This window comes from Micromys minutus (assembly GCF_963924665.1).
Source record: "Micromys minutus genome assembly, chromosome: X".
In the NCBI taxonomy this organism is placed as follows: Eukaryota; Metazoa; Chordata; class Mammalia; order Rodentia; family Muridae; genus Micromys; species Micromys minutus.
Window position 1 is genome coordinate 28,310,680 of NC_137970.1, and position 144,179 is coordinate 28,454,858.

The 144,179-nt window shown below is 40.0% G+C and overlaps 3 protein-coding genes and 1 pseudogene across 8 annotated transcripts in view; 3 read left to right on the forward strand and 1 right to left on the reverse strand.

Moving 5' to 3' along the window:
- NHS (NHS actin remodeling regulator) overlaps positions 1-50 on the forward strand; it is a gene marked incomplete at both ends in the record, with an annotated part of 312,748 nt that extends 312,698 nt beyond the window's left edge. For all 4 annotated transcript variants that reach the window (XM_080910762.1, XM_080910763.1, XM_080910764.1 and 1 more), the window contains one exon: positions 1-50. This exon is cut by the window's left edge and continues 557 nt beyond it. In XM_080910762.1, coding sequence (XP_080766888.1) covers positions 1-50 — 50 coding nt within the window.
- Positions 51-9,464: 9,414 nt separating this feature from the next.
- LOC308414841 (BCL2/adenovirus E1B 19 kDa protein-interacting protein 3-like) lies at positions 9,465-10,650 on the forward strand (annotated as a pseudogene). The gene is made up of 2 exons: positions 9,465-9,491; positions 9,640-10,650. The product of its transcript is annotated as a BCL2/adenovirus E1B 19 kDa protein-interacting protein 3-like (transcript).
- Positions 10,527-21,030, forward strand: SCML1 (Scm polycomb group protein like 1; the record flags this gene model as incomplete). The annotated part of the gene is made up of 6 exons (XM_080910051.1): positions 10,527-10,562; positions 12,638-12,712; positions 15,807-15,911; positions 17,072-17,864; positions 19,114-19,253; positions 20,896-21,030. 6 exons carry the CDS (start codon positions 10,527-10,529, stop codon positions 21,028-21,030), a joined length of 1,284 nt encoding a protein of 427 aa, XP_080766177.1.
- Positions 21,031-50,869: 29,839 nt separating this feature from the next.
- Positions 50,870-111,488, reverse strand: RAI2 (retinoic acid induced 2). 2 transcript variants are annotated; one of them, XM_080910925.1, is made up of 2 exons: positions 111,294-111,488; positions 50,870-52,798 (listed from the first exon to the last, which is right to left on the reverse strand). In XM_080910925.1, the coding sequence occupies exon 2, from the start codon at positions 52,772-52,774 to the stop codon at positions 51,185-51,187; it is 1,590 nt and encodes a 529-aa protein (XP_080767051.1). In that variant the 5' UTR covers positions 52,775-52,798; positions 111,294-111,488; the 3' UTR covers positions 50,870-51,184. The 2 variants fall into 2 exon arrangements, with proteins under 2 accessions (XP_080767051.1, XP_080767050.1); XM_080910924.1 differs by lacking the exon at positions 111,294-111,488 and adding an exon at positions 110,698-110,949.
- Positions 111,489-144,179: the final 32,691 nt, after the last annotated feature.

The window sequence follows — 144,179 nt, forward strand, 5'->3', positions numbered from 1 at the left end:
ACTCTGATGGGAGCCCACATGATGATCGATCCTCCCAGAGCTCCACCTAGTTTGCCTGAGCCAAGCTGACCTCCGATGTCCAGCCCCTTACTAATGAAAGAATTTTGTGACGTCATAGAGGAACTGGAAGAAGAGGCAACAGGGTCGGGGGTGGCATCGTTGCTTGACAATGAGCTTCTAAATATGTACTGAAGATGCAGCAAGTGATCGAGTCATTTTTTAAATTAATTTTCATGTTTTAAGTAGCAGTCCCGTCTCTCGTGGTTTCCTTTAGCATAGTTTGATTTGTCTGATCTCATTCCTTGTGGTAATAGAGAATATGAAAGTATCTAACTTTCTTGAAATCTAGACAAGGTTTTCCCAGAGCTGCCTATTCCGAAAATAAAACCCTCACTGTCATACTATAAGAAGATGAAATTACTCTGGAGGTTTGGTATTTTTTTACATTAAAATGAACTAAAGCAAAATTTAGAAGAAAGAACTACACATATGTAAATACCATATTTTTGATAAAATGTGTAAATAGATTTATCAATGACGAGTGGACAAGTGGCCAATTATCTACCACACACCAACTATTTATAGGACACACACAAAATATAATAACTGTATTCTGTGAATACCATTTTCATATCAAATACCATATTTAAATGTCCACCAACATGATTTCTGAGTGATAAACCTCAAATATGATTTTTAAATTGGTGAAATAATGGAACTATTGAGGTCATGTACTGAAATGTGATTAATTTACAGTAATGAATTTAGACCTAATCATTGTAACAAACTATAACTGAAACAAGCTAATCACAATTTGTGGCTGTGGTTTGCCTTGTGGCAATTTGAACAGAATGAGAAGCATGCTTTTGAATTTTTTTAACCAATGAAAGAAATCATCATTTTCAATGCAAAGTCCCCACCCCCACCCCAATAGCTTTAAGCAGTGTCCTTTAGAATTTAATTTTTCAATGGATTGCTTTAAAGAGAATGAGTAGAGAAACCAGTAGTTAATTTTAGACCGTGTTTTATATAAGGCTACTGGAAACAAACAGTCATAATCTAATGACTATACTCTTTAAGCTTCTTAATTAGCTCCAGGTTCGTAAACTAACAGAAATAACAGCTAAGCATGCCACAGAGCTATTGACTTCTCGGCAAGTACCTGTGACGAGTTTTCAGCAAAGCTTCCTCTCTGTGCTGATGAGATTTCATGCTACCTAAAACTTAACAGAAATGACACTGTGAACAATGTAGTTGGGAAGTAGGTATGTGTATATGCATTATTTATATTCACTCTTCAATTGGGCATGGGGAGCAGCTCTGGTACACAATGCTACATACAACAAATTTTGTCTGCTTGATGGCAGAGGGGGAGGGTGGTGGGTGGGAAGGCACTATCAGGGCCAGTGCTCTGATGAAATGAAGGCAGGGAAACAAGCTGAAGTACTTGAAATTACTTGAATTTTCTTGTCTTAAAACTGAAAAAAAAAAAAGTATAACAAGTTGAAATCTGCAAGTGGCTCTTCTCACGCTTCTGGTTTTAAAGTGAGCTGATACTAATGTTTGAAATCATAAGTGAGAAATATAAACACCTATGTACTTAGAATAGAGTTTGAATGGGAACACTAGCAATTAAAAAGAACTAAGAAGGGGTATGACCTGTGAACGACTATAACATGATAACACAGCAGAGTCACCAAGAAATGAATGAGCAGCTGGCTTTATGCCTATGCAAGTAGTATTTGAGAAAGATGTGTGAAAGGATTAACTCATGCTAAATGAAGGAAAAAGTCTGGTCTAAGATGACACTGTCTTTCAATAGAAATTTGTTGTAAGATTTACAGATTAAGAATTAAAGAATCTGTTGTTGGTGGTTTGTTTGGGGGAAAATTCTGATTTCTGCTATTTGTTTTTACTACCAAATTGTGTTAGTTAATTTCTTGTCATTCTTGTATGTAAAATGGGTGTTGGGGGTGGAGGGGTAGAGGAGGAGATTGAGAACTGGGAGAAAGAATGAGAGAGAGAAGAGAGAGAGAGAGTGGGGGAGAGAGAAAGAGAGAGAGAGAGAGAGAGAGAGAGAGAGAGAGAGAGAGAGAGAGGAAGTGTGTTGTGCTGGGGATAGATAAACTACCTGGTAAAGGGTTTGAACATATACAAAGTGTTATAATTTTATTAAAAGAAAATGTTGGGGTTTGAAAAATGGACCATCATTTCTCATTGGAATACATAACTCATTAAAAGAAAAAAAAGAAAAAAAATTTAAAAAAATGTACAAAACCAGCATGGTTTGACATCATGTGGGGTCATGAACAAATCTGTCTTATGCTTTGGAAAGTACACTCAGCAAAATTTTAAAAATAAAAGTTTTTAGCCAGATGTGATAAGGAACCATCATTTCCATTCTCAATAGGTGATCATTTGTAATTTTCATAAAAGCAGTTCGTTTGCAGTGTGGCTTTTGTGTAGCTAGGGGTTTTTTAGTGTGAAGAAAGGTATGTGGGCTTTAAAAGTGATTTTAAACCTTGAATAAAAAAAATAACAAAAATTGGCTTTAATAAAAATGTCACCTTTATTATTGACATTAATTTAAGTAATCATACCATATATTTTTAAAATCCATGTCAGACTTGAATTGTGAGGCAATACGATACTGTCGATGTGTGATCTCAGAACCAACCCTTATAGTTTTACTTATTTTGTTTACTCTAAAAATCTATAGCAGAGTTTCTCTATTTTGTATTTCATAGATTTAAAGAAATCCCAAATAAAGATGGATTTTAGATTCACTGTGGACAAGAATATTAAATAAGAAAGTTTGAAAAACAAGCAAATCCTTAATAATCTGGACTAGTCTACAGGGCTTTAGAATATACACGGGACTGTCTTTAACATCACTGTCAGCTCGAGGCAGGGTACACACATTAGGTATTGTTTAAAATAACAAACCAACCAAAAACCAAAACCAATCCAAACTTTTCTTCTGTTGTTTGCACTGACGCTATTTTTTCTTCTCTGTTTATCCAACATGTTCATATTATGTGGGGGAAATTCTGTTTTACTTTCTTACTTTTCCTGTGATCCTGGTTTGATTTTTCTTGTTTTGTTTTTGGCTAAGTAGAGGACATGGACTAGTTATAGCAAACAAAACACCCTGTTTGCTCTTGCCAGTGAGTACATTCTCTGCAGTGGTGGTAACTTGGAGGACGAGATGGTAACAAGGCTTGAACTAGGAAGGTTATAGTGTTGACTATTTTGGTACTAGAACCAGTTCATGCTGGCCAACAAGACAATGGTTTTTGGACTTGCATCCATTTTGTATTTTTGTAACATTTGTAAATACAAACTTTTTAAATTGTTGCAAAGATGGTTTCTTTTGTAAGATGTTTTCAACGTTTACATTCAATCCAAGCCTTTGTATATTTTAGAGCTGTGCAACACTTTAAGTCTTGTATTTATTTTTAGTAAAAACGGTGACAGTTTCATTGTGAACCCCTCTCAAAAAATGTATCAGAAAAGTTTGATTACCTAGAAAGTGTGTATAGAGACTGCAAATAAACGTGACTGCAATTAAACAACTAGGTTTCCTCTTTATTGTTACTCAACTGTAGTTTTGGGGATCCACAAGTAGAGAGTATTTTCTCAGCAACTGGATATAAAGGGGCAGGGGTTCTTAGCAGGAAAGCATTACATCTATAAAGGAAACTAATCTACTTTCATTTTTAAGGAATGGTATATTTTTAATGCCCAAGCTACTTGGTGGCTCTATTGTACATCAGGTTAAGATTTGTGACTTTATTTTGAAGCAGTTGACGGCTTTGTTTTAGAGTTTATTATACTTGCACATCCTTGCCAAGAAAATTATTTATATATGTAAGACAAATTGCCACTAGGTAATGCTTCGTCGGCTTTATTACATAGCAAAGCTTCTGTATCCAGCACTATGTGCTTTGCATACACTAATCTGTGTATTTCCCAAGCTATGCCCATTTTAAACTGGAGAAAACTGAATATGATTTTGATTTACCTTGTGCATGACTTTAGAATGCATAAGTGTTGATCATGATCTGAAAGACCCCCCCCCCCCCCGCTTAGCAGCAATAATGCCATTTCTGCAAGGCTGCACACAAAGGGCGGGCCAGGTCAGGGACCCAGGTGGCCAAACAAGTCGGTGGGCGGCCAGCTTGCAACAGACAGAGAACAGAAAGCACCCAAATAAGCCCAAGGCAACTGCTCTCAGATAAGCCCTATAAGGCAGCTGCTCTCAGAAGAGCCCAAAGCAGCTATTCTCAAAAAAAGCCGCAGCCCCGGAGCCGTGTCCTTAGAGCCATGTCCTTGGGCTTACTCCCTGGCCACATTTAAACTAACCAATTAGAACCCTGTAACTATGCTTCTGCTTCTGTACCTTGCTCCTGCCCCCCAAGCCCTATAAAAAGGGGACTGCCCCTTTGTCCGGTGCACACGTCCTCCGAGAGACTGTGTGCCCGCAGGTACCTGTGTACTTTGATCAGATAAACCCTCATGCTGATTGCAGCCAGTGGTCTCGGCTGGTTCTTGGGTCCTGGGGTCTCCTCAGATAAAGGTCCTCTAGACGAGGGTCTTTCAGATCCAGTCCAACATCCAGGACACTGAAATATGTTAGGTTTGTACTCTTATTGGAGACTGGAAATAACTTTACTAGTGTTCCTAGGCTACTAAAAAAAAACGTTTCTAAGACCACACATTTCTCTCCATTCAAGTTTTACTATCGAGGTGTACTCCGGGAGTCCTGTCATCATGGCCATTTCTAGTGAATTACAGGTGGAGGAAGAGAGTATGTGACTGTATGTAAATATACTTTTTTTAGTATAGAGTTTATTCAAGTCATGAGAGAGTTAAGAGGGTAGTAGAGGAAGAGAGAGAGAGAGAGAGAGAGAGAGAGAGAGAGAGAGAGGGAGGGAGGGAGGGAAGGAGGGAGGGAGGGAGGGAGGGAGGGAGGGAGGGAAAGGGAGGGAGGGAGGGAGGGAAAGAGGGAGGGAGAGAGAGACTGTATGTAAATATTAACAAGCTTTAAAATACGAAATGAAAGTACGTGCCATACGCTTAGGAAGCTGGCCCATTAAATCACTTTTGGGGCCATCCTAGGCACTAGTGTCTCTACAAAAACCTCTCTGTGCTTGAGAGGCTCTAGCTACAGTGCTCTAGAGGCGCCTGTCCTTCCAATCACCTCAGCTAACACAAATCTAGGATCTGATTGGAAGCCGAGCTTCTAACCTTTGATGCCGGTGACCATGCCTCACAAGTAGACAGGAAGGCCCTTTCTACTGGAAACCTTCCCTTTTTATGCCCTATCTCCATCTAAAGTGCGAAAAAAATACACATTCTATAAGTCTTTTGATCTGCCAATGGGATTGGCTGGCCAATGGTCAGGTTATGTTTACAGGTGAGCAGGATTAGTAAGCACAGTCTCCTCATAAGTCTTGCAAGCCGCAAATGTGAGTTGTTTTACGGCCAGGCGCTTCAGAGGACTGAGCTTTATGACACTCATTGCGCCAAAAGCACCTGGTTTCCAGCACGTGGACAGTCGAAAGGCGTCGACAGACCTCTGTGGTCTTTAACGGCCACCGAACGTCTAGATGGATGCCTAACGGTTATCTGGTAGATTTCTGGAAACTTCTAGAAGCTGGTTTTGTCAATTCTTCATGTAAATACGTAAGTTGTGGATATCTTACCCTCCCTTTTCATTTTGTTGTCACAAGTGGAGGTATGAGAGTGTACTAATGTAGAAAACAGCCATCTCAAGTCCTTTGGCCCACTGGCTGGGGCCTTTGAGGTGAGGAAATACGTGTTTTGTGGTCTTGAATTTCAAAAGGTCTGTGGTTGGGTGCTTCCAAATGATTTTTAGGTCTCAGAGGCCCTCAAAACTTGTGAGCTTTTGAGATTTAGCCATTAAAGTTGTTATAATTATAAATTATATACATTTATATCTATATATAACATATTTAAATGTATTTTATATATAAAATATATACATATAATATAAAAATATGAGTTTTATCTATTTAAATATGTTATCTATAACTATGTAAATATATTTATATATGTTATATTATTTATATATAACATTTAAGAAATGTATTAAAACATAATAAATATATGCAAATATATAGAATGTAGATATTTTAACATTTATATGTAACATAAGATATGTATTAATATAGACATGTATATGTTATATAATATATAATATGTAAAATAAACATAAATAATATATATTTATATATAGTCTAAATTTAAATATTTACTTATATATATATGTATATATAAAAATGTTATAGTGATAAATTAGTACATGTTTGTTGGACTTTCTGGAAGAAGTTCGTCCTCTCTTTCTTGGTGGAGATAGGTGAACAAAAGGAAGAACTCTTACTGAGTTCTGTCATTAAAGAGCCTAAAATCTCTAGAATTGTGGGACCAAATTTTGAGACTGAGAAGGAGTTTGGGAAGCACGGTCACTATTTTGGTTGAAGACATTACAGCCTTGCTGAATCATTGTAAATGTTACTGGTGGTGAAGAAAAAGATGTAGAGAGATGTTGAGGATACCTCCCAGAGTATTCTTTACTTTCTAGGGAGCACATGTGTCATCCTAAACAACTGTAAAATGTTTGGATTTCTGTAATGTTGGGCAATTTAGGGATATCCTTATGGGGAAGGCTTCATTCTACTTGATTAAAAAAAAAAAAAAAAAGGTTCTAATCTCTCAAGAATCCTTTTGCTCTGTGTCTTATGTTTTAGGTTGCTGTTGTAATTTGCCATGTATGTTGTTAAGGAAGAATGGAAGGTTGATTTCAGCCCTTCTTCAGTCAGCATGATCTATATTTAATGGAATAGATGGCTGGAGAGTGGTTTTCCCAGTTTAGGATGCTATGGGATTTTTAACATTGAAAGGTCAAGATCTTGTAAATTACATTTTGTGTTTTTAAGAAGTTTTAGCATAGAAGGTAGTTTTCAGCTCTCCTAGTCACTGTAAGCTGTGCCTTTCGGATAAGTTGATGGTAAGTGACTCTCTCAGTTTGCTTCTTATGGATGTTTTTTACTTGGAGGTACCTAGTTGTTTTGGCTTGTTTTGTATATCTTTAAGAAGTCACTGAGTAGAACATCTTTCAGCCATCCTACCCACTGTGATCTATACCTTTGACTCCCCATTTTGCTTTATTTGGAACTGTAACTTGAAGAGGACCTGTCTGGCTTTTGTGATTGGCCTTGTAGGTTCATAAGAAGCCTTAGTGTAAAATAGTGGTGTTTTTAGCCATCACTTTGAGTTTTCCTTATAGATAAGTTGATGGCAGGTAGCGGTGTAGATTTGGATTATTTTGATGGTGGTATTATTATTATTATTATTATTATTATTATTATTATTATTATTATTATTTTATTTCAGAAGATATTGCTGTTGTGATTTGCTGTCAGAGTCTTTAATTAGCCTTGGATAAAAGGTAGACTTTAACAATCCTAATAATTGTCAGCTATACTTTATGAGATATTTTCATACAGATTACTATTCCAATTTGGCCTTTTTTGGAGTTTCATATCTTAGAAATTTCTGGCTGCTGTGATTTGGCTATTGTGTCTTTATGAATCATTAATGTAAAGGGTTGTTTTGAGCCATGTTTGTTAATTGTTGTGAGATATGCCTTATGGGATATATTGATGGCAATTGACTCTCCTAGTTTGTGCTGTTTTGAGTTTTATAGCTTTGGAGTGATCCTGGTTTACTCTGTGTGCTGTTAAGCAGCCTTAGGATCAAAGTCATTTGGTACTATCTGATACTTGTTTTGCTCTGAAAAAAGACATAGGTAGAATCAACATTTTGTTATATTGTTGAACAATTGACTGATTCCAACAGCCCTCTTTAGTTGGTCTATTTAGAAGTAGTGAAGGATTTTCAATTGTGTAAGTCCTATTTTCTAACTACCCATTGTTTCTTTCTTTCTTTCTTTCTTTTTTTTAGGAACATTTCTGGAACTACTTGTGCCAGTATAAGACTATTGTAAGAAGTATATAAGTATACTTCTACATTGTTCATTGTAAGAATGAAACTTTCGAAGTAATTTCATGGTCTATTCACATGATAGGACACTAAGAGGTTGTTAAAGTGACCATAGGTCAGAAAGACCTCCCCCGCTAAAGATTACTTTGGCCTAATTTTGAGCTGTCTTTGAGTTAAGCTATATGCTGTTTTCTATCATGTCTGGTTTCTTTCACTCATGGTTGCAGTTGAGAGGTTCATCCTTGTTTGTAACTGCAGTAAGTAGTGTATTTTCATCATGAGTTTTCCTTTGTATGGCCACATTTACAGGTTAATTACTCACAGTTCGTGTCAACATTATAGTCAGGAAACCCCAAACAGTTAAAACTAAAATGTGGTGGAATTTATATGTCAAACTAAGGTGCAATTTGAAAATTTAATTCAACATTGGTCTGCATCCGTTTTACTTAAGATTTAACTCTCCCATCTTCTTAATCTCTCTTAGAATTTTGTCCTTAGGGACTCTGGTCACTGGTTTATCCAGTAGATTATTAAAGCGATGGAACCCTGATCCTTTTATTGTGCCTCTCTCTGTTGCTCTGTCTCAGGATGGATATGATTAATTAAATTTTGCACTATGGTGTTCCTTCAGGAGCAGTTCCATCTGTGGCATAAATTTAAGACAGACTTCTGATACACACTAGCAGATCATACCATTGCAGACATACCTGGTTCTAGTTTCATATTAAATGACCCAGAGCCATAATCTAACTTTGAGAATTCTCAAGTTTTCAGTTTTCTCAAGTTTTGTGAGCATTTGTGTATAAATCTAAGAAAACACAGCTAACATTTCTCCTGGGTACTCTGAAATTGAATTGCAATCTTGTAGAGTTGATATAAAATTCAACTTTATGAGAATCTGACAGACTGGTTTTTCTTTTAAAAACTTCTGTTGTAGTCGGCCAAGCCTCTTAATCTTTGAAATTAAACACAAACGTACACACACACACACACACACACACACACACACACACACACAATTTGGCCTAGCAGCAGACTCATTTAGTCACATAAGGACATGCATAGTAGTGTCATTGAAGTAATGTAGACAACTCTTAACTTCTATCAACTGTGATGTTTTCATCATTGGAGACAATGCTTACTGTTCATCATTGAGAGACATTTTGGGGACTATTTACTGGAAAACATAAGCTACCATGCGAAGGCAAACTACTATATTTTTGTAAGGAGTATTATATAGCCAAATTGCCTGTTATTTTAGTGGAGGCTAATTCAGGTAACTATGCAATGTATTTTAAAACAGACACATGCAGAGCTACTAAGTCTGTTTACTGTTTTCTGCCTTCATAATTTATTCTTAGAATAATTATTTTGAGGAAATATAGCAGCTACTTATGGTAACTTATTAATACCTTAACTTTTTTGGGGGGAAGGGAATGGTTTTTTACCTGGATTCCTGTCAGGTGAGAGCTACTTTCCTGGATTGAATTTCTATATAGAACTGGCTAGGAAGGAAGACCTAAATTTTGTTCAGTTAACTAATATGCCCAGAGCTGAGCGGTGCAGGCTACCCTGCTACCTCTCAGTGACTGCCTTCCATGCCTGTCGAAGTTGGACTCGGGCTCCTTTTCTGAGCCACCATGTCGCAGAGCGCAGAGTGGGGTGGAGAACCTGCAGGGCTCCTGGGTGGAACTGCACCTCAGCAATGGGAATGGCAGCGCACCGGCCTCCATCTCTATCTATAATGGTGACATGGAAAAAATACTGTTAGATGCACAGCATATGAATCTGGACACAGTAGCTCCAAGAGCTCTCATTGTGACAGCCCACCTCGCTCCCAGACACCACAAGATGCCAACAGAGCTGAAATAGACACCCACAGCTTTGGCGAGAAAAACAGCACTCTGTCTGAGGAAGATTATATTGAGAGAAGAGAAGTTGAAAGTATCTTAAAGAAAAACTCAGACTGGATATGGGATTGGTCAAGTCGGCCAGAAAATATTCCCCCCAAGGAGTTCCTTTTTAAACACCCAAAGCACAACAGCTACACTCAGCATGAAAAACACAAGCGTTATAAAGAAAGGGGGCATTTTCTCAGCAGACTTTCTGAAGGTTTTCCTTCCATCTCTGTTACTGTCTCATCTGCTGGCCATTGGATTGGGGATCTACATTGGAAGGCGTCTGACAACTTCCACCAGCACCTTTTGATGAAGATTTGGATCTGACTTCTGTTCACACAGTGAGGATTCACGTCTGAGCAGTGACAGCTGACTGAAGAGCTAGCATGATCCTTGGGTGTCTGCACTGTGTGTGTTTATTTGTTCTGTAAATGCCGTGTTCCTGACTTAGTGAGACAGAATAGACTCTTACCATGACATATAATCATACCTGTGGGATCAATTAATAAGCATGTCAGACTGATGCCTACTGTAGCATTTATTAGTAAATTTCTGTGAATATTAGATATAAATAGTATAAATAATTTTAACATAGTAGCAATGGTGTATTTAAAACTGATCTGTAGTCATAATCCAGTTAAGACACTTTACACTTCCAAAAGAATGACTAAGTGATTAAAATCATTAAAGGGTTTCCCCAAAGGAATTTTGTGGCCTTATAATCCTACTACATAGTATAAAATATAAAGGGTGTGGGTTATCTGTAAAGGCCTCTTTGTGAATTAAGTAGCAAGCAGAAGCTAAGGTTACCCACAGACCCCACCTTGCAGTCCCCCCTCTTCTTGCTTCAGGTTAAGGATTCCAGCCTTGCTGTCCACCATTACCTTGGGCGGTCAGTTTTGATGTGGGCGCCTTTATCACTCTGCTGGATTAATTCCACTGTTTGTTTTCAATTTTGAGTGCTTTTAAAAATCAGCTGTATTGTAAGCAAATCTGTCTACTTTAAATGACTGGAAATGAAAAAAAAAAGAATCTTTGTCAAATCCTTTGGAGAATACTGGATTTGCACATGCATTAATTAGTATCCAGAGCTTCTGTTAAATCAGGCGTCCTCAGTCTTTTCTATAGCATGGTTTTAAAGCCTGCCTCCTTTACATGCTGTATATATTTATTCTGTCATTTGTTTCATTGTCCCACACTTAACTCAGGTGTGCTAAAATAAAAGTAACATTTTAACAAAAAAAAAAAAACCCTAATATGCCCATTTAGCCTAATTTTGAGCAGCAAAAGCTGTCTTGGTTGTGAAGCTGGGGTCCTCATTTAGCCACCACCCAATCCAGCAGGCTAAAATCTGAGGCTTGTTCCATCTTTAGAAGACTGTCTGGTGTTGGTTGGATTTGAATTCTCAACAAGAGGCCCCTTGATCTGGGATCTGGGCCAGTAAATTTCTGTCCCAAGTGTTCCTATATAATCATAGCTAATAGTGCAGTGAAACGTGTTTATCTTTGGTAATGTTAGTATACATGATACCCTAACAGTAATTTTTCTGCTTGATAGTTTATGACTCTAAATTCCCACTGTTAATTAATTTATTGAAATAAATTAATATCTTGTCTTATTTCAACAATGTTTTAAGATATTTTAGAAATTAATTTATTAAGAATCATAAGAGCTTAAGTGTTTTATAATTTGGCCACATGGTGGCACTATTGGATTGTTTAGGATCAAAACTGGTGTACTGCTCTCATGGTTAATTTTGTTATTGTTGGTTTGTTTGTTTTGGCTTTAAAATCAATTTCAACATTGAAGACTAATGTCTCTGCCTTGAAGTACAGAAGTTTTTAAGGTCTATCGAAAAGGGGAGCTCTGGTATATCTGGATTAATGAGAGAATAGTTCTCTCTAATCCAGATATGTTTTCTCTTGTTTATTGAGTCAATGTCTTTGGCCTACCCAGGATGTCCTGGAACTTACCATCCTCTTAGCTTTTTGAGTTTTTGCTATCACAGGAATGTGTTGCTTGCATAACATATACTTTTCCACATAAGAATGGTATTAAAAATAGGCAAAGGTCCTTTGATTATACAATAGGTTTTCAAAACATCTGAAAAGTGAAATTAAAGTCCTCAGTTTTTCATTGTTATTTTATCTTTTCTTTTAATTTGCTAAATATTTCTCTTATATGGATAGGAATATCTCCTTAGGATAGTAATGATAATATGCTTTATGACTTCACCAAAGACACATTTATTTCGGAAATATAAGTAATATTATACTTTATATTATTACTTGTTATATATAACAAGTTGCCTCGTATATATCTCTGTTTTCCATTTTAAAAATAAAGGCTTAAATTCCAAATGCTTTACAGAGTTTCTCTTAACTTATACTCAAGGACATACTTCATCCTGAATCTCTTTAGACAGTGAGATCTTAGCCATTTTACATCTTCCCTTTCCTTCTGAGCAGTTTTTTATTGGAATTCTAAGCCTAAACACTTCTGATAAAGTCTTTCCTTTCTCCTTACTTGACTGGCAATTATTTCCATTCCTTGTAACTCGAATTTTTATTCCATCTTTGTTTAAATTAAGACTTTTGAAAGATTGATAAGGAATAAAAACTTAAATAGAGAAGTAGCATGAGGTAAAATCCGTAATCAGTGTGACTCCTACTGAAAGAAAGCATTAACTACTTGTTTGAAAACTATTCTAGAATATAGATCATCCACATGAAATTCAAGAAATTGTAGGACCACAAGCAATTGCAACTATCCTGAACTATTGTCAGGTATGGTACTTCTCTCCTTTTCAGTGTTTTCCTAGAAGGTTAAATTGTAAACATTTCTTATGTAAGGAGAACTTGTATAGTTAACTGATGATTTTCCATACCAGATTACTTGTGATTATTCACCACATTGCAAGTATCTTGACAATTTATACTTAGAATAGTATTTTCAAATGAAACTTTGAAATATATATAGGTGTATTTTAGAATATTAAAATAATATTGAACTAGTACTATATTTTTACATTTTTCATCTTTATTGCCTAATATTAATTTCTACATTAAAACTTCTAAAGGAAATTGGAAGATTTGGATACAGTTTTAGTATGTGCCTACTTAATTACATATTAAAGTAGCTTGCCAGTCTTTTATAAGGTCTTTATCTTATATAATTTTGAGGGAAAATTATAAAAATAAACGTGGTTAGGAACTGATAGAATTAAGTGATTATTGTAGTTTTATGAGCTTTATGTTCCAGAGACAATAGAAGTTTATAAAAAGGGTTTTTATCCTGTAAGGTTTTCAGAATAGACTAAACAGACATAGTTTGAAAAGTAAGTTAGTTTGTGTGTGTGTGTGTGAGTGCATGCATGTGAGAGAGGGGGATGTGGAATATATTTTAGGCTAACAGTAGTGAGGATAGAAGATATGCTGATAGGAAGGTGGACAAGGCTGCCTGACCTGCAATGTCCAAATATTGGCAATCCTGAAACCTTGGACAAAGTGTTCATTCAGGGACCAGTAATTATGCAAGTTGAATGAGATATGGCATTGCAATAAGCAGTGTCTAGGTCCCCAAGCTGTAACCCTGAGGGGACCTTGATAATCTTCTCACTTCACTTTGCTGAGTGTTGTTGACATGTCCTCCTTACCTATGTATTAGACAATAAGTTACAACAATATGTATTCTTACTACTTTGGAGGCAGATGCAGGATTGCTGTGATTCTGTATTTTTTTTCCTGCCACTGGGGAATGCTGCTGGGCAGGCAAAATAGAGATTTTAGACTGCATTTACCCTACACTGTTGCTGGGTGCTGGGCTGGAGGGGGGCACTGATACACTGATAAGGGCGTGGGAAAACACAGCCTAAGATGTGGTAGGTCGAAGTTGGGGGTTCCCTGACTCCTGGGCTTCCTGCAGCCACTGAAAACCTCACAGAGGAGTCAGGAAGGAAGGGTCAGGGTTCCACCAGCCTCATTAGGAGCCCTGGGTCAGGGGTTCTCAGACTCTAGGGCATCTAGACACTGCTAGAAGTCACGGAGGAGCTAAAAATAGAAGATGCCCTCCTGCTGAGGATGAGCCCAGGGCCTGGGAGGGGTGTTGTTGGGGGGGGTTATGGTGGGGTAACTTCAGTTTAACTCATCAACAATTGTCCTTAACTTGGTAGTGATTGTCTGGGAGAGCAGAGGGGCCTTCTGCTGGGAACTCAGAGGGCACAGTTCTATAGATGGAGGACTTCTCCATGTTTGTATGGAGGTTCTTGGTGACAGTGACAGTCCTTGTTTCCAAACTGTTTATTCATTGTTCATGTGGGAAATAGATACATATCACCTCTTCAGTGTGGACCAGAGATTAATCACCTTTTGCAGAAAGGAATGTCTGGGAAGAGAAGTTTATTTGGCTAAATCCTCAGGGTCTCTGGGTCTCTAGATAACTCATTAGCATAGAGAACTCTGTTGCAATCTGTGTGTTTCTATGTAGGAAGTGTGGTCACATGACAGAAGCCTGGTCGGAACCAGGTAGAGCTCCTACAGTCCCCTCTGGGTTCCAAGGCTTCTAACCCACTCAACATTACCAATTTTCCTGGCATGGTCCACTGCAAGTTCAAGGCCAGCTGCATCTATTTAGTTAAGTTTAAGGCCAGCCAGGGACACATACTGAGAGCTGGTCTAAAAAAATAAAAACAGAAACAAAGGACTCTCTTACTATTCAGTGAAAGTATTTTACTCTCTTGGATGGGATTATGATATAATTAAAACATTTCTTCCTTTCCTTTCTTCCCTCCAAGCCCTCCCATATACCACTCCTTTCTCTATTTCAAATGTAGTGCATCTTTTTTTCATGAATTGCTGCTATTGTATGTATATGTACATATATATACACACACATACGCACATACATACATACATTTATGGCCTCTTTTCATCAATTTTTATTGCATGTATATGTATATACATACAGACACATATGCACATGCAAACACACAAACACACACATTTCTAAATACAAACTATTTAGTCTGCATAATGTTACTTGTGTGCATGTGTTCAGTGCTGACTATTTGGCACTAGACAAGAAATTAGTGTGCTCTTCCCTGAGGAGGATGAGTTCTCTCACTCTCAGTATTCCTTAGTTGCCTGTGAAGGGTTGAGCTTTCACAAGTTTTCTTTCATCCACTTTGATATATCTATGGTGTCCTTTTTATTCAGCTGGTGTTTAGTTATGTTGGTGAGACTTTATGGGTGTAGCTTACAGCATTATTAGGAGACACAGTATCACAGTAAACTTCCTGGTCCTCTGGCTCTTAAAATCTTTCTTCTTCAGTTTTTTACATATTATCAATGGTGTTCCTCATTTATATGGTATATAAAAGGTATATTTGATAGCACTGTGAGATCATTTCTAGCTGCTTAATATTTAAAGTAGTGTGGAGCCCAGTATCACATACATTTTATTTGGCTTTATACTCTTCTCAGAATGGAACACTTACTGCCCATTTTTTTTTAAATCTGTGGTATGGAAGGTAGCTCTTTTCCCTAACAGATTTGCATACTTCTTTCCTAAGTTAGTACCCTCTTCAATGGGAATTGGCTGCAGTACATATGGGTGGGAGTTTGTCAGAAGCTGTGATGCACTCACCTTCTGGCACTGAAGACCCTTCCATGTTTGTCCATGAGTCAGCTAGTGCAGGTTGAGACTCAGCATCTCAGCCATCGTCTTGTGTCCCTTAAATACCAGGCCTCAAATCGAAAATGTGATGTTTCTGACTAGTGGAGAACTTCCATTGGGTCTAGCAATTAACATTGTCTTCATGTATTTTCACATGTGTTACTTTTCTTTTGAAACAGAAACTACTAATACCTTTCATTACAACAGCTTACATTTAAATCTGTTCAAAGACTGGAAAGAAAGTTTGATGACATGGATGAAAAAGTAACAAAAATTTATCATGCTCATTCCAGATCCTTCTGGAATTATCCTGTAACTGTACAAATACATTATCACAACTTTGATAAATATTTTCTGTCTGCCAGTCAGTTTAAAGTGGTAGAGAACTAGTAAATGTAAGATTAGCAAGGCTTATCAATATTTGCTGGAGGAACAGATGAGGACTACTACTTTGTTTTGAAAGAATGCTCATGTTCAGAATTAATGAATGTAGGACAATAAAGATTTTTTTTTACGTTTTATTGATTCTTTGTGAGTTTCACATCATATACCCCAGTCCCACTCCTCTCCCCATCCCTTCATAACCATACTCTGCCCTTGCAACCATCCCCTCAAAGAAAATAAAACAAACAAACAAACAAACAAAAACCAAAAGAAAGCATAGAAAACATCTTATCCTGGAAGGTGTAGTGTGTCACACAGTGTATACCTTTTTGTTCACCTTTACTTTCAAATGTTCATTGCAATGAGTCACTGGTCTGGTTTAAGGCCTCTAGCTTCTGCTACGCAATTAATATTGTATCCTTACCAGAACTCCTTTTGGTTTTTCTATTGTTGCCCTGTGTCATAGAAATCTTGTGTATTTGGATCTTCAGGACCAGCCATTTCACACATTCCAGCAGTTTATAGATGAGGTTGGTAATTGGCATGGCACAACTCAAAGCTCTGAATCTAGACTTGGGTGTTAGCTGAGTTGGTCAGTCTGTCAGCTCTCCCATACCCACACTACCAGGAGGTGAGCTTTCCAGCATAACCCCAGTTAGCTCACCCAATCTGGCAGCCAGCAGGTGGTAGGATCATTTCTCTAGTGCTCATGCCATTAGGGCTGACTCGCCTGCCCCACACCCCTGGTGGCAGGGGCAGTGCTGAGCTGTCCCCAAGTGTGTGAGCTCAGGATAGTTGGCCCAGCCACAAGGTCATGAGGGCAGAAGAGCTAGCCCTACCCCTCACCAGATGCAGCTCTCAGTAGAATGCCCACCCCAGCATAGCTTAACTGGGAAGCACAGTAGAGCTTGCTTTGGTGATGAATATTTTTGTACTTGTGCCTGTAAAGTATACAACAAATTAAATATAGGTTAGAGGAGAAACAAAATCACGTGATCAAAATAAGCTCATTTTTCTAATGTAAAATAATTTTGCACAGAAACCACAATGCCTTGATTATTCTTTTTATTTCTCTTTTGATTATTAAGCCCCTGAGATCTGCAATCAGAAAGTACAATTACCTGATGTCTAAAAAAGTTAAAGTGCTAAAAGTGAGACAAGTAATACATGATGACACCTTTAACTATCCTCAGAGTTACAGTCCAACTTCACCAGTCCTCAGGAGACAAGAAAATAACCAAGATATGGAAAACATCGAGTCCATGGATTATACCCTACCTTTCCAGTACACTGATGCTATCAACAATAGCCAGACTGTCCAGTACACCGATACAGTCGACCTCAGTCAGACTGTCCAGTACACCAATACACTCGACCTCAGTCAGACTGCCCAGTACACCGATACACTCGACCTCAGCCAGACTGTCCAGAACATTGATACAGTTGACCTCAGTCACACTGCCCAGTACACTGATACTATAGATAACGCCCACACTTTCCAGTATACCGAAACTGTCCGCAATACAGAGGGTATCCAGAACACTGAGAACAATGCTATTTTTCATTCGGAGAAAACCCAGGAAGTAGTCTTTGCCAGATCTTCACCAGAGAGGGACCATCAAGAAACTCCACCAACTCCTACATATACTACCCAAACTTACGCACAGTATTACAAATTTAAAGATGTACCTGGATCTTCTACAATGCCCTACTATAGTGACTATGAATTTCCTAATATGGACACCACTTCTGCCACTTCAATAGTAAGGAAAGAAAGTACACTTCCTCCAGGGGAGCTTATCCCCATACAGAATCCTGAAATGAGGCGATTGGCCTTACTGGAGGCTAAGCGTACACCTGTGATTGATCCTAACACTTTTGGTGAGTTTGAATGGCACCAATGATTAACATCCTCTTAGCAAATTAGTAGAAGCTTCTTGTTTCCTAATTTGATGGTTGATTCATAGTTATATGCATCACAATGACTACTACTAATTATTGAGTAGGTATCATGGGCAAGGCGATTTGCTTCTCATCAACTAAAATGTCTTTTCTCTGGTGATCTTCATAATGATACCATTGTGATATTAAAATCTATTTTATTTACTGTTCTCTGTAGTAAATACTCAGAATGATCATAAGGTGATAAGAAAGAAAGGATATACTTTGGATAATTCACACACAAGCATACACATACAAATCAAATTTCTATTAACTTTCTTTGGTTAGAATTTTTTCATAGTAAATTAGCAAATCTTCTTTATTTATAATCATGCATTAGCCATAGAAAGTCAGACATTTTGCTTAAGGTAATATTTGAATACATGGAAGTTTCTGTACAATTTAGTGAATAGCACAGCTAAACCTTGCTGAAATGTGATCACTCACGTTTCATGTGTCACTATTTCTTTATTAAATGTTTTAATTCAACCAAAACATTTATTGCTATCGAGTTAAACCTGAAAGAATAATTGCCTTAAATGCCAAAACTACTACTAATTAGACTCATCAGAAAGTATTTTTAATTCAGATTAACATTTAAACCACAAATGGTGTGAATTTAAAGAGTAAAGGTGAATCTAAAATTGACAATATTGAATGTAATGGAGAGATTTGCTTCAAAGAACTAATCTTGTTACCTGGGATAATTGTGGCTATTAAAATGTGTTGGTATAACTAAAAAATAAGCAATTATAAAGTGTAAACTTGGGGGATTTCTATTGTATTTAGTACAATAAACCTAATTTAGAGAAAGAGATATTTGAGTGATATTCAGGAAATTCATTGAAACACTTAAAGTAAGAAATAATACTAAATTAACCCAGATAGCCCTAATTTAGTTCAAGTAGCACTATTTCCTTCACTTTCTCATTGCCAAAGAAGCCTTGGATCTTTATTTAAGGTGCATTCTGAAGCTGCTCCTGCTCTTTGGGGAAGGTCCATTGGAACATTGATATGTAGCACTCTTCAGATCATCTTAATTCAGGATTTTTATAGTTGGAATCTCGAGTCTTAGATATTTAAGAGAAGGTTCCAGGAATGAAACTATTACTTTCTACGTAACATCTTTATTTTCAAGATATTGATCAGTTATTTTTTCTTTTACTTTTTTGTTTCGTTGTAACTGCAGGTTCATCACCTGAGTGTAACAGTGTTGTTGTGAGACACCTTGGTAACCCTTTAAACTGGTATGTGAATGATGTGATAACATTTCTGAACCGTTTAGATCCTCCATTGGCTGACCAACTTTACTCTACCATCAGAAAACATGTAATGTATCTTTTAAATCTAGTTTCTTTGCTGTCCTAATGCCATTGAATGACCTCTGTGAACTTTCATTTGGATACTGAGTTATATGTATGCCTGGAGAATTCTATTATCAGATTTAATTTTTGCTTGTGAAAAAGGTTATCATATTCATCATTCTATGCTTAACTGTCTGTTCTTCACATGGACATCTAAGTGGCTAATACACAAAGCAGCCTCAAGTACTCAAAAGTTGATAGTTCAGGATTACAGGTTTGAGAAGATCAACCACTTCTTTAAAAACTGAGAATTTGAGCTACTTTCATTCAGATTTGAGAATTTATTCAGATTTGAGAATTAAGAACTACTTCTGGTTCTTAGAATTTTGTCAAGAAAAGCACCAATATATGTATAACATAATAACTTAAGGGGGTAATTTATTGCTATATTCATTTAGAAGAAGAAAAATAGTAAGCCTCCCCTAGGGCCTCTCTAGTAATAGGATTAATTCTATCTGTGGACCAGGCTTAAATCCAACCAGAAAGTGGTTGGCTTCTCCCATAACATTTATGCCAAACATATCTATAGTCTCAACTATGTGGGAGGATGAGGTAGAAGGACCACTTGACTCTAGGAATTCTGGACTATGATGTGTTATGCCCATTGGGTGTCTACAGTAAGTTGGTCATCAATATAATGACCTCTTGAGAGCACGGAATCACCAGTTACCTAAGGAAGGGTGAAGTAACCAAGGTATAAAGCTTCTGGGTTTTGTATATCTATTTTGTGTACTATGATTATTGAAAGTATTTATCAGATCTAAGCATTTTCTGCTGGCATCTGTAGTGCCTTTTAAGTGTACAGTCATATGACTAGAAAATAGACATAATTGACTTCTTTCCTATTTGTATTTCTTTTTAGTTTTTTCTCTTGTTGACATGAGCTGGATTTTTATAAGTCCTATCTCCCTTCCTTTCTAATTTTTTACTATTGTAAAAGATTTCAGGTCTATTTAAACAAGACTATGAAATTAAATACAGTTTTATTTTATACTGGAACTTAAAAAGAATAAATAATATGCTTTAATAGCACAAGGTGATGGTAAGTTAAGGCAAAGAACTTTTGTAAAGATATCTTGTAGTTATGAAGTAGTATAGTGTCAACTTACTATATGTACGATTTTCAGTATAGAAACAGTATGAATAATTAGTCTTAACATCTAATTAACTTCAGACAAATAACTCACTTTCATGAAAAGACAACACTATTGAACACATGTACTATTTGCATTGGAATTTATATATTCCCAGCCAGTGTCTGACAGTTCATAACCATAAAATTCATTTCTTCCATACTTTCTTTTCACTTTTATCTTAAAAACATAGTATTTTATTCTTCATACAGTACTTAAGATTATATCAATTGTTCTAGTTAATTTAAATTAAGTTAGATTTGCTTTCTCTTAAAGTTGATATGAATATATAAGCTTCAAAATGATGAATTGCTGTGCAATGGCATTTTTGGTATTTTGTACAGGAGATACATATTCAGAAATTTTATAACCATAATGAGAAAATTTATTTTTACCTGTTCTTATATACAAAGAAACAACTGCTTATCAAATACAGCAGGGCTGTTACTCATTTTAAACTTCTTCATTCTACAGGATATTGATGGAAAAGCCCTGTTGCTGATCGATAGTGATACAATGATAAAATATATGGGGGTAAAGGTGGGAGTAGCCATAAAGTTTGAAGACTATATTAAAAAGCTTAAGGAAGGAGTAAACTGTGACCAGTAGAAAGAAGTTTGTATAACATTAAATGTTCTCATAAATTCTCCCTTAATGTACAGATGATTCGCTATGCTCATTAGTTTTTGTTTTGAAGATTCTTCTATGTTATAACTAGAATTGAAAAAATACACTATATTCAATGTCTGTTTCAAGAAACATTTGACATTAATATTAACATTGACTGGAAGTTTATTCTGTCTCTAAAATGCTTTCATTTTATAATTTATAAACATGCTTTATACAAGAAACAAAAATGGATTTAGGTTTATCTTCACACATATTTTTAAAGCAACTAAAGAGGAGGCTCAAGAAACTAATAATTCCCATAATTAAAATGGTGAAAATATTTTACAGAATAGAAATTAAAGGAGAATATATAGTTACCCTTCTTGGATAGCCTATCTATATATTGCTTGAATATATTTTTATGTTCTACCAGTTTTCAGGAAAACACTCAACTGCCATATAATTTACTTTTCTATGTTCAGATTTAGAAGAAGAAAATGAAGCTTAAAGTGTCTAATGAACTTCAGACAACTAAATATTCTTACCAGATTTTTAGATAATTTATAGTATATATAGAGTAAGATACCATTAAAGATTTAAAAGGAGAAAATGAAGCCTATAAAGTGTCTAATGAGCTTCAGGCAACTAAATATTTTTACAAGTGTTTAGATAAATTTTAGGATATATAGAATGATCATTCATTTTATCTAACAAGTATACCTAAAGAGTACCTTGGAAGAATTCTGACTAAAGTTTGAAGATGCATACTTACTATATTAGAGCCTTTATATTTTTATCAACTTTGGTTATTTAGCTAAGAATTCATTGTTCAAATATCTCTTTGAAGATACTTACACTTAAAATTTAAATATATAATATAATAGTTTATATTATGTGCTTATTCTCCATGGAGGCATTACTTTTGCACCATAAATATACAGAAATAAATATTTTACTTTGAATTTAAAATGTCACTTTACATTGTTACAAGGGCAATGATAGGCTGTTTATCAACAAAATGCTCTTATTCTGTTTGTCACTTGCCCTTATTGGCCCTTCTCAGTTTAACCTTCAGAGTCAGAAACATTACAGAGGCTGGATGATTTCTACATATGGAAATGGTCTGTTTTGTACCATGTTTTCGGGTATCTAGGATGTTCACTATTGAAAGATACACTAGTCTGACATGTTTGGAACTTTATTTTATAATTTAAAACTGTCAATAGAAACATGGATCATTACTGTTTTGTTATTTCTTATCACATTGTATAACGTTTGATGTAAGGTAAACTGTGAGAATTGGTGCTAATAATATTGATTACTTATTGAAAATGGTAATTAAATGTTCACCAGGGGTAAGAATTTAGGTTCTTTCTTTAGAAAAGGAACTGTACTAGTTATAGTAATTGAAAGGTTTGCTTCATTTGTATTCCTGCTTATGTGATAAGACATTCTAACTTTACACTTTTCAAATCATATAAAGATGATATGCACAGGTGAATATGATTCAGATGCTTGAAAAAGAGCATTCTGTAATTTTCAGATTTCAAGATATAATAAAGTTAAAATAACTGCAAAATTTGATACCAATTTCTTATTTTAAATTAAAAAGTTATAAGACATATTCTGATCAGGCCCCCCATCTACTTCCAGATCCCCTCATTTACCTACCCATCCAAATCCATGCTTTTTCTCTCTGTAGAAAATAAGCTGGCAAATAAAAAGTAAACAACAAATCACGATAAAAACAACAGCAAAAAAGCATAAGAAACACACACACACACACACACACACACACACACTAAAAGTATAAAAACACAAAATTAAAAACCCTACAATATGCCAAAGCTCAGTAAGATAATAAATAAATAAACAAAAGCAATATTAGGAAAAAATTCACAGAAACACCATTGCGTTTGTTTTCTGTTGACTCTCTACTTCTGGTATAGCCCCGTATGTGTGGTTTATAAAACCACTGAGACGCCATTGGAGAAGATAGATTTTCCTTTACAAGTGATTGTCAATTGGAGATATTTTTGTTAGGAGTAGAAAATTTGTACACTTCCCCCTTTCACCACTGGGACCTATCTGGCTTGAACCTATGCAGGACTTTATGCATGCTGCCACAGTCTTTGGGAGTTCATAAATGTGTCAGTTCTATTGTGTCTGGAAGACACTATTTTCTTGTGCCATCACACAGGGCCTAGTTCCCTCAGATGAATGGTGGGGACTCCTCTTGCCCCTTGCCTTTGGTTGACCTATGTGGAAGAGATAAAGAGGAGCAGCCTATGTGGCCATATTAGAGATTTGGAACATGGTTCACTGAAGACAATAACTCAGACAGTCTAGTGGTACCTAGATGGGTGGTCTTGTGTAGTTGGTGTACCAAAAGCTATGGTATGGCTGCAGGGTGGATAACTCTTGAGACTGGCAGGATCCACCATTCTTTCACATCTTGAAAGAGGGCTTTACTCTCTTTTTGTGAGTAGATAAGTTGGCGAGGGGTTGGAGGGAGCTATGAATCAGGAAAGGCAGAAAAGTGTTCACCAGATATCTCTACTGTTTGTCAGGCCACCTGATCTGGTGTTTTCACTATTTGGTATCTCTTGATTGATAACCTCTACCTCCACTGGGAATCAGACCACATCAAGGAAAGAATTTCATTTTTGTTTTTAACAGTTTTTCTTCAGCCATTAATAAACCTCTTTTCTTATGAATCATAACATGGGCATGAAAGGTGGAAAAGATATATTTGGTGTCTCTATCAATATTTATTCATTTGTCCTTTCCCCAGAATAGGGCTTGAATGAGAGCAATTAACTCTGTCTTTTAAGCCCTTGTGCTCTGTGGTGAGGCTTGTGCCTATGTGGTAACCCATTAGGTAGTTACTGTTGCCCTGGCCTTCCAGACTTGGTTGATGAAAAGTCTGCTCCCATAGGTGTTGGGTGTAATTTTAAAAAAATCCACACTTGCTCCATTTAGGTGCCCGCAATGGCTGTCTCACCCAGCCCCCATGGCTAGCTTCACCAAGCCACTCAGGTCTCTGTACCTTGGCTGGTGCAATGGCCACCTCATCCAGCTCCTGTGTCTAGCTTAAGCTTTTGCTATAAATACTGGGAACTGTGGTCACTCCATGACCATCTACCCCCATGGTTAGCTCTGATGACAGCCAATGACTGCCACTCAGCTACAACCTCTCTTTTGCCCACTGGAATCATCACAAATGGAAAACACCAGACAATCTTAATATTTAAAATCAACCAGATGTCACAACCTCTAGGCTCAGAATCTATTCTCTTAAACCCATCAGCTATTCTGTATTGGAATTCATCTCGTGGCGGAGGCTGCCACTGGGCCTAATAGCTCCCAGGCCTACATAGTTTCCATCTTCTCTGTTCCATACATAGCCTTCCCAAAAAGGACTTCTCTCTATTGTGTCCTCCTCTTCCTCTCTGTGACCCAGAAAGCCCACCTCCATATACTTGCCCAACAAGTGGCTTCTGTCATCTTTCTTTAGGCAATCAAACAATGAGGGACCACCCCCTACCCCCCCCCCTGCCTACACAAGTCAGTCTCTGGCTCAGGCAAGGCAGTGTCATGGAAGTTTGGGTGACTGGCCTAAGAAATGCCTAGCTTGTCTCCACAGTCACGACCAGGAACCTAGAATCATCATCAGGCATCAGTGTCACAGAACTGGGACTGACTATTCTCTATAGCAGTAGAAATAAAACAGCACTGATCAAGTAACAGACTTTTGATATTAAGAGATGTATACATTTTACATTTGTTGGGCCTTTGCTCTCATAGGAGGGTTTTGACAGCATGGGGAGCCATTAGACTCAGATACTGGTCTAGAGTGAGCTTGTCAGCTTCCCTTACTAGTATAGGGATCATGGATATTGGGTACAAACAGGATGGACAGTGGAAGACCATGCTCGATCAACTATGCTACAGTTATCTTCCAGAATCCCAGAGCCTGAGTTAAATTTTCCTTTGCAATGCCCCAAACTACATGGACAAAAAGATAGAACAATTTAGTAACATTTGGTAGAACTAAAGCTAGAGCTCTGATGAGACCCTGATTTAGTTCTTAGGAAGCTTGTTCCTCTGCTTCAATCATATTTAAAGGTTGGTCTCCCACAATGGACAACTAAAGGGTCTGGGCTATGTCAGCAAACCCAGGAATCCAGAGCCTGAAATATTGTGCTACCTCTAGGAAGTCACATATTTACTTCTTAGTTTGAGGACTGGGAATACAGAGGATGGCTTTCTTCTGGACAATATTAAAAGTTCTACCTTGAGCAAACTTTTATCACAGAGAGGAGACATCTGTCTGTCAGGCTAAGCCCTTTGGGTGGGCAGGGGTTGTACAATATACAAATGTCTGGAGTGCCTGGAGAAAGTCCATATGTCTGTGTAAAATGCTGTTAGTAAGAGCTCATATACATAACAAAGAAAAGTGGAGTCAGGATATGGCATTCAAATCCTGTTCAGTCTTTTTATAACGTTTCCCTAACAGGAGGTAAGGGGAATTTTTGAACCCTTAAGGTAGTCTTGCCCATGTTGGTTGACTGATCTCGTTGGATATTGCATCACTCCATTCAAAGGCAAATATGTGTTTTCTCACTGGTGCCAGGGGAATGAAAAAGAAAGCATCCCTTAGTGTCTAGAATCATATAGACCAGGTAGTCAGACAGGGTGGAGACTGAACAGAGCATATGAATTTGGAACCGTAGAATGCATGATTTGTCTGCTTATTAACTTCACAGAGATTCCAGACCAGGCAATTATCTGAGGTTGTTCTTTATAGACAGGCAAGAAAGACATATTCCAAGCCAATCAGCATGTGGTAAGGATGTTAGCTTCCAATAGAACAATTCAAAGTCCAGTCTTTGGATTCACAGGATTTTCTGGACACTTATCTTTGTGACTTCTGCCAAGAGACTTAGCAGGACTGGTGGGTCACTGTTGTGCTATATAGATCACGAGCATGAGCTCGGGTTCTGGATTTGTTTCTTCTGTAGAGTCTGGAAGAGCTAGAAGACATTCTTCAGATAGAAGGGTAGTTAAGCTAAGTTGGTATGCAGCTGCAATGGGAATTTTAGCCCTTTGAGGAATAATGATCATGGTGGTGCTTTATTTTTAAAAACTATCCCTACCTAGAAGGAGGAAAATGACAATCTTGAATGACCTGAAGGAGTAAGTCACCTGTCTGTGGCCCAGGATAATTATTCTTTCAGATGTGAGGTGATTGTCCTCAATCATGCCCACGTCTTCCTGTACTCTTCTTTTTATTTGCAACCAGTCCCATTGTAGTGTTTAAAATAAAAACATATGCCCAGGTTTCCAATAAAAGCTTAATTTGATATTCTTCTATTGACACAGTGACCAAGGGGTATTAGAGGCCTGAGACTATATATAAAATAGCCCTTTATTCTAGTTCACTATCCATCTTCCTTGTGACAGGAGGATTATGCCATTGCTTTTCTGGGTTTGGAATGGCTCAGGTCTTCATTCTTTCTATGTCCCTTTCTTTATAGTAATCACATTGATCCCTTTCCCAGTAAGACCTTCTTCATTCTTTCCATTCTGGTTTTCGAGGACCTATCCTCTAGACATAAGCAGTAAAGAGCTCTGGCTTGGTTGACTAGAAAGCAATCAACATAATACTTTCCTGTAGTTCATCAGCAGTCAAGGCAGCCTTCTCTCTTCTTTAGTATATGTTACTGAAAACCTTTTGGACTACTTGAGTGAGCTGGAAAGTAGTCCTTCCAAGTAAAAAGCCTCTAGCTTTTGGTGTTTATTTTGTGAATACCCTGGGCTTATTTAGTGACAAAAAGAAAATTTAGTGCTCTAGCCTTTTCCAGAGCCAATGGGTCAAGAGTGGTAAAGTAAATTTTTGTTTGATGGAGTTTGTGACCCCTTGGGAAAAAGATCATAGACTCAATTCAGATTATAATTAGTTGTATTTAATAAAGCCACTAGAAGGACAACAATATCTGAGTCAAACTTGACACTGCTGTGTAAAAAGAGAATAGGCAATTTTAAAAGGCAAAACCCAGAAGAAGACCTTTGCATCTTTACAAGCAAGTCAAGTTCTCCTCTGCCATAATTAGGTAGTCAAGGCAACCTCAAAGTAGTCATTGAATGTCTGCATAAACAAGTTACAGAAGCCAAACAGCACTTTGCCATATCATAACAAGTAGATAGTCACAAATGTACATTGGGGGGGGGGGGCGTCTCTGTGTCAGCATTACTGGGAACATACCTTCCAAGGCCTGGAGTTAGAGACAAATGGCTAGTGGGTACTAGGATGGATGCCTAGTATAAAATGGAAATCTTTTACTCATCTATCATGTAATCACTCAAGAAATGCCTTGGGACTTTTGTGGGCCCTGGAGATTTTTAGTGGCTTTTCAAGTTGTGCCCTGAATTCCAAGTACTGGTGAAGATTTTCCAGGGCTTGGGAACTGGGGTATAAAATGGATTCCCAAGCAGTGCACTTACACAGCAAAGCTGTCTCAGCAATCAGTACCCATGGCTCAGGTGAAAAAGGTTTTCTTTGCCTCAATATATTCCCTTTCCTCTGAAGTCAAAAGATAATCAAAATTTGCTGGCAATCATCCCACAGTGGGTGATAGCTGTGGAGGACAGATTCCAGGAGGACATTGAGGGCTTGGATTTTGTCAGAAGAGGGGTGGGGTTGTGATTTTCCAGTAATACAAATCTCAAGTAGAGAAAGGGATGTATATTAGGAAAGGATCTTGCCCTTCCCATAAGTCTCTGCCTCCACCTCCAGATAGAATGGGCATCTATCAAGGGAAAGACAGAAGCTTGGAATAACTAATTCAAATCTGGAGCATTGGCAGGCCCTCAAGCAGGATTCCAAAAGCAGCAAAGGAAGTGTAGTGGAGGGGGAAAACTGGATGTCTCCATCAGGAGCCATTGTGATGGTTACAAAGGGAAAAGGGGGCGGGACAGAAGGTATATAGATCCAGAAGGGGCAAGATTGATAGAGTATGGTAGGATAAAATAGAAGAGTCTGAGGTTGGGATGATATTTTAGAAACCAAAACAATATGATAATACCTAAAGTGAATCTTAAGATAAGAGAGTAGATTTTGAACAAGTGCCAAACATTGATCAATACAGACCAGGGTACCCTGGGGATCCTGTGAACTTGAGTGAGACTGATTTCACAATGGCTGGGTCTACAGACTGATCAATGGCCATACCACTACCACTTCATAGCAGGGCCAGTCGATATCACAAAAAGTATGCAGCTTTTCCTTGACAGTTAACTCCTGTATTCTTCCCAAATACTTGGGAGAAATTATTTATCATACTTGAAAAGGGTGAGAGTTTAGAGTTTGTGTAGTCCCCATGTTAATAGAAAGTTTAAGTGATTCAGTGAAGTAGACATTTTCCCAGGACCAACTCAGAAGCAATGAAGAAAAGATAAACACATGGAAGACTTGTTAGAGACCCTCATGTTGTGGGGGCCATTAAGAAGCCTAGTCCAGGGTGAAATTCCAGGAGCAGTGTAATTTGACTGGAGGAGAAAGGAAACAATTTAAGGGAGTTTGCAGACAAAAAGACCAAGCAAACAACAGCATACAAAGGATGCTGCCAAGTTGGGGAAGATGGGTTAGTTTTCTCATTAAATTAGAGCAAATGTGCAGAGCAGACCAGCTTCTTCTCAGGACCAACAAAAGAGACAAAATACAAACACCAACAACTGAGTAGTACTCAATGTCTGGCCATTATTGAAGGCCATTATTCTCTTTTTGCTTAATTTATGTAGCAGTTGGTAATAATAGAATGCATCACTTTATTTGGAGAGCCTCGGCAAGATTTCCCATGCCTAGTGGGACTTAGCCTTCCTCTGGCCCTTCTGGTAGGGAGAGGTTTCAGGGGAGGTACCCATTGAGAAATGGTCCAGTGCCCCACTCCTCTTACTGAGTCCAGAAATGTCTTGAATGACTGCCATGTTCCTGGGCAACAAAACAGAGCCCTTGATACTTACAAGAGATCCGTCTTATATACTCAATTCAGTTGGTTCTGCTTGAGGATGACAAGCTCCATGGGGAGACTTCTAATTAAGATTGATAGACCCTTCCCAGATAGCCTTCTTCTAAATAAAAGGGTAAAACTGTTGTGTGGGGAGCCATTTTCTGAATGAAGAATTTGCCAAATAAAGATGATTTTCCAATGTTTCCACACTAAGTTGGGACACCAGTAGCAAAAGACACAGTTTACTGGTTCTGCCTCTTATGAAATACCTGTTTTCAGTTTTGTTTGAAAGAATGGTCAGCCATCTGTATGAGTGATTTAATGCATGCTAATCAATACACAATACACAATTTCTGTATCTATTCCTCTGTTGAAGGACATCTGGGTACTTTTCAGCTTCTGGCTATTATAAATAAAGCTGCTATGAAAATAGTGGAACATGTGTCCTTGTTATATGTAATCACAGGAGGCAATACAGAGACAAAGTGTGGAGTAGAGACTGTAGGAAAGTCCATCCAGAGACTGCCCCACCTGGGGATCCATCCTATATACAGCCACCAAATGGTATTATATTTCGGATACCAAGAAGTATATGCTGACAAGAGCCTGATACAGGTGTCCCCTGAAAGGCTCTGCCAGAGTCTGATGAATACAGTTGTGGATGCTCCCAGCCAACGATTGGACTGAGAACAGGATACCAATAGAGGAGATAAAGAAAGTACTGAAGGATCTGAAAGTGTTTGCAACCCCATAAGAAGAACAACAATATCAACCAATCAGACCCCTCCCAGAGCTCTCAGGGACTAAACCACTAACCAAAGAGTACACACGGTTGGACCCATGGCTCTAGCTGCATATGTAGCAGGGGATGGCCTTTTCAGGCATCAATGGGAGGAGAGGCCGTTTTTCCTGTGAAGCCTCAATGCTCCAGTGTAGGGGAATGCCAGGGCAGGGAGGTTTGAGAGAGTGGATGGTAGTCGGGGAGCACCCTCATAAAAGCACAGGGAGAGGGGATGAGATAGGGGTTTCTGGAGGGAAAATATGGAAAGAAGATAATATTTGAAACGTAAATTAAAAATATCCAGAGAGCCTGGGGCACAGGCCTATGAAATTTTGCTGTGAGAACCCAGAGTACAGAGAGTACTTGGCAATGCTTGTAGAAAAGGTTCCTTTCCAGCCCACAGTAAGGACTGGGCCTCTCTCAGAGGGAATTGAAATCTGCCTGGAAAGGCTGTGCTTGCAGACTAGACACGCAGGCTCTTTTCCATTTGGACCAGCAGAGAACTTGGGGCACAGGCCTGGTGAGGATGCTCCGTGAGTACCCAGAGCGCAGAGAGTACCTGAGAGTGCTTGTGGAAAAGGTTCCTTCCCGGCCCACAGTAAGGACTGGGCCTCTGTCAGAGGAAACTGGGATCTGCCCGGGAAAGGCGATGCTCGAAGATCAGCTCCACAGGCACTTTTACACCCGGACCAGAGGTGAGCCTGACACATAGGCCCTGGGAGGGCACACCGGGAGTTCTCAGAGAGCAGAGAGTACTGTGCTCTCTGGAAAAGGGTCCTTTTTGGCCCAGAGAAAGAGCCATGTCCCTGCCAGTAGTACTCAGGACCTGTGAGCAGAGGCTGAGCTCCCAGAACAGACTCACAAGAGCTCCCACATCTGAGCCCACAAAGACAGGACTGAGTCACTGCCACCAGAACTCACTGCTTGCTCACAAAAAGCACTAAGTAGCAATTTTCTTCCTGAGTCCACAGGCCCTTAGGTTCACAGGAAAAACAGGTTCTGGCCACTGATAACAAGACCTCGTATAATCACAGATAATAATCTACTCAGACACAGTTAAAAGTCGAAGTTTGAGATGGGGAGTTCCAAATACTTGTGTTATCTGGGAAATGTAACATTCATAATGATACAGTAAAAGCCATTCAGTCTTGATAATATGTAGTGGTAAATTAAACGTCCTGATTAAGATGAGGTATTGGTCAACATGCTAATATCAGCTAGGATAATCTATGCTAGATGCTGCAGTAACAAATCCTGAACTCTCCAAGGCATTGCTTATTTTCACAGGCAAAATCTACTTTCAACCTGCTGCTTCTTTTTTGTGCCTTTGAATTTCTGTAGCTCCCAATATCATCATATAAAAGGAAGTGAGAAGTTGGTCTGGGACTTTTTTTAGTGCTTCATTCCCGAGCCCTTTGTAAAAAATAAAAATAAAACAAAGTGTAGAGAGTTGGAAAGAGTTTTACTTATTTTTTTCCATATCTGAACTGGGCCCCTTTTCTGCCCCTGTCCCTTCTAGATTCCTCCCTCCTTCTACTTCCCAGAGATAGATAAAGTGTAGAAAGTTAAAAAGACTCACTCCAAGAAGAATAAAGAAATGGAAAGATTTTGTGATGCACATATAGGGGTTTCTGATGAGATGTTTGGCATATTTTTCAGTTTAAAGAGATTACAGACATGGCTTTTTATTTGTTTACTTTTGCTTTTGTTTCTGGTTTGGATTTTTTGTTTGTCCGATACTATGTACTGTACTCAGAGGCTTTAACATGCTAAGTGTGTGTTCTATCATTGATCACTCTAAGCCTGGAAAACAGGCTTTTGAGTTATGCCAGATTGGTGGCCTGAGTATAATTGATATAGTGTATAGGTGTGTATAGGTGTGTGCAAGCTTGCTGTGTCTAGTTAGAGGTCATTTTTGTACCTAAAGAAGGTACTAATTTTTCCAATTTTTGCCATTCAAAATTTTTAGCCTTATGTTACAGCTCTTCCATTTTGTTCAAAGTAGAACTGTATATTTAAATGTCTAAATCCTCAATTTAAAAGTACATCTTAAGCATATATGACTATAGGCCAAAAATGTTTTGAAAGACTAATTTACTTTGTATGACATCTGTCTGAGCTTTGTAGCCTAGGAACATGAGGTCTTAAATTGTTTTATCAACGGGATAAAACAAATACAAAATTTTTCAGCAGAACTTCAGATCTTCCTTAGTTTAGCTTGGTTCAGTTTCAAGTACATTAGGACAATTACATAACACTCAACACAGACTCCCTGTATTCCAGATCATTATCAAGCTGTGAGATCCAGAAGCATTGGGAGAGACTATAAAGTGTTGAACATAACTGGAACATAGGATAGTGGGGGCTTATTATGAATTTAAGAGATATTAACAAGGCCTAGACTAGGAAGGATCTTCAGTTATCTTTTTTTAATGAGAAAAAAAGAAAAAAAAAACATATTAAAGGTACCACTGAGATTGACCAGGCTCCACTCAGTGTAAACATTTGTTAGTGTTGTTTCTTAAGGACTGCCATATTAACTGTTCTTACTATTACTGACTCTCTATGTAGTTTTGATCTACATTTCCCTTGTGGTTAAAGATGCTGAGAATTTTAACATATTTTCTATTTTCACTTCATTTAGGACTGACCAATTTATTTTATTGATGGATTATTTGTTCTCTTATATTGTTTAATTTTTGAGTTTTTATTAAATTCTTTGTATTAATCCTTTGTATGAGTAGCTAACAAAGATATCTCGACTTTTTTTAGGTAGCTCTTGACTTTTAGTTATTTGCTCTGTTGTATAGAAGCTTTTCAGTGTTCCAGTTACTTTTGAGTGGGGCAGCAAATATCATGAGAAACAAAGAATTATAGAGATCATTCTGATAATGGTTGGACTTTGGTCTGTGTAAAGGATAGTCTTACTTTTTTAAGTGCATCTGTAATTAACTAAGAGTCTAAACCACTGGGCACACCTGTGAGGGATTTTTAGTTAATTGGATCATTTGAGGTAGGAAGACCCAATTTAATTCCATATCACTTGAGGTCAGAAGACTCACCTTAATCCGGGCCACATCTTCTCTTAATAGCCTAAATAAAATACAAGGAAGAAAGCTTTTTCTCTTTGCCTGCTTGCTCTCACTCTCACATCTTCAATATTAGAACATACTTTCAGATTCTAGCATATAACTAAGTCCAGCTGAGACACTCACCCTCAACAACTAGATTCTTGAACTTTCTGTTAGTACAAAATCTGTTATTAAACTAGCTGGACTAGAGCCTATAAATTACTTCAATAAATCCCTTTTCTCACACACACACACACACACACACACACATTATATTCGTTCTATCAGTTCTCTTTCTCCAGAGAACCCTGACTGATATAGATTGTGGTACCAGGAGTAGGATCTTGCCTTGAAGGTACCATTTCCTTTTGTTCCAATTTGAATCGTTTTTGGAATCAATTTCTTTAAACTTTGTATGTACTTGAGTACAGGACTTGGTTCCAATATTACATTCCCTGCTGTTCCTTTTCTCTACAAACTGCACTTGCTTTTTTTCATTGTTATCTTTGTAAGAGTGATTTACAATAACTCTATGATACAGTCAATACTAGGCTCTCTCGAAATCTCCTCTGCTGCCACTATTAATCCAAAACTCTTCAAATTAGCCTCCAAAATTTTTTAAGATGAGGGGACAAGCAGTCACTGTCATGTCAAAATAGTATAAAAATTGTTTATAGGCCACTTATTAATATTATTCCCCTCTGAAACCATTACTTCCCCAGTTCCAGAATGTATAATTGGAATAGATATACTTAGAACTAGGCAGAATTCTCACATTGGTTCCCTGACCTATGGAGTGAGGGCTATTATAGTTGGAAAGGCTAAATGGAAGCCTTTAAAGTTGACTCTGCTGGAAAAAATAGTGAATCAAAAACAGTATTATATCCATAGAGGAATTGCAGAAATTAGTGCCACCATCAAGGTTTTGAAACATGCAGGAGTGGTGGTTCCCACAACATATCCCTTTAACTCTGCTATCTGGCCACTGCAGAAGACAGATGGGTTGTAGAGTATCAAAGTTGACTATTGAAAATTTAATTAAGTAGTAATTCTGATTGCAGCTAGTGTACCAGATGTGGTAGTCTTTATTTGAGCAGATTAACATATGGCCTGGTACATAGTATATAGCCATTGATGTAGAGATTACAATTCAAGGAGGGTCCCAGATACCAGCTCCATAAAATAGAAGAAATTGGCAGCTTGAGCTATGTGGCTCACAATTTAGACCGAAGAAGGATATCAGAAAGGGGTTGTGGAATATTCTCCCATTCGTAAGGAAAGCCATGGTAGCCAGATGTTTAGCAGGACAGCCAGTCCCTGCATGAAAACACAGAAAGACCATTGTGTGAAACAGTGAAGGTGAAGCCTGGATTATATTGTAGACCCCAAGATGTTGGTAATATCAGAGACATGAGATATCTTCCCAGGAGAGCCACTAACAGTGTATGTAACCAGCCCAAGAGGGAGAAGCATGTTACATTCAACAAAACTGAAAGAAGTTGGAAATCTGAAGAGTTCTTTGACATCAGGCATATAGATACAGAATTTGAAGCTTGCCTTGCTGGTTCTTGGTCTTGCTTCAGTACAGTATTTCCTCACCAAGTTCTTCCCCCTGGCCCCTTTTTGGAATGGGAATGCATGTTCTGTGCCTTTGTTATGTTGGAAGTTTGTGATCTGCTTTTTTTTATTTTATGGGATTTATAGTTAAGAGGTTACCTTGAATCTCAGAAGAGACTTTGGACTTTAGATTTTAAAGTGCTGAGATTGTGAAAGACTATGAGGACTTCGCAAGTGGAACTAAAGTATTTTGTGTTATGATATGGCTACACGTCTGTGGGGGCCAGGGAGTAAAATTTGATGGGTTAGATGAAAATGACCCATATAGGCTCATATATTTGCAGCCTTAGTCCCTGGATGATGAATTGTTTGGAAAGGATTAGAAGGTGTGGCATTGTTGGAGGAGTTGTGTCACTGGAAGTGGACTTTGAGGATTCAAAAGCTCATACTAAGCCCTACCCCAAGCCCATTCCTCTCTCTGTCTCTGCCAGTTGCCAGTGGGACAGAATATAGAGCTCTCAGCTATTCTCTAGCACTGTGCTTGTCTTCTCCCCCATAACAATAATGAACCAACCCTCTAAAATTGTAAGCAAGCCCCCACTTAAATGCTTTCTTTCTTTTATAACAGTTGTCTTGATCAGAGTGTCCTTTTACAGCAATAAAATAATAACTAAGACAGGTTGGGAGCACTAAGGAAGCAGGAGCTAATCATAATTTGGTACAGTACCTGAGATGCATGCTCCTCTGTTGGAAGCCGTTTGTGCCGCACCCAAAGATGGCACCAGCTTCCCGCCGATGACTCAGCATACAGAGCTGTTGTCCAGCCCAAGGGATGCAGTGAGCATGTGCCACGCACGTCACAGCCTGCACTCGGGCATGCTAATGAGTTACTGGAGGGCGCACCAATCAGGTAGCAACACGAGTCTCCTGGGCATTTATAAGCAGTGAATTTTCCTTCCACGTGGTCCCCTGATCAAGAGTACTGTACAATAAAGGTTGTTCGCAGAAGAATCCTGTTGTCACACGTCATTCTTGCCGGCGAGACATAGGGCGCGCGACAAGTGGTGCCGTAAATCCCGGGAAGCCTTGAACACCGCTGGCGCCAAGGGGACCCTTCAGTTCACTGAAGTGGATTCAGAACTGCGAAAAGGTAAATAGGTAAGCTCCGAGAGACATGTCCCTCTTTGGATTTTACGGGGCGCCAAGAGAGCATGCCAAAAACTGAGGCATGTCCCTTTTTGGATTCCCTCCGGCAGTAGAAGGGTTATTGCTTGCATTCGTGGTAACTGTTGTAACAATACTGCTATGGAAGTTAGTTAGACAGAAAGTTATCACCGCAGCACCAAGAGGGCGTGTCAGAAATGGAGCAGAATGAAATAGGGAGCGCTCAAGGAACAAAAATTAAAACAGGTAGGCTCCGAGAGGCATGTTCAAAACAAGTCAGAAACGGAGCGAAATTCAAAATGAAAGTGAAAGAAAACTGAAAGGTGGAAGGACTGCCAGGAGAGCTCCGGGAAAGATTGCTGGGAGAGGAAACAATTGTGCCCCGGGAAACGAAGTACAAGTTTCCAGGACAGGATACTTTGTATCCGCTAAAAGAGCAAAAAGCTTTAGAGCTGGCAGAAGAGGAGTTAGAGGATGAATTGTTTGAGTCTGAGGAGGAAGATCTAGAGGAGGAGGCAGCAGAATTTGAGGCGGAGCTATATCAGCTGGGGTGGAGGACTCCTATAGCGAAACTGAAAGCTCTTAAAGCAGCCGCCACCTCTGCTCTTCCGCTTTATCCAGGGAGGAAGTGTGAGTTCTCCTTCTGTTCGCCAGAGACACGCCATGCCCTCAGGCAAATGTTTCCCAGTTCGTGGAGGATAACATTGTTCGTAGCTATCACCCCCTCGAGCATAAACAAGTCAAAGAGTTGGCAGAGTCAGTCCAAGCTTATGAAGTCACCGCTAATTATACTATGTCTCTGATAGCGAGGTTAACTACAATAGCCATGACTCCAGCTGATTGACAGTTTGTTACCAAAGCTTGTCTCCCAAGTATGAGACAATACATTGAGTGGAAAGCCTTGTGGCATGACACTTGTCAGACCCAGGCTCGTGCCAATGCAGCCGCTGGACAGCCAGCTTGGAATTTTGAAATGTTGACAGGACAGGGACAGTGAGCAGTCAACCAAACAGCCTACCCCGTGGAAGTATATGGCCAGATAGCGTTTTGTGCCGTGAAGGCATGGAAAGCGCTCACAAATAAGGGAGAAGTGTCAGGAAATCTAACAAAAGTTATTCAGAGTCCAAGTGAACCCTTCTCAGATTTTGTGGCCCGCATGATGGAAGCAGCAGGCAAAATATTCAGAGACCAAGAACAGGCTATGCCCTTGATAGAGCAACTGGTCTTTGAACAATGCACTGAGGAATGTTGTAATGCCATTACCCCCTGCAAGGCTAAAGGATTACAAGCCTGGGTTAAAACCTGTAGGGAGATTGGAGGACCTTTAACTAATGCAGGCTTAGCTGCAGCCATACTACAGGGGCAGTGGGGGGTCCTCCTAGGAGGAGTGTCACTTATTTTCAGTGTGGGAAGCCTGGTCATATGAAGAGAGAGTGTAGAAGTCAGAGCTCTGGATTCAACCCTAAGAGTATTTCTGGCCTGTGCCCTAAGTGCAAGAAAGGGAAGCATTGGGCTAATGAATGTAGATCAATAAAAGATTTCACTGGGAGGCCCCTAGAAGCGTCAAAAAACGAACAGCGGGGCCCCGTCCTCAGGGCCCTCAAATATATGGGGCAACCAGCTCCCCAGTAGTTTGGGCGCAGGAGAACCCCCGTGGAGAGCCACTCCGCGTTCCACGGGATTGGACCTCCGCACTACCACCAGAATTGTCCTAACTCCACAAATGGGAGTTCAGCCTATCCCTTCTGATTTTCATGGACCATTACCCGCTAATACAATAGGGCTGCTTTTGGGACGGTCATCTGCCACCTTTAAAGGTGATTGATCAAGATTATGAAGGCCAACTAAAAATTATGTGCTCCTCCCCTCAGGTTTTGTTTCTTCTTCTTTATAAATTTGATTTTACTCATTTACTATTTTTTACTTATTAACTTTATACCTTGCTCACTGGCCCATCCTGGCCACCTCCCATAATCCTTCCCCCAATCCCCTTCCCTTTTCCTCTGAGTGGTTGGAGGCCCCTCTGGATATCCTCTCCCAGCCCCAGCACTTCAAGACTCTGTGAGGCTAAGCCCTTCTCCTCCTGCTGAGGCCAGACAAGGCAGCCCAGCTAGAAGAACATATACCACAGACAGACAACAGTTTTTGGGATAGCCCTGCTTCAGTTGGTCAGTATCTATAAGACCAAGTTTCTAACAGAGTATCATTAACAGTGTCACGGATTGGTACTTGCCCATGGTATAGGTCTTAAGTCAGACTGGTTATTGGTTGGCCACTCCCTCAGTCTCTGCTCCCTTTCCCATATCTGGGTTGAGCATCTTAATGTCTACCCTTTCTTATTTTTTTTTTCTCAGGATAGAAATATCTAGGTTAAGGACCCACAAAGGCACAATAAGCCTGTACTACTTGCTATCTGGATTGTGGCTGCAGAGTCCCTAGTTAAGCTTGCGTGGAGGGGGCGGTGAGGGAGATTTGAAAGAGTGAGAATGGTGAAGACTGGCCCCCCTAGGCTCCTAAGGATGCTGTACACACAATCAGGAAGCCAAGTATAATAGGCTTATCCTCCAGGAGCAAAACAGGTGAGAAGTTGGTTCAGAAGATGTGTGCCAAGGAGTTATCAATACTGATAGTATATAGAAGGGGGTGACAGTCAGGTTTGATCCTTAAATCTCTTCTGACCCTGCCTCCTGGGGCCACAAGTAGTGTTTTCTATATAGGTTATTCAGTACTTTTATTTTGCTTTCACCCAGGACAAATTGCAGCTTCCAAGCAAATTGTCCTCTAACAGAGGCCACCTGTTTATGGATAAAACAAACAAACATGGAGGAGTGAACCCAGCCTCATTACAGCTCCATTGCCCCTTCAGTTTCCCTCATTCTCCAGGAAGCAACGTGATTCAGTTTCACAAATCCTAGGACACAGCTTCATGCTGGCCTTTCACCTCTTCTAGGCCTTGCCCTAGAAGGTCTAGAGGAGAATTTGTTCAAGTTGTTCCGTTTGGATATTCTGTCTTCTATTCTTCCTCTATCTCAAACGATCTCCATAGGCTCATTGATCCATCCCATGCCCTCAACACCTTAGAAAATCCTCAAAACCCCACCACCAAAACAGCAACAACAAAACCTAAAGAAAACTTCAACAAAACTCTCAACAACAAAAACAAAACGAAAATCCTAAATCCCAAAGTCTTCAAACTGAAAGCACTGTAGACCAGGAGAGGTGGTGACTCTTAGTGCCTAGCACAATCAATCCCCCATGTTGTGGTTGGTTGGTTTGGTGTTTTTGTACCATGGTCTTTCTGTGTGGCTTATGTTGGTCCCAAAACTTCCCCAGATCCTCCTACCACTGGCCTCGAGAATTGGGATTTTAAAGTGTGTTGCTACTGTGCTCAGGTCTGCTATGGTATCTTTGACGTAGGAGACAGAAGTGGTGGCAGCCCTACACCTGTGGTTTGAGGGAATAGGGCTTTGTGGACCCACAGGACTGGTGCAAAGTGTGCTCAGAGAGGTTGCCCGAACATTTCAGACACGGCACCCTCTTCTGGCCTATGCACAATTCAGCAGTAGGGAACCTGAGTTGTCCAGACTCGCCTGGCTACTATGGGCATGGAGCAGAAAGCATCAGCTCTTGTTCTAACTCTCTGGGACTGTCCCTCAAGCTTCTCAGTGCTGATGCTCAGCTACTATGCCAATGGCCACAGGAGTAGCATGGCCCAAGTCTGACATAGCAGGTGTTCACACAGCTGCCCCAGTGACTCTGTACAGCCAGTGTGGAAAAGCAGCTATCAGACAATAAGTACTGTCAATTGTGACAAGAAATGCTCCTAGTCTGCCACCCCACACAAGAGCAATAATACCTGTCTGGACCAGTACTCTCAGGGGCTACTCTTGCTCCTCCAGCTCCTCCAAGGCTCTCCTGCCCCTCCACTCATTAGCAGACTCCAAGGTGCCTATACACTTTCCAAGCCCTGCTTCCCTGGACTCAGAATTCTCAAGGCCCTGCTTGGTGCACTACACACCACTGTGGGAGAAGACAGTGCAGTCACAAGCTAGCAAGCCTGTCTCCAAGACGTAGTAGGCCTGGATTTAATAATAGATGAAAGACTTCTTTGCTCAACTCTGGGATTTTCTGTCTGGATGGGTTGTCCTTAGATACAAATTAGTTTCCTTCAGGGGATCAAAGTCACTGGCCAAGCATCCTTGTCAGCACCAGTAAACTGGAAAGTTTAAGGTGACTGTTGCTGAGTTCGACCAGCATGGGGCAGTGTCTGCCAGCGCAAATGAAGCAGAGAGAGATTTCTCCTTCGACTTATGGGGAGAGGAGGGGATCTTCTGACTTTTGGAGAATTCCTTTGCTGCAAAGGGGCCTCCTCTTTCCATGCAGGGGTTGGCAGCTCTTACAAGGCTCACCTCACAAAAGATTTTTGTAATTATTTCAAATACAGTCACCTCCCCATTTACAGAGCACATGTGTTCTAGGCTAGAGTTGTATTGAGACATTTGAGGGAGGGAGGGAGGGAGGGAAGGAGAGAGAGAGAGAGAGAGAGAGAGAGAGAGAGAGAGAGAGAGAGAGAGAAATACAGAGAGAGAGAGAAATACAGAGAGAGAGAGAGAAATACAGAGAGAGAGACAGAGAGAGACAGAGAGAGACAGAACACCACTCCCCTGTAAACCTACTTTTATATGTGTAGTTCAAAGACCTTTTTATGTGTTAAGGTATCAGATCTTCCAAGAAGGGTTTGGTGTAAGGGAGTTCTGTGCAGTCTGCTTCCAGGAAAGCCTGGGACCTTCACTTACTAGACTGCAAGCTTCTGAGAGTACAGAGCATTCCAATGTCTCGAGAGTGCTGTCCCTAGGGAGGGGGTTGGGACACTGAAACAAACCCTGAGGTATTCGGTAGATTATGGACAAGGCCCTGGGCCTGAATTTGGAGGCTAGACAGCAGCACCATCCCAGATTGGGGCCTAGTCATTGTGAACAAAGTGGTGTGGCTGGATTACACTTCCTATCAATCCCGGTCCACACAGTTATCTCCCCAGGTACAGTAAGGAAGATCACAGTGAACTTGGATACCGCTCATGAACACTATGTCTCTGAGCTTCTTTCTTCCAGACCATGATTCTTTCCCCTTTTGTCCAATTAGCCCCTCTTCTTTTTGGTGGCCATGTGATCAATTGATCCATCAGGCCAGCAGGAAAAACAGTAAAATGACATCTACATGGGATCAACTATTAGTAGTCTGAAGGTAGGCATGAAAGTGTCAGGCTGAAAACTCACCTCTGTGGAGCCAAGAGCAATGTAAGTAGCTGGAATGAAAATCTTTTGAAAGATCATAGATTTGACTGGTCTATCTTGGCTTTGCTCATTATGACTTTATATACAACTCTATATAAACCAGGTATGATATAGTATGATCAAATTTGCTGAACATCCACCAGCATGTACTTATATTTTGCATTCTCTGTTGCTAGTATCCCAGATAAATTAACCAATGCTCTTAATGTTACTTTATTGTTTCTGCTGTGTATAGATGAGGAAATAAAGGTAGAGACATTATGTGACTGGCATGAAGTAACTCAACTAGAAAGAAACAAAGGTGTCAATTAAGTCCAGATTCCTGTAATACCAATACTCTTAATTCCTATTTAGGGTCTTCCAGCCACCTCTTTGTCAGGTGTAGTAGGCAAAATGGCTTTTGATGCAGAAACATCTTGTTCTTCAGTACTGTCAGCATTTCAAAACAAAAGAATTCCTGCCTCTATATGAGGATTTAAGTTTCATTCAGCTGGTTGAAAGATTCAGAATACTCCCATTTTGTTATTATGTCACAGGATGCATAAGAAGATGAAATGGAACACAGAAGGAAAATATTGAACCTTTAAAATTGGGTCCATCCCTTCAAAACTTTGATTTTGCACATATTTTATAATGTTCAGATTTGCTCAGGAGTTCATGCATGTAATTTATTTCAAAAAGTCCACAAACCCTAGAAAGGCAAATATTCAAACTTTTTTTATTCCAGTGATGAGATTTTGCACTATTGCTTGTTTTATTTTCTATGTATATTCCTGTTTAAGAATGAAGAAATAGTCTGGTGGTTGTGATGCACACTTGTAATCACAGCCCAAGAGAGATGGAGATAGCAGAATTAAGAGTTTCAAGATCCTTTTATGGCTACAACTGTGTGCTCAAGGTCAGCCTGGGCTGCAGGAGAGCCCTTTCCAGGAAATCAATAAAGACACAGGAGACCTTTTTGAGGAATGCCTTTTGTTTAGGAAGTACTGTGATGATGTATCTCTTTTGTGTTGGTACATTTCCATGTGCTGTCTTGTTTGGCTGCAAAGGGCATATTTGTACTTTCTTCATGGATCCAGTTGAGCACATGCACATTTTACAAGGTTCCCTTAAGTCTCAATACTCTCCTAGACATGTAGGATGCAGTAATTGTGACTTTCACCTTAGAGTGTGCTGTGATTTTGATGGATGAATTGGGAAGGGTGGTATCATTGTGCTTATGTTATAGTGGGGGAGTGGTGCTGTTAGTTTATGCTGGAACCCTCTTTTTGGAAGAGGAATTATTTTGAACTGTAAACTGAGCAAGTGGCCAAATTAAGAAGGTGGGGAAGAGTGTTGGGAGGAGGGCACCCCTGAGTGAGATAGATGTGCTTAGAGCCCCTATCCCTTCTGTATACTTGGAGTTTACACATAAGGGAAGAAGCAACTTGTGAACACAAAGGTGGGCTGGGGCCTGACCTCAGAATAGTTGTTCATACATGAGGCCACGGTATGGGTAAGAGTCAGCTGCAACCACATGCTTGTTTTATTTTCTACATATATAGAATTACCAATTACCAGGGTGATTCTGGTGTCAATACAGAGGCAAGAGGCAGGAAGAATCGAGGCATTGCCCTCATTCTCTTCTGAGGTTAATTTTACAGTCTTGGCAAGGAATGGTATGGGCTGGGTCAAGAACTGTATGAACAACAGGAAGAAATTATAGATTTGAGAAATAGCGAAGAGTCTGAGTAAGGCAAATGAGAGCCTGAGTAGTCTAGATGAAGGAGAAATCATGGCAGATAGCTCCATGATTCTTCTTAAGAAACCAGGAAGAAGGTATCTGCAGGAAACCTGTATATAAGTATTGGATCTGGAGATGGAGGGGGAGGAAATAAAAGGAAGCTTTAGGTATGATGCATATGATGTTCTACCTATGAAGACAGGAGGGGGAAAGGCAGGTGGGACTGAAGCTAGAAGCAAGCGAATACAATAAAGATACTGAAAGCAGCTATGTGAGTTCCCAAATATATGGCCATGACTCTGTATCTAGGAGAGAGACTACAATAGAAAGAGAAAAGAGAAATGGAGAATGAACTGCAACATCAGCATCATATTTGAGGAGGGCAAAGGGATGTGATGAGAAAAGTGGTCAGAAAGGTACCACCTGCCTGAGAGACACTCATGGCTCCCTAGGAAACTACTGTTATCTCTAAAATTAAGTGGAAGAAGTATTGAGAAGGGGCATAGAAGAAATAAATAGAGAAAAATGAAAAGAAAGGGAAGGGAAGAAGAAAGAGGGAAGTAGTAGTGAGAGAAAGGAGAGGAAAGGAGAGGGAGAGAGAGAGAGAGAGAGAGAGAGAGAGAGAGAGAGAGAGAGAGAGAGAGAGAGAGAGAGAGAGAGAGACTTTATTTAGACCCAATAATTGAAACACCAATAACGTGGAGTTTTAGAATTGATTTTTAATCTTCGTGTTCTCAGCATTTGGAAATAGCATGGCTGAGATATGAATGAAATGTCTAAAGTACAGCATTTCCTTCATCTGCTGCTTATACAGACACCTTTGACCTGAATTCAGAAGAAGCCCAAATTAGAAAGGTCAGACAGAGCCTGGGGCAGAGCCAATATATCTAAGTGACATCTTTGAAAGCAGAGAAGGGGTTGTGGTCAGCAATTCTTGAGGCTTAACTAGCTACTGTGAGTTGTGGACTAAAAGTTGAAAACACAGAGCTCCGTCTTAGTGTTTGGGCTTACTGTTAGGCGCTTGCCACCTAAGGGACAGTAAAATGGGGGATGCTGTTGTTGCCTGTGCCTATCTCAGAGAAGCCTGGGGGAAGAGGCCTCCAGCCTCAACAGACCTCCCAGAGGCAGAGTGAAGAGGAGGTACTAACAAGGGAACAAGGGCCGTTTCATGCGGTGGGTGGGTCAATGTCTGGATAAGAGCCAATTGCTTAGTGATGGCTGTCATTGAAGCTGAGAAAGGGTAAAATATAGAGAGAGTTTAAAAACAACAACAACACACACACAAATGCAAAGAAATAAGAAGAGAAGCATTAGCAGAGTGGGCACTGGGGCAGAGAGCCAGTACCACCTGGAGACAACACCCCCTCCCCATGCAGCCTGGAGGGCATCACATCCTCACAGCCCAAGCCAGTTTCCAATGTCCATAACAATGGCTGAGTGGAAGAAAAGTTCCCCAAGCCAAAACACTTAATGCATTTTTTGGAAAGATTCTCATTGAAAGCAGTTGCAATAAAAGGTTTCAGGGCTTAAAGAATTAGCCCCCCATTATCTAGCTCTCCAACTGCTTAGTGAGTACCATTTCCCAGCCACACAAAGAAAATCAACTCTTCTCACCCCACCTTCAAGTACCTCAGGAGTATTCTTCATTCAAGAATAGTTCATACCCTCTTTCCAAATGATGTTATCTTTGTGTTAATGCAATTCCCCCAAGGACTTCAGTCAGGCAAGACCTTGTTAGCTGGTTTCCATCAGTACTTGAAATCATAAAGATGTGTTTTTTAAAAATTGATTGTTAACAGGAAAGTGTTAACCATGTATGCTGGCCCTGGCAACCCAAGCACCAAATTCCTGAGCACACTGAATGCCTTTCAATGCCCTGCATAGCCATTGTGACTACCTACTAGACTGGCAGCTGTAATCCCTGTGTGAGTGGTGGAGAGAGGGTTCTTTGTTTTTGGAGGATAGTACTTGACCTTTGATTGTTATTCCAGGTCCCTGACTACATTCAAGGAGAGGAAATGATGCTCGGGAACATTCTTTCCTAGTTCCGAGCCTGTAAGTCATTAGGACTCACATGCTCAAAATGCTCTTATATTACTGTGTAAAAGATGAGACAAACTGGTAAAAAGTGCATGCTGATAGAGACATTGTCTAGAAGGTAGCATTAATCTCCAATGTCAGGGTAAGTATAATGCCACTATCCTCAGGTAACTTTTTGTAACCAAATGTTCAGGATTTAAGATGAGAAGCAGACAGCTGAGACTCAGAGTGATTGCTGCTTCACGAATTCTTTAATACAGTGTTCTTCATGATGTTTTGTTTCAATTGGGAAACCTGTGGCCACGTGCAATTTTAATCCAGAGAGACACATGGTGGGGCCAAGTTGAAATTCTGTAAGGGTCTGTTTAGGGCAAACTACCTGGACAAGATGATTCCAGATTCTAAGAAATGAGATATGGGGGGGGGGGGCATGCCAAGCCAAGTTCATATGTGTGGAGTCTGAGAGGAAGAGATAAAATAGTGTAACTATTTTAATTAACCCTATGGAAAGTGAGAGAATGTTAACATGTTTGCAACTAACCAAAGACAGAGTGTAACTATGCAGTTCCAGGAGGCTTTGTTGAAATTCATAATTAATTCCCCATTTCTGTCTGGTGTTACTTATTAATTTTTAAACAATAACGTTATTGAGATATAGTTTACGTCCTGTACATTTTACCCATTTAAATGTGTACAATTCAAAGGTTTAAAACTTACTTCCACAGAGTTATACAATCATCAGGACAACCAACCTCAGGATATTTCATTACCTACCTGGACTTGTTGATTCTACATAGTAGCCAGAGGAAGTGGGGTCAGGGCAATCTGGGTGTTATAAAATATAAACTCCAAGGAAAGAAGAGAAGGCGGGACTCTTGTATCTAAGAGAAAGAGGCTACAAAACCATTTGGTGATTAAAGATGTACAAAAAGAATGGGGATAGATGTGGCTTTTGTTCCCATTAAAGACAGATCACTGGACTCCATTACAGCAAAGAGGACTTAGAAAAATTAAAACAAACAACTTTCTGTCAATGCTTGTGAGATCTTGTATTACACCAGCATTAGTAATGAGAGTGATGAAAATACAGGTGAGTTTTGAAAAGAGGGCCCATCTAGGTTCAAGGTGAGAGTAAAATGATAAGGTTTCCCTGGGGGATTGGCAGGGTCTGTTCTGCCAAGTGGAGTGCTCCTGCTGTGCATTCTTTGCATCAGGGAAGCTATGGTGGGTGAGTGATAATTCCTTGGGTAGGAAAACAATTGTACCAAGTAACAGTTTCCTTTTTAGAGCAGCCTCATAGTAAGAACCAGAAAGAAGAAGTGAGATATCAGAGAATATAACTCCATACCCATCTTCCTGACTGGTTAAACACATTCATTCAGTGAGGACGTTTTTTGAGCTTTGACTATGGGTCAGTTGACAGAGTGTAGAACAGTGGTTCTCAGCCTGTAGGTCACAACCCTCTTAGATAGGTCTAACAACCTTTTCACGGGGTCACATATCAGATATCCTGCATATCAGAGATTTACATTAAGATTCATAACAAGTCAAAAATTACAGTTATAAAATAGCAACAAAACAATTTTATGGTGAGGGTGACTACAACATGAGAAACTGTATTCAAGGGTCACAGCATTAGGAAGACTGAGAAGCACTGCTCTAGAGAAAAAGCAGAGGTTCTAGATTGGGGGTGACTTCATCTAGATTGGGGGAACATTTGGCAATGTCTGGAGGAGAGATATTTTCTAATCTTGTGGGAAGAGGTGAAAAACACTGCTGACTATCTGGTAAGCTGTCTCTTTCCATTCGTCTTGATTCCTCAACAACAGAGAGACATCAAGCCCTGACTGTCAACAGTGCTGAGGTTAAAAAACCTTAATAACTCAGTCCCTGCTCCCTAGAACTTCAGTCTGCCCATTGTGGTACTTTTTCATATTCCATGAAATATGTCCTAGAGAAAATTCAAGGGATGTATTCAAAGTGACCATAAGGAGAACCCCATGATATTATTAATGTAATAAGGATATATTACATTATTAATTGTCTGGGTTAGGAAATCTTAGCTTTGAAAAGTATTTAGCACAGGAAGAACTGTTTCTAGGTGACTTTCACAATCTTCGTCAGTAGAGGGAGTCTAGTTTTATTTGTCATGTACATAAAGCATAGAATTGAGTGAGAAATAGCCTACAAGTTAAATTAATATGGTAATATCAATGGCTCAACTCCTTTAAACTGAAATTACTCATTACTCATAATGTTAACAGCACATAACTAATATCTCACTTGGCTTAGTAATCCCTGGGTCTATAAACAATGACAGGTAGATTATTCGCAATTATTTGAGAGGTAATTCTTGCAGGTGTACACATGCTTTACTCAGATTAAATCAACCAATATGTTAATTATCAAATGATAGATTTATTAGGATGACATCCTAAGGCACCTTGCTTTGTCTCACTGATGTGGGAAGTCAGTTATTTGACCCGGTGGAAGTGAGTGTTGTGGAAAACTGCAGTTTTCATTTAATGAGGAGTAAAGTCTGCCAGAATGACCTCTAACACTTTTTTCCTGCTGTTAAAGTTTTCAGCTTAGCAGCTTTTAAGTGTGGCTTTTAGAGGCTTGGCATCTACGTCCTTCAGCTTGAAGTCTCCCCTTAACTATTGTGCCAAGTGCTCTGAGCACATTTAGCTGGAATGGCCTCTTGAATGATTGAAAAAGAATCTGTAATTCAGAATCATCACTAATTCATACTGGGTTTTGCCCCAAAGAGTCCAAATTCCTGTGGGTTCATTGGGTTTAAGATCCAATATTTAAGACTAACCCAAAGTACATATTTTTGAGTTGTTGATGCTTAAAAACTCAAAGCAGAAAACTCTTCAATTTCCTCTCTTGTAAAATGAATTCTAAATCATTTCCTGCTGTTCTATTAATTGTGTGGTTTATGAACCTGATGAGAATACTGACATGATCTCTCCTCTCTCTCCGTTTTATCCCTCCCTTCCTTCTTTCCCTTCTTTTCCCCTTCCTGGTCCCCTTCCCATTTTCGCTTTGGAATTCTTTACGGCAGACTTTCATACTTAAACCATGATAGTTTTGCCTGTGAGCCTTAAGAAAACCTTTTGACCACAGTTTAGAAATTTTCTGTTTATTGGCAAAGACTTTCTTGGGTGAGATAATAAGTGTAATCTGATCAAATAGTAACCCTTCACCCCCCTTTCCCTTACATAAATGAGGGTTTGCCCTACAAGGGGACTCTGTCCCCAAATATGGGTCTTTGTGATATTCCTTAAAAAAAAATCAGCTCTGAACTGAAGCCAGCCTAAGCCTTCCTTACAAGTATTAGCAAACATGCATAGTCCCAAGGACTAATCATGTCTTTTTTTTCTGGTTTGTTTTTGTTTGTTTGTTGTTTGTTTTTATAAACCACAAAACACCCAAAACTAAAAAACCGATCATTCTGCTAGTTGGTCCAAAATATTTGTGAGAAGAGATGAAAAATGGAGTCAGCAGAGAAAGCTGATGGAAATCTTTCATGGCTGAACCCTGAAAGCAGGTTGCCTGGTTACAGTAGTAGAGAGTCCACACTTAACACTGACTGTCAGCTGAACTGAGCGGGGGGGAAAAATGTGGCTGAAGAGTTTGCTGGTGTCCTACTTGGTGAGCCCCCAGGTGATCATATTTCTCCAACAAAGAACCAGAATTCCAGGCTGCTAACCCTAAAGGCTGACTTGAAAATTTGCAAACTTCAGGCTTGGGAAGGGATGTTGAATTACATCCTTGGACTTCCTCTGGCTACAACAGTGGGCACTGCTCATTTTTCTCATTTTCCCGATTCCCTGGTCAGCAGGTAACAACATGTACTGGGTTCCAGTTTTCATTAAAAGCTGGGAAAAGAAAAGAAGTAAAGAGTGTCTCTAAGTAGCACAGCCCAATAAGTATTCTGTGCACAGATCTCAATGGGCAAGTCTTCCACAAACCACAAAGCACCCATAATAATACACACCTCTCTCACCTTCACTCAACCCCAAGAATAGCAAAGACCACATACCAATTGTGGCTCAGATTGGAAAAGCCTGTTTCAGAAATCTTAATAGAGCTCCCATTGCCTTAACACCTAGAGATGGAGTTGCCCTTCCTCACCAAAGCAAAGCTTACATCTGAAGACAGAGGGAAATACCTTACAACCAATAGAAATTTGTGGTTTGAGGTTTTTAAGGTTTGAGGTTTTTTTTTTTTTTTTTTTTGTTAAGGTTTGAGGTTTACAAATGCCTTTCTTTTTACTTGTATGACTATCAATTTAAGGACTTGCTTCTAACAGCAGCAAATTGTAAACTTTCCTCCCCAAATCTAGATAAAGGATTCAAATCTGTTGTGAGTACAAATTTCTAGGCTAGGAGAGAAAGTCTATGGCAGCAGAAACTACCCAAATCGTAGGGAAATAAAACGATAGCAAGTAAATGGACAACACTAGTCCCTGTGCATACTTCCATTTGACTTGAAACTATAATGCATACTGTGCTTAGGAAACATGGTCAGACATTCACACTGGGAAGAAAAACAGGGGTGGGGGTGGGGTGGGGGTAGTGGTACCATGTAGATCCTGAAAAGATGGCATCTGGCTGATATAGAATGAGACTAGCCAGACAACTGAGAAACAGCTATTTGGTCACACTTTGAAGAAAAAAAAAAAGAAATGTTAATAGCACAGAAAAAAAAGCTCAGGGAAGAGAAAAATCCACGCTGGTTGTATGATACAGTACCAGCTAAAACTGTAACCCTATCCACAGAGGGATTGGTAATAAAAGAACAGTCGTACAACTGTTTTTCCTCCTGTTCATGTTCGCAGTAACAGCTGGATACATACTAATTGCATGAAGTGAAAGAAAGAGCTTTAAGTTTTAAAGCAGGCATGCTCTAATCAGTCTCTCGCCAGCACAGTTTCAGACACAAGTGTGACGTGCCACCTAGCAGGCCTATTTTAGACACTTGCTCACAGTTCCTCATTTGTGCGGGTGGCTTTATGCTGTCACGGAAGAGCAACACACTGTTCTCTCCTTCCAAGTGCATTGCCTCCATCCATCAAGAAGTGGCTTAGCTAGAGCTTCTCAGCCTCAGCATGATTGTCATTATGGCTCAGGCCATTCTTTGTTGGGGGTGGGGCTAACTTGTGCTTTTCTGCACCATAAGATGTTCAGCAGTAGCAGTGTCCCTAGTCTACCTCCTAGATGATGATGATAGGAAGCCCCTCCCCCAGTTGTGACAGCCCAAATCATCCTTAAGCATTGCCAGACATTGCCAGATGTCCCCTGGTTGGGGGTGGGGGTGGGGCGGGAAGGCAACAGACAATCACCCTCATTTGAGAACCACTGAACTAATCTAACAAAGACTGACTTTCTTGTGGTCTAAATTCATGTGAAGCTGACTTCCCCTGGCTCTGAGTGGCCTGCAACAGCACTTGACTCACAAGATTTTCCAAGCCATTAAGAACAATGTTCTTATTTCCTTGCCAAAGGGCAACCATTCCCAGCTACACTCTGAGGTCCGGGGAGAGAAGTGGGGTACTTTTGCTTTGTTATTTTATTTTTCATTTATCCTGCTTTGAAGCACAAGCTGGCCTTTAGCTTACCACTTTCTCAACTCAGCCTCCAGACTATAGGCAAGTGTCACCATGCCTAGCAATGGCACTTTTTGTTTGTTTGTTTTTTGTTTTTCTTTTTTTTTTTCTTTTACCGTCATTTGTTTTTTAGCATGGAGATGTCCAAGGGAAAAAGCAAAACAAAACAAACAAAAAAACAAAACAAAACAAAAAAATCCCCAAAAACCTCAACACACTCAAGAAGTGAGTGACCCGGAGAGAGGCCACGAGTACCTGAGAGTCACCTCTCTGCCTCCTCCCTGGTCCTTTGCCACTTTAGAATAAAAACAGCAGCAGCAGCAACAACACCAAAATCCCAACCAAGGCCCAGAGGGAAAGGGATTTGTTAGAGACCATATATATTTTGAAACCTCCTCCTCAGAGGCACAAGGCAGTATTTCCCAACATGCCTGAAGAGCTTAGGTCTCTAAATAGCGATAAATTAGAGCTCTTTACAAGCTAAAGTGTAGGCCAACCACGCCAGTTGAGAAATGTAAATTTTACAAATGACAGAATACTGCAACCAATTAGTGCAAACAAACATTTATTGTGAAATATTCATCCTACCCTTTATTAGGTATTACATCATCAAAGCACTTTGTGGCAATGAAAATAGCTCTTACCCCTCTGATTCACCCAATATTCCATTAAAGCTGCAAAAAAATGTGCAATCTGCTTGAAAAATAGGTTGCTCTATTTACTCATTTGTGAAAAGTCAAAAAATTGAAAAAAGAAAATGATACTAGCTAATTTGCCTTTCTTCTCTCACCTATGCCCCAAAATAATTAACAAAGATAATTTGTTTCAGATGCCTTAAAAAAAAAATCAATGCACCTTTCCCCACGTCACAATCATAAAAATGTTTTAAAGCCCTTTTTTACTTTCTTGGGAAAAAGGTGGCTAGCCGTTGTTTTTTAATTGGGAGCATGTGTATTTCCTGGGAGTTCACTTTCTTTAACTTTATGCTCCGGTTTTTGATGGGTTTCCTAAGGGGCTCGGCATTTCCCAGGGATTCTTCTCCTTGGCTGTTGATGTCATAACCCTGAAGCACAGAGTCTTCTCTTTTGAAGGAGAAGTTTTTGGTGGATACCCCCGAGAGGCCTTTAATCTTGCCACAGAAGATGGCAGGCACAGCATCTTCAACTGACACAATGACCTTGGCTGCCTGAGACTCACTTAGGATCTCAATGTTATTTTCGGCCTTCAGATCACTGCCAGGACGACTGGGCTGACTGACCACCTCAGTGCCGTTGCTGCTGCTGCTGTGGTTAACCATCATGGCTGAGGCCTCACGAGACTTGGCAGGGGCAAAGGGCATTTCCACGCCACTGGGAAGTCTCTCCAGCACGGTGTGACCCTGGATGTCTGCTGACCCACTGGTGTTATACAATGTCTCTGGAGGAGCCTCTGCTTTTCGGTGGGCTGCCAAAGACAGATCTAGGGCTGCATCCTCTTGGAATACTGGGGGGCTAGCTTCCCCAGCCTTGAGCCAGGGCACTGACTTCATGGACAGATCCAGGGCCTCATTCTCACTCCCCATCTTGATGACTGTGTGGCGGCTGAGCTGGAAATACTCCTTTGGCTGGAGGATGTCTAAGGGCTTCAGTTCATCCTTACTCAGCGTGCTCTGGGTGCCTTTAAAGGAGTGTAGGCCGAAGGAAGATGGCGGCTTGGGGAAACCGGGACTGAACTTGGATTCTGAACTCTGAGGCACTGGGACAGGGATGGGGATGGGCACTGGAACTGGCAAGGGGACAATCACAGGATAGGGCACCAAGAGGGTAGCTGGTGGGACTAGGGGGGACAACGGGGAGTTAAATGGCTGGGGAGGCACTGGAGCATAGCCAGGAGGAGGCTGGCAGGGTGGAGGGCCCAAAGAGCCTTGGGTGGGGAATAAATTCTGGAGCACGGCTTCAAAAGGCAGTGTGGGCTCCTGTGGCTGACTCGGAATCCTCAGGTCCAGGAGCTGAGGCTGGGCCTCGGAGTCCTCAGCCCCCTGGAAGAGGTTGTTGTGGATAGCATTGGAGGAGCATGGGGCCTCCTGAGGCAGGACTAGGGGGGAGTTGAGGTGCTGGAAAACATGCTGTTCCAACACCACTGGTAGCTGCACAGGGCCTTGTGTCGTCATGACGTACGTAGCATTGCCGTTGGGGTTGAGCTCTGGTGCGGAGCTTCCCTCCACCTGCATGTGAATGGGCATCACCACCGGGCTTTCCCCAAGGCACAAGGGCTGCAGCACAGTGGCTGCTACCTTTAGAGCCATGCCGCTCTGGGACTCAGCTGGGGGATTCAAAATTGATGGGGCAGGCACGGTCACCAGGGCCTTCTTTACCAGGTCAGTGGAGTTGATGTTCCAGGCTTCTGTAGTTATCAGCTGGGCCATGCCGTTCTCCAGTCTGTTATTAGCCAGAGTGGGAGGGGAATCATTCATGTCCATGGGAAGGTTCTGGGACTGCAGGTCATCCATCACTTGGCTCCGGTGCCACGTGGCCTGAAACACAGAACACATGATATGAATCTTTCTTAAGAGACTATTTATATCTGCCTTTTGAGATCTCTCCAGTCTCAAAATAGTTTCCATAGCTTAGTTAACTGGGCAGCACAACCCTGCTCTCTCTGTATACATACGCATTATAGATATTTCCTAATATACACGAACACACCCATATTATCAGCTGTGCTTATAAAGACCCAATTTAACAAGCGATTAAGTTATAAACACACATGATGTAATCTCTAAATAACCAAGTGATGTTAAACAGGCTATTTTGAAGCCTAATACTCAGCTTATATCTTCAGCCTTCAACAAAAACAAAGTTTCATTCCACATTGCTCTGTAAGACCATTAAGAAATGCAGAGGTTTAAACCAGTTCAAATTTGAGAACACAACAAGTGCTCTTTCCCTTAAGGAAAAATAAAACCTGTCACATTGGGATATTCTATGACTATGGAAAGGGACATTAAAACTCTTTGTAGATGTAATTATGGAATTTTAAAAGTATGAGAAATTTCAGAAAACATTTCAAAAGTGCTATAGCAGTAATTCTCCTAAGATATTTGGAGGGTTGAAGAGAAGTATGTTTAATCAAGGCTCATTATAATTGTCCCACTATCCCCTACTAGCCAATCAAATTTCCTTTCCTCAGAGCAAAGGGAAGATGAAATGGTTTGCATGAATGGTCTTTGATCCCATCAGCCTCACCTGTCCATTTTTTTGACCTGTGGCCTCTACCAACATGTAGTTACCAAGAGAAAGTGCTGATGAGTCTAGATCTAGGGGAAGCAAAATATCTGTTGGAAAGAAAAATTCTCAAAGGTGGAAGACATTGTCTTGATTTCTTAGATACCTCCTGAACACTGATGGCCACTTCCTACAGGGACAAGCTAGCGAGCCCAGAGAGGATGCTTCCTGGAGGAAGCAGGGCTACAGCTGCGGTATGATTCTCCATGGAAACATGTCCATATTTAGCCTTGTTGCCATGGAGAAAGCAGGAACCATGTCTAACTCAGGGATCTGTGAAGCCCTGGAGTGTGGTTGGGCTTGATAATAATTCAATAATCCTCCATTTCACTCAAAAAGCCTGAGGCAAAACAGTTTCTTGACCTCACCTGTCTTACCTATGTAGACTTTAATCATGTGGTCATCATGACTCTATCCTTTCATCTCCAAGCTGTCACACAACCTCTCAGAAATACAATTTTTTTTCTAGAGAAATGCAGCTTGCAACAAACTAACAAGCCCACAACATTCTCAAGCCATTAAAATGGGTCAAATACACAAAATAAAGAGTTGCTTTGAGGAAGGAGGGGTGAGGAAAGTGATGGATGTTGCACAAACAACTCTGTGGAGTATAACTGATACATCATGCTTTTGGCATGACACATTGCAGTAATTCCAAGGGAGGACTCTAGAGCCTGTGTCCCTGTGGGCAACATGCCCTCTGGAAACTACAAGTTAATCCAGTATGTTGGCAAGGAATCTTAGGACAGTTGGGAGGCAGCCTGCTTCTAGAAAGGCTGAGGGTACTTACCCTAGCCAAAGGGTTTTTTTTCCTTCCTGAGAATACTGGCCCTTAATTCAGGCCCAGAAAACCTCAGACATTCAAACTCACATGGATATATTCATTCACTCATGTGACCAATGTATTTTGTAAATGCTTACTATATTCTGAGGCCTAGAGTTTAAGCGTTGAGTAAAAGATAAGGCTCCTGTTTTTATGGAGATTATTGTCTAGACAAGACTGTAGCATGATCCAGGGGCAGAACAAAGCAGAAGTGGTAGCAACAACAGAAGGAGACATTTTGGGGGCACAGGCACACAGGCTTGTGGATGCTCCATGAATCTAAGATTTTTTTCCCCCACAAGGGTCCAACTTGTCCTTCACAGTGGCTGGAACTCCATGAAAGGATAAGGAAAAGGTGGAGAGAAGCTTAGGTGGTACTGATAAGTAAAAAGACAGCAACTATTAGAGAAGGCACCATGACCACCCATCCAAGACCAAAGCCGATAACTAAGAGGCAACTTAGACATGTTTCAGTGCCAACTTTGAAGGTTTTGTACTTCCTCAGGAAAACTGTATCTGTTTACAACTTCAGAAGTGGTAGTCTCTTTCCCTATGTTCTTCACTCTCTCATCTTCCCTTTACCTGGTCCCAGGAATACAAACAACTTTCTAGATATCCCTTCGCCTGTGACTTGCACTTATCTTCAGCTCAATTGCTAGCCCTCGCTGTTTCTAGGAAACCTCCTTTGTTCCTACAAACTGGCCTTAATCTAGGGCTGCTACCTCTTCCAGCACCCGTCTGATCAAGACCTGAAGAGGGGATTTTGCCAGAGTAAGGTGCTATCCCAACTGGCCTGCTATCTTTTCCAGCATCATCCTGATCAGGATGTGACAAGAGGACATATTGAGGGTTGGGTACCTTCATGCAGGTCTCTACTTCTCCCACAGATAGCAAGATATGGAGCAATTGCACATTTGCTTTGTTCCACCCAATACAGAACTGACTGTTCAGTCCTTGGAATGACCTTTTCAGAGAACTACACTTAAGCCCATATTGTTAACAGGGAAATTAATTGTACAGTGAAGTCAGATATGTAGCTTAAGGGTACACTGGGACTAGAATTAGAATTCCAGGCTAGTCTAAGGTATCCTCCCTGCATTTTCATTTCTGGCAAGAATAATCTCTATAGCCTTCACTTCAACATGGAGTACACGTTGTACCTGAGGATGATTGAAAATATTAAAGTAGAAGCCAGATATTTCCCAACAAATGCACGAACCTGTCATCAGGCTAGTTCCTCCATTGGGATTGTGCTTAGCTCCTTCTCACTGGAGCATCTGTCCTTGGGGATTCTGAAGAGGCTCAGTAGCAGGGTATTTTAGCTTATTACCCATTAGCCACCTGTCCTCAGGTCACAGAAAGTAACAGAGACACTTGCAGGTCCATTTCTGGGGCCTGATTTTTTTCTGGAAACCTATATTACAAGCTAAATGGCATGCCGGCCTTGCCACATTGCAGGTGGAGAAAAGAAATATGCGGTATTTTAGGAGCAAAAAGAAAGAAGGCTGTTGGCCAAAGTCTTCCTTCCACCTCCCTGACCATTAGAACTCTCAACCAAAGATTGCCTGGGAATAATTCTATATGCTTTTCTGGAGAGCCATTGGCTCACCTAGATAGGCTGTTTCTTCCACTTCATTGTTACTAAGTATAACACTGTTCTTAAGGATATCCAGGTTAAGAAAATACAAACACCTTCTTGATACCATTTACCTTTTCACATTCTAGAAAGGCTCTTTCTCTCTTCCACTTGTGCCTTCTCCCCCTACTCAACCTGCCAACTGACACCCTCCTACAGTTCTGGGTCAGCAGGGACAAGGTGTGGGTGAGAAAGTGTGACACTTTGGGAATCACTGCTACAGGGGCTGGTATTGAAATCCCTGGCTATGCAGAGAATAAAAATAGCAGCCCATTAAGATAATAGCCTTGTGGAAATTTTTGGTATTTACAGATCATTATGCCTAATCTATACCCAACAAGAAATCTGTTTCCATGTTACGTTCTGTCCTACATGTACTTCATGCTTATGGTAACTAGTGGGATTTCTATGCATGCTATCAAACCTCTAAAAGAATTAAGTACTGACAAAATTATTCATATAATGTTATGCCAAAATGCCTTTAAAAATCTGTAAATGTACCCCTCTTTTTTAAAATAAAGCAATAAGGAATAAAAAAAAATAGCTCACAAATTGAAGGTTCAAAGGCCAAGTCCTTGCCCCCGAGGATGAGTCCAGAGGTAGTTAAAGATATTGAAGAATGCAAAGACCCATCCTCCCCACTCAGCCAAGCTGCTGATTAGTGCAGGCTGAGGGGGAGCTCAGGCTTCTACAAATCAAAGACCATCACAGAAGCCCCCAACCTAAACTCAAGCCGAGCAGTTACAATTCCCCCTGAGGTAGCAGGAAATGCTTTCTTGTGTTTGGATTTTGTAAAACTTCATTTTCAGATGGGTTTAAATGAAGTCGCCAACTACTTTTGCCTATGGCCATTATCACTGTGGGAGGTAGAAGGAGAGAGATAAAGAAGACACACATGGGATAAGGGAAACAAGGGGAGAGAGAGATTATAAGATCTAGTAAATGATGGTTGTGTAGCCTGGTAGAATATGGGCAATCTGGGCCTTCATTCTCTCCATCTTTTGTTAGTTGATAGGGCCTCACCTCTGTAGCCTCCATGTTCCCCAGATAGAGACTTTCAGGAGAATGGCATGTTGGGTGGTTGGAAAGGAAAGTCTGTGATCTTGGCTGGGCCCATGTGCTTGTAGAGTCACAGACTTGCTATATTACACATATCAAAAGATGTCAGAGATTGGTTTTGCTCCTTAGCCTGGAGGAGTCCTTGATGGCTTTTGTCTTCACCAGGCTTTTGTCCGCTGATGGGTTAGATGTTGGGCGACCAGCTCAAAAAACATAACTTTCTTATTATCACTGAGATCCCACAGGACTAGTCCTAACTCCAGTTTCATACTGAGCTTTCTAGTCCCTTGTTTTTCCTTGGAGCTGGCACTATACCTCTAGAATAGTAGGTACTCAGAAAATGTTTTCTGGATAATTGGTATGTGACTGACTATTTAAACGTTTCTGTGCCTGGAATTGTCATCCTTATCTTCTGATCACAAGGCTGCCATTTGTAGAATCATAGTAAACTAGGGCAATAAGCATATAGTTTCTCATGTTGTGACCCTCAACCATAAAACAATTTTTGTTGCTACTTCATAACTGTAATTCTTGACTAGTTATGAGTCATAGTGTAAATATCTTATATTCATGATATCTGATATGTGACCTCTGTGAAAGGGTCATTTGACCTCAAGGATGTCATGACCCACAGGTTGAGAATCTCTACTTTAGCATATTCCAGACCCATCTGACAAATGAGGAGGCTATGATCTAGAGTGGACAATGTTCACCAAGAGCAGTTACTACAAAGCTGTAGGAATTTTGGAGAAGAGTACAAGGTAAGACCACTAGTGTCATAGACTGCATAATGGTGGTTATGTATCTACTGTGAGGGATTCCCATAAAACAGTATATATGTGAACATATTTTGTGGACTGCAGATATAATGTCATCTTAACCAGAAAAAGAAACTGAAAATGACTACTTTCTTTATAAAGAACTACATATATGATTAAGGCACCCTAAGGCACATAGCCCAGGTGACCAGTACCACATGTGCACCCTGGGGGGTATTCATACAAGCCCTCCTCCTTCTCTAGCTGACCCTTCCACAACTTTGCACAAAAATATACTTTAAGATGATATACTTTATACAAATGATACTTTTATAAGGAGGCTTCATTTTTGGTCTCATTTTGAAAACAAACTACTTAATGACCACTGCTCAGATAATTTAGATCTCCAGATGCTAAGATCTGCATAAAAAGAAGCTTGCAAATACCCCACTACTTTTACCCCTAATATCTCCAGCCAAGTCCCAGCTCATACCATTGAAAGCACCCCTGAAGATCCTGCACCAACTCAAACTAAAGGAATCTCAGCAGGTGCTATAAATTGCAGTGGCAAAGTCCCTGACTTTAGCCAAGCCTGATTTCTGAGCCAAGGGTTTACAGGGTATACTAAGAGCCCCTTCAGAGGCCCAGATCACCATGTAACTAAGGGTTTGATTGTATTTTGTAGCTTCTTCACCACAGAAGCTAGCCTAAAGATTTCTGTAGGTTGCATGGTGTGAGGAATCAAGCAAGTCTAAGCAAAGACTATAGGAGTGGCTAGTTCAATGTGGAGGGCAAGTAGGGAGGGATTTATTTCATAGCAACTTGAGCCAAAATTGATTCTTGCTTAAAGGCCCTGCCAAGACCTTCAGATTACTTGACCGAGGTCACTCAGAAAGTACACTAAGCTTCAGCAAAAAGAACATTAAAGATCTCAGCTAGTTTGTGGCATATTCTGGACTCACAGGCTTTAGCAAGTTTTACAAGTTCCATCTTTGTGCCTCTGTCCCTGTGCTGGAGAAACCAAAATCTATCATTGTTCTTGTTAATACTCTCTGTTCATCATAAAGAGGCTGCAAATGGGATTTGTTCTCCTGTGCCCAAAATAAGTCTCATCAAGGTAATTTTTCCCTTAATTAACACAAGTTTCTTTCCTAAAGCAATCATTCTTTAAGTGATTGCCATGTGTCACTTAATGGCAGTGACATATGCTGAGATCCATGGTGTTGGCCAGTTTTCTCACTTGTAAACACAGACTGCGATTGTACAGTGGAATGTGATTATGATATTACTTGGTGATACAATCTTGTGGAATAATCATTGTATTGCAGTCCATCATTGACAGGAGCATTGTTACATGACATATGGCATATGGCTGTATATCCTGGAAGAATATTGAAATATTTTTCAAGTGGTAAAATACCAACAGTCCTAATTTATATGGAGCAAGTAGCAGCTATCAATTATATCTGGTCAACAGGACTGTCTACATCTTTGTCGAAAGTGAAGTCTTTGGAACAGCTACAACAGCATTACTCACAAGCTTGTTTGAAATGCAGAATCTTAAGCCACAAACAGATGCTCTAAATCTAGTAATCTGGATGTGAACAAGATCCTTGGGGATGGGGGTGGGGCTGGAGAGATGGCTCAGTGGTTAAGAGCACTGGCTGCTCTGTCAGAGGACCTGAGTACCACTCCCAGCACCCACAAGGCAGCTCACAACTGTCTGTAACTTTAATTCTAGGGGATCTGACACATTTTTACAGACATACATGAAGGCATAACATTAATGCACATGAAATGAAAAGATCCTTGGGTTGTCTATGTGTATATTAAGGTTTGAAAAGCACCATCTTTTTATCGGATCTCAAAGTAATCTGTACATTGGAATTGCCTGGGATGTATCAAAAAATGAAATGCCTGTTCCATTCCCAAGACAGATTCAATGATTTTTGGTTGCTGCTTGGGTCCGGAGTACATAATGTTCACCAGGTGATTTCTAATATACAGTCAGCTTTGTAACCCTTAACCTAAAGCTAGAACATAGGACAGCTCTAGCCTTTTGTAGTAGCTGATTCTCCCTTTTATGTCACAGAAAATACTGAAGCTCTCTTTTTCCATCTGACCCTCATATTGTGTCCCTGTGTACCCCAATCCCATAAAGTGATGAGAAATTTTGCCTTCTTGGAAGTCTGATTTGCTGAAGACCTCTGATAAAATCCCTTCCAATTGCTTCTTATCCTTACAATGCTTTCTACTTTGGACTAAGACTTACAAGACACCATCAACAAATGGACCAATTCTGTATAAAAATCACTAGTCATTAACTATGAGCCAGAGGAGAAGAGCATATCGTGCCCTTTAATACTGTACACATATATAGTTTTATCATTCAGGACCCAGGGTGCACTATCTAAGAAGCAACTCCAACTGAGTTCAAAATGGATTTTCTCACCACACAGGGTATAGTAATTGTCAATTACTTGCCCCAGAGATTGAATTTTCTGAGTTTTAAACATAGGCACAAAGCCCTTTTACTTTAACAAAGCTGGGAGCATAATTACTACTTGAATGTGTTCCCAAATTGGTTACAGTATGAAAAAAATAGAATATTCACCAACCTAACATTCGGTTATATTGTACCTGCAGAGACTTATACAGTCTTCCAAAAGTAATGTGGGGATCCAAATTAACTTTGGAAATGAGTCACCCAATCCAATACTTAAAACTGTGGTGGTCATCCAAATTTCAACTGAAATCAACCTTGGTAACAATAGGCATTGGAAAGTCCTGCAGTCTTTCCAGAAAGGGAATAAAATAATTAAATCGCCTCCTATACTGGTTTCGGGTCAGATCCAGTGCCATTAACTGGCCATTGACATCAACAGTTTTAAGATCATCTTGAAGAAAGGAGAGAAATACATGCCCTGAGATGCTATATTATGGATGTTTAGCTTAAAAATCTCATGTTTTGCATTCTTGTTTTCTTATTTTTTTGTGTGCATATAATACAAAAACATAAGAACACATGGTGTGTGTGTGTGTGTGTGGCTGAGCGTGTGTTCAGTTTTCCCTCATAGGAGCACAAGAATGAAATGATACTACTCAGCAAGAGAGAGGAATCTCTCAGGCAGGGACAAGTAGATTTCTAGAACTCGTCTGTTTAAGTTTATACTGCTCACTAGCCCAATCCGCCCTTCCTGTGTTACAGAGCTGGAAGCCATCTCTTACAGAGATAAAGGAATACATTTCTAAAGGATGGTTGCCAATCTCTGGACAGCTGTGGCAGGTGTGGCATAAGATAGAGAACAGTGTTTGTTTTCTATAGAGGGCTGCTCCTGACATCGAGACAAAAGAAATATTCTCACATTCAGATGAGCTATAGTAGATGGTAAGAAGAATGCTTCAGCATCACAGTAGACAATAAGGAGGAACTGCTGGGTGGCTGAGCCATGTTTAAGCCATGATTGGTGGACTGCATAAACTACCAATTGCTGATCCCTGCATTCAGCTGAGTCCCTACAAGTTTCGACCAGATGCCCAGCTTCTAAACAAGCTCAGGTGCCTGAGCTTTAAGGGGAATTTGCACAGAAGTACTAGTTATGTTTAAGGCCTTAGGCCAGGTTTATCATCTTGAAGAGCAATGATTTGAGGGAATTTTTCTGGCAACAAAGAATCCTCTTAAATTTGGAATGAAGGTGTGGTGGGGGGACCTGCCTTCTGGAAAAAAATATTTCTAATTAGAATGAGATATACAAGGGTTAAATTTTTGCTCTGGGAAAAAAATTGTTTATAATCCTATGTCATTAGAAGGATATTTTCCAGAAGCCACTATGCCAGTAACAGACCCTCTGAGGGATCACTAGAAGGAAGGGGGTACAGAATTCCAAGGTACTTGGGTTTAGAGTTTTCCCCTTTTCTAAGACCTGTGAGCCCCTCGTTAACCACTGGTGTGGAGATAGTGTCAGTTCATTCTGGGCACTGTGCCCTCCTGAGGATGAGGAGAAGGAAAAACATTGAACTGAGCCCCAGATTCGAACTTTACCTTTTACTAACTGCCAGTTGTATGACCTTGGGCACCTTAGTAACAAGCATCATTTAACCTCTATGCAAGATGAAGAGTGAAAAGAAAAGAGCCTTCTTGTGGGATGGCTGTAATGAAGAGGGAACTCGTTTAAGTGAAGAGCTTGCTACAAGGCCTGGTACATGGAGGGCTCAGTCAACACCATCATCGTGGTCCTCACTGACTCCATCACTTCTCGCTCTCACTGTCATCTTCATTACAATCATTACTTCAGTTGCCACTGTTTTCATAGTTGTCATTCTCATTGCTATCATCATGACCATTGCCATCATCTTCGTTGCTAATTGTCATGGCATCAATGTCTTTCTTAGTATACCCACTGCCCATTTTCTCTAAGCATCTGGAGTGGCATTATCAAAGCTTTCCTAGCGTGTGAATGGGTTTGCTCATCTGTAACACTGTTTGGTCAAAGCTTACCTTGAAAATCAACCACTAGGGACTGGGAAGGTGTGTATCACAAAACGAGCATTACATCCAATGGTCAAGTTTTCAGGCAAACTCCCTACTTCACTTAATCCCAACTTTACTAAAACGTCAGACATATCCAGTAAAAAGAGAAGACCATACCATTATATTAGAAACCAATGATGATAGGAAAAGATGTGTAAATATAAAAATCTGTTTCTCACCTGGCAGAAGAGTAGAGGAGAAAGAAGAAGAGCAAAGCTTTATTTACCAAGCACAGGTGGATTCCTAAGAACTTTCATGGATTCTGAAATTTCTGCCACTTATGCATAATATTACTCAGGATTCTTCAGTTTCTCTTCCTTGTACAAGGTCCTGAGGAGTTTTTTCTCCCCACTTATCAGTGATAATAAGGGGTATCTTCTGACTCACAAACACCAAAGGATTCCCAGAGAAGAGGAAGAAAATAAAAGGATAAGAGGGAAAGAGAGAGAAAAGGGAGAATCTCTGCTAGCTAGGCCACAGTAAAAGGAACATTCTGAAGTTTGTAGGTCCAAATGGGAAATAGCTTGCTTAGATAGAAGTGATCAGACATGGAAACTGAGGGAGGCTGCAAGAGGGAACAGCAGAAAAAAAGTTCTTCAGTGAGCCACAAGGGTTGGTGTCAAGGAGCAAGGCTGCTTCCAGGGCTGCTCCCCCCTCCCTGTCCTCTGGTACCCTCTTCCAACTTCTGGCAGGGCTATGGGTATCCTCTTCCACTGAGGCCAAAGAAGGCATCCAAGTTGGGAAATGGATCAGGACATGTGCTCAACTATGTTCAGAATAGCTTTATTCAGAATAGCCTGAAACTGGAAAGAACCCAGATGTCCCTGGATACAAAAATTGTGGTACATTTACACAATGGAGTACATTTAAACAATGTGGTACATTTACACCCAGCTATTAAAAACAGAGACATCATGAAGTTTGCAGGCAAATGGATGGAACCGAAAAATAACATACTGAGTGTGGTAAGTCAGACCCAAAAGGGCATGACAGGAGTTGAGCATGCTTGTCCTCTGAAAGGCTCCACCCCTCAGCTGACTGAAATGGATGCAAATATCCACAGCCAAACGTTGGATGGAAGACAGTGACTCTCCTGATTTTAAAATAACCAAGTACCCTCACTCAGAACTTGTTGTGCTTGCAGGCCTAGGAATAACTACATACATGTGCCTTCTTATCATGTCTGGTCTTTATTTATAGTTACTCATAACTCTGGCACCTCCTCCACACTGAACAGTAAGAATTGAGATTCTCCCATCAAAATTTGATTTTCTAGATAAAATCTGATAAACTAATCTTGAATGTAGTGTTTGTCTTGATTAGGTGTATGAATTATAAAATATTATGACATCTTTACTAACATAATAAATATAATCCAGGAATGATAAGGCCACGGACAAAGAAATGGGACTCTAATTGATGAACTTCAAGACATCAAGAACCTTCAGTCTTAACATCTTTACACAGAGACAAGACCTTATGACTACTGACCAAGTTAGCTGGCACTATTAAAAGGTACCTGATTACAACATGGCCTCCACCTTTAGGTGCTCAGAGCTAAGGCAAGAAAGATATGAAGGTGACCCAGTTACCTATATCTTTATAGACTTGATAAGCAAATATTTATTTGTCATCCAAAAGGAAATTACTAATATTTTGCTTTCCAGCATGGAGATTTTCATACTATCCAGGCATGGCTATAGCCACAATGGAAACTCATTTGGGAATGGTGCTGAGCATGGTGAGGAAGATTTGGGGATGAAGGGTACTGTGTTTGAGTGAGCCCAGCTGGCTAGTTATCATGGTTCCCCTGTAGAATGACCTTAAGACAAAGATTTGACTGAAGCTAGTGTGTTTGAGAGAAGATTCTAGAAAATACCAAAATGGGGGGGGGGGATGAAGCAATGAAGCAGAGAGACTGAAAAAGAAAGAAAACCAAATTATCAAGCAAGTTATCAGTGAACAACTGTAACTCTGTTACACTAGTGAAGGGCAAGAGACAGGGAGACAGGGAAGAGCACATTCTCCAGAATTATGTCAACTGAGAATTAAGGAGGTTGGGATTCCTTCATTGACTCCAACAACTCCTGGTTGAGGGGCAGTGGAAGATGCGTTCATTCTTTGGCACTTCCAGCTAGCCCATCAGTGCAGGCTAGACCTAGTGTACTCCAGAGACCAAACCTAAAATAGTAAACCTTGAGGGAGAGTCCCAGGCATTTGAGGTAAGCAGCCTCTAGTAAGGCAAGATACCAACGGTATCTCCTATGGCAACCATACCCTAAAATGGTCAAGGATTATTATGTGATAATAATGACACTAATTTAGGCCACTATATAGGGCCATGTGTTTTCCCCATGGGTAGAACCTTCTATGACCCATGTGAGGAAGTCATCATGCTTGGGTAACAATGCCCATGCCTCAGAGGAATCATGAGAAGCCTGCCTAAAGATTTCATCAAAAGGAAGGCTCCCAAGGAGAGCAGAGAGGGCTAGCTATCAAAAGCAAACATTTTAAGAGATGGTAAGTTTAGCTGATGTGCTCTTTTGCTGAACTATAACTGGAACCCTACAGAAAGTTCTTATTTTGACAGATTTTTGATAGTATTTGTGTCAGCTGGAAGGCAAAATGTTCCTGGGAGAAATCACAGACCAAATATCTTCTCTAGTAATCCTTTGTTTCAACACAGGAGGAACCAAACACAAATAAATAAACACTACTTCACTTCATAGTGCTACCTGATGATGATGATGATGATGATGATGATGATGATTATGATGATGTATTTTTAAACAGTCAACTTCTTTTTGGAATTCTGTTTTCTTAGAAGCATTCCTCTGCCTGTGAGCAACACTCTTAAGAGGAATATACTTGGCTGAATGTTGAGGAGGTTTCGAGTCACCAAAATTTCACGATACTTTTCTTAAAATGAGTATCATGGTTGGAGCTAATGTAGCATAAACAATGTAAAGTTGGAGTGGGGAAGGAAAAAGTTCTGTAACACGGATAATGGAGAGTAAAAGCATTGGTTCCTATTTTCCTTAGGAAAAGAGTTTTTTTTTTTGAGAATGCATGTGATCTCTCTCTCTCTCTCTCTCTCTCTCTCTCTCTCTCTCTCTCTCTCTCTCTCTCTCTCTCTCTCTCTCTCTCTCAAACACACACACACACACACACACACACACACACAGTAGTCAAGTAGGAATGAAACAAGTCTTCAAGATTTATGTCCATCTCTCTTCTTTCCCATCTGCTTCATCCATAGTGTTTTCCACACAAGATATGAGGGCCCACACAAGAGGTAAGGTGTGCTGAATCTTTCCACGTTGTCAGCATTTCAGCAGGAATGGAGGGGTCAGGGGATTTTACAAGTACAGGACTGAAGGAAAGGCACAAGAGGACAGGTGTGTCCAGGAGATCCAGCTGGCTGTGCATCTGGAGCCCAGGACTTTTGAGAACCTGGGAAAGAAACAAGGATGCCTGAAAAATTAGACAAGTGTCCAGCTCTTCCAGGGGTTTTCAGCATCACTCCTGAGCACTTAACCTCATGTCCTAAAGGAACACCCACTCTACCAGTAGTATTTTTGTGTTCAGTTTTAAATGAGTAGAAGGTCTCAGTTAAATAATGAAACCCTTAGGTGGGGAGGGCAGGAAGAAGCAATTTAATTCCCAGGACGTTGTTAGCTCTACAATACCTGCATCTTTGCAGCCTTTCTTTCATACAGTCACAGGAAGATAATGATAAACTATTACTGAGCTCTGAGTTATCATGTGCCAGGCACCCTGCAAGGTACTCTACACTCATTTTCTCATCTGTTTCTCAGCAACCCCAGCAGATTGGTACCACCTTGGTGGGAGTTGATTTGTTGAATTATTGTTTCCTACCCCTCTCCACCCCTATGAATCCCCAGGAAATAGTTGTTTTGATGGGAGAGAGGAACAAAGCTTTTCAGAACTGGAACAACATTCACTGCAGGAAAGGTAGGACTCAGGGAGGAGAGGGGGAAGGCAAAGTGGAGATTCTTGGTAGCATGTTACATTTTTAGAGCTCAGTTCTTGTTTACTATGTAACATAGTTTGGATAATTGTACCTCAGCGGCCTGTGTGTTAAAAAGCTTAATCTTTGGTCTAGTGAAATAAAACTCTAAGAGGCAAGCAAGACCTTATAGAAGATATTCAGACTATTGAGAATACAGTCTTAAATGTAATAATGGGACCTGAGGCCTTCCTCTTGCTCTCCTTTTCACTTATTCGCTATAAGAGGACTGGTTGTTGCTGCTCTGTGCACTCCATGCCCTAGAACACTACTTTGCCATTGGCAATAAAGTAACAGGAACAACCAAACATGTTATTCCAAGTTTCCAAAACTGAGTGCCAAAATAAACGATTTTTTAAAAAATAAAGTAATTGCTCCAGATATACATGACAGTAATGGAAAGTTGACTTTATCTCAGAAATAGCCTATATCTCAAGAAGGAGCTATCATCAGTCCATCCAAGAGCATTTCATCTCTGATTGGCTGACTGGCTGTTCATCAAATTTATGTTCCCTTCTTCTTGGACTACAGTTTCCCATTTCCCTTGTAGTTAGTTGTGGTGGTGTGTCTGAGTGTTGACCAATCAACTGGGGATGTGAATCACTTCCATACTTGATTCTTAGAAACCTCACATCCATGTGTGATAATCCAATCTCTTTTTCACACAAGGGCTTTTGTGAAGCTGCCTAATAAAGAGAGATGAGCAGGAGATGTGAAAGGACTTTATGCCCCTGTCTTTCCTTGAAGATAGGGTATCCCTCATCAGAATCCACTGGAGGCTTCACGTGATTGAGAAAGCAATGTTAGTTATGTTTAAGCCTTAGTATATTTTCAATTTGTTGTAACAACTGGAAGTTTCATATAGTACCTCCTGGGATCCACTGTCATGTGTTCACCAATGTAAATAGAGGACAGACTGTCTTCACCATCTGGAGCAGTCTACTCAGTTTCTTTCTCTAGGTTAGGAGACTCCAAAACCCAGTGGCCGAAAGAGAGAACTCTAACTGTAGCCCAAATTCCTCTAGGCAGACCCCAGGCTCTTTCATCACACTAACTTTCTTGCTGTCAAAGTACTAAGCATCCTTGGCTGCTCTGCCTGACTTGAGTTGATATATTAATGTGTGTTCTGAGCTATTCTTTGCTTGGTTACTACATAAATGATACACCTAAATTGTGTGTTTCATTAGCATTTACAGAGACAAGGAAGCAGACTGTTTCCAATGAGCAGAGAGGCAGAGCTGTGAGGAGTTTTGTTCCCTGAGCCTTGAAGCTTCTGAGGATGGCCAGGCCTGTGCCAGTCAATATGGTAGAAAACTAAGCAGTAGGATCCTGTTATAACACATGCACACATACTGGGAGAGCAAGCATTCCTGGCTTCTCATTAGAGGAAACTGTAAGGACAACAGTTCCTTCACTCCTTTGACCATATGTTGGTCTATGTAGAACAGGGAAACCTGGATCTGCTGACCTCTAATCATGCACCAGAACCTTTATTGTAAGGTCTTGGTGGGTTATTCTTTGATGAAGTTCACTGTTTATAGCTCCATGATCTAAGGCCCTTTCCCCTTGGCATTCTATATATTAATTTTATAAGTAAATATCACTAATCAAGAGTCTGCCTTCTGACCACTGCCCAGAGGAGTGTCTTCATTAGCAAACCTTTGCCTTGTTTTTAACATCATTTCATTCTTTCTGGGTTCCTCTCCAAAAATAAATAAATAAAGAAATAAAGAAAGAAAGAACGAAAAAAAGAAAGAAAAGAAAAGGAAAATAAAAAGTGGTTCATCTAAGGACACAAGGAGCCTTTGCCACTTTGGAATAACCAAACTGATCAGTACATTTGCTACACAAGTGTGCCTTGCATGTGCAAAGGATACATTCAAATATGTTCTGTAACTTTAGATATCATCTCAAGAACTATGCAGGGGTCTTTCCTACATTATAGATAGGACCCTCCATTCATCCTTGCCCCTTTTCCCACTCAGTCCAAAGTTGGTAAAATTCTCAGTAGATATAAGCTCTCTGGATTACTAGGCACTTGAAAGGAAGCTGTGATGTCTGTTCTTCTAGAAGGACATCCACCTGTCTTTGACTCAGGTGAAGCCTCAGCTTTGTCATCTACAGCTCTCATATCAGGGGCACAGCACCTGCCATCATAAGGCTGTCCTAGAAGTTCCAATCATTTCTTCATCACCATTGATATCTGAGATGTAGGCAGTTCACTTGGTAAAGCGTTTTCTTACTATGCACAAAGCCCTGGGTTCATTCCCCATCACTGCATAGACAGGGTATGGTAGTGCATCCCTGCAATCTCAGCACTCTGGGAATGGAGACAAGGAGGATTAGGACAAGGCCATTAGCTACTTAGCAAGGACAAGGCTTGCCTGGATTACATGATATCTTATCTCAAAATTATAACAATAATTATTAATGGTAATAATATAAAATGACAGTTGGATGGTTCTTCCTGAAAGGCCTTATGAACTGTGCTGTGCCTGCTAGCCACTTAGGTATTAGACTCTTAGTCTCTCTCTCTCTCTCTCTCTCTCTCTCTCTCTCTCTCTCTCTCTCTCTCTCTCTGTGTGTGTGTGTGTGTGTGTGTGTGTGTGTGATGCCATTTTCCCTTGAGATTTGTCCTGTGACTACTGTGGGGCTAAAAGACTGCTTCAGTGATAGAGATTAGAACTAGAAACCTTATGTTCATACAAATTTAACACCCAGTTTCTCTCCCATGGACTTTTTCTCAGCATCTGAGGTGGCAGTGATAGACACCTGAAAATTCTCAAAACTGCCCTTAAAGTAAGCAAGCAAGCAACAACAAAACACCAGTTGGGCTGGGGAGATAGATGGGTTAATGTGTGCTTGCTGCCCAAACTCATGTCACAAACCAGACACAGTAAAACGGTAACCCCAGCAGGCCCCTATGGGGAGAGGAGGGCAGAGACACAAAAAACCTTCAGATGTTCACAGCCATGTAAGAGGCCTTGTCTCACAATGAGGTAAAGTGCTGAGGACTAACACCAGAAGCCTATCTTCTCTGATTTGCACACATTTGCCATTGGTGTGCAACCACATTCACCCCCACCCCCCCTGAACCCTTCTCTCACTCTCTCTTTCAACACACACACACAATCCCAAGTGATCATATAACTGAAAATTATATGGAAAAATTAAAGCACTTGCACACTGTTGGTACCGGGCTGACAGCTTTTGGTAAAGCTCAGTGCTAGCCTCTCCTGTACTCCTGTGATCCCCCTTATGTATGTCCTTTTCCCCCAAATGCAAGTGCACTGTCACACAATTATTTATAACAGGACACAGAGCAATTCTATTCGCAGGTTCCACGCACTGGGGAACAGCCAGGGCACATGTTTGTCAACAGATGAATGGATAACTAGGCTATGCCATGCTTATACAATAGAACAATGCTCAGCAATCTGGACCAATGAACCACTGCTACCTGCAATGGTATAGCTGCAAAAGCCTGATAGAGATGAGAAAAACAATCCAAAATATTTGTACTGAGATATTAGAATTCAGAAAGCAGTTGTTATGGGAAGGAAGGAGGCGGAATGGGCTAGAAGTGGGTCTAAAGTGCTTTCCTGTGGGTGTGAGCATTTTTTTTTAAATCATCTTTCTGGTGCTTGTCAATTGTCAACACAGAGCATCTGACCATTTATGAATTACTGTATTTCATGCTATGCTTCCCCTGATTTAAGGTCAAAGATATTTCAGATATTATGGAAGTATTCCAGAAAGAAAAAAATCTCTGTGGCTATCTGGACACGCACTGTGGGTTTTGTTCAGTCCTAGCTCAGTGTGAAGAAGGTATATACAGGACAGAGGTTTCTAGTGGCAAAGGTAGGAAAGGATACCTCTCATGGCACCTGCCAGGAGCCCTTTATCACAGGCACAAACAAAGCAGCAACACAAGGCCCCAAATATAAGCATTCAATAAAATAAAATAACAGGGACCCCGAGCAAAGCTGGCTTCAGACTGTGGGCTACATAGCAATTTCTGAGCACAAACTGCTTTCCAATATTTCCCCTGGAGAAGAAGATATCTGGAGAAGAAAAGGGAGTAGGAGAAGGGGGGGGTAAGGGGAGGGAGAGGGGAGAGGTAAAGGGAGGATAGAGAAAGAAAGAAAGAAAGAGAGAGACAGAGACAGAGACAAAGAGACACAGAGAGAGACAGAGAGACAGACAGACAGACACACACACACACACACACACACACACACACACACACACACACACACTGGGGGTGGAGAGAGAGATTGATTTATCTAGGGATAAAATATGCTTTCAGTTTGATAGTGGGTACTGTTCCACCAAAAAGATTCTCTGCCAGGAACATCAAAGCACTGGTACTGAGCCTCTTGCGTGGGTCTCAAAATGTGCAGTAGAAAGGCAGTCAGAGGTTCCTTAAAGGCAGCTCTCCTCATGTAATTTATATGGTGGAGAGGAATCCTGTATCCCTACTAAAAGGCCAGGCATAGTCACCTACATTTAACATGTTCAGACCTCAAATAGGAAATGTGAAAGAAGTTTTGAGATCTATTAGCACAGATGTGAGCTTTAAGTTAGAATCTGTGTGGCTTTAGAAAAATGACTTAGCTCTTCTGAGCTACAGTTTCCCAGTCTATAATTTAAAAAAAAAATGACACCTACCAGTGACATGCAAATTTCCTATGCCTATAGAATGATCAGTGTAGAATCATGTCTGGGTTCCAAGGAACCTACTAGATGTCTGTACTAAGCCGTCAGTAGCAGCATCATACAACTAGATTAAGCTTCTTCTTCTTCTTTTTTTTTTTTTTTGAATGTTAGTTACACAAAATTTTCATAATTATAATCCAGGTTTCATGACATTGTTCTATACATGGTTCACCATTTTTATTGCTTCTTTTTGGAGTTTTACTTTTAATGTTATAAATCCTAAAACAAGTTAAGTAAACATTAGTGGACTTATCTATCAACCAAACAATTTTTGTGTCTATCTCTGGACTTTATATTCTGTGCCCTCCGCTCCTTCATCTTAGCCTTATTATACTTTCTAATGTTTCTAAGCACTAAGAAGAAAGACAGTCAGTGAAAGGAGATTGAGGTGGCAGCACGCTGGGAGCTGTGGAACTATTTCAGGGATGGTAGTCAGGGACCGCCTCTATGAGTGAAGACCTAAAAGAAAAGGAAACTCTATGCCATAAGAGCCTTCCCGATGCCAAGAAGCCAAGGAGAGGGCTATGCTAGGTCATGAGTATGACTCCATTTGTGGAGGGAAGGAGGGTATACAAGTGCATGTGTGTACTATGTGTGAAAGAGGGAATCCATCACAAGAAGAGGTGATCACATACAGTATTCCGAGTTTCTTTTTATAAAAGTTAGTCCAATTACTTTCATAGACAAAGGAGCAAAAGAGCCAGGAGATCTAGCCTGTCTCAAGCTATGTAGCTACTTAGCAACAGGGTTAGTTAGAAATCAAAGTGCTGTACACCTGTGACATTGTACAGCCCCCCTCGTGCCCTCAAATGATTTGAATTCCACAAAACGCCTCCAAGCAGCCTTTAGGTAATGAGGTGACAAATAGTATATTGAAATTGTATTCTTCAAAGCAGAAGGGCTTTACCATGAAAAAGATTACTTGAAGGCTAATTAGGATTCTGACATTCTTTAATCACTAACTCCTTAGGGCTATGTCAAAAACCACGTTAATACATCTAACTTATTGTCTTATCATAGGTGATATTATTCTGGTGCGGGGGGGGCAACAAAAATATGTTAGTGACATTTTTTGAAATTTGAGTTGAGTGCTAGGATCACAAAGGCAGAAGCGGAAATCTGTCTTCATAAGCTGAAAACACTTGAGAAATACGCATGTAAAATAATGAGTTTGCATGTGGTTTAACAACACTCCTTCCGCTGAGAAGCTGAAAAGAATCCTTATTTCTACTGATGTGGATGACAGTGTTCCAGGCACAGAGTAAAGGTTCACCTTTGCCCTCTCTGGTGAAACTCTGAGCTGGGTGTGAGATAAACACAGAGGGAGAAGCTTGACTAAAGACATTTGGGTAAAAGTGACCTGCATTCCCTAGGGAACCTTCAGGCTAAATTCACTTCTCAAGCCTATTTTCTTCTTGGACTGGTTAATTCCTTTCTTCCAAGAGGTAGTTCCAGCCCCTCCACTCGCTGATCTGTCTATGGCAACAGACCCATGTGCTGTCTCCATCTTGCAAACCCACTCCGGGCTCTGATACAACTGCAGAAACCATGACTCAAGAGATTACAATTACTGACTTCCGAGAGCCTCTGATTCCTCCTAGGAGAATAAACAGATGAGAAGCCCTTCGTATTTTCCAAGACAGACAAATCCAAGCTGTTTCAGAATCAAGCCCAGCCTTTTCTTTCCTTCTCATTTGTTCCCCTGAGGACTATTCAGAAAGTATGCAGATATGACAGTGCAAACGGCAGACGAGCCCGACAGCCATTGGCATTGGTAATAGCCATCTGGTTTTACTTTGTTAAGCGTTTCTCCACAAGACCAAGACAACTCAGTCCAGTGAATGCAACAAAAGTGAGTCAAATTATTGACTTCTAAGCAGTCCAATGACTGATTCCCTTCCCAAGCTCTATCTTGAGCTCCATGTCATAATGTTAGCCTAGGGGCACCCTCAGAGCTCAAAGGCACATGCCCACACATTTTCCCTATAGCTCTAACTGAAGTAGAATACAATGGAACAACATAACAAGTCAGAGAGACAACTTTGTGATTTGTACAACAAAAGGCTGCATTTTATTAAATGAGATGGAGACAGGTATCCAGCTGGCTATGTGGTATGAGCAAATCCCATCACTCTTGGATACCTCAGTTTCCCGACAGGTATAAGGAGTAATAATGCTAGGCGAATGGCACAGGGCTGTTAATGGGATGGAAGCAACAGATTCAGACCACTTAAAATTATTCCTGGCACGTGGTAAGTAAACATGCAACAGGGTTGTGTGTCATTATTATAATAAAAGATAGGATGTCAAAAAAACATATTAGTGGAGTGCTAAATAAAATGAGACTTATATTTGAAACTATAGATAAGCAATAAATATGATGTAAAGGGGATTTTTTTTCAACAGTTTTCCATGACAGTGGTTAATCTATTAAAATATAAGCCTGGCATAAGCTGCTTTTTCATGGTGCATTGTGAGCAAGATGATGAGGAGACAACAGTTAGCATCAACTCTAAAGTGACAAGTTGTAAGGTCAAGAACAGAATGAATACATGAAGAGTGTTCGCTAAGCCAGAGTCCCCTAAGAAAACACAGTGGAGGGAGTGTCAACCTTGCTGATTACACAGCAGACTAGATAAAGGAGCTTTGAAGGATCAGAATACCTAAGTCACTGATCAGATCGGTTAAATCTTTCATAATGGAACCTAGAAAGTAGGATATAGGAAAGCTCCAAAGGTCATTCCCAGGAGCAGACAAGGCTGAATCATCCGTCTCTGTGTTCTGGTCACCCTACAATCTCCTACTCCTAAACTTATCCTTAGGGCTTATCCTGCCTGGCCAGTCCCTGGACAATCTCAATGCTCTTAAGAGAGACTAAAAGACAACCCAAGCTACAGCCTAAGTAAGAAATGATTAATGCATCTGTTTCTGGGTCACCATTACCTGGTACACAGCCTTGGTATTGAATCAACAGGAGAATGGATAGAAAAATGAGTAAACAAATGAACAGGCTAAAACAAATGCATGTTGATAAGGAAGTAAAATGGGCAAGTACTTTCTAGAGGACATTTTGAATGCGGTCATAATTACTGACCCAGAAAATCTCCTTTTTGGATTCATCCCAAGAAAATGCAGTCCATAGCTGCCCCCCCCCCCCCCCCCCCGCTCCAAGTACCTGAAATTCTGGTTACAGAGAGGTGCAGGGACTCTGGAGTAGAGGGAGTGAAAGAGTGACAACATTCCTATTATCCCACTTCCATTAGATTACATTAAAGGACTGCTTCAGGCAAGGCCCACAGTTGCTTTTCTCTATTTAGGCCATTACAGTTTGGGATTTGCAGACTTTCCGAGAAGAACTCGGTGTAATGAAAATAGGAGATCTGGAGTATGAGAGGGATTGGAGAGGGTAATTCGGGGGTATGATTAAAATATACCATATACATGCAGATGTCAAAGACTAAATACGAGACATTAAAAGAAAAACCCTCAGTGTAGTTGAATGGCCCAAGACAAGAGATCCCTCTAGGTAGAAGAAAGATTACAGAAGGACCCAGGCAGTTAACCACTCAAACATCACAAGAAGCCACAGGGAAGGCATCACGACTGATATTTAGCAGAACAGCTATCAGTTCCACACAGTGAGTTAACTGCAAAAAGAAGGTACCTCTCTGTGGTTAATGACATGACTCAAGTTTGCCAGCTGAGAGGAACAAAGCGTCTCAATGAGCTCATTGAAGATGGGTATTTAACTGGAGGTACTGACAAGCTTTGTTTTCTGAAATGGGATGCATTCACCTTTGAGTATACCTTGAAGGCACAGTGCATTAGTGTGATGCTCTCAGGACCAGAGCATGCAGGTTGATGAGGGCTCTTCTTCACTGTGTATGCAACAACATTAAAATAATAGGACTTTAACTTTGGAGCTAGAATCAAGAGGAAGAACATTTAAAGCTATGTCTTTTAAAAAAGAAACAAAAGCTAGCTAGATCATCTGAACCAATTAGATATTTATGTATGTTCTTCTCAGTGCTTATGAGAAAACAGAATCATCTTTAAAGTTAAAAAACATCTCCTGGGTAAGGCGACTCATAAGAAGTTTCATCCAGAAAAATATTATTCTTGTATTACAAAATCAAAGCAGTGGATGAAAAAAAAATCAAAGGGAATGATCACTCAGGAAAAATGTCTTGAGTTCCAAAATGCTGCGGAAGACCACATAAAAAGTGGGCTAATATTTAAACCTGTGCTAAACATGTTTTTCTCTCCAGTTACTTTCTGCAAAGAAGGGGTTTCTATATGTTTTGTCAAATGCCCCCTCAAGGATTTATGTTGAGGGATTTCTTACCATTCTTGGACTTAAAAGTTCACCCAAGGTTATGAGGCTAGGTGGACTTTGAAAATAAAAAGCAGTGAAGACAAGAATGAATCCATGACACTGAGGAGACCAAGGTAGAGCTTCTGTGTCTTGCAAAGCCCATTTATAAGGAGTGTTAGTAGGTAAGTCACAGGCAGCTCTTAGCACCGGGCAGCCATTCTATAACATGGGCCATAGCTGGTATGGAGGTGTGTGTGTGTGTGTGTGTGTGTGTGTGTGTGTGTGTGTGTTACACACTGGCAAGCAAGCTATCAAATGGCAAATAGTCATTCTATGTTGGATACTAGAGATGGCATCACCACTATCATTGTGATCATATGTTTTTCTGAAAAGAATAAGATAAATTCATCCCTTAAAAGCTGACCAAATTAGCATTAAGAACTAGTACTGACATCTCAATCCCATTAAAAATGCAGCTTGATAGTACTATTGTGTTCTGAAACTGAACAGCAGAGAGGAACTGCCCTCCACTTCTACTTTGCAATTGCTCTTGCTCGGGTCAAGTTGACCTCCATGTGGACTGAGATAATCTTCTCTCCCTCATCTCAGCTCAGCAGTGTTCAACATACTTTCCTACTTCCTCCTTTTTGAAAAGCATAAATCAAGGCTTGGAGAGATGGCTCAGCAGTTAAGAACACTTACTGTTCTTCCTGAAAACCTAAGTCTGGTTCCCAGCACCCCTGTCAGGTAGCTAAGAACTGCCTGTAACTCTAGTTGCAGATGATCTGTGCCACCTTCTGGTTTCCTTGGATACATGTGCACTCGCACGCATGCACATACATGCACACACAGAGTGGGGGAGAGAGTGAGAGAGCATATATTCACACACATAAAAATATAAAAATCTTTAAAAATGTTAAAAACAAATATCATCTGCATAAAGCACTCTAATGGCTTCTCATTGTACTTTAGAAGAAATGCCCAGCCTTAGAGAGCCTAGTCTGATCTGGACTCATTTTAACTCTTTCTCTCTCATTCCCAGTGACTTTCATTCCTTGCTCAGAATATTTCTCTCCTTCTAAGATACCAAGCTTTTTCCTGAGTTGGGGCTTGCCCACAGACTATATATTCAACTTGTAATGCCCTCACCATGCACCTCAGACATTACAGCTGAAATCCCAACAGCCCCTACTTCAATAGCTTCTACAAGCATCTCCATTCTATTTGTTCTGTCTCATGTCATTATCTGCATGGCTTTTCTTCAGGACCTATCACATTGATAAATGATTCCTTTTTCCTTGGATTTCCCTTGGTCATCCATCTTTACTGCCTTATTTGGAATGAGATCTCCATTGCCATGGTCCTTACTGTCTCTCCAGCATCTAAAATTGCAGCTGGTACTCAATGAATACTTGTTTGGAGAAAGGAAGGATGTAAGAAGGGAATGAGAGAATATACTATTTCCAATGGATGTACTCAAAATATGCTTTTAATTTCTCATAGAATCGGCATGAAATGAAAAATGGGTTCCATATATCTTAAATATAACTGAATAACTATAGAGTTGAGTCACTGTTGTGTGGGATGTTGAACCCATGCAGTGTAAATTATCACTCATCTTTGAATGAGTAAGAATCACGGCACATGGCACTAATGTCATGTGGTATGTCAACTGGAATAGGGAACATTTGATATTGGCGCTGTATAGGAGATCATAGCCCCACCCTGGGTACTGTTCCCACAGTAGCTCCTAGTCCAGACAGGGAGAGAGTAAATTCTGATCCCCTTTAAGATACAAAACAATGACTCAGAGCTCTACTTAAGTTACTGTGAGACCATGTCCAAACTCAGAGCAACTACAAGGGTGGAGCCTTGAATAGTACCCAATAAACAGCTGTTGAATGACTGCATTTACCAGATCTTTTCCATCCAGATTCTTTATGTCTTATTTACAAAACACTTAAACAAAAGGCTCATTATGTGCCAAGTACTCTACTAAATGTTTATAAATAATCACCCCACACAAACAACAACCCTACAAAGAGGATACTATTGGTACCACAACTTTACAGGTAAGGACACTGAGTCACACAAATAATAAGGAACTTGCTCTCTAGTGGCAGAGTTGGGATGTGAATGTATTGCAGTGTCAGCTCCAAAATCTGTTGTCATAGCCTCTAGCCTAGGCTATATAGGGTATTGAGAGCCACAAAACAGTGTACTAAGAATAGACAAGGAAGAGAACGACATGAAAAAGTATAAGTGGAGACATTTGGGGTGTCACACTTGGAAGTAAAGTTTCATAAACTTTTACATAGTACTTCCTGGTGGTATCTCTGCTGTCTGAAGAAAAGGAGCTGAGAGCTTTGGGGCACCCTGCCTATACTCCCAAGCTAGTGTTCCTGCTTCCTAGCATATCGCTTCCTATTTCTATTGTAATTCTAAGTCAGTGGTATGCAGTCTGATGCAACACTGTTTGATCCAACACCAAGGTGTCTTTTGTTTCCATATCATAGCTGGGGTTAGAGGAGTTCTACTGGCATCTGGTGGGTAGGGAAGACCAGAGAAGTTTTTATAGATGGATTCCCCAACCCTATGCTACTTACAGCAAAAATTCACCCAATTTCAAATGTCAATAGCATGAAGAGGCATACCCTGCTTTTGGTGTAGGGAGCACCTTTCAGAAAAGTAATGAAAAAGGCGGTGAAGTCATTCAGGAGCCTGAGAAGTGCCAGATTGGAACTTGCTGTTTTTCTGTAGAATCTCTGCAAAAGAGGCAAGGACTAGTTGCTTGCTACCTTCTTGTCTCTCTTCTAAGTCCTGGAATCATAGCTATTTCCTCCTGCCCAGAGGTGGAGAACAACCCTTATTCAAATGCTTAAAACTGCCAATATCTATGTATTTAGCTGCTTCTTAATGCTCTCAGCTTGGAATTTGTGATTCCTAAAGCCCTATTTGCCTAATTCCACTGTAGACATGAAGGAAACTTACATATAATTCTGAAATAAAAGGTCCTACCTTGGATTTATGTAAAGAATGCCAACATAGAGAACAACTGTGCATACATTATCTCCAAATAGATTCCTGAGTTCTTTGGAAAAAAAAAGTGGACCTGGAAGAGTCCAGCAAGAGCCACAGCAGATCTCTAAGCTATACTGCACAGCAAAATTCAAGATTTAGAATATTTTTAATGGTGAAAACGGGGAGGTTGGAGGAGAATGGAGGTTGAAGAAGCAACAGCAGAAGAAGGAGGAGGAAGAGGTGTGGAAGAGAGATGAGGACTCAAGTGGTATGGTAAATCCTAAAGGCCGAGACTTGACTGCTGGTTCCATTTCCGACTGGTGACGATGATCATCACTCTCCTTTCTCCTGTGTGTGAAATGAGGTTCCAGACACCTAAATAAGGATGCTGTGAAGGTCAGTGGGAGGCTCCCAGAATATCCTCACAATGCAAATGGTTTATGGTAGAGCCTTGTAGAATTTTTGTTTGCTCATTCACTAACATTCAACGTTTTATTCACTTATCACTATTTATCCTTTCAAACATCTTTATAACAAAGAGATCCAAAAAGTTATTTATTTATTTTTTTTGCCTCTGGCTTCCCAATTCAGAAGTTAATGCATGTCTTAAGAACTCAGTAGTATAATAATGAAAACAAATAAATCCAAAAATTATTGTGTGTGACTTGATTTGCAGTCCTTTGAAAGAATTATAGAGTTAATAGGGATTTAAAACTGGTCTTGACTTAATGAATACATGTAGCATCTTGTCCATAGCATGTGTTAAGATTCTAGTTCATGCTTCTCTGTGTTGCAGACTAAATGCGCTAGGATGATATACATAGGATCTTTCCCAGAGAAATGGACCAGGGCAGCAGTTCTCAAACTTAGTACCCTGGAGTGTTCTCTGGGCATACAGATTCTCCACCTGACACTCAAAATTCTGACCGAACATATATAATGATGATAATTTGAATCTAAAATATCTTCCACAATACCATGTCTTGGATGCTTCTTTACCAGCTGGTGATACTATATTAGGAAGCTCTGGCTCATTTAGGAGGTGGAAAGACCCCTTAGCTAGCAGAAGTAGGATACTTGGAGTAGGCATTTGAAAGCGGTACCCCTCTTCCTTCTTCTAATCATATATATTTTATGCTGTACTATGAAGCAAGAATCCTCCACCATATGTTCCCACTGCCATGAATTCCATGTCTTCTACTCCATGATGGACTGAAACCATGAACCAAAGCAAATTTTTCCTCCTTTAAGTTGTTTCTGTCAGGCACTGACATAGTTTGCCTTCTATTGCTTTGACAAAGATAATTTTATCCCACTGTACCTTTTGCAGTCCTCAAGGTAGGAGCCTGGAATAGGTAGAGGAATGCTAATTCCTGCCTTGCTCTCCTTGATTTACTTGGCCTGCTGTCTTTTGTGCCCAGGGATGGTTCTGTGCACAGTAGACTGAAACAAGAAAATAGCTCACAGACTTGCCTGAGGCACTTTCTCAACTGAGGTTCTCTTTCCAGATGAGTCTAGTCTATCTCAAGTTGACAAAACAAAACTTCTAAACAGGACCAGTAATGTCACAGCAGTGCAAAAGTAGACCTAGCCCATTGTAGATCAAGATTAGGAATATACAGGTCTAAAACACCCTATATGTGATTCTAAGGTTAAATGGATTTAGGAATCTCTATTCAAGGTTTCCAAATTGTGTGAGGCAGCTTATCAAGAGCCAGCTAATAACCCACAATCCTATCCTTAACTTCCTTTCAAAATCTTTACCCAAGATGTTTTATACACATTGTTTGAAGCTCCATTTGCTGTTATATCCAAGATAATAATTTTAGATATGAGATTTCTTTCCCTTTCAGCAGGATGCTCTATGTCATTACTACAAATTAGGGAAGTTTATTTTAAAAATTTGACTTCATACTTGTACAGTTCCCTTTTGCTCACCCAACCTTATATCTAAATAGCATAACCAATGGCTGTACAGTTCCATTTATGAATTCTATTCTTGTAAATGTATTTCCAAAATTGTTCCAGAATTTGTCTTGGAAAGCCAAGCCTGTTGGTTTTAATAAAAACATGGCTTAAACACAGTTATCCAGATCACTGACATTTCATTGCTTTCCAGAACAGAGATGACACCCAGTGCCCAAAGAATTGCTTCTCCTTCAAATAATCCACCATTTCTTCCTCTAGAAGGACCCATGCCTCATCTTTGTCTCGCCTCATTTTGCCTTTAGACAGATTGACATGACTTCCTTTATGGCTTAAAACCTGAGCCCAGACCAAGTGAAAAGAAAATTCTTGGCCTGGCTAAAACTCGCCAATATCACAAAGTACCTAGCAGCATTCCTTGCACCCAGTGGGTGCTCAAACACTAAGTGAAATCAGTTATTCACTAAACTACTAGAGCTCCCTTGAAGAAAACCCAGGCAAGAATTCTCCAAGCAACAACTGCTACATTCCACTGCACTCACATGTGAGACTGTGTTCTATTGCATAATTGGCCAAGTAAAAGGAACTTTATTTTTAGCTACTGAACTTCACAGGGATGATCGGAGTCCTTTTTAAACTCCTCTTTCATCCCTAACCTTCAGATGACACTTCTCTGATTTGCTTTTGTAATTTGTATTTTTTTAAAAAGACCCAGTCAAAGATGGCCTCGAGCAGATTTAAAACAATACAAAACAACAAGAGAAATAAACCAGATGGCAAAAAATCATAAATCAGGCCAAGCCGTGCTGAACAAGCTACAAAGAAAGGCATCATGAAACTGTAAAGGGAAGAGGCACTTTGTTCCTCATGGATAAGCCTCCATTATTGCTTCTTTGCAGAGGAAAGCTGGGGGGTCATCCAGGGGAGGCTGCTGTTCTTCCTCCTCCACCTGTCACAGATGCAAAGAGCTGCATGTGAGTTGCAATCTGGAAGGATCAGTATTCAGAGAAGACTAGTGTGACACTACTTTCCGAGATGACACCCAGCAAAAGGGGGAAAAAAATGTTTGGGAGGATCTCTGTTTTTTCTTGTATGGTTGGTGATCAAGGTAGAAAAAGAAGAAGAAATTGACCCAAGATATCTACACTGTTTTTAACACTTAATGGAAACAACGAAAACTCCTTTATGGGGAAAAAACACACCCACCAATCTCTATCCTTATATTTTCAACAGAGCTCAATAAAAGGGCACATTCTTTAAGGGAAACATCATTAATAGTACCCTCTGGGTAAAAGAGAAAAGAAAAGAGAGACTGAAATACAAGACTTGCGCCCTGCTTGGCTGTGCCTTTGGTACTGAACTAAATGTCTGGGCCTTTCTATCCAGATGAGGGCTTTATTTTCTGTTGTGTAATTACTGAATGGAAAGCAAACTACTCCAAAGTTATTCTCTCTGTGTCTCTCTGTCTGTCTCTTTCTCTCTGTCTCTCTCTGTCTCTCTGTCTCTCTGTCTCTCTCTCTCTCTCTCTGTTTGTGTGTGTGTGTGTGTGTGTGTGTGTGTGTGAGTGTGTGTATTTGTATCTTACAAGGCCAGCTTACATTTGATTGGCCTTGTAGCCTTTGTACCAGCTGCCATATATTTCAAGTGCATTAAAAAGGGTTATTGTTTTTTTTAAAATCAACAATAACAGGACCTGTTAAGCAAGAGTACATCTCCATTAGTTTAAGATATCTAGAAGTACATGTTGTTCTGTTGTAACACAGCATGTAGAAAATCTGGCACTAGCTTTGCAAGCCTGGAGCCCTGTTTACAAACATACTGAATTAGTAGATCTAGTACATCATCTTTGCCCCATTCATTTTATCTGAATGACCTGAAAAGATGTGGAAGGTTTGCCAGGACATGCTTGTCAATCTGAATTTATGGGTATGGAAGATGCCAAAGACTCCTGTTCACTACACACCGACTGCTTTGCACAACCCAACAGGGACTCTCAAAGCAGGAAAAGAACTCTGCTGCATGCTTGGAGACCTGAGCAGCACAAAGGGATTGTGTCCACAGGCCGGAATCTGTGAACTCCATCATCTTCCCGCCCTCTTCTTCCACAGTTATCGTGAGAGCACCTAAGTTTGCAGTGAGTTGTTTTTACTTACAGCTCTAGTATTCTGTGGGTGTGCTTAGGAGATAAGGGTCTTGTGTTGATTACCTATGCCCACAGCCTTTGGTACTTTTTAAAATTAATGCCTTCCCTGTGTTATTATTCCTATTAAGGTAAGCACTAATTTGCACTGTGTTACAATGACTTCTTTAAGTTCTACCTTCTCCTCTCCAGAGAAACTCTTCTGGAAGGGAGACAGGAATCACTGTGGCCTTATCAAGTACTCCTCTATCCTCCCAACCTTGCAAAGTGCATGGTTTGTAATAGAAACACAGTAGCACTTGTTCTACTGAACGCATAAATAAATGCACAAAAATGGCTTCCAATCTAAAGTGATCAGCCATCTTACTTTGCCTCGGAATGAGGGGCTTCCAATGGAAGGCAGTCTGGGCTTTGCAGTATGCGAACTAGGACAATCCCAGACAAAGTAGCACACTTAAACAGTTTACCTTCTTACAGCATCATAACACCAGATTTAACTTGCATACTTGGACTTCCGCTCCCAGGAGCTTCTAGATCTTACATATGTGCATACTCTCAGCTGCTGTCCTCATCTGATAGCCAAAAGGAAGGGATAGTCTTCGGTGCCAGATTCTGCCAGATGGCTAATGCCTACTCTAACCATCCCACCTAGCCGGTTTGTTTTCTCATGAGATTCAGGAAGAATTTATTTCCAGGATTCAGAAAACGGGAAGTGTCAGAATGGTCCGCAAAGATAAGGGAAATGAAGCTGTGTCCTTGGGTCTGCCCAAAGGCAAGCACAGTGCCAGATACCTGAGCATTCCACATGAAAAACTGCTCCTCTTTCTTTTGTTCTTTCTTCCTTCCTGCCTGCAGATCCCCTTTACATACCAACTGCCATCTGTTCCTTATGCTTACCTGTCTTTTCACATGTCTGGGTTAGAGGAAACAAAGCACTGAAGTGTGTGGTCCCCAACAGTTTTTTCATATATAACAACACATCGTGGAGCTGGCTTGCAGTCTTAAGGGAAAGAAATACCTAATTCAATCCCACCACTCCAGCTCTAAAGTACATGCTTATGCAGTGGGGAGCAGTTTCACATTAGTCTAGAGCAAGTGGACTCCCAGTCAGATAATATTTGCTTATTTCTAAGAGTCCTTCTACATAGACTGTCTAAAAAATGTAGAGAGAATAAAAAAAGGGGGGTGGGACCAGTGTGACCAGATGTATTGTATACCCGAAAGAAACTGTCAAAGAACCAATTCACAAAAATGAAACATGGAGTCAAGAGGCAACCCAGAAACAGTCCTGTTGCCCATTGGTAAGTGCTATGTCATATGGCGAGTTGCAATGAGTGAGAATGAATTGCTGATACATTCAATAGCATGGACAAGCCTATAGAATACATTACCTAGAGTGAAATGAACCAAACAACAGCAAATATTATTCAATGCAATTTACACGAAGTCCAAATTCAGGCAAAACCCAATCCTTTCTGTTACAAGTCAATATAATGGCTACCTTGAGAATGGGACAATGGAGGAGTATTGGTTAGGAAGTGAGCTTTTGCATTTTGGTGGACAGGAATGTTATATATTTTGATTTAGAGGATACTTTTAGAAATGTATATATTAGCAAAATATTATTCACCTGCACACCTAAGATTGGCTCACTTTACTGACTTTATAGCTTAAAAATCAAACCAAAGAACAGAAGCAACAAAGGAGATGTAACCCTGATCCAGGAAGTTATGTCACTTAACGCCAAAGAAAGCATTCTTACCTCCTCTCAAAATACATTATTCTATCTTCCTGCTTTGGCTGTCAAATTGAGTTAGATGAAACTGAGTGGGATACTTGTTTAATCTCATTTGTTAAATGCATGCTCGATAAAGGCAATGCTGTCAATCCCTATGAAATTAAAGTTTGTCAAATGAGGGAAATGGAGAGAGAGAGAGAGAGAGAGAGAGACAGACAGACAGAGAGAGAGAGAGACAGGGAGAGAGAGAGAGAAGGAGGGAGGGAGGGAAACAGAGAGAAAGAAGAGAGAGAGAGTGAGAGAGAGAGACAGAGACAGAGAGACAGAGACAGAGACAGAGACAGAAAGAGTATTTATAAAAGTCAAATTTCAAATATCTTTCTAGGAGCTGTATCTTTCAGCCTATTAGTCAAGGGCAGGTACTAAGCCAGTTATTTGCTGGATTCAAGTTTCCTGTGTATGCTCATTTCATAGGTCATGTACATGTTAATTTACTACCTGGTTATTATTTAAGATGATCTTATTACATCATTTGATATTGATTTATTCCTTTCCTTCCTCGAGGATCCAAGTATACCCAGTGGCTGAGTAGCTCTGAGTCAGGGACTGAAGTAATTACTGTTGGCAGGTTTCAAATTAAACATGAACACACATAAGCAATAGGATTGGGTCAGACATGATTATAATCACCATTTGTGGATCTAAAAGGAAGAAGTGGCTTAAGCAAGAGTTGTATTTTTTTTTTTTTTTTTTTTTACAGAGACGAGGAGACAGCAAGTAAGAGAGCTACCCACAGTTGCTCTAGATAAATAATTACTGGCAAGACCAATCCCCATAAGGTGACTTTGACAATGTCTAAGACTTTAGCACCTGACTCAACTTCCTTTTTATCCTAGGGGAAACCTAAAGGTTCAATTATTTCATTATAAACCATGTGGCTTCACTTTCTATGCAGTGGGTAAGGACAATAGTATTCTAAAACTAGAATAATGAGGGAAGACAGCAAGACACAAAGAAGAGCAAGGATGAAGTTCCAGAGAAGACAAAGCAGGAGATGCACTGCATGGAGCAATGGGGAAGTAACAGATTCTACCTGATGGCCTGGAAGTGGGGGGATGGGAAGTGAAAGGAGATGGTCCAATGTGCCTGCCAGTTCATTGGGCAGTAGGCCTGGAAAAAGTTTTTGTGGTGGAAGAAGCTTGGGAAAGAAAGCAGTGATGAGAAGGCTGAGTAGCAGAATGGTGCCCACAGGAAGAGGGTTCTAGAGGGATAAAGCCCCAGAAAACCACGCACTTACTTTCAGATGAACATCTCAGTGCCCCATTCATTTTTTCCAGCACCTGTAATTTGTGAGCCCTCTCCCACACATGTGACTGCTGCAGAAAAGGATGACTCAAGCACAAAATCGTCAGTGAGGGACCATCATTGTTCTGCTCAAATGTCACATTCAGGCACCCAGGTACTGCCATTCAGAAACCTATCAGCATCATAGCAGAGTCAGGAACTCCCATGACCTAATTTTAACAGACAGCGGATGATTCTAAATCTGCAATCAGTGAAACAAACAAACAAAGAAGCAAAAAGATTTGAAAAGGTGTGTGTTGTGATGCTGGATTAGACCAGACAATAACAGCCACTGGGGAAAGGTTAATAGAATATCATTTAAACAGCTGTGTGCTTCCAAGTTTGCCCCAGATGAGGAACACCAGGCACATGAGAGCCCCTGAACATTCTATAGCCAGGATTTATCTCTGCCCTCAGATCCACCCTCTCTTGATCCAGTTGTGTCCTGAGTGCATACAAAACAAACTCCATATCTGCAGTTTGATATCTTGCAGTCTCCAAATGCTGTAGGCCTCCACTGCTCCAATCCCACACTGTGATAGGTCCTTGTGTTTTACCTTGAAGAACTATGAACTCAGACTCCAATTACTGAAATGTTGTAGTAAATTATAACCCTCGTCCCTGAGCCCCACTTTCTTCCTCTGGTCCCTTTCTTAAACGTTGTGGAAAAAAAATCCTCCTTCAAAGAAAGATGTAAAAGGAACCAGAAAAATTGCTTTATGCATTGTAATTTTTCTCCTCAAAATGTTTATATTGACATTATAGTTGTGCCTTGGAAAGATGAAAGAGGAAAGAAAATTCTAGAGTTTTCTGCCCTCAGGTTGGGTATGGTAGTACATCCTTCCAATCCCAGAACTTGGGAAGCAGAGACAGAAAACACTGGAAGTGTGAGGGCAGTCTTGGCTCCATAGAACAAAGTGAGTTACAGGCCATTCTGGATTATATTATAACCTGTATCCCAAAAGAAACTAGAGGAAGACAGAAGGCAGGAACGAAGAAAAGGAAGGAGGAAGGGAAGGACAGAGGAATAGAAAGAGGAAGAGAGGGAGAAAAGGAGAGAGCAAAGGGAGAGAGGGAGAGAGGGAAGGGAGAGAGGGAGAGAGGGAGAGAGGGAAGAGAGAGAGGGAGAGAGGGAAGGAACACGTATTTTTGCCTTCAGCAAATCAGAAATATTTATTTGGTTGCGTTTAGACCATTTTTCTAAGGAAATGCTTCTCATGGGAGAGAGATAGTTTTTGTCCCTGCTCTATAAGGTATTTTTGCTAGGTTTAGCATCCTCTTAAGTAGCAATACCCATGCCCAAGGCCCCATTCCTCCTATCCCTTTCTAATCCCCCATGTCTTAAGTGATTCCATTTCCCTACACTTTTCTGTGGTCATGCATCGATTATGCACAGTATTGGTAGTGACAGTGACAAGGAGCAGTGGGACCAAACCTGTCTGCCTTCATTGTAGCTTGAAAATTAAATACTATTTATTATGGGCCTCCCCTGGGCCAGTCACTAATTACAAACCTCTCTATAGCAAAGATACCTGGATGTGACTTAACGTCAGAGAAAATGATGCAAAGGATACGATGGAATTTTCAAACTTCCCAAGCCAAACTAATACACATACAACACTAGAGAACATATCTCCTTGGAGATAGATTAGTTGTACTTGGGAGGGATCCCCCAAATGAAATGCTGGCTCTAAGATCCAAGTGTATCTAGTGTAAACTTTCCAGAAGTGCCTGTAAAAAAGTAGGGACCCAAGCCAGGAAAGGAGGATCGCCTAGCCTGGTTGTATCAATGAGTAGCTAACAGCTATAGGTAGTGAGCAGTAAGAATCTGGTGCATTTGTCTTATAATTCCATTGTAACATTGGGTGAAGGCTGCTCCTGGGGTCATAAGTTACCAGGGATCTTGCCTCAGGCATCCCCAAATTCTTAGAGTAGAGCTGCAAGAGCAACCAACATCTAATAAGCAAACATTACAATCAGCATTCAAATCTGAATGGAATCTGAAACAACCACTGCCTCTTTCAAAGACCCCAGTGTACACCCAAGGAGTAACTATACCAAAACCAAAAGAGATGATGTCTGTTTTGCAGAAGAGCTCTATATCCAAAAGAGGCTGTCACCATTCCCTGTGCAATGTTTTGTCTCCTAAGGGAGATAAGTAGTCACTTCCAAGACTTTCTTTCTGGGAAGCCTGTTGGGGTATTCAGGGGTTTTGTTGTTGTTGCTGTTTGATTTTTGGCAAGGGGTTATTATTATTTTTTTTGCAAGCTCTATATTTGTCAAATGCTATCACAGGCAACATTAAGACAGCTCTACATATGGCCACCAAAAGGCATGTTCAAGAATAATCATAGCAGCTTTATTTCCAATTGCCCTAAACTGGAAAGCACCCAGATGTCCATCAGCAGGAGGATGGATAAACAAAGTGTGCTACGTCCATACAATAAGACACTACGCAGTGATGAAAAGGAAGAAACTCTGAACACAAGCAACACACACTCACATGCAGTAAAGTGAAAACATCCAGCTACAAAAGGCTGCATATTTCATGATTCCATTTATATAAAAACGTAGGAGAGACAAAACTAATCCAGGGAGACAGAAGTCAAAATAACATTTGCTTTAACAAGTTCTTGGCTAGAGTGAAGATCAGGAAGGCTTGGGGTGTTCTGGAATAAGACTTTTTTTTTTAATTTGGAGGTTGTTAAATGGGTGGAAATGCATGCACTCACAACCCTTAGTTCTTAATGTTTGTATACTCAATTTGTAGAATACTTGCCTAGCATGTGCAAGGGCCCCAGTTACATTCCCACCAAGCCACACCTTATTATATTAATTAAATATTTTAGTTAAAACGATTCATATGAAAATAAAATGGGATATGTTAAAAGAATGAACAAGTAAAAAAACAAAAAACAAAAACAAAAAAACAGGCCACTCTGGAGAATGCTCTGATTCCCTCTCTAACTACAACTGATGGAAAATTAAGCCCTTTACTAGACCTAAGCCTTCTGAGGAAGAACATAGCTCAATGATTCTCTAGGGTGAAGGTAGGTTTTTTTGTAACGGGCAACAAAGAAAGCAAAAAAAAAAAAAAAAAAAAAAAATCTTCAAAATGAGCATGTATTTTATAGGCACTACAAGTGGTACGTGAGATTGAATCTATTCTCCTTTAAAGTCATACATACATTCACCCATCATTTCATCCATGGACACTCTACCCCTTGTTCCACACTAGCTTACAATGTCACACATATTCGTTCCTTCAATAGGCACATACAGCACTGTGCACATTATATACACAGAACATAGAATGTTTGGATGTATATGGCCCTTGAACATGGCACACACACACACATTTATACATAGCAGAGGCAATCCCTACTCCTCCCAGGGTCCACTTTGGGCTGTTGCAGCACTGTCTGGGTAACCATCTTCTTCCTCTCTCTGCATCCATGAGCTCTGTCATCATCATTATCATCACCACCATCATAGTTCCTGGAATAGCCCTTGTGGACAGAGACACCTCAGAGCACACACAGCTGGGCACATAAAACCATCTGCTTGGAGCTACCTACCAACCATGAAATCTGTCCAGACACATCAGGTTTATGCCTCTTTCCCAGGAATTAGTATCCTGTAACCCCCCTCCCCCCAGCTTCAGCTTCAACAGGAATCTTGCAGTGACAGCTAGCCTAGACACTCTTCTCCCTCTCTCTTCATCCTACAGGCTATTTCCAGTAGAAGCCTTGCTTCACATCCATGTACCCAGATCAGCCCCAACCTTCTAGGCTATGGTGCCTGATTTCGAGAAGTAAGCAGAGAAGCCAGCCTATACTAGAAGGTGCCATTCTCTCCCTTTAGAATGTCAGTGCCTCCTCACTGTTGTCCTATGCCATAGGCTTGGAGCACAGCTGCAACCTTCAAATATTCTGGACATCCTTTCTTCCAGTGTTCTTAGTTACTGAGTCTTGGAGAACTACATCCATTGATTCAATTTCCACAACCATTGACTCTCTGGTTCTACTTCTGCACATGGAAAGTAGTGAAATATATCTCTCAGAGTACCTACAATGTCCTAATTAGTTTTTATCATCAACTCGACACACTTGGTAACAGGAAAGCCCAACTGAAGAACTGCCTCGATCAGACAGGCCCATGAGCATGTCTATAGGACATTTTTTTAAAATTGGTAATTAGAGTAGGAAGGTCCAACCTGCTATGGGTAGTTCCATTGGGACTATATAAGGAAAGTAGCTGAGCAAGCTTTGGGAATTGAGCCAGTAAGCATGCCTCCATGGTTACTGCTTTAAGCTCCAGCCTTGAGCTCCTCCTGCCTTGGCTGCCCTCTAAGTGAGCTGTAAGCCAAATAAACCCTTCCTCCTGAAAGTTGTTATTGTTTTTTTAGTTTTTGGGGTTTTTTTTGTTTGTTTTGTTTTTTGTTTTGGCCAGAATGATTTATTTGTCACAGCCACAGAAACCAAACCAGAACATGCAATTTTCTTTAAAAAAAAAAATCTATTGCAAAGATATACCTGCAAATGTGAGTGTCACAGCTTTTAAGTTAGGAGAATTGGAAACAACCTGAATATCAATCACGTTATACTCATCATCACAGTCATCACACAGTTATTACCCAGTCAGAGCAAATGTGGCACAGATTGGTTAGTCTTAACAGAGAAAAATATCCAAAGAGATTATGTAAAGCAAAAAAAAAAAAAAAAAAAAAAAAAAGTGTTACTTTCTCCAATCAGAAATTTAAGATAAATGCCAAGGTTGCTGGCCCATGTTTGGAGTTCCAGCACCCAGATTGGTAAGGGAAAATGATCATTGAGTTCCAGGCTAGCCTGGAAAACTTGATGAGATTCTCTTTCAAGAGAACATAAGAAAAGAGCTTAGCATGATGTCATACATATACAATTTTCATCACTTGGGAGGTGGAGGCCAGAGGTTTTGGAGCACAAAATCAGTCTTGGTTACATAGCGCGTTTGAGGATAGACTAGGCTGCATAAGATTCTAATCCAAATGAAAGAGAGAAGCAAAGGAATGTGTGAGGGAAGAAGAGAAAGGAAGGAAGGAAAGAAGGAGGGAGGGGGAAAGAGACTAGGAGGGAGGGAGAGACTAAGGCATTTATTCTAAGGTTTCTAACCCATTTTTAAATCTCTGATTGTTGATTCTCAGAGGCAACCATCCTCTGAAGCCAGGCAGAAGAACCAACATGAGTACTACTATTGAGTAGCTGTGACCATGGTGATGTGACAGTGTTTTCCTGTCCTCCCTGGTTAACATGCCGCATCCAAGAGCCACTTCTCTGTGCCAAGTGTGGTGGGCAAGACTCAACGCTTTCCCACTCAAAGTTGTATTTACAGCTATAAAATCAGAGAGGGCACCTTTGCAGAACTTAGGAAAAGATTATTATTGCTATAACAATTCTCAATCTATGCATACATACAATTCCTGATAAAGGCCTTTGCCCTCAAAAACAGAAGACAGTCACGTTAAAACAAAACAAAACAAAACAAAACAAAACAAAACAATAAAGACATAGTTAAGACAGGGCAAGCTATCTTACAAATAGATCCAAACTTGTAATGGAAATTACATCCAAACATTTATGGAAGCTTATTTCATTCTTAGTAATAGTCTAGGGTGGGCAATCCGTATCAGGAAGTTACATCATAAAATGACACTCTCTAGGCAGAGAAAATGCTACCATCTTTGAAATTAGCTTATAAGGTGTCCATGCGACTTTTTTATTTCATCTCTGACAATCAGCAGATAAGAAAAGAGCTTGAAAGAAAACCTAGGAAGCATTTATGGTTGAACCAGAAATGACATATTAGCCCCCTTTTAGTTGTTTTGATCAGAACTCAGGCATTCGTTATACATGCTGGGAGTCTGGGAAATGTAGTCTAACTGGGTGTCAAGGGAGATGTACAAAATATGCTTCGGCACCTAACCAGCAATCACTGCTACTGTGAATTAGGGAAGGAAACCTATCTCTGTGATAGTGTTTTTATTTGTGGCCAGTGTCAGAAAAGCCAATACTATTAAGGAGTCCTTTGTTCTGAGAAGCTTGGCTCTTTTCTTTATTGATATTTTGAGTTTTGTTTTGTTTTTAAATTATCATTCTGGAAGAACTCTAAGAAAACATCTTCTAAAGACTATTATCAAGGTTGTCTGGTCACTATCTGAGTTGAACCTAAATATCACTGGGAGCCCCCGCTCTGACTTTCACAAGATTTGAGATGCTGTCAAAAATAAATGCCAGCTCATCGTATTTTGTATGAAAGAGATGTCAGCATGCACATAACTCAAAAGTGCAGACAAGAAATTCCTGCACGGACGTTACTACTTCTTCCTCAAACAAGCTTTATATGCAGTCCAATGAATCCATGGACTTAATCATCAAAACTAAGAGGAAGTACTTTTCCCATTAAGCCAGCACTTAGTGGAACAATTCTTCTGTCTCTGTATGTCACGGACATAGACTGTAGAATCAAGTGCTCAGTTAGGATTCTAAGCTTTGGTTGCTTTCTTCTTTTTATTTAGGAAATTTCACAAAGTCTATATGGATAATTGATATCAGGGAAAGATGTGTACAACATGATATATTTCGTTCATTCATTCATTCATTCATTCATTCATTCATTCATACCCCCTGAATCAGTATACATTGAGTGATTCTTTAGAAATAGGCACTGTGAGTCCCAGCCTGGGGACACCAGGACAGACACACATTCTCTAACTGGTGAGAGAATTGTCTATAGGAGCACACAGGTGCAATGTAGCTGATGTCTTGCTGTAAGGGAAGCATGTGCAATCATAGCAGGAGTTCAATAAAAGATGATTAGAGACCCCTCAGTTATTTGCTATTTCTCTGGTTTATTTGTCACAGAGACACAAAGTTAGTCACCAGAAACCTTCGTATGTTTCTCAGATTAAATGAGTGGGCACGTTGAGAGAAAGGCAATGCTCCCGGATCTCTGCGTGCTTTATTTGTTGGATCCCTCCTGTAAAGCAGGCATTGTGCATACTTGTAAGTCATCCCACTAGGCAGGCATTGCCACCGCCTGTTGGATAGAGGCATCATTGAGGCCCAGCAAAGGACGCTTGTTCCCTTATGGACTGATCTGAGAATTCAATTTGGCTAGCTCCAAACACTGGGCCTTGACTCCTTTTACTACTTTCTGTCATGGGAAATAAGAGTGAGGAGACCCAGTCTGTCAAGAAACAGCTAGAGCTCCATCTCACTACTATGAAGAGGTAGTAAGGGAGGGTGTGAAGATCTCAGCCCCAGGAGACAAGGCATACACTTCTATGAGAGGATAAACTGTCATCATCCATTCATCAACTCAACAGTTTTTACTAAGAAACTGCTAGGTGCCAGGCGCTCGCTGTTCAAGGTGCTGAGGGATTTGATCATCAATAACACTGAGGTGCTGCCTAAAAAAGAGGGGAATACATTTGCTAAATATTTTGGTCATACAGGCAAGGCAATAGGCCAGGTACAGCATCATTCTTCATGAAGATGATTATGAAAGCGTGTGTTAGCAGAGTTCTGGAGTACGGTAATTTAATTACAAGGTGACTTTGAGCTGCAGGATATACTTTTCAAACTCTTGGAGAAGGTAAAGAATATGTGCATGGAGCAAGGCGGGAGACCCAGAGCATAAAACAAAAAATAACAATTGAGGCAGTCTTTTGGTGGCAGGATTATGAATGATATTCTCCTCCTATCATCCTTCTATATTTAACTTTAAGTACATCTTAATATTCTAATCACAAAAAAATTACTGAGAGTTTAAAGAGACTAGAGCTGCAAAGAAACAAAGGAGACTTCCTTGTGTTCCATGCTTTCTTTTCCTGGTACTTAGGCAGTCATTGGCAAGTCAGCGTGTACACAGGGTGATGTGTCACTTGTGTATCACACTGAATATCTTATTTAAACATGCAGCCTGATCATTTCACAGTTCACTCACAGGGGTAGCCTCAGGAGGAGATACGAGGAACTGAATTCCAGGCCTGCCTTTTCATTAGAGCACTCTGCCATTTTTCAATTAAGACCGGGTCACCTATTTGTTTTTGAAGTGCTGATGTGTAAAACCTCATTTTCCTTCCTTAGCACACCCACCCGTGCATCTTATTCTAATTTATTTCCATGGCCTTGGAAGAGTAGCAAAGAAACTGAGCTGCTGCGGCTCGCCTGTGCAAAGGCTCTGAAACCCAGTTGAACACACTAAGGGTTTGGATGAAAGGGCAGGCATTACTCATGGCGGCTTTGACAAAGTGAGAAAGGAGACTGAAAAGCCACACAGCCCTTCAGCGATGAACAAGCCTGGATGAATCAGTCAGCTTTAATCTAAAGGCTAGGGAAAAATTGTGTAGTGTCTCCATATACTACATTGCTTGCATTTTCTTTTTATTGAAGTGTCTTCCATGCTCTTGAATAAAAGGAGCTTCCTCACCCTACTTCCTTAAGTATTATACCTAGAAATGAAAATATCCTCACTCAAACTAGCAGGGTCTGTGAGGGGCCTAGGTTCTTAACATAAAACTCTGTTTCCTGCTCAAAATATTGTTTTAGAACACATAGCAGCTATGATAGAGAGACCACAGGAAACATCTGTGTATACAAACAGGGCAGCTCACTAGGAATAAAATGCATTATGCATCACAAAAGTCTAAATATTTTTATTAGCAGCATATTAACCAAGAACTGAAAAAAATAAGGTTCCCTAATAGCCTATCCCCCCTCTCTGCCATCAGATGTTTGCTTCAGTATTTCATTTTATTCTTAGGAGGGAAGTAACTCTGAAATCTTATCTTAGATTTTAGCAATGAGTTTTCTATTAAAAGTTATTTCTTTTCCATCTCAGACTGAGCAAAGCTCTGGGCCAAGGGGGTTAGGGAATTTGTTTCATAAAACTGACAACTTGGCAAACATTCAATCACTCGGCACTCCACAGCCCAGGAGAACAAATGAGTCCTTTTCTGATGCTGCTCCAGACACATTACGATGTATGTTCCACTGCTTTATTCCTGCCTCCGTGCTGTTTGCCTCCCGCAGCAAAAAGAAAAAGGAGCAGAAAGCACATCGAGAAATATGATGAGACCTGTGAGGATGTGAAATGAATCAATCATAATCTCATTTGAAAGTTGGAGAGAAATGTTCACATCGGATACGAAATTTCAGTGGCTGGGCCTGGCCTTGCTTTTGCAGACCAATACACTTGGGCTACCATCAGCCATTTTGTTGTCCTGAGCTCAGTGCTTCTGGCCATGTGGTTTTGAAGGAGGTGACAGTGGCTTTGATAAGAAAGATAAAGGAAGCCTTTGTCAGAGCCAAGAACAGGTGACTAGCTTACAGCCTGGCTATAATCCCAGGCATGACAGACCAGTCACCCTCAAATCCCATACTAGCAAGAACCCAGTTTGGAAACTTCTAGCTTAATAGCCTTAATTCAGAGCAGCCCCAGAAAATAAGGCATTGCAAAATGCCTTTCCTCTCCACCTCTTTTAAGAAATGGTAAGGCCTTTCCTTTCTCTTAGTACTCAGGCTTCAAATTACAATTTGAAAATTCTCAGCTGGGTGTGGTTGTTCATGCTGGTAAATCCAGTACCAGAGATACCAAGGCAAGAGAACTGTGTAAGTCGGAGACTGGCCTGAGCTACATAGTGAGTCCCAGAAAAGGCAGGCAAGACTATGGTGGGAGATGCTGCCTCAAAACACAACGTATCACAACAATAAAAACAATCTTGTGTTTGACATAGCTAATCTAAGCTACTGTTGAAAAGGACAATGGAGAGGATACAGGGGAATGCTGGAGGCTGGAGCGGCCTTTGTCTCCACTGGGTTGCTGGTGACACTGGCACGCTGTGTGTGGAAATTCTTCAAGGTGTAGACTTGGTAATATGTGGCTTTCCCCACTTTATGTATCCCTAAGTATTTTAGACAATCTGAAAATAAAAATCAAGGATGGATCCTTTTGAGGGCTTTCCCCATCTCTATAGCAAAGCTTTTCAAAAGGAAGTATTACCCAAATGGAGTGAGCTGTGTTGCCCTACTACTTAAACATTTTGACCTCTTTAAATCATATCTGGACTTAGAAAACCTTTGTAAAATGCTGATGCTATTATTTAAGGTTTCATTCACTGTATGCTTTATGCCTGGGAAGAATATACTGTAGGCTATTTGCCCTGACTAATGGCCTTTTCTCACAGTGATCCAGAAGGAAGGACACAGATGAATGACAAAGCTCACTGTCACACATAGGATCAGATTAGGACATTGTAGTGCCCTAAAGGATTGTGTCTTTCCACAGTCTCAGTCCCCACTGGGGCTTTTGTACCCCTTTGTTCCCTGAGGCATGTGGGAGGAATCTCATTCTTTCCTTTTGCTGCACCTAGTCTTATTTTCTCCTTTGTACTAGTTCTCTGAACCGAATTGCTCCTAGAGAGCCTGCCCCATTCATTCCTACAGTGAAGGGGTCCAAGGCCACCAGAAGAATGAACTCATATTTTAAGATGAGTAACTTGATTCTCTCTGATGTATTTTATTTTACTTTTATTTTTTTAGTGTTTAACTGACACAGGCACACACACACACACACACACACACACACACACACATACAAACACACACTTTGACTCATGTTTTGGAGTGCATGGTATTTATTCTTTCTGTATTTTTTTCCTGCATTCTGAATGTAGTTAAAGGCTTATACCAGGTCTCAAAGGGGAAAACTCTTTCATTGGCTCCCTGTTTCAAGTGTTCTCCTCGCCCTACCATGTACAACATGGTTTCTGTTTATTTCCTGATTTTCATTTTGTAAGAGAGCTAGTGGTGATGGAGGTGGAAAAAGAAAGCTTCTGAAAACTTCAAAATTGTAATTTGGTTTTGTAAAAGTTAGGAACAATGGAGAGTTACAGTCATTTTAGAAATAAAGGTCTGAGAGGTTGAATGCTGGTAGATGGTCCAGCTCTTCCGTGTGCCTATAAAAATAAATCTTTTCTATGAATGATGAGCCATTCATTCTGGTTCGCTTGGGACTCTCTGGATTTTGAAACTGAAAGTCTCATGTCCTAGGAACCTTTCTTAATCAGAGGGGAAAAAATTGAACAGATGGCCACTCATGCTGGTGGTAGGTCACCAGCCAACTCCGTTTATTAGCTGGCCCTTTTCAAAGCCTGAACCAGCAAGATCATTTACATGCCTGCACTTTTAAAGAAGCTTACTACTAAAAAAAATGTATGTACTTATAAAGTCTATTTGAAGCTCCCAAGGACTGTTGCTCTTGGGTATGTCCATGTCTTTCCAATTTGGTTATGACACACAGTATTTTTAATCTTCTGATCCATTCATTTATTTGTTTTTGTATGATAATTTATTCAGAACTAGGGGCTCATAAGATGACAAGTCCCCCCCCCCCCTCTCTCTCCCCTTCCCCAGCCTTCTTCACTGTGGTTCATTCCCTACAACAAGAAAGATCAAATATATAAGTAAGATATTGTCACTGGCCTCCTTGAAACTGCTCAGGATTAAGTATTAGTTCTTGATTAACACTAGCAAGAACCATTATGATCTGCATGTGAGCACCATTTCTTTGCATGGCTCTAAACCTACCCTTTGGCCACCTTGGTTTTCTTATTCATGAAAGAAAATATATGTTTCTAACAGGTAATATGTCATTTAAGTAGAAGCATATACATTAGATTCTGGTCAGGAGCTTTCAATTCACCTTAAATTTAGGGAATATGAAGCCAGTCCTTCACCTCCAGCATCAGAAGTGTCACCTCCAGCATCAGAGGTGTTGGAAAAGGGTAAAGGAGAAGGTAAAATATTAAGCCTGGTCCACCATAGAAAGAAAGAGGTAAGCAATGCATTTGAAGCAAGCACAGAAACATCCCCTGTGGATGAAAAGTGAAGAGCTTCATGCTCCAAATCCTTTCAGGGAGCCAATAGCAGATAGAGGTCAGTAAAGGAAGGTGGGCATAGTCATGAACAGCAGTGACAAAGATTAGCGAGATCCAGGGCTGTGAACTCATAGGAGTGTCCTCATTGGCTAGGCTCCTTTATGGCTAGGTAGCATGGAATTAAATGGTTGGAAGATGGAAGTAAATAAAAGCACATGACTTTCACATTTTTTCCTTCAATTAACAGGGGCAGACACCCTATGACAATGGGAAGAAGGCCTTGAGGACACACTATCTGCATCTAGATACTATGGGTCCACTATCAGGAGCCAGGAAACATGGGATTGTCAGAGATCATGATTCATTTGGGCTTTAGGAAGTGCTGCCCAGCTCAAGAGAAGGAAGGTTGGTATGAGACAAAGCCACAGGAATGACACATGATTTATGCTCTCAAAACACAACCAAAATAAAAAATGAACAGAGAAAACAGAGGGCAAGACATAGAGAAGAAAGAAACCAAGCATAGATTCTCTTGGAAATAATAAAAATAAAGCAGATTTGTACACACTTATGGAAAAAGAAGATGATTCCACATTACTGCATCATTCCAAAAACCAATGTCTTAGCCCTGACTTTTATAAGAAATTGTACCTCTTTCTTTCCACCTGTTGTTTTTTTTTTTTTTTAAACAAGAGAAGCCTTAATATTGTTCAAACCAACACTATTCAAAATATTGTTGATCAAGAATCAACACAGGTCACATCTGCCTTTTCGGCCCTAGTGCTTGTAGCTTTTGCCCTTCAAAATGAACGGTCATTGGGGGATATACTAAGGGAGTAGGGAGGAGAACCTAGTTTTGTTATCTGTCTTACTGGCTTCACTTGTCTCCTTTCTTAGCTAAGTACTCTGTCCCCATTTGATCACAGACAGCAGCAGATGGAACAGCAAATGGGCCACTCTGGCAGACTGCATTCTCACTCACCAGGGTGCTCAGACCATTCCTAGAGACCTTGTCTCTTCCTCCATCCTGTGCCTGGCTTTTCACAATACACACCCCCAACCCCAACTGCCCACAGTAAAGCCAATATTTTCTAGAATGGTTGTCACAATCAGCATTAAATACAACTGCTTGCCAAACAGAGGTGGGACTGGATGAAGGATCAGCTCCCTAGTACAACAGTACAACGGCAGGAAGGAAGCTTCTCTCAGCTGCTCTGAGTCAGGGACTAGGGCCATCGTAGCATGGGGTGGGGGTGGGGTAGAGGTGGGGTAGGGGTGATTCAAGTGCATACTAGAATACAATGGGATCTCAGGAAAGGATGAATGGTTCTGGATCAGGAGAGAGGAAGACTCAACATCTTACATAAAGCAGAAAGCAGAGAGGTAGCTTCTGGCCATGAAATCAGTACCTTGCAGTACTGTACTAGCCAGTGGAATTGTACTAGTCAGATGAGGTGAGAGCAATTAACACTTCTGGCCTTGTTCAATTAGCCACTCTTCCAGTGCTCATGGGTAACAGCTACTAGAACTGCCTCACCCCTCCATCATTGAAGAGAGTTCTACTGAGCATGTCTAAGATCCAAGGTGGGTAGTATGGCCTTGTACCAGTTACTAATCCATTCTGAACCCCTGAGCATTCCTCTGTGAAATGGGGCTTCAGGCATCCACCTTACAGAAATGACATGAAGTGGTAATCACCAGGTAGCTCTCCCCCTGGAGCAGGAATTTGGTAAGTGACCAGAAACACTGTTGTTCTTCTGATTCTCTGAGTAATCACTGGAGTTCTTTCCTAATGAAATGGACAAGCTCCGTTGCTTAAGATGGGCTTTAGTTTCAGCGTTTCTATCACAGATTTTAGAGTTTGTGTAAGCAGCTGTTATGGACAAGACAGGGGAAGAGTGCTATGCTAAAGCAGAATTTATTTCTTCCTAGCAGGCCCAAGAGGTGGCATATTGACTGAGAGGAATAGAGGATGTGCAGTTAGTCATTCTTAAAGCCAGAAAGCCTCGTTTGGTAAGGGGCTTTTCTTTTTCCTTCCTCCTTTTCCTCCCTTTTCACGTCTCCTCTCTCTTTCTCCTTCTCCCTCTCCATCCCTCCCCCCTCCCCTCCCCCGGTGTATTTCAGTTTTTCTTAGTCACTAAATTCCACAATGCCTGGAACAGCCAATATAATGACAGTAGACTTAATACTTCATGGGTTTTCCACCTAGAAATACCCAAGAATTCTTGAAACCTTCTTGTTGATCATTTACACTCTGACTTGCATGTGTGCTAAATATACCCCAGCCCAGACCATTTATACAACGTGAAGATAACCTCTCAGGACACCTGACTGCAGGCCAGTCAGGAACCTACAAGGAGAAGGTGTTAGGAAAACGAAGTGAGAGCTTCATGCATGTTGCCTTATTTTAAGCCCCTGGGAACATGTCTTTTAGCTAGGATGATGCCACCCGAGAAGCCCTTTAGCAAAAGGAAGCTGGCACAGCCCCCATAGAACAGCAGTTAAGAGAGCAAGCAGGAATCAGTCAGAGCAGGACAGAGAATAGGGCCAGGAGTGGGGGGTGGCATGCTTTTGAAGTTTTTACTCATAGCAGTGATAGGCAGAGCTGAAGAGAAGACGAAGGACATTTAAGCCCATGGGAACTGGCAGCACTTAAGGCATTTAGAAACCAAAGATAAAGGTGAAAGGTGAATGCTCAAATGTTCCTGTGTGTTGGCTCAAGTTTTCTCTCAAATTCTTCTGAAGAAGTAACTCCTTCATTCACATGGCTTTTAGGCAGAACCAGCTCTCTATGGTTAGAGAGCAGGAGAGGTGAGTAATGGATTTTCAGTAGCAGCCCCAGGACCCTTACTCGTGTTTTATCTGACTTTCTTTTTCCTTCCCTGTTAAGGAAGTTTTTAAAAAAGGCTATCCTTCCAGATATACTGACTCCTTGGGGATAAACACAGACTGCTTAAGATTATGGATAAGCAACATGTTCTTATAAGGAGGACGGGGCTTGAGAGAATCCATGGTTAAGAGTATACTACACTTGCAGAAGAGCAGAATTCAGTATCCAGCACCCATATTGGGCAGCTCACTTTGCCTGTAATTCCAGATCCAGAGGGATCTGATACCTCTAGTTTCTGTGGGCACACTCACTTACATGAACATATCCACACATGTACATACAATTTAAAAATAAAATGTGACGATTTTTAAATGCAGAATCCACGCTGGAGAGAGCTCAGTCAGAAAAGTACCTGTGCACAAGAGCTTCAGCGTGATCCCCAGAAACCACATTTGAAAGAATCAGAGCATGGTGGGGTGCACTTGTAATCCTGGTGCTGGAGAAGTGATGGTGGCAGTGGGGGGAGGTGGCATCCCTTAAGGCTCACTATCCAGCTACCCTAGCTCACATGGTTAGTGCAAATCAATAAGAGAATATGTCTTAAAAACCAAGGTGGATGGTACCAGAGAAACAACAGCCCAGATGTCCACTGGCCTCCATACACACACACACACACACACACACACGAGTAACAGAAGAATTAGACAACTTTTAATTTTGTTAACTAAAGATATTAAAACCTAAATGTCATCAGCTATCTTGATTCATCATAAAGAGATTTTAACACTAAGAAAAAAAATGAGCAAGCCCTGACCTCAGGTCCAGCTACCCAGCTACAAAATGTGTACACCAAGCTGGAGGACCTGGAGTGGGTTTGTCTCATCTGGAAGAACAGAGAAGCCTCTTCTGTCCTTTCTTAAAAACAAAACAAAACCACCATGAAAACCAAAACCCTGCAAGTGATATGCCACAAACAATCTTAAGACAAATGATCTCATGCTGGTATTTTCATATTTAATTATTTCATATTCAGTGTGAAGGGTTAGTGGAGTTTGTTTTTCATGAAGAGAAATTACAGCCAGAGCTAATTGCTCAATCTGAAATGTATCCATGCATTTTTTAGATCTTGGAAAAGAAGCAGTAATGTTGCTGAGCTTTAGCAAGGAGCATTGTATTAGAAAAATATAGATGGGAAATGTATAGGAAACATAGACCTGTACCATCATCAAAGCCCTGATATATGTAGCTAAAAAAGCACCCACACTTTGTGCTTCCTTGACATTTGTCTTATTTATAAAACACAAAAGGAAATTCATCATTACAGGTTCAGCCATTTCCTGTCCATTGATTTGTTAGCCAATCGATGGCTTCTGCAATCTGAAAAAAAATAATAACACAGGTTTCTATGACCCTTCACAAGTGAAGCGTGTTCAGCTAAGCCTAATAAAGAGAAAAACATCAAGGACCATCTGGAAAACACTCTTCCGGAGTCACAAAAGATAGTGGCATCCTCTGCCCAACCTGCTATAAATAAGAGTCTCAGAAAAAGAAAGGGGAAAAAAAAAAAAAAAAAAAACCCACGCTATTTTCAAATCTGTTTCTGCTTAATACAGCTGCAATAGAGTTTATTTACCCTTTTCCTATAGCAGGGAGACTGTTTGCATTTTTTATGACAAGGGTCTAAATGTTTTTCACAGCCATTTCCATTGCCATTATTTTGAGGAACAACATACCACTCAGAGCTGTCTGTTTGTTTCTGCAGCACACAGCAGTGGCCCCAGTAGCCTCTGCACTATGCCACCAGCCTCTAAAGCCAAGATTTATGATCCTGTTTCCTCTTCCAGAGTTGTAACCATCATCCTGATCTGCAAGGTACTGGTAACTAAGAATGATCAAGTGTCTCCTGCTGCAAATCTATGATTTATCTGCCTGGGTTCAGCAGATTGTGGATTACTGCAAGCTTATTGCTTTTCCCTTTTCAGCAATAGGAAAGACTTAAGACACCCTTTAATCGAGGCTAGAACTTACCAAGGAAGGTGGCCTTGGCAAGTCACTGAGCATTCATGTTTTCATCTTCATTCAGCACCTAAGCCTACCAGGGAGTTCTTCTCTATATGACTTTCTGAATACCAAAGATACTCTGTGGAAAAGATAAGCTTGATAGGAGTGGCTACAAAATTCACCATCCCCAACTGGTTTCCTTTCTGCACACCTGCCCCTTTACAAGCATCCCTGCGAACTCATTCTACTCAGAGACTGCTATAGCCAGGGTAAGCTGGGAAGATTTTCCTGTATACAGAAGGATCCACAATTCTGTCTTTGCTTTTCCACATGTGGGCACAATACCTTCGAGAACACACATGACTCTTCTACCTAGTCTTTAGAAAATACGGTTCAGAATTTGTCCTGATGATAATTTGTCATGTTTTCCTGCTATCCAAAGGACCTCGGCTGGCATCATTTTTCCTTAAAAGGGTTTCCCAACTGGAGGTGTTTCTGACCAGAAACAGCTCATGTGAGGGGTGGGAGAACCTATACAATGATTGCTGAATAGGCCTCATCTTGCCACCACTGGCTTTTGTTCTCAAGAGCACTACAAGCACAGAATGTAGTGGTGAGAAAAAGGGATATAGCAGTCTGTTAAGGACAGAATGCTCCTAAATCCACTAAAGGGCTAAATCCATTGGCTCTGAAATTAAGCTGCTACAGGAAAAAGAACAGTAGCGGGGGCAGTGGCTTTGATGTCATACCTGGAATGGAATCAGATGTGTATAAAACAGAAATTAGGGAGAATAAGCCTGCTCTCTTAGTTAGAGAAGCTGCAAGTTCCCATAACATGTCTTCCACTTACCTATGACTTATTCAATTGCTTGCCTCGAAACATTAGAAAAAAATAATTCCCAATGCTTAGAAATCTTATAGACACTTCCACAATTAAAATCAAGCATATGACCCACTTCCAACTGCTAATTAATCCCACCCCGTGAATTGTACATATAAAATCCAGAGGACGGACATTGCAAATTGAAATTTTTGTAAAAAAAAATTCAAATTGAATTTTCTGAAAACCACAAATTATTAAATTTTGCACTAGACCAGTGTTTCTAAACTGTGGTAATTTTGTCACAAATGGGCCTTTTGGTGGGGTTCAAGATAGGGGAAGGTGTAATGACACTGGTCATTGGTGAATAGATAACAGGAAGATTTCTGAATATGCCACCGTACTCAATCCCGTCAGTCTCCCACAACAAAGACTGGCCTCGACCCAAATGTCAGTAGGACCAATACGAAGAAACTACTCCAGATAAAGCCAAAGAAAGATATACAGCCCTTAACACACATAATCTTGGCAGTCAAAAAAAGAGAAATGATTTACTCTTTTCAAAATATAAGGTTAGTTTATACATGTGTTCACTAAGGACATAAGTACTGTTTTTCTACATACATGAAAAAGATTCTCAGCCAGTATCTTGGAACAGTAAAGAAATAGCAGGACAATGGTATATTTAAAATGCCTGTTTCACCAGTTTAAACAGATGAAAATTAATATCTCATAAAAATAAAATGATTGTCTAGTGATGTTCCATGTAAAACCAAAATCAATATATTATGTCTCACTTAAACTGCAATTAGGGTTGTTTCGTTTAAAACAACTAAAAGAAAATTCCATTCTTTCTCATGGATTTTTTTTTTTTTTTTTGCTAGCTGGGTTTAGCATTCTGAGCATGAGCATCAAAAATAAACAAATAGACAAAAGCCTTTCTTAAAAGCAGATTTGTACAGAGCACAATAAGCTTCTGGGATCATTTCATTGTATTCATATAGATTCAGTCATTCTTTAGTGAACAAAACATGTAACCCATTCTTTTGGTTATGCTTGCCTGCCTGTCCAAATGCCCTCAAAACTGGGATGATGGATAACATGCTTTGGCCCGCTATACCAATTAATAGTAAGCAAAATAATTCCATAGAGCCAAGATAGGACGTTCTGACTGGTGTGTGTGTGCTGGTGGGAAGGTGGGAAGAGGATCTTTCAGTCAATTTGTTTTCCAAGAATTGTAAAAACAGGTGCTAAGATTCCCTGGGATTTATTTTTTAAGTTCTGGAACATTCTATGTGGGTCTGCAGTGCCCCCAGCTTGGGAGGTGGGGGATGACTGCAGGGGAGGGGGTGAGCCTACGTTCTTCAAGTAAGCTTAGATTTGCTGGGTTGAATCTGTAAAGAGAGGCAGCCTGACAGATACATTTGGACTCTCCCAGACCTGGGTTTCTTTCTCCAAATTATAAGGCAAAAGTAGCCATACATACAAAGGCAAAATAATATTCACAACAAAAAACGCCCCCAACACACCCAGTCTTGGCTGCCAGCAAGGCTTTCTCTGTCGCTGAAAAAGAACAGTTGCTCTGGTGCAGCTGGAGAAGCTTTTCCAGGGAACTGGTAATACCCTGGCTGTTAATGAATTATTTTTCGCCAGAATGTCGGATTCTTCCTGCGCTCCAGTAAACAGTCTGCTTCTGCCATGGGAAACAAAGCAGCTCCTTCCGAGGAGCCTGAGGAGGTCAGCCAAGGGTTCCCTGCGGGGGCAGCGCCCTCAGGAGCCAGAGCCACAGGCGCCCGACCTATATATAAATCACCACAGTCCCAAGTTCATTATCCCATCTCTCTCCCAGCTATTCATGCCTTGCCTAGCACCCAGGGAAGGGTCCAGGAATGCACGGCCATGGCTGAGATGATCCCAAAGTGCCAGATGAAAAGCCCCACTCCTGGGGTTTTCTCAGGTAAATCATGTGGTATTATTGGGTTGTATGATATTGGCTTGCTTTGAAATCATTCTGCCGTTCTTTACAGAAACTGTATCTTTGTTGTTGCTGCTTACATGAAGCTGTCAGAAACTAAGTGTGGATCTTTTCTTCTGTAAGAATGGCCCCAGCTCGAGACAACCTACTCTTGGTATGAGGCTATCTATCTACTTGGCACATTATTCTCCAAGCACAAATCCCTGAGAAAGATATCATTTTAAGCTGTTACTAGGGCAGGTATGAAAGAAGTTGGTGGTCTAGGCAGGAGCTAATTCTCCAAAGGATGAGAGCATAGGCTGGGTGTTCTGGAGAAGCGAGAGCAGAAGAAAAGGAAGAAGCCATTTTGTTCAAGCTAGTCTAACCTTTAGGCCCTTACCGTGCCTTGAATTCTGATGTGGGTTTTCGCAGCCCACGAGTCTCAGAACAGAATCACAGGCATGCCTGGTGGGGAACTCCCCAAATGGCTCCTTAGTTACTGAAAATCACGATTGTCTAATGTCAGCCATTGTGCATACTGAGTCAGCACAAGGCCTTCCATCTGTCATAGAGACAGAGGTAGTTAACTTCCCACTCCCCAGCATATTTGTAGGTGCTATGACATCACAGCATTGGTGGGTAGCATGTTCCAGGGCACTGGTGTGGGATGGAAATCGATAAGCAATCTAAGAATGTTCTAGTTGTCACATTAAAATTAAAATAAACAAGTAATATTAATTTTAATTTTATATCACTTGACCAATATATCCAAAATATAATTTCACCACATCACAGTATAATTTCAAATGCTGAATGGGACATTTCACATTCTGTTTTGTACTCTTAGAAATCCAGTGATATAGTGCACTTACAGCATACCTAATTTGGGACAAGCTGCCTGTCAAGCATTCAATAGCCATGTGCACCAATGGCTTTTGTATGCTATAGTACTCATATAGAATATGACCATTAAGAATTTCTAGTAGCGTGGAGTTCAAAGGCTAAAAAGCTGTGGGAAGGGGAGTGATAGACATGAAGACAGTGGGCTCCAATATTCTTAAACGTATGGAATTGTTAGCTGATGATAACAATAGAAAGTGAAACTATGAAGATTGGAATATTCTGGAAGCCCAGTGGAGATTCAAATAGGAATTTAAGAAATACACAGAAAAGATGCATAATCTGAAGGTTTGTGTGCCACCCCTGAAATTCATTTGCTAAAATTTTAAGCCACAAGGTAATGGGATTAGGGGGTGGGGACATCCAAGAAATGATTAGATCATGAGAATGGAACCCTCATCAAAGGGATTAGTGTCTTTATAAAAGGGACCTCAGAGGCCAAGAGAGGTAAATCAGTGGTAGAACAATTCCTGAACATGCACAAGGCCCTGATTCAGTCTCTAGCCCCAGAGACGAGAGAGGGAGAGAGAGGGAGTGAGAGAGAGAGAGAGAGGGAGAGAGAGAGAGAGAGAGAGAGAGAGAGAGAGAGAGAGAGAGAGAGAGGAAGAGGGACAAGGAGACAGACAGACACAAACAGAGACAGACAGCGAGACAGCGAGACAGAGACAACGAGACAGAGACAAAAACAGAGAGAAACATCCAGAGAACTCACTTCTGCTCTTTGCCATAAGAGAACACAACTGTCTATGAATTTTAAAAGGCCTTCCTTCACCAGACACTGAGTTTGAGTTTGATAGCAAACTGATCCTGGATCTTCAGTCTCTGGAACTGTGATAAATTTCCATTGCTCAAAGGCATGTAGTTTAGCCAGTTTGGTTACAGTAGCCCAAACAAACTAAAACAGATCAAGGATATATTTCAGGGGCGGTCCCACATATGTGGAGAAACCACTAAGTACAGCCAGCATTACTCCAGGCAGCTGCTGGTTGAACTACCTCCACCTTCACTGTTCTGGTTTGTTCAAGGCGGGGGCTGTGATAGAAAACCACCAAAGCCAAGTACATCTTCCAATAACAATTGTGCATTAGCAATCTAATTTGGTGAATCAGATACAGAAACAGAAACATGATCAAATTACATGTGCCTGTGTCTATGCCTGTGCCTGTGCATGCATATATGTTTTTGTGTGCTCTTGGCAAGAAAAGAAAGGGTCATGTGTGACATCCAGAAGGACTATGTAGCTGCCAAAATGGCCTTCTCACCAGCTGCCATCAGAAGACAGAGGAGAGCAGTAGATTCAAGAGCTCATCAAAAATTGGGAGTCACAAAGGGGAGGCCATGAGTGCAGAAAGATTGAGATGCTGGGCACCCAGGCAGATGATCAGGTGGGAGGGAGAAGTGGCAATCAGAGGCATTCTCCAAAGACAAAGAGCTTCCAGCTCTCTAGCAAGGATGTCACTCTGATCCCCAAATCAAGCTTAATTCAGAAGCCCACACAGGCTTTTGTGCATAGGAAAAGTGCAATTAGCCATCTTTCCCTTCATAGACAGCCTCATTCTCTGAGGTACTCCTCATATTCTCATCAGAGAAGCAGCAGTCCAAAGCCCCTCATTTTATGCATTCAAATGCTGACTCTTTGGTGGTTTTAGAGTTACTTAGGCCTAAAGGCTATCATCTGATTGGAAGGAGGTCCAGAGCCTTGCACAGCAAATCCCCTCCTCATATTTGCTTAGTATTTGAGAAATGATAAAGCATCAGAACTCACCTACCATTTGGTCCCACCATAGACCTTGAGCATCTCATCTGCATAATGAAATTAATAATCTGGCCGCACAGTCTCAAAAAGGCATTGTAAGGATTAAATCTGGGTTTGTCAGAATGGGGTCAAACAGGAGCACGACGCCAAAATCTACGAGTCACCATCAAGCATACAAACCTCTGGATCTCTCTTGCTCCTTCTCCCTTGACAATGATTTATTGCTCCCTCCAACACTGTTCACTATATCAACTCCATCATCTGGTCACTCAACTTTCATTTAGCTAAAAATTGTAGGTGTGGGGGGTTCTTAAATGAAAGGGCACCACCTGAATTAGGAACTGGTTTGGCTCTACCAGGCACATGTGCACAACAGTGGGGCCTCCACTGGAGGGTCACACACACACACACACACACACACACACACACACGCATACACACACAGACACCACACTAATTTAGGTAGCATATTTTGTGAAGGAGGTATGGGTTGAGGACTCTGGCCTTTGGGAGAAATAAATAAGGGACATTGAACAGGAACAGAAAGACATATTGCTGTTGAAAGGCTGGAATCAGACCAGGACTGACAACTTCTCTGAGCATTATCTGTTAAATAATGCTTTGCTGGGCTCACAAAGTTACTGAGAAGGTTTGCCACATATTCAGTGCCTGGCAGATAGGGCAAGAACAAATGTTAGCTTCCTTTCCAATTTATTTCTCTCTACTTCCCTCCTCCCCAATAATCTAAGGTCAGAGGAGGGGCCAGAAAACAGGTACTTGCTATTTGCTTCTTGTTTGAGCACACACTATGTGCAGTTGTCTGCATATACAGAATAGCTCCATTCCAGGCCAAGGGTCTCCCCAGTCTCTGGGTTATTGAACTATAATCTTTTGGCTGCTGCCACTGGAGCTCACAGACCACATTTTCTCACATACCTCCAAATTGATGCTTTTGTTTTTGGGTTTTTTGTTTTGTTTCTATTTGTTTGTCCTTTTCATTTTCTTTCTTTTTTTCCCCTTCATTTTTGTCTGTTTTCTAGGTGAAAAGTGTTGTGGTTTGCTTTATACTGTTTGCCTAAATGCCCACCCATCAACCTGCTCTCCAGCCAGCACCAGACACCACCTGGAAACAGTTTTCTCATTTGCTCCTGGGATGAGCAGGTCTTCCTAGGCCAAACCTCCCTGCATGTGGTCTTGGAATCTGAATAATAAAGGAGCCCCTAAGATAGGCTGAAGGATCCCCTGAGTTGGTGCCAAAATAGTCAGCAGCTTCTTGTCCCACAAGTTTCAGTGTGACTTGGCTCTAAGTGCTATGGCCACCTTGGGCATGCACCCCCCCCCCCCAGTGGGCATCTGTCAGGCTGAGAAGGGAATAGCCTTTTGCAGTGTGTCTGTGGGGAGGGGAGGGGGCTGTCTTAAATTTGGGTACGGCTTCCCTGAGCTCCTAAGTGCCAGAGCATTTTGATGCTACCAGGCTAATGGCTTATGATTCTGTGTCTTTGGACTCATCCTTGCTTCTGAAAGTAACACAGCTCCCCACGTTTTCCTTCTGGGGGAAAAAAAACGAAGAAAATCGCGGTATGGGTGTATAGTGCTACTCTAGGGCGGTCTATCTCCCCACTAGCCTCGCTACTGTACTTCTGGTATCCCACTGTAACAAAGGCTTTGCCACAACCCCTTTTCAAAGTTAGCTGAAGTCTCTTGGTTGGCCAGCACACAATTGTGCTGACTCTAAAGGAGAGAAGGGAAGAAAACGGTGGGAAAGAGACCCTGGGAAAGCAAAGAAAAACCTGCCTGATGCAAGAGAGGCTAAGAACTGTTTTCTCCCTGCCGACTGCTTTTCTCTGTGTTCTCAGGAGAAGCTTCCAAGAACTGGCAAAAGAAAGGGATCGCACCAGAGGATGCGAGATAATGCTAAAGCAACAAAAACAAAGGCCAAATGAAACAGAGCGAGCCATGAGAATATGTGGTTATCAAAACTTTGTTTGGCCGTATCTATTTATCATCGGCGCACACCCGGGCTCTGCGGAATATCATTCTGTTGATGTCACTTATCCTCAGCAAAATATTTACACATCCTTAAAAAAACGCCAGATGAGGGAGGCTGGCTCTCTCGCTGCTGCAAGCCGCTTCTCAAGTCCATTGCCAGGTTCGGGCAGCTCAGAGGTGGGTGGTACCAGTGGGTACAGGTAAGAACAAACGGATAGTTTTAGGAATGTGGCCATCTAGGCGCTGTGCCCTGCCCAGCCCTGCCCACTTCTCTACCTGACTCTGGAAGAAGCAGCCTCATCCCCCAGCGCTGTCTCCTCTACCCCTCCCTTTCTCATTGATTAAGTTCCCAAACCATTGTTGAAGCTGGATTGTCGCCTTTTAAAAGCTGCGAAATTCATTAGGCTTCTCTCTTCCAAAAGAGAAATATTCATAAAAGTTTGTCAGTTAGAAGGGAGGCTGACTAAGTACCACGGGGTGGGTGACAAGTCACTCTTCTCAAAGCCACGGTCTTCCTTCAAGCCTATCTGTCTCTCCACCCATCCTTCGTGCCCCAAATCCACTCCGCGGACTTCGGAGAGGGAACACAAAGCAGCAGCTGTTTGGCAAAATTTCGACCCCCTCGCCAACAACTGTGGTGGGATGCCATTTCCCCACCCAGGCGGAGCTTATCCTGAACAATAGTAGGGGTTTAAATGACAAACAACACACACATAGAGCAAGCCCAAACCCCAGAAAAAAAAAAGCTAACGCGCAGGAAGGCAATAATGCAATAACTCCCTTCGCAGCGAAAGACGCCACTGAAATGCACGCATATAAAAAAAAATGCAGCCAGAACGCTGCTTGGTGCCTAACATGGCAGAAAGCCGGGGCTGGTGTGGCCACCCCGGGTCTGGGCACTGTGGGGCACCGGGGCTCCCAGGGCGCCCACAGGCACTCACCCTGCTCCAGCGGGATGCGGGACTTGCTCAGCGGCACAAAGAAGATCCCAGCACGATCTGGCAAAACCTAACTTTCCACCCTGCTCGCCAGGGCCGCCAGATACGTCAACAGAATCCATCTTTCGAAGGGCCTGGAAGGCGCCTGGTTTTCCTGGCCGGGGCAGAATGGCAGATACCAAGACAAGCCCGGTGCGGTGCCTGGGCACGGAGCGCACTTCGTGCCGCCCTCTAAGTCCAGTGCCAGAGCGGGTGGCGGCCCAAAACCCACTTCTGGGCCCCCGCCCCACTGGCTGGCGCCGCCTTCCCGACTGTCCTCGGCCGGGCCGGCCAGTGCGTAGCGCTGGCCAGCAGGAGCCTGGCCTGGGAGAACCGCACAAGTGGTAGCCTGGGTCCGCGTCCCCGCCCCCGCCCGGCCCTCCCCGCTAGCCCTGGCCTCTGGGCGCCTTCCTGCCCCCGGGAGCAGGCAGGCCCCTCCCCGGGCTCCCGGCCCCGCCAGGCGCGCCCAGCCCGGCGCGCCCCCTGCGTCCCGGTGACAGGTCCGCCTGGAGAGGGCTGGGGGGTGACCCCGACCCGCACTGGGGTGCCGCAGCCGCTACCTCGGGATCCCGGCCGCCGCCTCCAGGAAGCCACTGGGTGGACGCTGGCGTCTGAACTCTCTTGGTTTGGCCTTGCCGCTGGGCGCCTGAAGGGGGTGCACAGCGATGGGAGCCTCTGTCTCTGCTGTCACCAAGCTGCTGCCGCTGCCGCCACTGCCGCCACTGCCGGTTGTGTGAGTGCTTGTGCGCCTGTGTCCGGGAGAGTGTGTGTCTGCGTGCAGCGCCTGGCCTTTACTATATACACCAAGGGGTGGGAGGAGGCGGGGAAGGGGAGGGCTTGGGGGAGGTGGCGGAGGAAGGGGAACGGGGGGGGGGGGGGGCGAAAGGGTACCCGGGGAGGCGGTGGCAGAGGAGGGACAGGTGATCTCGCCCACGGGGAGGGCGTGGTTGTGGGCGGTGCGGGGTGACAGGCTGGGGAGTTGGAGGCGAGCTGAGCTGAGCTGTGTGTTTGTGTGTGTGTGTGTGTGTGTGTGTGTGAGAGAGAGAGAGAGAGAGAGAGAGAGAGTGCTCGCGCGTGCTCGCGCGCGCGCGTACACGCGCGCGTGCATGAGTGTCTGTGTCTGTGTGTCTATCCGTATGCTCTCTCTCCGGTTGGGAAGGCCTGGAGGAGTGAAGACCTTGCTGCTTCCAGGAGATCTGGAGACCGTTCTAGACCTTAGGATGAAAAGCAAAAAAGAGCAGAGCCCTGAAAGGGAAAGTGTTTGGTTCATGGAAATGGGAGCACTCAGAAGGAATAGCTAGCACCCTTCCTAATATGCCTCAGGAGATTGTGGTCTAGGTCAGAGATGACACTCCCAAGGTGGGACATTAGCAAAGACAAAATTAGCCCAGAAACAGAATATCATTTCAACAAAGATGTGATTCACATATGATTTTAACATTTATTATGCACCCAATGTTTGCCAGATAATGGGTTATGTAGGTACTGGAGTTACAGACATGATGAATATGTGGATGGTGACCGGTAAATAAACAGTATTAATCAAAAAGTATTACTGGTCATCAAAATTGTTTTAAGTCCAAATCCTTTTTAAAATGTTTTAAGGATGCAAAGGAAGCAACTGCATTGATTTAATGTATCCTCAGTGGTGCTGAGGGTTTTTTTTTTCTGTTAAAACAGGATGATGATATTTAAGAATGAATGGTATAACAGGAATTACTTTAACCAGGTCAGAGAACAGTATGACTCCTTTGTACACTCAAACCCCTCCAAGCCTCAGCACTGTGGTTATGAATTGTGGCCTTTCTCTAGCAGAACTTGGGGGTGACAACAAGAACACAAAATACTTAGAGAGCTTTCACCTCAACCCACCTGTTCATAGCAAGGACAGGAACCCGCACTGATATTTATAAGGGTTCCTGCTAACCACGATGTTATGCAAACCTAATGTGGTAGCATCCAGGGCTAAATTATGACCTCTGTGGGAACTTTGTGGAAGTCCTCCATAAAAAAAAAAAAAAAGATACTAAAAGTTACACTACAGTTACATTTGTGTTAGATGAATAGCATGCATTCAGTTTCAAGTAAAGCGTCTTTTTTTTTTTTTTTTTTTTTGGTTTGGTATGGGTTTTAAATCCTTAGACTGTTTCTGTATGTACCTTTAGAATACACTGTAGTGCTAGGGAAAGTCACTCAGCTAGGACCCATCCTTCATACGGTATTTTCGTTTCTTGAAAAACAGCTCACTTAATGAGAAGTCAGTTGATACAAGGACAGAAAGATAAATAATCAAATTTTGAGAGCTGATAATATCTTCCTACTTTTTTTTTTTCAGATGGGATTTGGGAGTTTAAACCACCCTAGAATACACAGTACTTGTGGAAATATTTACCTGTGGACATGTCTTCAGTCGTTTCGTTGATTTTTCTCTGTTCGGGGTTCTTGGATCAGATATGTAATGTGTTCGTTGCCAGAACCTGACTTGAATATAGCTAAAGACACAGCTGGGTAATTATAATTGCCCAAGTTCATGGATGAAAGATCCATAAAGGTCTTCTGTGTGTGGTGGGGAATGTGTGTATACGGTAGACACTTGATAAATATCCTGCAAGGCAATTACTAGCCTGTTTCTTTTGTTGGCTTCATCACAATGCTGGTTAATGTTTGATCCTCCCTGGCAGTTGTGATTCATATAGCTGCCCTTTGAGGTACCTATACTCTCAAGAATGATTATATTGATTCAGACCAATGCATAATAAGCAGACATCTTGACTCCCATCCCTCCAAAAATGTACAGTGGCATCTTCCTACATTTCCACTCAGGTTGTTCTTGATGAGAGAAGTGGGGGGGAGGAGGGGAGGAGATATCCATAAAGAGCTGGTCTGCTTGGGAGATTAGAGTGTGTTTTGAGGAAGAAATGGAGCATGAATATGGAAGAAGTACTTAAGAAAGTAGAGAAAGAACATGCAAAACAGCAGAAAAGTTATAACAATCTTCTAGGGCAGGCCAAGCTTGCTTTTTGAGATCTATAATTTTATTACTTGCTGACAGTAAGCAGCAAATATAAATTTATATATAATATTAATTAATTATGTAAATATATATAATTAAAACTCAAATAATGAATATTTATTTATTTATTTAAACATCTGCACATATCCAGTCACTGAGTTTAAAATGTCAGTTAGGAAGATGGTTAGTGGGTGGTTGCTGACCCCAATTGCACACTAATACATAACATTTAACACAGCATGATAGAATATGATACACAGTAAGCTATGAAATAGGCTAGGCAAACACCTATCAGGAAGAGTGGCAAATGATGCAGGGCAGAGGAGTCAAGAACTTTTGAACAGGCATGTTAACAGTTATGCAGTGCTGAGAGATAAATGGGAAGTCTCTAAAATAAGGGGAAGGCATTATAAATGGAAGGAGCAAGAGGCACTAATGCTTGGATATAAGCATGATCTAGCCACTAAATCTTTTATGAATTTGGAATGGTGGCTGTGTAGAATAGAGGAGGGGGCTAGGTGTCACTTGAGATCCCTAGTCTGATCTCTAAAGGAGTTTTTCATTATGATAATCAGAAACCATGAAAATGGGCTAAACAATGTAGTGATAAAGGAGGGTATAGATTGAGGACTGACCAGTTTGTAGTTTGATGTTAATGGGTGATTGACAGGGTAGGTAAGATTGAAAGCTGGAAGACAAATTGAGACTGTCCATATTTGCAATAATGAGAGATAGAGTCAAGGCAATGTAGACACCAATGAAGAGTGAGAACTGGAGCCAAGATGTAGACTCAACTAATGTTTGGGAACCAGAGAAAGTGGAGTGGCTGATTCATGTGTCAGGGTAGGTAGTGTTTACTCAAGGAGAAATAGAAGACCCTGGGAAACAGATATGGAACTAAAGATAATAAATTCATTGCAATTCCAAGACAAGGACTGGAATGTAAAAAGCTGATTTAGTGATGGACAGAACTCTAGTAGAGAGGTAAGGAAGGCAAACTGAGATGTCAGTGCAAGAGTGCAAGACAGGGTATTATTGGAGCCAATGTCCACTCTGGGCAATTGGAATTTAAAGCCATGGGAGATCATTCTTGGGCACCAGGTGAAGAGGTGAACAGTGAAGGTGGGTGTGGAGTGCTGATTTTCCCGCAGATGGAGAAAGTTCTTGTTAAGTATAGAGAGATCCTGGTAGCTGCACGAATGAGGAGCACATGGAAATAGTAACAACTAACATCTAATGAATGGGTGAAATGTCAAGCAGTATCTGTCCCCGGGAATTCTAGGTAGCTTGGTTTGAGTCTGCTGAGTAGCCATATAGGCAGGTCTAGAGTTTAAAATCTAAGCAGGAGACAATGAGAATTGGTGAACTAGGTACAGATATATAGTCACATAAGCCTGTAGATGATATATGTGAAATGATTTGGTAACGTAGCACAATGACATGACCTGTATGAGTGAGAACACATGAAGTTCTCAAGGGGTTAATAAAAGTCTTTAAAGTTAGAGATGACAGAATGTTAGTGAGAGTACAGTACAAATTCTTTCTCACTGATACCAAATCATGTCCCTAATGCTGAAATTTTTGTTGTCAAATGAGTTAAAGGGTGAATAATGTTTACTGGATGCATGAATGAGGTAGCCATTTGACAGCATAATCACAATGCAGAATGATAAATGGTAAAAAATACAAGAGTCAGTTGAAACATGAGGGATAAAATCAAATACAGGCATAGGGAAAGCAGATAGAAACCAGTCAAAGAAACAGTCCAGGGAAAATGGCAATTTTATAAGAAGACTAGACAGAGCTCATGGGAAAAGGAGAAAGGTTTTCACATTTGTTAGAATGGTAATGGTGATGTAATGGTGATTTCTAAGGTGGTTTGTAGTGGTAGAGATGGTGTATTCAACATTCACCTGTAGTATGCTCTCTGGATATAGTTATCAAAGACTAGATCAAAGGATCTATGAGTCTGTCATTCAGTTAGGTAATTAGTAGGCATACCCTGAACAACAATGACTTTATAACACTAAGCTATATGCAAGAATGTCAAGAGTAATAATGGAACTTCTTGCCCTGTGTTGAAATCTGAGTCCAGGAGAAGCTCTGTCTAATTTCACAATGAGTATAGCATCTCTTTTCATTTTGAAAAGATTCTTGAGAACGTATCATGATTAAGAAACAAGCTCATTGTAGAGGGCTTTACTTAGGGATGCGCCATTCCACAGCCTCCATTTCTATTGAGTAGCAGGACATTAATGTCCAGATACCCATCTCTCTCCTGTAAAACTTAGGTGCTGTTTAATTTGATCCCAGATTTAGGGTGGCTCTGTTTGATCTAAGAAATACTCTATCCCTCATTCTCTAGGATGGGCCAAGTATATAAAAAGAGAGTTATTTTTTCAGGGGGTTCATGGATAAGTTCTTACTCTCCAGGAAATTATCTCTTCTCCCAAAGGACATGAGGATAGTGAAACTCCATTTGCAGCTGAAATGTAACCCAATCATACTTGAACATCTAGGCTCTATTTCTATTCACTGGGAAAGAACTACTATTAATAATGCTTGCATCAAATTTGGGTCTTGAGAAATAGGTCCAAGCAGAAGTATTGCAGAATGCAATACACTCAAGATAAAGAACTGAAGGCCATGCATATTACTAAACTAGAACACTCAACTCTAGAGTGGGATCCTATACATCCTCTTATGTAAATGTATACATGGCTTTTACAAATAAGTTTCTTTAGGTCTGATCTCTATTGCTGACAGGCTGAAAGCATCCTAAAATCTATACACCATACCAGGATTATCTTTGCTTTGTTTTAGTCCTATTTTAAAAATAAGGGCTAGTCTTGAGATAGTACTAATAAAAAAGAAATAGATTAGAAATGACTTGTACACACTGATTGCTCTTCAGAGGTCCTGAGTTCAAACCACATGTTGGCTCACAACCATCTATAATGAGATCTGAAGACAGCTACAGTGTACTTATACATATTAAATAATAATAATAATAATAATAATAATAATAATAATAATAATAATAAACAACCAGTTTAACTTATATAAAAATGAAATGGCTTGTATAATCTGACCCTTAAAGACATTCATAAACAAACACGTGGTCATGACCCATGGCTGTGCTGAATTTGGCAGGCCACCTGTACATCTATTAATACCTTCAAAGTATGATTTTGTACCTGACAAAGCAGGGAGACTCCTGGGCTAGGGGCTAGAAGAGTTATTTCTCTTGGATGTTGTCCCTGCTCCTTGTGGCTTTGAACAGCTTCTTTGTTGAAGTTGTCTTCTCTCTAGAGGTTGTTTATTCCATATAACAACAATAAACATCTTTCCCTTCATGGCTTGTCTTTCTCACTTCATTTTAAACACCAAGGAGATGCAGTGCTTACATCTTCCCTAGACTCCACTTTAGCTCTCTCATGTGTATGTGATAGTCAAATTCATTATTATCCTCCTGCAATTTGTGCTTGCTCTCCTCTTCCGAAGAAGCTTTGATATCCATATCCTCCTACAAGTATTTTAACCAAATGCACTTTCCTTTTTTGAGTGAAGATGAGGTATGAGCAGAGAAAGCTTGGGGCTGGAATTATATGGCTATTATCTGAGGCTATGAGTGCTTGCTACTTTAGCAGAGCACTCTGCACAAGCCAAGTGAGGAGGCAGATTATGTGGGACACAGGGGGTCCTATATAAAGTCATCAACAAATGACCAGACAATTACAGCCAGGATAGAAATTTGGAGTCAGACGCATGAACTAATAAGACAGTGGACTTGATTTGAATGGAAAATGGATCCAGATTTGTTTGGAAGAAATTGCTTTCTTTGTTTGATGGACTTTTGTTGATTGTGACATGGGTGTGGCACACAAAAGAGCAAAGACGTATGTGCAATTGTGCATATGCATTGTACAAGTGTGTGTATTTATGTGCTTCTTCTATGAACCTCATTTCCCTCACAAGATGTGCATAAACATGCATGTATATGCACATGTACACACACACACACTCACCCTCATACATATCTCATAGATGTCAAATTTTATTATTTTTCCAACTATCTTTTTTCTTAAAAATTCATTCACAGATGAGCAAATTTTATCTGTAAGAATAGAAAATTAGGGCAAATACCCTTAGTAATGAGTATTAGAGTATCCAATAAGGATATCTCAAACTAATCATTAACAAAACTAACTGCTGAGAGCCTCCAAAGCAACAGTGTTATTGTTGAAGGAGGTGACAAGCTGTGACCCATAAATAGCCTTGATTACCCCAAAGCACAGACCTCTAAGGCCTAGGACAAGATTCTACCTTTGTAGTTGTCTTTTTAAAGGGCTGTTATTGAGTGTTGACGTTTTTCTCAACTACCAACCAAACTGACTATTGGAAGTAGTTAATTATTCCACAGATATGCCCTAGCTGATCTTCCCAGCATGTACACCATGAAGAAAATGTAATAATCAGTTTCCCAGATGGTCCCTGCCACAACATACACGCCATTCTTTTAGGCCCTGTGTGTGTCTAAGGCCAGTAAGATTTGTCCTGCTTCATTCATTAAAAAGAAACTCTCCAATGTAATCAGCAGTGTTTCTGTGTCTGTAACTTTGAGATTGAAGGAACTGCAAAGTTTTACTATTCAATGTTTAAACTTATTTATTTATTTTTACATGTTATGTATATGAGTGTTTTGTCTGCACGTGTGCAAGTGTACTGCAGAAGCCAGAAGAGGGCACTTGATCTAATAGACATAGAATTGATGGCCATTGTCACCCGCCTTATATAGAGGCTGGGAATGGAATCCGAGTCCTTTGTAGGTCTCTCTAGCCTTGTCACTCATTTTTGAACAAGATGGCAATGCTAACAAAAGAGAGTTTAATCATTTTATTTTTTCACTCTGTAAAACTTCTCAATTTATAGAATTTTACACATACAACCATTTGGAAAGGTGGTGCTAGGGACTGAACTGGGGCCGAAGGTCTCCTTAGAATGGGCACTATCATTAACCTATACTCTAACCCCTATGAACTGAACAATTTTAACAGAGGAAAAGAGCACAAGTGTAAAAAGAAATATTGTCCATCCTGGTTGGAATTTTTAATTGTGATGTCTCATATTTGTGGCCTTTATGACAGATCAACATCTAGTTGCTCTTACAAGGGCGCTCAACTTAGCTGCTCTCAGGCAAAAATCTATGACATTCTTAATAATTAAGGTTATCCTGGCTTGATTTCTGAACCACATTGCCTGTATTAGGGCTTATATTGCTGCAAACACCATGACCAAAAAGCAAGTTGAGGAGGAAAGGGTTTATTCAGCTTACACTTTCACTGCTCTGTTCATCGTTGAAGGAATCCAGGGAAGGAACAGGGATATAGAGCTGATGGAATGGCCAAGGAGAAGTTCTGCTTACTGGCTTGATAATCATGGCTTGCTCAGCTTGCTTTTTTATAAAACTGGGACCACCAGCTCAGGGATGGTAACATCTACAATGGGCTGGGCCCTTTCCCACTGATTAGTAATTGAGAAAATACCTTACAGAGGCTTGCCTGCAGCCGCATCATATGGAGGCATTTTCTCAACCAAGGTTTCTTACTTTTAGATAATTCTAGTTTGTGTGTCAAGTTGACATAAGACTAGCTAGCACAGTACCAGAGAGTTGGGACGGAGCTGAAGCTGGCTTCTCTAACACAGGCTTGTCTTGTTTGTGGGGGAAGTACCCTGGATATCACTCTGGCACAAAGCTACAACCTTTTGCCAATGATCACCTCTGTAACTTCTTCCCACACTGACCCAAGTCATAGACCTAGGCTCCTGGGGATGAATATTTGCAACACTCTCAGGATTTCCATCAGCTATGTAGAGCAATAAATTGTCCCCACCTGTCTTTGATGTCCCCATGGCTGGACTCATTCAGTGATATCCTTCCTTTAATGCAGGCCCCAAACCTAGTGGACATGTTGCAGAAATTGTGGACCACCATCATCTGAGTTCATTCATTCATTAATGTATTCATTCATGCATTCTCTCTCTCTCTCTCTCTCTCTCTCTCTCTCTCTCTCTCTCTCTCTCTCTCTCTCTCTCTCTCCCTCTCATGCCTTCTATCAAATAGATCCCTTTTTTTATGAAGACAAACATTTTTAAATAAAACAGAGATGACTTTTGGAATACATTACTGCTTTTAAATTTTCACGATTAATGTAACAGTACCAGGGAATATGTAAATGTGTTCTTTAATTGGATTGCTTATTATAATTCTTATTTAAAAATTGCATGTAAGTGTAAAAGGCTAGTCTAGCTTCAGTATAAACATTCAATCACAAGAACCTCCAATGACCTGTATGTTTTGTTCAAATGTTCCTGTTTATGGTACTTCTCAACTGAAATAACATTCCAGATAATTTTATTCCTGCTCAGGTCCCTTAATACATTAAAATAATAAGCATTTTAATAATATTACCTAATCAAAACATTTTCAATGGTCATATTAGGTTTTCTTAAGCGAATTCATTAGCATATACTTATTTTTCCCCCTTTACTGGGAGGAGGTACTTGCAAACTCTGCTGTTATAAAGAACATTTTTTAATCTCTGTGTATATAAATGCTCCCTCATTAAAAGGTAGTCCTCAGAGAAAGTACACTGTTATAATGTTCTGGGGACAGACACAGAAACATTTCTATGCCAAGCTGATTTTAAAAAGGAGATTGTAGTTCCCCTTTGAAACATGAGATCTGGAGAGCACTGCATCATGATTACAACATTACTAGTGTTTTCTCTGACTACTAGAGAGTAGGGCTTTTCTGCTTCTTTAGGAACTTGTTACTGAACCATTTACTGGCACTGTCAGCTTATTTTTCTTGTTTTAATTTTTTGTGAGACCATAGTGCTTGCATCTTATTAGCACATACATGACCTTTACTGAACACAACTAAATGTCATAGTAACAATAAATATACATCATTTTCTGTTGCTTTTTTGTGAGTTTAGGCTGTTACTTTAAACAGACAGCATTTAATTTTTTATGAAGTTATGCATATTCATCAATCGTGTTGTAGTTCTTTGTTATTTGGATAAAATCTAATATGCCTTAAATAATTGCACATATATTCATTTAGGAGATTTAGGTTGCTTTGAATACGGGTTTTAGATATCCCATACTTATGGATTGATAGAATTAATAATAGTGAAAATGACTATCTTGCTAATGGTATCTATAGATTCAATGTAATCCCAGTCAAAATTCCCCTAGTGTTCTTCACAGAAATAGGAAAAACCTCTCATAAAATATATGTGGTATCACAAAACGACCCAAGATATTTAAAGCAACCCTGAACAAAAAGAATAATTTTGGGGGGGGGATTACCATTCCAAATTTTAATACAGACCATGGAGCTATAGTAATGAACATAGTATGGTACTGGTGCACAGTTAGACATGTAAACCAATGGAACAAAGTCAAAGACCACAACATGAGTACTCATAATTTCAGCCACTTAATATTTGAGAAACATGCCAAAAATATGCTGAAGTAAAGAAATAATTGTCAAGAAATGGTTTTGGGAAAACTGGATGTTCATATGCACAATGAAACTGGACCTGTCTCTGTGACTTTGCACAAAAAAATCTAAATGGATCTAAGATCAAAACTGAACTTTGAAACTGTTAGAAGAAAACACAGACAGTATTCTACATGATCTAAATGTAGGAAACTGAAGAGCTTCTGTACAATAAAAGAAAGAGGAAGCCCACAAAATGGGAAAGACTCTTTGCCAGCTAGCCATCTGAAAGAGGATAAATATCCAGCATATGCAAAGAACTTAAAAACAAAGAGTTAAAAAAAAACTGAACCCATTAAAAAAATGTGCCAGCAGCCTGAACATAGTGTTCTTAGTAGAAGAAAAAAAAACTGGCTAGGAACTATCTCACAAAGAGTTCATTATGCCTAGCAATTAAGGGAAAAAAAACAATTTTGGAATTTTCATCGTGTACTTTTGTACAAGCAGTTGTCCAAATGTCTCTACATTTTTTATACAAAATCATTTCTTCACTTATTTGTACTTTATTTTTAAGCAAATACTAAGTTGATATTTAATAGATTTTATTTCTGGGCTGTCAGTTATGTTTTGTGGTTCCATTTCTTTTTTTTTTTTTTAATTATTTCATTTTGACATATATACAGATACAAAATAACACAGTGATATCTCTGTTTCTTTTCCACACTTTTGTTCAATTGTAACATCTTGCAAAATTAAAGTATGGTATCATAACCAGAATATTGGCACTGACATAATTTTCAACCCCTAACTGTTTCTCTCTCTCTCTCTCTCTCTCTCTCTCTCTCTCTCTCTCTCTCTCTCTCTCTCTCTCTCTGTGTGTGTGTGTGTGTGTGTGTGTGTGTGTGCTTGACTTTAAGCACTTGTCCATACAACAATCAAGGTAAGTAACATTTCTATGACGATAAGGATGCCTCCTACTGTCTTTTCATAACCACACCTACTTCTGAACCACCCTGCCCTTAAACAACTGCAAGCACTATATTTTCACATCTCTGCAAGGTTGTCATTTCAAAAAAGAAGTGTTCTATGCATGGTAAAATACACTCTGTAATCTTGGTGTGGGGGCACTTTTTTTCTTATCATAATTCACTGGAGATTTATTATGTTACTGTGTTTATCAATTGTTATTATTATTTTCTTGCTAGACAGCATTCCATGTCATGTGCATATGCCATAGTTTTTTCTCTCTTCGTGTTTGAGGACATCTTGAGTGTATTTCTCCAGGATAAATTCTGAGAAGTTCAACTGCTGAGTCATAAGGTAATTGGATGCTTGCCATTTTTATATATTGTTTTAAAGAGTGACCATAGCAACTTATATTGCTCCTAGAAATAGATGAGGGATCCCATTTCCCTGAACACTTGTCACAGTTGGTATCAGACTTTTTTTTAGTTTAGCCATTCTAATTGGTGTGTAGTGCAGTCAGTTGTGTTTTTAATTTTATCTCCCTAATGACCAATAATTTGGAGCACTCTTTCATGTGTTTACTTGCGTATGTCCTTCTCAGTGAAATATATATGCATAGGTCCCAGTTTATAATTACATTATTTGTTTTCTTATTTAAAAACAAATTTCTTTCTTTAAAATTTCTTGAATTTTAAAATATTTTATAAAATATACAAAGTACCTATTAATCCTTTGCTGGCTTTCTAAGTGGTTTCTCTGTATCTTGTCTTTTCACTTTCTTAATGTGATCTCTTACAGAGCAAAGGATTTAATTTAGATTGATTTCCATCTATGGAAGTCTATTTGCTTGAGCATTATTTACTGAAACTGTCTACTTATCCTCTTTTCTGTTACTATTGTATCTTTTCAAAACTTATTTGGCCATGTGTCTATGGATCCAGTCCTGGATTCTTCACTGGATCTATGTGTCTATTCGTCTTCCCACAGACATAGTTATTGTTTCTGTATAGCAAATGTTAATACCAGGTAAAGTGATTTCTCCAACTTCTTTATCCAGATATAGTTATTTTAGTTCTTTCTTTCCTTCTTCCTTTCTTCCTTCCTTCCTTTCTTTATTTCTTTTTTTTTCTCCCTCACTAGTTCCCTTCCTTCCCTTTCATTTTCAATTTTTTTTTTGGTGATAGAATCTTGGCCATGTAGAATAGGTTGACCTCAAACTTATGGAGATTCTCCTGCCTCTGACTTCTGGGTGTGGGCATTAAAGGCATGCACCACTGCTTGGCTTCTTTGTCTTTTTATATAAAATTTTAGGATAACATTTCTTTGCCGACAGAAAAAAATTGCAGAAAAATTTGGTAAGACTTACTTTATGTATTTAGGTTAGTTTGGATAAAACTAAAATTTATGCCATGCTAATATTTCTGATTCATAATTTTTAATATATCATTATTTAGTACATTTTTGTATTTCTTTCATTCACACATGGCAATTTTCAGTTTTCAGATCCTGTACATAACTTGTTAAGATTTGGCTGGTTTCTTAGGGTTTCATTGATATGAAGAAACACCATGACCAAGGGAACTCTTAAAAGGACAACATTTAATTGGGGCTGGCTTACAGGTTCAGAGGTTCAGTCTATTATCATTAAGGTGGGAGCATGGCAAGCATGGTGCAGGAGGAGCTGAGAGTTCTATTTCTTCATCTGATGACTTCTAGGCAAAGATTGGTTTCTAGGCAGCTAGGATGAGGGTATTAAAGCTCATATAGTGATACACCTTCTCCAACAGGGCCACACCTCCAAATAGTGCCACTCCCTGGGCCAAGCATATTTAAACGACCACAACTTGTTGTACTTTTTAAAAGAAAATGCATGTAAACAGTGTTGTGCTTTAAATTTCTACTTCTATATGTTCATTTTCAGTACATAGAAATAAGATTGATGTTCTGTGTTATTATTATTAGTTCTAAGAGATATTTTTAAAAATAAAGACTACATAAAATTTTCTATATAGACAGTGATATCATCTGCAAATATGGACAGTTTCATTTCTGTCTTGGCAATATGTATGTCTTTCTTTCCAGTGCTTTATTGCAATAAGAACTAAAATTTCTAGTTCTGTGTTGAGCATGAATGGTTTCAGTAGGCATCCTTACCTTACTCTTAATCTTACGTTGAAAGCAGTCTGTGAGCAGTAAGCATGGTATTATCTACAGATTAAATGTCCATACTATTTTTCACTTGAGGATGATAATTTCTCTATAGCTACCTTGTTGTGAAGTTGACTTTTAAATCAAGAATGAATGAATATTGAATTTGGTCAAATGGATATTTTAAGTCGGTCAATATTGATTACCAGTTTATTCTAACTTATATAAAAGATTATAATTCAATTAATGTTGAACTTTTCATGTTTTAAATCAGACAGTAATGTTGTATTATTATTGCACCTTACTACATTCTAGTACATATTATTTTGAAAATATTTGTGTCTAAATTCATGAACAATATAGGTGTTCATCTGGTTTCTCTTTTGTGTTAATTTTGTCTAATTTTGATGTTAATATTCGCCTCACATCATAAAGTAGGATGTTTTCCTTCACTTTTATTTTCTTGAAAATATTATTCATAATTGATATTAGTTTAGCTTTAAATATTTGATGCTGTTTTCTAATGAAACTGACTAGATCTTGATGTATTTTTAAAGAAGTTATATAAGTATACAAACAACCACTTTAGCAGTCATAAGACTATTTGTGTTATCTATTACATTTTTGTTGAGCTTTGATAATTTATAATTTTAAAACACTTCATCCTTTACTTCTAAGTTTTTGATATGAATTACATGCAGTACGCCATTATTATACTTCCAGTTTCTGTGAGGTCTGTAGTGATACCTTCCCAATCACCCATGATATTCATAACTTCTTTTCTATCTCTTAGTAAAGCCTTATCTGTTCTTTTAATGAGCTATTTTTATTTCACAAATTCTTACTATTTTTTCCTACTCTAAGTTTTATGGTTACTTGATTTTTATGATTTTTTTCTGCTTGCTTTGGACTTGTTTTACTATTTTTAATTTGAGTTTATAATGTAAATGATTTACTCTTTTTTTTGCATGTAAGTTTTTGGTGCTGTAAATTTCCCTGTCTACAATACATTTTCCAGATTTCGGATACTTTATTATTTCGTATTTTCTGTTTCATTCATTTCTATATAGTTTTTAAAGTTGGGATTTCTACATTCTTCTAGGTACAGAGAATATTTAGAAGTTTTAAAAATTCTTGACTTGTAGTTTCACTCTTAAGTGGTAGAGGTCATGTAGAGTTTCATTCTTTTCAAGTGTGTTAAGATTGACTTTATGGTTCAAGATTGTCTATTTTAGTGACTATTACATAAATGCCTGAAAAGTATGTGTGTTTGCTGTTGCTGGATGTGGTGTTTCATGTGTCATAGTGCTCTACTGGTTTATTCTTTGCTCAGTTTTCCTACATCGTTCCTGACTTTCTGTTTAGTAATCGTATTCTGTAAATTTATGCATCTCTCCTTTCATCTCACTTGGTTTATGCTTCATTAATTTTGTGGCTCTTTTATGGACACATACATATTCTTGGTATATTTCCCATTAGCATTATACAATATCACTCTCTGTCTCTAGCAATTTTCCTTTCCTTGAATTCTACTTTAATATTAATATTGCTTCTATTAATTGTTGTGAGTAATGTTGGGTTTATCTGTTTTCATCTTTTTATTTTCAATTTACTTATGTCACTGATTTTGAGGTGATATTTTGTGAATGTGGGAAGATATTTTTTATATGCACTGTAGCAATCTTGGTCTTTTTATTGGTAAATTTCCCCCATTTGTGTTTAACCTGAATACTGGTATTTACAAACTAATTCTACTATTTTATAATTAATAGGTATGATGGTGTGCATATGCTTGGCCCTAGGCGTGGCATTATTAGAAAGTGTGGCACTGTTGGAGTAGGTGTAGCTTTGTTTGCGTAGGTTTGTCACTGTGGATGTGGGATTTAAAACCCTCATTCTAGCTTTGGGGAAGTCAGTATTCTGCTCACAGCCTTCAGATAAAGATGTAGAACTCTCAGCTCCTCCTGCACCATGTCTGCCTGGATGCTGCCATGCTTCCTGCCTTGATGATAATGGACTGAACCTCTGAACCTATAAGTCAGCCCCAATTAAATCTTGTCCTTTATAAGAGTTGCCTTGGTCATGGTGCCTGTTCACAGCAGTCAAACCATAACTAAGACAATAGGTGTCTTCACATTTTCAGCCTTATGTTTTCCTTCTCTAGATTTCATATGAGCTACTTGAACTTTTGAATTAATTCAGTTTGAATTATGTATAGTACTTTTTGGTGTAGTTCTTTAGTTTGCTCTCTTAATTGAAAGTGAATTTTGAGTATTACCACATAGATACATATTGAAAGAGCATTTCTTGTCAATAAATGTTTTCCACCTCAAATAACAAGGAGAAAATCTAAGTCCATCTTAATCCTTAGATTTGTTGTATTAAAATATCATTGACTTTGATATCAGGTGATATAATCTTTGTTTTAATTATCAAATACAACTTATAAAATTTATAAGGCTAGTTAATGGTATGTACCCATAGTTTTTTGTTTTTTTATTTCAGGTATTTCTTCTTTAATACCCTAAGAAAGATCCCCTCTTTCATAATTTGCTTTCATCTTGAAGAATTCTCCTTAGTATAAAGGATAGGTCTGAGAACAATACATTCTCTTTTTCCTTCATATGCAAATATATTAATTTCCATTTCATCCCTGAAGAATATTCCAGCTTTTAAAGAATTGGTTTCCCTGATTTTTGATATGAAATCTAGTCATTTGTATTACTTCTCCCTGGTAGGTAATGCATCATTTCTTTCTGCTGCTTTCAATAAGCTTATTTTCCCCTTTATTTTTAAAGCTTAATTACAATGTTTGTTGATTTAGATTCATTTGAATTTATCATGATTGCAGCTTACTTTGTTTCTTGTATCTATGTATTTCTTTGTGATAAATGTGGAGTCATAGAAATTCAGCTCCACTGTCCTATTCTCCTGGAACTCTGATGTTGTGAATGTTCTTTATTAGTGTGTCACATGTAACTACAAATCTATCCATCTCTACGGTCGATTCTCTCTTTTTAAAGACTGCCTAAATTTTATTAATTTGTCCCTGAGTTCAATGATTCTATCTGCTGACATAGCTACATTACTCTTATGTCTAACCAACAAGTTTCAAAGTTTGGATATTGTAGTTTTCAGCTAAGAAATTTATTTTTCATTATTCTTATGAAGAGTACCATCTCTGAGACAGCAGATGAACAGCTTGGTCTTCATGGGGGTCACCCAAACAACTGAGGAAGGGGTTGTCCCTGAGCCTGTTGCCTGCCTGCCTATGGATCCTGTGCTTCTAAATGGATAGCCTTGTCTGGCCTCAGTGGCAGAGGACGTGCCTGGTTCCATAACAACTTTGTCGTGCCTGCCTTTGTGGTGGGGTGGGTGAAATCCAGAGGGGGGGACTTTCCTTCTCAAAATGGTAGAAAAAGGAAGGGGTAGGACTTGCATGAGGGAATACTGGGAGGAGAATAAAAGATGATGATGGGTTGTAAGTGAATAAATAAATAAATAAATAAATAAATAAATAATTAAATAAATATAAATACAATAAAAAGGAATGTATTCATTTTTAAAGCCTTTTAAAAATAATCACAAAAGTTTTAAAGTCTTCATCAGATAATTCCAGCAACTGATTCATCTTTTGATCCATATCAGCTTTTTTTTTTAACTTTTAAATCATGATTTTTCTGTATCTTGATGTTATGAAAAAAGTCTTTATTTGCATCTGGACAATTTTGCTATTATGTTAGTAAATAATGGGCAATAGTTACTGTGTTTTAGGAGGTAATCGCCTTGGTTAAGTTTAGCGTACAAAGCCTGATTTCAATAATCATTCAATTTCAGAATCTTTGCAACACTTGTGTTGCTTTGGGATACTGAAGCACTGGCCAGTCCCAGGTGACTCTGCTTTGGGAAACAGATGTTTCAGCAGACAGGACCACCTGTGGACTCATGGTGAAGAAAAGTCTTGGACCCATAAGGCTAAAGAATACTTTCTGAATCAGACACCTCTTACTGTATAACACAAAATCTCGACGATGCCAATCTGCAATTCACTGTCCCTCAACAGAAGAAAAATATCTCAGATTTTGCATTAAGTTGCTTGTTTTTAGGGGTCTCAACTCCTTGTTAGCACTCCAGGTTTACTAACATTGTCAGAGGAACAATGATCTGGCAGGGAAACGAGGGTATTTAGGTTGTACTATTACTTACTTCCCTTATTGCTGTGACCAAATAGTTGACAAATCAACTCAAAGGAGGAAGAGTATATTTTGGTGTATGGTTTGAGAGAGAATACAGTCTAGGAAAGACATGATGAGAGAATTTGCACCACTTTTTGCTCTAATTCCAGTTTTACTCATTTATGGACTTTCAATCCATACAAGCTCAAGTTCAGGTCTTGTCATTATTTATTTACTTCATATCCTCATAGCCATTTCCCTCCTCCTCCAGGTCGCACCCTCACAAATCACTCCCCCATAACCCCTTCCCTTGTCCTCTGAGTGGGAGGAGAAACCCTGGCTATCAACTCACCCTGGCACATCAAGACTCTGAGCTATCTCATCTTGTTTCTTTTTTTTAACATTTTTTATTTTTTGAGATTATGATAAAATTACATTTCTCCCTTCTCTTTTTTAGCTTCAAATTTTCCCATACACTCTGCCAACTCCTCTCCTTCACATTCATGGTCTCTTTTTTCAGTCAATGCTATTTTATGCATATATATATGTATATATATATATATATTAATTCTTAAATAACCTGCTTACACCATATATTATTACTTGTATGTGTGATTTTAAGATTTACTGTTTGACATGGAACAATCAATGATCTGTTCTTCCATGGGGAGAAGCACTTGAATCTTGGTAGATCAGAAAGTAGAGAATGAGAAATGCTCAGCTGGCTTTTCCTGTTTGATTCCTTCCAGGCTCCTAGTCGTTGGCGTGGTGCTTCCTGCAGTCAGGGCAGCATTTACATCAGTAGTCAACATCTTCACGGACACATCAAAAGTTTTGCTCTGCTAGGTATTTGTCAAGCCAATCACAATAGCAATCATAATTAACCAACACAGTTGTCTTGTGTTACCAGGTTATGGATCTGCAAATGCCAGCTCTGAGTTGTCTTCTCCTACTGAGAAGTAGATATAAGAGACCTCCTGCCATGTCATCTCAGTCACAAGACTCCAAGACTTACTTTCTTAAATACTTTTCAGAATACTACTTTGGTTGTCACTTTTTTTCTCCCCAGGGTCTAGAGATAAGCTTTCAAGAGAGGAGCCTAAGTCATTTTCTCCAAACAAAAACTTTACAGTTGGTATTTACTTGATTTAAAATTATGAAATCCAAGAAAATGATGACTATCGTATTATTTATATTAAAATAATTTTGAAATAGAAAGAAAAAGAAGAGAGAAATGAGCGCCCAGGGGAGATGCAGGAGCTCTGTATACAGGAAACTCATCTCAGCAACAAAGACAGACACTACCTCAGAGTAAAGAGTTGGGGAAAAAAACTTTCCAGGAAAATGGTCCCAAGAAACAAGGTGGAGTAGCCATCAAAAAAGATAAGGAAGGACACTTCTTACTCATCAAAGGTAAAATATATCAAGATAAACTCTCAATCCTGAACATCTATGCTCCAAATACAAGGGCACCCACATTTATTTTAAAAAAAAGCTCAAAGCATATATTATGCCACACATAATAATAGTGGGAGATTTCAACACCCCACTCTCATCAATGGATAGACCATGGAAGCAGAAACTGAACAGAGACACAGTGAAACTAACAGAAGTTATGAAGCAAATTGATCTAACACACATCTATAGAATATTTTATTCTAAAACAAAAGAATATACTTTCTTCTCATCGCCTCATGGTACCTTCTCCAAAATTGACCATATACTTGGTCACAAAAAAGGTCTCAACAGACACAAGAAGATCGAAATAATCCCATGCATCTTATCAGATCACCGTGGACTAAGGCTGGTCTTCAATAGTAACAAAAACAACAAAAAGCCCACATACACATGGAAGCTAAACACTGCTCTACTCAATGATAACTTGGTCAAGAATGAAGTAAAGAAAATCAAAGACTTTTTAGAATTTAATGAAAATGAAGGCACAACATATGCAAACCTATGTGATACAATGAAACCAGTGCTAAGAGGAAAACCCATAGCACAGAGCCTGAGTCCTCCAAAAAGAAACTGAAGAGAGCTTTCACTAACAACTTGACAGCACAACTGAAAGCTCTAGAACAAAAGAAAGCAGATGCACCCAAGAGGAGTAAATGGCAGGAAATAATCAAACTCAGAGCTTAAATCAACCAAATAAAAATAAAAAGAACTCTACAAAGAATCAACAAAACCAGGAGCTGGTTCTTTGAGAAACTAAACAAGATTGATAAACCCTTATCCAGACTAACAGAGCGTGCAGGGAGAGTATCCAAATTAACAAAATCAGAAATGAAACAGGAGACATAAGAACAGAAACTGAGAAAATTCAAGAAATCATCAGATCCTACTACAAAAGCCTATACTCAACAAAACTGGAAAATCTAGAATAAATGGACAGTTTTCTTGACAGATACCAGGCACCAAATTTAAATCAAGATCAGATAAACCAGAAGAAGATGCACCTTCTTGGAGACAAGTAAAGGGGGGGGGGGAGGATGGCAAGGGGGAAGGTGATAACATTTGAAATGTACATACAGAAATTATCCAATTAAATAATTTAAAAAATAAGATTGATCTCATGGTGTCAAATATATTAGGTGTGTCATTGACAGCAGGCAAAGTAAAGGAGATTAGAAAGATTGTGAAGAACAGCTTTTGACTAAGTGTGAAAGTGTACTGAGAAGCTGAGTGGGGTTACTACTATATTTCTTTTATGATGGGATTAGGGAACAGATAAAGCTGCTTGTCTACAATTGCTTGGGTTGTCTGTACAATGGTTATAGAATTCGGGATTATGATATTCCAAACCAGGGAAACTGAATAGTGTTTCCCAGAGCACTGCTTTCACACTCCAAAAACATGTTCTAGAAAAAATACTGCACCCACAAAGTAAACCTTTTGCCTATCCTGCAAATTACCAAGTTGAAATAGAACCAAATGTGTGTTGAATCCGACTAGTAGTAAATATCTGTTATTAACTGCCTCTTAATCATGCTGCTTGGAGTGCACTTAATGAATGTTCAAGACTTCATCTTGAGATGATAAATATAAGGTGATGTGCCTAATTTTAGAAAAAAAAATCTGTTCAGTTATTGGCATTTGAGTAAGTCTGTTAGCAATAGTTATATTGCCCTTGAAGGTTCTTACTTCTAGAATTTATTCACTATAATTTCTAATAATTTATATTCCTCTGAGTTTTACTTATATATTGTCCATGTAAGCTAAACACTTGTTCTGAACAGCATATACAGGACTTTAAATAAAAATTGACTACTTTCCAATTAAAGGTATTTGAATCTTTCATTATATTTCTAAAATTTATTCCTGGGGAAACTATATATATACATATATATGTGTACATATATATGAATATGTATATAGTGGATTTAGATTCCTTTTCAAAGAAAAATTAGTTTTTAAAGAATCTTGAAACACAAGACCTAGACTGTACTCCCTCTCACCCCTTCCAAAAAATCTTTTATGAAAATAATCCACAAATGTGCCTAAGTATAGGTAGCATCCTCAATGAAAATAAGGTATGCTTAGCTATGTAATATAAAGTCTATATATTTTGACAAATGGTCTGTAATTGTTGATTAAAAGATAGAAAACACATATCTAAAAGTAGAAGGAACCCTTGGAAAAAATCTATGAATACTTCAAAGACATCAGCATGCTATGTCTCCCACTCCAAAAATCCCTTGAATATAGTAAGTACTCACCTGGAAAAATTTCAGAGCATTTTCCCAGAAGTGTCTGTCTTTCAGCTAGGTGACTCATCTGCCTGAGATTTATTAATTCATTTCAGGGGTCTTAGCTTCTGCTCAAATGTCCTGTAGCATTTATGAGGGGAGTTATGATGTCTTGAGGTGAGGTGACATAGATTTGCATGGGGGACAATCTGATTTACAAATTACAAATGCAAGAATGTGTCTGTTAGTGTTAATTCTTGCTTGGAAGAACCTAAAGGTTACATTCACAGAATATTCAAGTGATATAGAGGTGATTTCCATGAGGTACACGGTACTCTTTCACATGGCACATTCAGCACAAATAATTCTGTTCCTCATGGAAGGATGAAGTCTGTTCATGTAGACTTGCTGAGAAGAAGCACTGTATCTACTAGTAACCCCCTTGTTTTAAATTATAATAAGTGAAGTTTCAGAGTATTTTCTTTCGCCAAAACTGTCCTTGATGTAAACAGGCTAGAAGAACCATCGTCTTTACACTTTCTTGAATCTTACTGGGTTTTAAAATAGGTAACAACTGTGAAGTTTTGTCTGGAAAAGATGGCTTAGGCTCCTCCCTACAAAGCATTTCTCCAAACTCTGGAAAAATTAGTGGCAACCAAAGAAGTACTCTGAAACGTACTTGAGGAAGTGAGGCCAACTTTGTACTGCCAATGAAAGGTGGAGAAATTATTTGCTATGAATGATCATTTGCTTATTTAATAGCAAAAGAACCCAAATTATTCTAACTCAAATGTCTCTTTGAGGATCCAAGTGAAGTTGGATTAATCCAAACGCCTTGGCTTCATGATCCTAGTTGCTTATTTAAAATGATTAACTTTTAGGAATAGTCCTCCCTTTCCCAAATGAGTATTTCTGTATGGAATAATTTCACAGAGATCTCCGGAACCAGTATGGCAGCTGCAAACCCCACACAACCACCATTATCAGGATTTTCTTCTTTCCTGCAATGGCTTCTCCTAGTTAGTATTATCTTCTCAAATAAGGAGCCCTTTGCCTGGCTGCCACTGCTAGTGAGGATTGCAGCTTCCCTACCCACCTCACTCTGCAGCTATGCTCTCTAAATAGTCTATGACCCAATTGCAAAGAAACATTCTGTTTGGGGCAGTCAGCCAGAGAATGTCTCTCTTCTCCACTGTGTGATATTATTTTGTCACCTGAGCTCCAAAGCAGAGCAACTTTGTGTTAGTCTCGCCAGAGTATATATCTCATAAAATGGCTCCTTCTGTGTCATATCTCATTACCTTTCCCTGCTGAAGATCAAAACCATGCCTTGAAAACAGGAAAGGAAACTTAAAATTTCTCCAGTTTTTTTTTTTTTTTTGTTTCTCCATACTTCACATACACAAATCCTCTTTTTCAAAAAAAAAAAAAAAAAAAAAAAAAAAAAGACATGCTAAGGTTTGATTTTGTAGTGTAGCAGAAGGTCAGGGTAGGGAGGCAAGTAGGAATGGATGGGTGGGTGAACACCCTCATAGAAGCAAGGGGAGGGGTGATGGGATAGGGGACATGGAGGGGAATCCAGGAAATGAGATAACATTTGAAATGTAAATAAAATATATCCAATAAAAGTATTAAAATAAAAAAACAAATCCTCTTTTTCCTTTTTCCTTTCAAACATAAAGCTAATTAAAAAATGAAACCTTGTGGGCATTAATTCATGGAATTAATGCCCCTCAGCCTACCATATCTCCCTTGCCAGCCCCCATGGTAAGTGATGTAAGCCAGGATTTTGTTGTCATTGCCCTCAGTCCTCTGCTTGGCTTTGACTCTGAAGAGAACTGGTCTCCAAAATGCAAGGGAGAAAGCTCAAAAGTGAGTTGCACAATCATTGTAGTGCAGAGAGCAAACGCTAGAATGAACAGATAAGTAAGCAGACTCAGTATTAACTGCTATTTCCTATGTAAGTCACAGTCAGTGCCCTCCCTGTGTGTCCTATCTGGGTTTTTTTGAGGTGTCCTAGGGGAAGAAGGAATGTTTCATAGTGGGAAGAGTTGGCAATGGAGCCTTCATGTAATTGTACCTGTCCGTGTATCTCAAATTCTTACCATTTGTGCATTCCAGGTGAGGTAGTATTATAAATTTTGTTACACAGCTGTAACTAATAAGCCTCTAAAATAGATCTGTAACTTAAAATATGATTCCCATAAAGAAGCTATAGCTCAAGGCACAGCTATTTATGTAAGTGTATCAAACCAGACTGATGCCAGCACTGACAATTCTACCTGAGAAGGAGCTCAGCATCAGCCACACTCCAACAAAATAATCACAGTCTAATTAGAATGAAAGGGCAAAGGCACAATCAGAGACTATTTTAAATATACTATCATCAAACAAGCATAAAAAAGAAAGATTTAGATGCAAGCATCATAACCAGGAGATAATTCCAGGAAATACCCTCAGAGGGCAGGAAAATGGCATATAAATTCCCCAAGGCCAATGATGTATGACTAGTGGGTTACTACTGTTGAGTACCCCCAGACAGACTGCATCCTGGTCTGTCCCTTAGAGGTTCCAAGAAGTTGGGATTTCTTTCAGTGGTTCCTATCTTTGCCCAATGGGGGTCATTCCTGGTACATATTGTCCACACTTTAGTCATTTGAACATCTAGAGAATGCTTTCATGCATGGAAATATTAAAGCTCATAAAGGAGCCTCTGGCTGATGATTGCTACTGTTGTGCTTTGGTGCTATCTGCCAGTGCAATGAACCCTGCTGCGACAACACATTCTATGAGCCATCAGAAAGTGGTAGCAGAGCTTGGCACGGTGATGCACACTTGTAAATTTAGCACTTAGGGGCATTGGCAAGGTCATGAGTTCAAGGCCAGGCTAGGTTACATAGCTAACTGTTAGGAAGGAAGAAAGAGAAGTAATGGAAAGCACATAATGATTGGAAATTCCTTTAAAATGCGAATATATCAATATTACTCTTTTTATCTTTATCTGACCCTTCCAAAATATCTTACATATACTTTACTATTTACATACTGTATGTATGACATAACATGGTGATAGAATATCAATGTAATTAAAAAACAAAAATGTATATTTGTATTGTTGGTTCATGGTCAAAAGCCTTTTTATTTAAACAGACACTACATCAAAAAAAAAAAAAAAAAAGCATTGCTGTGCACTCGTCTCAGAAAAATGTTTGATCATGAAAGCATCCTGTTGAAGCACTCCAGCCCAGAGTAGAGTCATAGCCTTAAAACATAAAAGCCTTATTATCTCCAGAGGGGACATACAAAGAATTCTCTCCCTCTGCTTTCAGTAGATTTTACTCCCTAGCTGCAACTTAACTTCTCTTTGGGTATCATAGCATTTAAAGGCAGGCTGTGTTTTACATGAAAATGTCAACATTTTTGGGTTCATGGCTTAATTCATGGAAGGGAGAACATTGCTGAAGAAGATAGAACATTATCATGACAGTGATAGTGAGCCTTGTTTAACTAAGGAAGTCAGAGATAATCTGTCTCTTGTGTTACTGGGCTGAGATGTTTTTCAGTTGGACAAAGGTAACATCTCAGGCCAGTGAAGCAGGTGTGTGTGAAAGCCAGAAGAGGTTACTGCTTAATCAAATTAATATTTCTCACTCACCATTTAGAGTGACTCTTTGTCTTAAATAACTTAACTAACAAGGTTGGGCAAATCAAGATTTTTCTGAGACACGCCTTAGTAATTGACAATTAAGGAGTTAGCACTATACACCAATTATTTGCAGTGTGTAAGGAAAATTAAATGTCAGGAAGTGTTACACAACTCATGGCCATGAGCCATTAGCTGGACATTCTCTTTCAGCCCTGGGAACTAAAGGTTAGGTTTTGGGACACAACAAATCTAAGGAGATATCAGGCACATATGCAAATTCTGCTCAGCTACCTAACCGCAGCCAATCAGTAGTTGCTATCTGAGTATCTGTGAAAGATAGCAGAGAGGAGAGGGATCATCAGGGAGAAAATTGAAACAAGAAAGAGAAGAAACAAAAAAGGTAGTTGCCTGCAAAGAAGGCTGCTTATGATGATGGCCAAATAAGAAAGGCAAACATTCCAGCCTTTCCGAACTTAGAGGCTCTGGTGACCAGGAAAGCATCCAGATGTGTAGTTCATGATCAGAAGGACTGTCAAAGGAGGAATGACATCATCATCAGACTGTGGATTCCTCTCACCAGAGGACTTTGAGTCAGCAGGTCTGGACTGAAGAGCAGTCATCTACCTGTCTCGCTAGTTCCTACGTGAAGCTCATGCGGATGGTATGGAGAGATTTTGAAAATCTTCACTAATGAGTATTTTCTGTGCAGAAGAGAGAGGGATCTCAAAGGCTGAGATAAGGAAGAAGTCAAGAGAAATCAGGTGAAAGAAAGAGGAAGACATGTTTATAAAGATTCCACACTGAATGGACTGTATAAGAGATAATGTAAAGAAGTTTTTGGATGAAAATGTATTTCTTTCCACAATTCTATCACTCAGAATGGTATTATTACCTTACGTTACCTATTGAAGCTTTTTATTGTAAATTCTTTGCATTTACATTTCAGATGTTATCTCTTTCTCCCACTCCCATCCCCCTCCCCCTCCCAATGCCTCCATGAAGGTGCTCCCTCTCCAACCACCCTCTCTCATCTCAGCACCTTGGCATTCCCCTACACTGGGAAAACAAGCCTTTGCTGGACCAAGGCCTCTCCTCTCATTGATGCCAGAGAATGCTACCCTCTGTGGCCATCATATTTTTATTCTTAGTTTTGTAAATGTAGTTTTGAAAATATTGATCTCACTACTTCTCATAATTCTTTCCAAGTCCACTTCCCACCTTTCCACCTCATCTTTCATTTGATAAAGCACCAAGTTTATTTTGAGGTGCTCATATATTCATGGATATAGGGCTGTCCACTGAAGTGAGGTCAATCTACCAGGACCCACACCCTTAATGAAAACTGGCTTTCCCTCCCCAAGAAGTCATTAACTTTCAAAAAGATTCTCAGTGAGGGGTAGAAGCTCATGAGCCTCTCTCCCCTTCTTTGCTAGAATGTTGGCTGCTTGATCTTGGTCAGGTTTTGTGTCTGAAACCACAGCTATGTGATTCCATGAGTACAGTGGTCCTGTCATGTCCAGATGACACTGTTTCAATCTGGTTCTATTTTTGAAATGTATCCTATAGATAAATGGAAGTCATGGAATGCCTTTGAGTAGAAAGAAAATGTAATAGAAATTTTATTTTAGGACTATCTGCTTTGTCAGCAACTTCCACATGCCTTTTCCTGCGGAGTCTATTTCTATACATCTTAGATACAGAGAGCAATGCAAGATGAAAAAAAAAAAAAAAAAAAAAAAGAAAGAAACAAACAAACAAAGCAAAACAGACAACAAATTCCACAAAGTTTAGCTTGGTCAACCAGTAAGTGTAATAGGAGTTACTTAAAGGAATGTGGACGAGGCATTATTTACAATGCTGGCAATTTACTGGCAATGGAGAAGTTTCCCTCTACTTCCCCGCCCCTGCCAGCAGCAATCCATTGCTTATGTATTTGGGGAGAAGTAGAAGAACCTCAGACTCCTCTGGGGTCTCGTGTGCCTGTAAACCTACCCTGTGCATGAGGCAACGATAGTGGGCTCAGTCAATCTTCTGTGGGTTGAATTAAAGTAGTCACAACCATTCTTATTTCATGTTAACAATGGCCATGCCATTGAAGGAGAGCAGTACAATGCTGTACACAGCAATCAATTCCACAGGTAGACAAGACATAAATTCAGAAAGAATGTGAAAGAGATTGCAGATTTATTTAACTTGCTTAAAACTCTATTTACACGCTATTCTTTCTAAGTGGAGATGCAGAAAAAATGCCTCTGGAGGGGGTATATTGTGGTAAGAATCATGACCTTCATTTCTCCTAAGAAAGAAGACAGTATGTAAATACATGGAGTCAAGGCTTAGAACCTATTACTTAAGCTTTCCTAAAAGTGACAGCATAGAAATCCTCAAGTCTGCTCAGAGTCTGTGCCAATTTGTTGGGAGAATCTGCAGTTATTTTCAGGGAGTAAGTTGATCCGTGATGGTCTTCGATGCAGGAGCGAGGAATTTTCCTTTTATAGTTTTGACTCAAAAAGGATCCAAATTTCTCCACCCTGGAAGTGCATCATTAAAGGGGGGACTTTCAATATTTAAAAATAGTTTATAATAAGGTCACATTGAATTTCTTCTCCTTTCCTCCCCTCTGTGCAGTTAAATGTAATTGGTGTGGCATGAAATCTACATTAGGCAAAAGAATTTTGCTGTAAACATATACACATGCATGTATACACAGATTCTCATACACAAGCCATTGAGAACTGTCCAGGGGCTCTGAGTTGACCAGGCATATTCATAAAGCAAAAAAAAAAAAAAAAAAAAAAAAAAAAAAAAACCAATGTGGGTAGAGCCTTTGGAAAAGCAGACGGGGGAGAAGAAAACGGAAGAAGAAGGAGGAGGAGCGTGAGGGGTTGATATAAAGAAGCATTTGATATGGTTATCTATGAGAGACCAAGACAAAGCCATGGACTATACCAAAAGGAGTCTTGAGCCAACCAAGATGTAGGATGTAGATCAGGTTCAAAAAGAAGCCTCTGGCATCTCCAAATTTCCCTGTGCCTTTGTCCTCTTCATTTCCAGCTCCCTCAGCAACCCTTATTTCTCCTGTGGCTTCCTGTTCCCCGCTTTCCTCCTTTAGCTATCGCTGGACTCCCTGCGAATTGAATGGTAATTTAGTGCATATTCAGGGTTTTGTTTTATTCCAAAATGTTTTGCAATAATATCTTATTGCTTTTGTTCTCTGTGGCTGGAGGGTGGGTGCCTTGGGTTGACTGTCCCAATTTTCAAGGCAGGAAAAATACAGATAATAGACTGAGTGAATTGACAGAGATGAAAGGCCTACGACTAACACCCATTATTTTTTACCCTGGCAACTGAAATAAATGCAAGAGCTGGATTGCAGTAATTATTGGGGGGAAAGAATTGGAAGGCATCGTTCTTTGTGTTTCTTTTGTAATGAATGTGGCAACAGAGGAGACGGCCTTTGCCAGTTTTTAATTCAATGGAAAATGTGAACATATTTCTGATTTATTTGCCACACCCCCCGATTTATCATGCACAAAATGGAGATAATACAATAATCAGTGTATACTTTACAGCAGTTGCAAGGATTTGATGTCCTTAAACTTTTCAAACACTTCCAGTAACAAGTGACATCTAATAAGACCTCATTGCATTCATGATTATTATAACTACAATTTGTTTAAGGGTGAAAAACCTCTGCGTTCAAATATTCTAAAACATGTAGACCCAAAATGCCTAGATGAAAAAAAAAATCCTTGCTTTTTTGAGAACTTTATTAGAATAACAATATAACAGGTGGAGTCAGTGAATGATTAAGCCAGTGCTCTCCCTGGAGGACATGGAAATGAAATCTTTTTTATTTGAGGATATTTATATCAGAGCTCAGTATGTATCTGGAGTGATGGAGCCCCAAAAGTGCAGATGCCATTGTCACTGCTAACCCCCATCTTAGCAGATTCATTTCATCGTCACTGTGGAGCCAGTGTCATCAAGCCTTTATATGGCACCCAAATTCATCTATGACTGCTAAGGTACTGAATGGCTTGTGTTATCTTTCATAATAAGCCTCTCTGTTACATGTGTCCTTCCATGATAAAACCAACAAACTCCTTTTAATTTTTATTGCTCATTTTGTTTATTTACATTTCAAATGTTATTAGCCCTTCCCAGTTTTCCTTCTGAAAACCCTTATCTCCCTCTTTGCCTGCTTCTGTGAAGGTACTCCCCTACCCATCCACCCACTCCTAACTCCTCACTGCTCTAGCATTCCCCTACACTAGGGCATCCAGCCTTCACAGGAACAAGGATCCTACTGATGCCAGAGAAGGCCAACCTCTGCTACATATGCAGCTGGAGCCATGAATCTCTCCATGTGTACTTTTTGGTTGTTGTTCTAATCCCTGTGAACTCTTGGGGGTCTGCTTGGGTGATATTGTTGTTCTTCCTATGGGGTTGCAAACCTCTTCAGCTCCTTCAGTGCTTTCCCTAACTCCTCCATTGGGGACCCTGTGCTCAGTCCAGTATTTGTCAGGTTCTGTCAGAGCCTCTTAGGAGACAACTATATCACGCTCCTGTCTGCAAGCACTTCTTGGCATCAGCAATTGTGACTGGGTTTGGTGTCTGTATATGGGATGGATCCCCAGGTAGGGCAGTCTCTGGATTGCCATTCCTTCAGACTCTGCTCCACACTTTGTCTCTGTACTCTTGGTTATGCTTTTCACCTTTCTTGCTCTTCCTGTCGTGTCAAATCCTTTACACAGTGTCTTTGGAAGTTGTGCTATGACACAGTAATTTGAGAACATCATCAGGAACAGACGAAACTTCCCTGCAACCAAAGTACTAGGACAGAATCTTTCAAAAAGAACTACTATGTTCCGGGTGAACACCAAAGGAGAATCATGGCCCACTGGTCCCCTCCCCTACTGCAAACAAAACAAAAACCAAACAACAACAACAAAAGCCAACCAACTCACTAGAAAAGGCCAGGTGTGGAGACTAGACTTACTCTGAATAGTTATACTGAGACCTTTATCTTCTTGCCATAGTAATGCCACAAGAGGCAGAGGAGGAAGTCAAACTTTTATTCCTGTTAGATGGCAACTACCTTGCACCATCACCTGGGATTAACAAGCTACTCTCTCTATTCACTCTGGTGATGGCAGAGCGCCCTAGGAAGCTTTACCCCCAAACGGTAAAATTTCCCTTCCAAGAAACTGGGGTCTATAAGGACAGTTGGACTGTCCCCCAGATGACAGCATACTCTTAGTAGGAAACCTGGACTTCTTTGCTTAGCTGGCAGGGACAGTGACTGTTCTGCTTCCCTTCCGGAGCAATATCAGAAGAAGCCAACTGAAACAGAAGTTTTAAATAAAAATCAACAGGGAGATGGCAGAGTTGTTAGGATTAAAAACAGCTCTCATAAAAATGCCTCATTGGGCAATTACAAATATAATTGAGGCAAATTAAAAGTACAAAGTCTAAGCAAAGAGAAGATGTAAAGGAAAACAAATGGAAACTATAGATGTAAAAAATACAATGATGCACTTAATGAGTGAGTACAAGCACAAAATTTAGAAGAAAGAGGATGTAGCCAGTGTCCTTGCAAAAAAAACAATATAAAATTAAGCAGTATAAAAAACAGAAAAAAAGTATAAAAATAGAATTATATACTTTTAAAGGAGAGATCTAGCATCTGGGTCATGAAAATCTTGGAAAGAGAGGGAAAATGATAATGCAGAAAAACTGCCATATTTTATCTGAAAGAGTAGCTAAAGGAAATGCTTTCATCTTGGATAATTTCACACATGCATATAATGGATTTTGGTCAGTGCCCCCTACTCTGTCCTATCCAATTCCTTCCCTACTTCTCCAACTGCTCTTTGTTCAACTCACTGAATCCACTTAGTGCTGACAATATGTGCATGGATGTAGAACCATCTGATGAAGCACAGGTAGATTTTCAGAGCCCACATCCCTGAAGTAAATGTATGTCTCTGTTCTAGCAGCCAACAGTTGCCAATAAGAATCTCAGTTATGGATAATCCCCATGTAGGGACTTGGGTGGCTTCATCTTGTGTAATTTTGTCTATATATCACAACCACTTTGAGTTTGAGTGGGTGATGACTTTGACACATCCAGCAAATACTGTTTCTCTGTAGGTGTCTGCTACCTTTGAGTCTTACAATTTTTCATGTCATCTTTTACAGTGATCACTAAGCCTTGGAAGAAAGGGCCATGGTATAGTTGTCCCATTTGGAGCTTAGCTCTGCCCCAGCTGCCTACCCTCTCATAGGGCAACTCCGTTTAAATTTCCTTTGCATTGTATATATTTTAGGAAGCTTCTACAGTAGCAGATCTTGTTATGGCCATTTTAGAAGTTATTCCGCCCTATACTCTCCTTTACCCTACCTTCCACTCTCACATCCTAGAGGGAGTTCTTTAAACATAAAGGAAACAATGAAAGAAGAAAAAAAAAAACAATAAACAGTGTGAAAAAGCAAGTAAATACATTTTACATTACATTAACTTTTTAATTATCTTTGGAGAAAAATTATACATCTATAAAGAAGAAACTAAAAAGGCATAAATAAAACTTCTGTACATAGTTGAACTGGTTAAATATATAGTAAACTCTGATAAATGATATATCCATGACACAATAACTAGAGAAATCATGAAAAAAACTATACAAGGGTATATACTCAAAAACACCATGCATAAATCATAATTTGTATATAAATATGTTCAAATAACCTACACTTATTATTAGGAGGCAGGAACATTTCAAATAGAGTGGAAATAGAAAACAAAATTATTAAATAGCAAATTTATTTCTCAACATATTAGTAACTATATTTACTGTCAGTGATTTAATTACATCAGTCAATAGGCAGAATTGGTTATTGAATTAAAAGCATGACACAACCATGTGGTATTTATAAGAACATATCTTCAAATATAATGTAAGTTGTTAGTAAAGATAAATCATGAAAATAGTAGCTATTGTTAAAATAAAGCTAAAGTGGCTAAGTTCATTTTTATAAAAAGTAGTTTCCACTTTGAAAAAATTACCAGAAATATTGTTTCCCATAATAAAGAAGAGTCCATCTACCAAGAAGACATATGAATATTTAATGTGCATACTTTATCTGACAGAATTTCATGACATATGTGAATCTGAAAAGGAAAATATGCAATTGTCTGAAAACTACAGTGTTCCTCTCTTAACAACTCATAGACTATCTAGACAAAAATTTAGACAATAAAATGCAAGAACTCAACGAACAAGACACAATAGACATTTACACAGTACACTATTTAACAATAGAATAGGTATTCTCTGCAAGTGCCATATACCAAAACAGACAGTATTTTTGCCATAAAACAAACTTCAACTTACTTAAAAGAATTAACATACTATATACTATGTTATGTAATAACCATGATCAATATTTATAAGCAAGTAGGGGACTCTGTTCACAGTTGGAAGTAAAAAAAGCTACCTTTAAGAGAAGCATGTCAAAAAACATGAAAAAATATTGAAAACACTAAATTGAGTTTAAATATATATACCAAGATGTATGAGATCCAGATAGTGTTAAGAGAGAAATATATCATACTCAACATTTACATCAAAAACAGAAAACTCACAATTCAGTTACATAACTAAGCACTTGAATAACGTAGAAAAAGAAGTGTAAAGGAATCCATAGAAATCAGAAGGCAGGAAATAACAGATGAAAGCAACAGATAAAAATGACAACTGAAAAAAAGCAATAGAGAAGTCAATCAATGAAACAAAAAGTTTGCTTTACAAAATAATCAACAAAATTGACAAACTCTAGTAAGATTAATGAATATAAGAGAATAATAATAAATTGCCAATATTAGCCATCAGACCACCAGACATCAAAAGTATAACAAAGCAACACCATGAAAACATCCCCAGAATAATATAACAACATAGATGAGATGGAGCATGTCTTCAAAGGGGGAAAACTGTAATGATTTGTCCAGTAAAAACTGACTATTTAAAGTTCTATAACTAATAAACATTGAATTTGTAATTGTACTTATTTTGCTTTTTTAAAAAATTTATTGTTTGAGAATTTCATACCTGAGAACTGTATTTACACCATTTCCACTTCTCCTTATCTGCCTCCAACTCCTCTGGTGTCTTCTCCATACTCTCTCAAATTTATGATCCCTCCTTATTTAATCAATATTGATACATATATATGCATATATAGAACATCTCCCAAAGCTTTTTTTCCATAACTAAGTCACTTCATCAGTGAATCT

What these genes read in the sequence shown, in the direction of transcription:
- RAI2 (XM_080910925.1), bottom strand. Translation starts at nt 52,774, where the DNA reads ATGGATGACCTGCAGTCCCAGAACCTTCCCATGGACATGAATGATTCC.